General features: G+C 36.8%; 1 protein-coding gene and 1 non-coding gene across 9 annotated transcripts; both read left to right on the plus strand.

The window, feature by feature from the left end:
- Window positions 1-22,380: 22,380 nt before the first annotated feature.
- Window positions 22,381-22,502, plus strand: LOC118725113. Its single transcript, XR_004989859.1, has one exon. It is a non-coding gene; the product is annotated as a small nucleolar RNA SNORA31 (small nucleolar RNA).
- A 3,075-nt stretch (window positions 22,503-25,577) lies between these two features.
- TP63 (tumor protein p63) lies at window positions 25,578-119,100 on the plus strand. 8 transcript variants are annotated; one of them, XM_036444768.2, is made up of 12 exons: window positions 25,578-25,784; window positions 43,675-43,929; window positions 87,934-88,120; window positions 90,376-90,491; window positions 91,666-91,775; window positions 92,437-92,573; window positions 94,465-94,547; window positions 96,494-96,630; window positions 109,215-109,372; window positions 111,524-111,668; window positions 112,961-113,054; window positions 115,970-119,100. In XM_036444768.2, the coding sequence occupies exons 1-12, from the start codon at window positions 25,593-25,595 to the stop codon at window positions 116,264-116,266; spliced, it is 1,911 nt and encodes a 636-aa protein (XP_036300661.1). In that variant the 5' UTR covers window positions 25,578-25,592; the 3' UTR covers window positions 116,267-119,100. The 8 variants fall into 8 exon arrangements, with proteins under 8 accessions (XP_036300661.1, XP_036300663.1, XP_036300669.1 ...); XM_036444769.2 differs by having other exon boundaries at window positions 25,585-25,784; window positions 92,437-92,561; XM_036444770.2 differs by lacking the exon at window positions 43,675-43,929 and having other exon boundaries at window positions 25,584-25,784.
- The last annotated feature ends 15,444 nt before the right edge of the window (window positions 119,101-134,544 follow it).

The raw sequence follows: 134,544 nt of genomic DNA on the forward strand, positions 1-134,544 counted from the left end.
GTTGTTCTGCCATTAGATCTATTTGCACATTAGCCTTTTATTATATAAGACTAGTGATCCTGTACATGAAATTTGTACACTGGGGGGACGGGTGTCCCTCAGTTCAGCCTGCACCCTCTCTAATCTGGAACCCATCAGGGGATGTCTGACTGCCGGTTTAGGCCCAATCCCTGGGATAGGGCCTAAACCAGCAGTTGGACATCCCTCTCACAATCTGGGACCACTGATTCCTAACTGCTCACCTGTCTGCTGCCCTGTTCACCCCCAGCTACCTTCCTATCAGCCTTTTCACCTCCAACAACCCCCCCTTCCTGGCCTGATCACCCCCAACTTCCCTCCCCCCCACCAGCCTGCTTGCCTCCAACTGCCCCCCCTGCTGACCTGATTGCCCCCAACTGCCCCCCCCACCCACCCAGCCTGTTCTCCCCCAACTAGTCTCCCCCTCTGGCCTGATCACCCTCAACTGCCCTCCTTCTACCCCCAACTTGATTGGCTCTTACTGCCTCTGCCTCGACCCTGCCACCAGGGCTTTGTCCAGAAGGAGGTCCAGAAGGTCTCCCAGTTTAATTAGCATATTACCCTTTTATTATATAGATAAGTATGCACTAGAGATGGTTTATATGCCCTATCAATGATGCATCAAAAGAGAAATAATTTTTTTCAAATGAATAAACCCATTTAGATATTCAAGCATGGTATACTTCAAAGGCCAACTTGGACAATTTAGTTGATGGACCTTCTCCCCATTACTCTTCTTCAATGAAAGCTTATCAGGAGTATAAGAAAATGTGTCCTTATTTTAATGCTACTTTTTTTCTAAATTAGAATTATGCAATTTGATCACTCTTTTTATATAGCAATTGTGGTAGTGCTGAATACATTTTTTGGTTAATTTTTTTAAAGGCTGAAAATTTGTCACCATAAATTATATTCCAATAATGAGTCACAAACTGATTTGTAAATAATAACAGATTGTTCACCAAGCTTAAAGCTCTGTGAAAGCAGGAAAAATATTTTATTTTCTGTAAAGCACATTGCAAAGCTGGGTGTCAGTGCTCAGCAAACGTATTCTAAATGGTTTGAAAGTACAGCAGGCTCATCTTTTTAAATTGTTAACTCCTTAAGAAATCTGAATCTTATGAGTGCCCACGTAGTCAAAAGGAGGCTGCCTAATAAGTGGTCCTTAATATTATATTCATTTAAAATCAGTTCAGTTCTAAATTTGGAGATATCATGCTATCTAATATCAATCTCTACTATAAGTCTTTAGTAATCAAAACATACACATAAATCAATGAAACAGAATAGAAAGCTTAGAAATAGGCCAACACCTAAATGGTCAATTGTTCTGTGACAAATGAAGCAAGGATATATAATGGGATAAAGACCATCTTTTCAAGAAATGCTTTTAAGAAAAGTATTGAAATACATGCAAAAACAAAACAAAACAAACCAAAAAACTAGACCATTTTCTTAAACTATATACATGAATAAAAGCAAATGAATTAAATACTTACATGTAAATTTAAATCATAAAACTTCCAAATAATAAAACTACTAGAAAAACACATAGGCAATAAACCCTTTGACATTGCTCTTAGTAATATTTTTGAATACATCTCCTTGGGCAAAGGAAACAAAAGAAAAAATAAACAAATGGGACTACATCAAACTAAAATGTTTTAGCACAGCAAAGGAACCTATCAACAAAACAAAAAGACAATCTGCCAAATAGGTGAAGGTATTTACCAGTGATACTCAAAATATATAAACATCCTATACAACTTAACACCAAAAAACCCCCCAAAAACAGTCTAATTAAAAATGGGCAAAGGACCTGAAATAGACACTTCTCAAAAAAGAAAAAAGACATACAGATAGTCAATAGACATATGCAAAGATACTCTATGTCATTTCTATGTCACTAATCATCAGAGAAATCTACAATGAGATCACTTTTCAGAATGGCTATCATCAATAAAACGGCAAATAACAAGTGTTGATAAGGATGTGGAGAAAGAGGAACACTCATGCACTGTTGGTGGGATTACAAATTGGTGTGACCACTATGGAAAACATATGAATGTCCCTAAAAATGTTAAAAATAGAATTACCTTCTGATCCAACAATTCTACTTCTGGATATTTACCCAAAGAAATCCAAAAAACACTAATTTGAAAAGATATATGCATCCCTATGTTCATTGCAATATTATTTGTAATAGCAAAGATATAAAGGTAACCTAAGTGTCTATCAATAGATCATTAAATAAAGAAGATGAGGCACCCATATCCAATGAAATATTACTTGGCCATGAAAAAGACCAAAAATTTACCATTTGCAATAACATGGATGGAACTAGAAGGTACATGCTAAGTGAAATAAGTCAGACAGAGAAAGACAAAAACCATATGATTTCATTTATATGGGGAATCTAGAAAAAACAAACAAATAAAATAGAAGCAGAGATCCCAAGAACAAACTGGTCATTGACAGATGTGAGCAGTGTGGGGGACTGGTTGAAAAGGGTAAAGGGGTTAAGAAGTACAAATAGCAGTTACAAAATAGATATGGATGTAAAAGACAGTATAGTGAATGCAGTCAATAATATTGTAACAACTATGTATGGCACCAAGTGGGTGCTTAACTTATTAGGGGATCACTTCATACATTTTGTAAATGTTTAACCACTGTGCTGCATCTTTAAAACTAATATAATATTTAATGTTAACTATTATTGAATAAAAAAGAAAATAATCTTAGCCTTATGTCTACTATTTTTCAGTTTATATCCCCTCCCACCCACATTGATTCCTAGCCTATTCTTGGCTCCAGCCAATATTTCCTTAACATAAGCTTTTTGATTTTTAACAAGAGGCCTGGTCCATGAAATTTTTGCACTAGGGGGGTGTCCCTTAGCTGAGCCTGTATCCCCTCCAATCTAAGACCCTTCAGGGGATATCTTACTGCCAGTTTAGGCCCAATCCCATAGGAATCAAGCCTAAACTGAGAGTCGGACATCCTTCTTACAATCCGGGACTATTGGTTCCTAACCACTTGCCTCCCTGGCTGCCTGATTGCCCCTAACCACTCTGCATGCCAGCCTGATAGCCCCCTAACCTGATTGACACCTAACTGCTCCCCTGCTGGCTTGATCACCCCCAACTACCCTCTTCTTCAGGCCTGGTTGCTCCCAACTGCCCTCCCCTAAAGGCCTGGTTGCCCCCAACTGCCCTCCCCTGCTGGCCATCTTTGACAATGTGGGGGCAGCCATTTTGTGATAATATGGGGCAGCCAGCTTGTGGTGGCCATCTTGTGGCAGCCATCTTGTGATGTGAGGGCATGAGGGTCAATTTGCATACCACCTCTTTGTTATATAGGATACTGTTTTCCTTGCCTGGAATTACTTTCCTTTTCTTCCTTCATCTAGCAGGTTTTAAAGATAATTATTTTTGCTTCAACTACTTGAAGTTTATTATATAAATTAATTTTTAATTCGTATAAGCTTTTTTTGGGAAAGTTTTATATCAGCTTATTTCAGAGTCAAAAGTATGGAGTTAAAATTTCAGAGCTGACAAAAATCATTTATAAGTTTAATAATAGTGGAGACAGAAAAATATTTTTCCCTGAAAAAAAAAACAAACACAAAAATTAGATACTTCTATCTTCAATCAATCCACAGAGGAAACACAAAGAGCTCCAATATTTTTTTTTTCTTCCTAGTGCAATGGCTGATATCTAATTAGAACATGGAAGACTATGATCCAAAGAATAAAATATTAGTCCTATGACTAAAAATTAATTGATGTTATCTATGATTCAGAATAAATAAAAATAAAGATTGCATGTTAAATGTTTCAAAAATATTAAATTGGGTCAGTTCTCTTTGTCGTTGTTTTGATGTAAGTTTTGAAAACTAGACACAATCCTCCCTAACAATTTCTTAGCCATCCTTGTTGGATTTTTGCTATTCTTTTATGTTAATCTGTTGCTTTTTTTGAGTCATCTGGGATGTGTAAATATTCCATAAAAATGTTTCTTTGACCTCTATTAAGCAATTTACAATAGAATTAAGCAACAGAAGTTTGGGCATTTGGGGAATTACCAAAAAGGATTGTGCCTAGAAGGCTGTTCTTTTTTTCTTTGAACATTTTTCTCTGAGTTTATGCAAATTTGAAAAGGCAAATCCAAGTACTCTCTAATTATTAGGCAGGACAAAGCATTTAGATAGGACAATGTGGCACATTTTCTCTGGAAATTAATCAGTCATTTCCAGTGTACAAATCAGCTTCTATGTCAGAGGCTTTCATTTGAATGAATCAGAATAAATTGCAGTAAGGGTTTATAAAATCATGCCTATTCATCAAAAAACAAACAAATAAAATATCTTATGTTTGAATAATGTTCTGCAGTTTAAAGTTATTCCACATCTATTACCATCCTTGATCTTGACAACCACATGCAGTGTGTGTGTATATATATATATATATATATATATATATATATATATATATATATATATATATATCATGCTGTTCTAACTACATTAACTTATTGGACGTTTTGGTGTAATTAAATGTTATGAAAAGCCACTTAACTTCATTAGTGTACAAGTTAGTATGTATAACTAAATATAAGACTCCCATACTATTTTATACTGTTAAACAATTGAAAATATGTTTCTCATTATGGAGCTCCAAGTTAAAATAAAGTATCTCAAATATGCATGTTCTTTAATACTGTTTCATATGCTATCTACAGGTGAAATTTTTAATAAAGCTACCATGAAAGGAATTTTCTGCATTGCTTACCTGATTGGCCTTGAAGGAAACCTTACATTCTTTTTAATAAAATTACAAACTCATTTTTAGTCCTCCTGAGTTGAATATTTGGGCATACTCAATGGTATCAATAATACTTAGAATTGAATAGGGTTTGTTTGGTTGTTTGGTTATCAGAGAGTGAGATCTTGGTTCTCATTCAACTAAAGCAGAAAATGTCTGGGCAGTGTCTGTTAGTGTTGATTAATAGGTCATTTCTCCTCAACATTCAACTAATTCATTGATTGATTCACTTCTTAAAATATGTTGAAACATTTCTCTGTACAAGATCCTCTTTTAATATTTGTATGCCCAACCTAGTGGTTTTACTTAGGATGTTATCCTCAGTCAGATTTTGCAGTGTATTAAAAACCTTGTTTGCCGAGCATGGCGGAATGATAAATTGTACTTCTGTTTACATGACTAATTGTAAGGGTTTGAAAACACTCCTTTGATGCACTAAGAGCAGCTAATGAAGACAGTTAAATAAACAAACCTTAATAATGAATCTAGGAGTTCGTACAGACACAGTCTGCTAATTTGCCTCTTGTCTCTGGTCCAAACTTTTATGTCTCTCTTCCCAAGCAGAACATCTATTTTGAATTTAATGGAAAGCCAGCTTTTTATTCATAACCCAACACTATACTCCCTCACTTAGTATGTCAGTGTTTAGAACTGGCTTTAGAATTATTTAGTAGCAAATGTTTTTTTATTTTACCAATAGGGAAACTGAAGCACAGAGAAGTGAAGTAATCAGCCCTAAATTACCCATCCAGTTGGTCAAAGAGCCAGTTTAGAATTCAGGTTTCCTGATGGTATCCACGCTGCTATGATGCTCCCTTTAAAAAATTAAGTACGTAGATAATATCTCTTGGGATACACTCTATATTTCATCAATTAATATGTACCAACTTGAGACAATTAAACCTGTCTTTGGAAGGTTTGTTAAATAGTTGTCTCACATTGTCATTTTGCCAAATGCAGCTCTTGTTAACTTAGAGAAAGTATCATAACTTTTCCTCTAATGTGTCTGGTGCTTATTCAATGCCAAGTTTAGTGCCTAGACTATCATGTTTGATGGGAAGGTAGATTGAATTTCTGTTTCATTTTCAACAATTGTGCTCTAAGAGCAGGACACCCCTAACCCCCAGACAAGCTTGTCCTGCAGATGTGGTGGTGTAATGAATTAGTCTTGCACGAGTCTGTGGCTTCTGGAGGGCTAAGCAGGGGATCAAATCCTCCCTTTGTAGTGAGACAAGCTGCCAGAGAAGTGATTGATATTGCTACAGAAGTAGAACTTCAAGGAAGAAATAAGCAGATAAGTGGGGTAATAAGCAGATAATACTACTGCTTTTCACTTAGTGTCTTTTATCTGAGCATCTGAAGGCAGCTGTATCCTCACACATCAAGGCCTCTCAGTGTAAAGAGACAATGGGGTCTCTACTTTTACTCAGTGGCCTCTTCCACAATCAATAAATAAGTGAAAAGATTCCTAATAAAAACTGTTAATTTTTTTTAACCCATTCTCTAGGAAGCTAAGCCACCAGGATATGAAGCAATAGCTCTAAAAGTTATCTTGATCTTGATGCAATGTTCTATATGCACTTCCCCTATAATATTTGGATCTGATAAAAAGAAACTCCTACTGTATCAACTAAGGCATTTACTGTATTTTTAAAACACTTATGATCTTGTCAGGCTCACTCACTCCCTGTGAGTAATTCTCATTCTTGCATTTACTTTACTCCTTAAAAATGTCTCTTATAATCTTATTTTAGGTCAAAGTCCTTAGACAGTAAATCTTTCAGACAGCTTCAGGCCATTATGACTCCAAGGAACTATTGTGAATGAAGCTGTCATTTAATAAAGTTGATGGACCAAGTTAGAGATCTCTTTAGTATATCTTCATTAATTTTGTACAAATCTTGTTAATTCAGACAAAGAGGCTAAGTTGCCAAGCAAAATTGTTTCCTTTTAGCAGACCATGACTCAAAATTCAGCAGCCAATCCATAAGAGAGTTAGAGAAAATACTGGTTGCCACATGATTTTGGGGTAACTTTGTTCCTTATAAAAAAAACAAAACAAAACTATAATGATATTTCTAGACATTAAACCACCAAATATAAATACTAGGGAACATTAAAAATATTGTTGAATCATCCTTTTCATCTCTGCCCTTTTGTTGGTGTTGTAACTTTATGTTGTGTGTGTACATGGGTTTGGGGGCATGTGCTATTTATTTTTTCTTTAATTATAGAAACATTAAGGTTAGGAGAGATCTTAAAGGTCAGATGAGTCTGGCCTTTAGTTTTATCATTATAATATGTAAGCAACTAGCATAATCTTAGGAGGGAAAAAGAACACAGATTCACCCAATCTGTGTTCCCCTGTAGGTCATAAAAATATCACTGGATACATAAAATAAAAATAAAAAGCACCATTGATTCATGGCTAGATGTTTCAGGTTTTATTGTTTGACTAAAGACAAATTTGCTTTCTTTTAACAACATTTTCTTTAAAACGCATTTCATTCTTGGCAGAAGATGAAAAAGAACTGTGTATACTTAATAGTGCCTCTGTAGCCATCTTTCAATGTGACCAAATTCTTTTGTGAGTGGATGGTTTTCTAGTTGAGATAATGGAAGAAAGAAATTGTGTATGTTTGGGGGGAAGTGATTTGATAAAGAGAACACAGAGATACAATGTGTATCACCATTTTGGAAATTTCAGTATACTAATGGTTATTCTAATCACCTCTGTTTTCACTTTCCTCTTTATAGTTTATAAAGCATTTTATCTCATTTGACAATCCTTAATTACCTTAGACAGGAGGTGATGTAGTTGGTGGTATCCGAATGTAATAAAAGTGGAAAACACAATTTTAGTTTGCCCCAGCCCACAGACTTAGCAACTATCACAATCAAGACTTTAAGGCAGCCCAATTAACTTAATGCCACTGCTCTCCAAGCCAACTTCAAAGTATTTTCAAAATATAGCATTAGATATAGCACATTATCTGTTATTATCAAGTGCTATACAAAACATTAGTAAATCTTGTTATCAAATATATCTCAAAACCCAGCTACACGCCAACACCCTACAGAAAATAAATTGATTTATAAACTACATATAAATAAGTCATTTGCCATGAACTGAGTCCACTCGATTTAATAGGTAGATAAGTTTTTCAAGCTCTGAACTCTCTCCCCCAACTCAGTCTTACTGCCTTTTTTCTACTCCAAACCTAGAGGGTGCCACTCCTTTTGCTAGATTCTAAATTCTTTCCTTCAGTGTAAGGTCAGAACTACCTTCTACACAATTACCTAGATCCTAATGTCACCTTTCCTCTGTTTCCATTTTACCATGTTATTTGCTTAATTGTGCTCTGTTTCCGGGCTTTTGGGAAGTGCCCTCCAAGGTATCTCTACTTATTATATTTGTTTGAGTGTCTAAAGCATCTTGTCATCATTTTTTACTGATATCTAACTTTCCCTTTCTCATTAAGTCCCTTTTTTTTTTTTTTTTTTTTTTTTTTTTTTTTTTTTTTTTTTTTTTTTTTTTTTTTTTTTTTTTTTTTTTTTTTTTACCTTTTGGAATGCCTAAATTTATAATGGAAAATACTATAATGGAGAAATAGAGGTTAACATTTATTAATACCTTAATGTGCCTATTACAAAACCCATCTTAGCAGCCAAAATTTAACAGATTTTAAAGCAGGAATTGAGCTGGCTTATGAGATGCAGTTCTGGCACCCTTGGAAGCAAGCTGTGGGTGGTGACATGTATAAATGTGTATTTTTTCTTTGTTAAATACAATGGATAACGCAATTCTCTCAAATAAGAACTGAGAATGGGGAAAGTCATTTCACCTTCATAAAATAGTAGCAAATAATCAGGTCACTTATTTTCTACATTTGGGTTTTATATTGTCTGTTTGAAATGAAAATGTTTGATTATGTGATTTATAAAGTTTCTTAATGGTGTAATATTCTTCAGTTCTATTTTTACTAGTGCTTAGAATTATTGCTCACATTATCATCACTATAAGCCAAGCATTCTCTTCCATTCCTTATCTTTAAAAGATCACATTTTTTCTCAAAAAAAAAGAAAAAAAAAGTGACAGAGCCCTTTCTCCTATTCCTGCTGTTCTTTCTGTGGCACAAGAAGAGAAAGCTACACTATTGTTATGGGTGTGTCTACTTACAGTCCTAGGTAGTAATGGGAAAAGTATTTATGAGCCAATGCTTAATTAATTGCTAATTGCCAAGACTCATAGAGATGCAAATTTAAATTATCCTGAGAATAGGGGCCAGCCCCTGCTAGGGTAGAGTTCTGGAAGGCTATGAATTTAAGTGTAGATGTCAGCCCCAAGTGGACAGAACATTGAACTCTAATTAACTTTTCAGGTCAGTCTTTAAGGAGATAAGGATATAGCATCCAGCAGTTTACAAAGGTGTTTTATACATTATTTGCTGAAGGTCAGAGGGCAAACTCTGTTGTGACAGTCAGATGGACTTGGAAGGCACACTTCTCTGGGGAGTATGAAACAGAGAAGAGCAGTTGACATTGATCTTTGGTGATAGCATTGACAGAAGATAGTCCTTCAAATTCTAGGTTATTTTCTATGTTCTTTCAGTTCACAGGAAGATTTTCTATTTTTAATCCAAGGAGTTAGAAAAATGGAACCATAGGAGATAAGAATTGATCTACCTTCAGGGAAGTTAAATAATAAATTATAAAAGCTTAAGTACCTTAAATATATATATATATATATATATATATATATATATATATATATATATATATATATATGTGTGTGTGTGTATATATATATATATATATATATATATATGATAAAAAGAATTAAACTCCATCACATTCTAGTCTTATTCCACTATATCTTTCTTATTTTATCTTCCATCTCCCATGTCCTTCCATGCTCACCAAACTCCATCTTCTTGTTCTGAATACATGATTTAATGTTTCTGTCTTTTGGTCCTACTGTTTTAATTTAGGAATGTCTTCTTTCTCTATCTCTTTTTCCAAAATTTTTCTCAACCAAAGAAGACTCAGCTCCTATGTCCTCATAGGAGATCAATCACTCTTTTAGGTTTCCCTAACTTAACACTTAATTAGCATTTTAAATATATTTAATCTTAATGGTAAAGGTATTAGTTTTTTTGTTTGTTTGTTTGTTTTTTGTTTGTTTGTTTGTTTTTAAATATACCTGTTCCACTAGATCAGGAAGTCTGAGGACAGATATTGAGTCTTATCCTTCATTGGATCTTATTGTAAGACCACATACAATACTATATAAAGTTAATATTTAAAATGAAATGTGTATGTGAGTGAAAAGAAATAAAATGGTCTCTATCTGATGGTTTCTATTATAATATCCCTTCTAGCATTAACATATCCCAAATGGACCTATGATTTGACCTCAGAATAAAACCAAAACAACTAAATTTTAATTAATTACTATTTATGTTAGCTTTGACTTAGTTTTTCTGTCTAAAGATTCCTCATTTAGGAAGACAGAGGAGGTAAAACTCAAATTTGACAATTTGCCCTATGAGATAAACCAAAAAAATATTTTTTGCCCTGTTCCTCATTAGAATAACAGTGACAATCAAAGAGAATGCTTGAAGTTTATGCTTACCTCGTCTTCTAGGTGTGGACCATGACTAAGATTTTGTTATGGCTGCTAAATAAAAATTATAAGAATGTGGACCATTAGAGGAATGAGTTTAGGTAGGAGAAGCTAAATATATCTTTTAAAGTGATGCTCAGACTGAAGCACCTGTGCTCTGGTTTGGTCATAATCTTACTCATACATTCAAGACACACCATTCACACTGCCAATGACTCAGCCCTTTGCCACTGTAGCTTTAACACCTTACCCTGTGGAGAATCTGTTTGCATTACAAAACCTAGTGAATGAAAAGGAATCATTGGAGGAGACTGCATATTTGATTAAGATGACAGTAGTAAACCCATTTCATTCTCATAGCAACTGAGTTGGTAAATATTTTCTCAGTTTTATTTTTCCTTTTGTTGGGGCTAGCTATGCCATTGTGTATATGTGTGTATGCTTATGTTCAAATTATTTATAATGTGTTCAGATTATTTGCCACATGTTCTTTATGTAATTTGAACATAACTGTACTTGTGTCCATCCAAAGAAATTCTTTGTTTATTGTTATTAGGCTATCACACTTAGTTTTCCTTTACTTTTAAGCAACATATATTTTAATCCTAAGTCCCATTTCAGTCATTACTGAAAACGGCTGATTGTTTTCAGATGCAGCACTCATCTTGAGTCATTTCTTAAATCTCTTGTGATAAGAGTAGTCCAGTTAAAGATCCAGGAAGATAAGGTTTATTTCACAAAATCAAACCATGGCCTCCTTAGGCCAGAAGATCTGGCTTAACCACTCAAGTCACAGAGGCACACCTACTGGATTGCACCACATTTTAAATCAAGTTATGAATCAGACTTGGGAAGCTGGAACTAAATCAGTTTATTGTGTCTATAGAAAAAAGAAGCTCAGGATATCAACATTAAGAGGAAAAAACTACTAAAGGAAAGAGAATATCTTTGGGAGTCATTTGTGTGGCCACAAGATCTCTTATTTCCTCTGTAGAGTATGCAAACAAATTGATTTGCTTCAGAAAGAATTCTCCCCCATTGTTGGGGCATGCATGGGAGAGGGTTATGTCTTCTGTGACAGGGCAACTTGTGTGGCACAGGAGAGCATGCAGCCTTAAGCATAGTTTGTGTGTGATCTTGAATATAACATTTAACTCCACTATAACCTGATTTCCTTATCTGAAAATTGGGGGTAATGAGGCCATGCCTGTCTGCTTTACAGGCAGAACTCAGGGATCAAACCAGAGTAGTTACCTGGCAAACAGAATTTGAGTGCTGATTCTGCAAAATTTCTAAGCTGCAGGAAGCACAGAACTAAATTGGGCATCGCCCTTGCTCCACCCTAAGAAAGAGTAGAAATGGTTTCCAGAAACAAAAGTCCTTTTCCCTCCATGGCCTGTTGTAACAGGGAGAAGACACTGGAACTCTCTCAGCCTCTGCATTAGAGAAGTAAAATGTGATTTTTCCTCTTGGAGTTCATCTATGACTCCAAAGAAATATATTTCCTTTTTCTTTTTCCTAGGATTTTTTCCCCTAGAAATGGCAAAGAGGATTTATGTAAGAAAAAAAAGCTGAGTTGCCTCAAAATACAGCCTCCAGAAAGAATAAGGCACCCTAAGCCCAACCTATTATTTATGCTGAGGAGAGAAAAGTTGAGGAACTAATAGTAAAGTCTAAAAGTCCCAGGGCTACAAACTTTGTCTATATAATCAACTGCCTGACCAGTTCTTTAGAAAGAAAATACCACAAGGAAAAGATGTGAGATGTAAAGTTGATAGGGACATGGTGTGTCATCATTACTAGTGACATTCTGTTCATGGTTAAATAGACGCACATAAAGTACCAGAAGACTAGATTCACAGTAGTAGAGGATGATAAACATATAAAACTAAGTCCAATGAACAGATTGGAAAACTGCAAAATGGAAAGGAAATGTCCTTCTTCAGGTAATACAATCATTTATGGCAGAACCAGAACTTAACCCAAAGTTCATGGCTCTTGGGAGATGCATGATACTTAAATAAAGGCAAGATAGGTTGCCATTCCTATGGTTTTTAATAGGGTAAATCATTTAAAAGCTGGTATTATATGGGAATATATCACTTTGTGGTACAAGAAGGCAAGTTTGTGTGTTCTGCAATTAGCTTGAATGAATATTTGTTCATTATCTGTCCATTCAACAAAAGAGACTCACTCAAAATCCTCGAGCTGAGTACTTGACCTCAGGGTTCTGCTGTGGATTCCAGTGCTCTTCCCACTGCTCCTGTTCCACACTGGCTATTGACTGAATAGTCTATGACCACCTACTGTGGCAGCTGCCATTTGGAGGATAGGCAGTTAGTGGATAGAAAAGTAATCACATATAGTTTTAATCAGACTATTTATTGAAGCACTAGAATATCTTCTGTTTTTAAAAATAAGAATTTATAGAAGGTATTTAGTAGCTATGTCCAGAATTACAGATATAAATATACAAAATGATGAAAGGGTGCTAAAATATATTTTTAAACTATTATAAACTAATCACTGTTATATGGTTGGCTAGTAAGTTAAATGTTGTAATAAGGGGTAAAATTTTGATTTTATAGATGAAAATGTAAAGAAGCTAAGTAAATACACCAGTTTTCAAGCAAGTACAAGTTGGTTTGACTTAAAGACCTGCTTTTTCTCAAGTAGCCCAATCAATGGTATGGACATGAGTATGTTTAATGAATGATATATATTAGCAATAGGGAGAAATTAATTTTGTTTGTGAGTTTTTACTCTAAAATATTTTTAAAAGTAAATAATAGTAGCTGCTAATGATATTCTGTTTTATATTGTTGGTCTAAGCATAATCTGGTATAATACCTGGAAATCAACATAGAAATATCTATTGGGCTTTAAAACACTCTTGTTTTTAATTGAATAATTTAGCTTCTGATAGTGTAGTATTTTTTTTGCTTTAATGTTATAGTGTTAAAGAAAAACAGAAGCAAATTCATTCAATAAGAGTGTAGCAGTTTTAAAACATTGCATTTTAAAGATAAACAAATAAACAAAAATATGTAATTACTTGAGTATGCACTCATTAACAATTTAATTTTTACAATTAGGCAAATGCATCTACACTAATAAAAGAGAAACATGCAAATTGACAATCACTCTGCTACACTACCAGCCAATAGGAGCAATAATGCAAATTAATCCAACAAAGATGGTGGCAGCCATGGGGCTGGAGCAAACAAGAGGCTTGGGTTCCCCTGGTGATAGAGGAAGCCAAGCTTTCCGCCTATCCTGGCCAGCCCTGGATAGGCGGCACTGAAAAAAAAAAAAAAAAAAAAAAAAAAAAAAAAAAAGGAGGGGCTGGGAGCTTAGATCGCTATGAGGCATGGACAGCCTGAAAACAGCCCTCAGCTCCTCACCCAAGCCGGCCACATTCCATAGGATGAGGGTCCCTGCTGGGGAGCTTGGCCAGCCTGCTGACAGCTATCAGCCCCTCAATCCAGGTTGGCCAGTGGGGACCCCCACCCTGAATGGGATGTGGTCAATCTGCAAACACCTCAAATCTCTTCACCCAGGCTAGCCGCACACCCCAGCGGGGATCTCACCCCATGGGGGTATGGCTGGCCTGCAAAACACCACAGGCTCCTCGCCAAGGCCACCACACACTGCAAGGGATCCCCCCATGCTGATCTGGGACACCCTTCAGGGCAAACCAACTACCACTCCCCCCCCCCCCCCCGCTATGAACCAGACCTCTATCTATATTAATAAAAGGGTAACATGCAAATTAGACTGGGAGACCTTCCAGGAGACCTTCAAATGTTCTTCTGGACAGAGCCATGTTTGGGGGTGGGGGCTGAGGTAGAGGTGGTTAGAGGCCAAGGAGGGCAGTTGTGGGTGATCAGGCCAGGATGGGACTGCAGTTGTGGATGATCAGGCTGGTGGGGGGCAGGGCCATTGGGGGTAAGCAGATCAGCAGGGGGGGCTTGTCTGGGGCGAGCAGGCCATCACTGGGGGTCAGCTAGAGGTGATCAAGACAGCGATGGGGGAAGTTTGGAGTGAGCAGGCCAGCAAGGGGGCAGTTTGGGGCAAGCAGGCCAGTTGGGAGGGGAGGTGGGGGTGAGTAGGCCAGCTAAGGGCAATTGGGAGTGATCAGGCTGGTGAGGGGGGTCATTTGGGTATGAGCAGGCCAGCAACAGGGGGAAGTTGGGGACAAGCAGGCTGGCAGGCAGAGTGATTAGGGTCAATTAGGCAGACAGGCAGGTGAGCAGTTAGGAGCCAGCAATCCCAGATTACAAGAGGGATGTCAACTGCTGGTTGAGGCCTGATCCCTGTAAACTAGGGGTGTCGAACTCAATCAGAGAAGGGGCCAAAATCTAAAATCCAGCCTAAATCGCAGGCCGAATGGTTTACTGAACAGTCATAAACTGACAATGTTAACCAGAAATGTGAATTTAAAATGAGTGGAACAATCTTTTCCTTAACAGTGCTGTTAACCAACTCACATGCTATCAAGCAAAACAGTAATATTGGTATCAAGCAAAACAGTAATATTGGAATGTACCTAAAATGCTCATTGTTTTGTTTTCTGGCTAGATGTCTGACATCGTTTTCCCCAGATCAATGAGTCAATGTTCGGTTTTATTTCTTGGGCTGTAGCAACCCGCAAAACAGCATGGAGGCTGTCATCGGTAATGCGTGATCTGTGCTTGTTTTTGTTCAGATTCATTATTGAAAACATCTGTTCACAAAGATAGGTGCTCCCGAACATGGATAGAATACAGGCAGCATGAAGTCGGAGCTCTGGCATTGAGTCAGGGGGCAGTAGAGGGTAGAAGTCCTCAATTTCAACATCCTGAAACCTTGATTTCAGGCCACTGTCAGACTGAAGCTCGATTATCTCCATCTGAAGGTGATGGGGCACATTGTTGACATCAACTGTAAAAGGATTGGCAAAGATGTCAAAGCCTGAGTGCTGTGTTCTAAAGTCAGAGAAGCGCCGCTCAAATTCACTTAGTAAACGGCTAACTTTGGTAGCCAGCTGACTGCAAGGAAAAGTACCAGAAATAGTGGTTGAGATACTCAAACAAACGGGAAAGTGGGCAAGATTGTCCTGTTCCAGTTGGGACTTCCATAGTTGAAGTTTACGCTGGAATGCTGTGATCATGTCAGACATCTTTGTGATGACTTGTTTGCGTCCCTGCAGCTTCAGATTCAGTTGGGCGAGATGCTCACATATGTCACACATCATAGCAAAATCACATAGCCAGGTGGGATCCGACAGTTCAGGCAAGGGCTTTCCTTTAGTTTCCATGAAAAGAGGAATTTGTTCTCTGAGCTCAAAAAATCTTTTGAGGACTGCGCTCTTGCTCAGCCATCTTACTTCTGTGTGGTATGGCACGTCTCCATGCTCTGCACCCACCTCCTGTAAAAACTGCTGGAACTGGCGATGATTCAGGCCACGTGCCCATATAAAGTTAATAGTTTTAATGACTGTGGTCATTATGTCATTCATGTCCAGAACTTTTCCACACATAGCCTCTTGGTGGATAATGCAATGATAAGTAATCAAGGGTGTGTGGCAGTGACTTTTTTGCATTCTTTCCTTCATTAGTCCAACCAAGCCTTTCTTTTCTCCGCACATTGAAGGTGCACCATCGGTAGTTAGCCCCACCAACTTTTCCCAGGGTAATTTAAAATTATTTATAGATTTCTCCACAGCCTCAAATATATCTCTACCAGTCGTCGTCTCATGCATGGCAGCTACATCCAAAAGTTCCTCAGTGACAGAGAGGTCGGTCTTCGTAGCACGTATAAAGATGGACAGCTGCGCTGTATCAGTGTTGTCTGTGCTTTCATCGATAGCAAGTGAAAAAGCGAGATAACTGCATGCCTGTTCGGCCAGCTGTGATGATAGATTTCCTGAGAGTTCTTGAACTCTATCTGCAATGGTGTTTCTTGACAAACTGACATTTTGAAAACTCTGTATCTGGTCTGGGCATACTTGCTCACACACTTTTAGCATGCATTGCTTCAAAAAGGCACCCTCTGAAAAACACCTTGAAGTACGGGCAATTTCTTCAGCCACTATAAAGCTTGCTTTCATTGCAGCATCATTTTTCGCTGTAGCCTTTGTAAACATTTGCTGCTGTGATTGTAGTTTGCCTTTTAGTTCTTTAACAATTTTATGCTTTTCTTCCAAAGTATATTTGCCATACTTAACATTATGTTTGGTGTCAAAATGACGACGTATATTGTACTCTTTCATCACCGACACTGTCTCATAACACAATATACACACTGGTTTGCCCTCTCTAAGCACAAACATGTATTCATTTTCCCATTTGTCATTAAATTGTTTGCCTTCACCATCAATTTTTCTTTTCCTGGACATTTTGGGATCAATACTGGCAGTAAAAGATGTAGTTTATTGGAAATCTGCGTTAGAAGGAAAAAGTTGAAAACTGCACAGGGATAGCTTGATTTGGCAGATGGAGTGGAGAAAAAAAAAGTCAGTCAATAAATGCCTGGCTGGGTACAGATAGCAGATTCTGTTGCGATTTTTATGCCTGCACTTTATGCCAGGAACTGGCAGCTTCTGCTGAGTATTTTTTATGCCCGCACACTCACTCTCTCCTCTGCTCTGCCACCCGCACAACCACATCGGATGCCGGACTATAGATCATGCCTCCTGAATCTCGCGTGACTTGTTATCTATGCGCATGTGTAATAGCAAGTAGGGCGGCCGGCGAGGCGGCGGTGAGATCACAAGCCTCCTATGTCACCGCGCGTCATTGTGATGGAACTCAGCAGAGTGCAGTGATGACAGCGCAATGCGGGCCACATTGCAAGGCCTGGCGGGAGAGATTTGGCCTGCGGGCCTTGTGTTTGACATGTGTGCTGTAAACCGTCAGTATGACATCCTTTAAAGCACATGTGTCAAACACAAGGCCCGCGGGCCAAATCTGTCCCACCAGGCCTTGCAATGTGGCCCGCACTGCGCTGTCATCACTGCACTCCGCTGCGTTTCCATCACAATGACAGTTTATGACTGTTCAGTAAACCATTCGGCCCGCGATTTAGGCTGGATTTTAGATTTTGGCCCCTTCTCTGATTGAGTTCGACACCCCTACTTTAAAGAGTCCCAGTTTAGAGAGAGTGCAGGCCAGGCTGAGGGACACCCCCGCCAACCACGCATTTCATGCACAGGGCCTCTAGTATATTTATATAGACATATCTACATACCTAACAGTATATATTTTAATATATACTATCATATGTACAATTTTTAAAACATACAAAATTGTATGGGATATGTATCGATGGAATAGAATATAGCAAAATGTTAGTAGTAATTATCTCTAGATTCTGAAATAAATGGCTCAAAATATTATTTTTATGTAATAAAATTATCAGAATTTAATATATATAATTAAAATCAATAAGCTTGGGAATATGTTAAAGAGTTAATATCCTTATTAATAACGAAAGCATTGCTAGTCTTATGGAATAGGGTTGGATGAGGAGAAGGACAGAAGACATTAATAGATCACTTAAAGAAAAAAATGCAAAGAGCTAATAAACATTGAAATATATGTAATCAAATCTCATTAACATATTAAAATGAGAAGATATTTTTCAATCATTAAATTGGGAAAGAAAACCCTTCATATGTGGCCCTTAGCTTCATAAAAATGTAATTTGGTGCAGTCCTTTTGGAAAATAACTTAATTCTGTACCTAACAAGTGACAATTATGTAACCTTTAACCCAGTATTTTTAATTGTAAGAATATTTAAATGCTCATAATAACTTTAAAAATTATTTTTTTCTTACAAAATAGTTACATAAACACAGGAGAAGAAATAACACATTTGTTATTTTGATTTTTTGTGTTATGCTTACAAATATAACATTTTCATAATGTAAAAATTTTCAAATGCAAAATGAAAGAAAATGTGAGCAGAGATGGTATTATCTCTGTACATTTGTTTCCACATAGACTGTTTTGTTACATTTTCAAATGTAAAAGAGTATTTAAAACTGGGCAGGTGGCTAAATTACAGTTGTTATTCTAAACATAGAGTAAGGTATCTCTGGTCAATGAACTGTAACACTGCTATGAACATGGCATTGAATAAGGGATAAATACTGATGGGAGGATATCTGAAGACACAATCTAACTGTACAGCAACAATGTTTTAGTGCATTTGGGGGTGAAAATATACAAGTTCTATTGATTTAACATTTAGTATTATATTTGCATCTCACTGTCTTTATCCTCCTCTGATACATGGATAAGAACAATACCTAAATCATACTTTTTGACAACTAAATTAACATTTGTTTGATATACAAAGTGCTTTGAAGAGTCCATGACCTATTAAAAAAAATACTAAGAAAGAGAATTTAACCCTGTTCACCATTATACCTTCTATTGGAAGGTCTATAAAAATAAATTATAGCTCAAGTGTAACTGTAAAATTTAGGACAAAACTCATCTCCCCTCATGTGCCCATAAGGCTTACACATTTTTCAGAGCCTAGCTACTGACCCTTAAATTAATTTGATTTTACTGATACATCTTGCTTTGGAATTTAGCTTTGAACTAAAGAGAAAAGTAATCTATAGTTGAATTAATTTTCTGATCTTCAATAGGATCCATAAATGCTAATTGTCTCACATATTTGAAGCAGGAGGGAAAAGAAATCACTTAACTTGGGAAAGATTAGAGCTTTGAAAGTGACTATAGGTATTCAGTTAGTCATCCTTTAACTTTGTGGTAGCTGATATTAAACATTCTAATTGATTAGTTCTGCAACAGATGGAAAGTCCCAACATTTCTTAGCTTTTACACATGCTCTATAAAAGTCAAATCTTTCCTTAAATAATTCATATATGAGAAGATTCAACTTCAACGGTAGTATTGGAGAACTCCTCATGAATATAGCATTTAGAAATGTTTTCACTTTTCCATGTAAAAAGAATGAAAGCATTTAAACTAAGGAACTAGACTGAACAGAGGGGCAGAAGCAGTCAACAGGGGACAGAATGTGGCAAACAGAGTGGGATATATGTGAGGCGGAGAGGATAGTTTGGGAATAGACTTTAAAGAGTCTTGACTATGTGTGGAAATACTTGGTTTTCTCCCATTGGCTTTGAGGTAGCCTGAGCAGGGACACCATCAAAGCCATTTAGAAAAGATCAAGTAATGGTAAGGGGGCTCTAACTGGGAGGGAAGAAAATGAAGGCAGTGCTAGATAGCTCTATTTCTATCTCACTCAGGTAAATTTAAAAGGATTGATATGTTTAGAACCAGATGCAAATTGTTTCTTAGCCCTAGCCTGTTTGGCTCAGTGGATTGAGTGTCAGCTTTCGGATTGAAAAGTCCTGGGTTCAGTTCCAGTCAAGGGCACATACCTGGATGAGTGCTTAGTCCCCAATAGGGGGCATGTAGAAGGCAGCCAATTCTCTCTCATCATTGATGTTTCTATTTCCCTCTCCCTCTCCCTTCCTCTCTGAAATCAATAAGAATATATATATATTTTTAAAATTATTTCTTGGAGTCTCAACTGCTACTGTAAAAACATCCTTTACTTACTTAAATAAATGACCATCCAATCCTAATCAAATTTACCCAACCTGCTAACTTCTTTTTTCTCTTAATTCTATAGAATTAAGATCTTCCTGAAGGAACCCACTAAAGCATGTATCTTTATTCTGTGACTTCATGAAACCTGATCATTTCCCTATTCTCTACATCTACCCCCAAACATAGACCAGACATAGACCCAGACATTGAATGCAGACATAGACCCAGAAGCAAAAATTACTTCCAGTTTTCACTTCCCAGACTTCTGTAGGGACCAGGTTGTTTATTGAACCTGAAAAAATACTTGCAGTATTTTTTATGATAAGAGATTAATATATTTAATGTACAAAAAGATCTCCCACAAATAAATTTTAAGAAGGATATTCAACAAAATGTTAATAGTATTATTTCAGGAAAGCATATATTTTCCCTACATCTTGGAAGACTTCTGCCAACACACTGCATTTATTATAGTGGCATCTTCATCCAGCAGGCATGAAGCTCTGAAAAATCTGAGGGAAATGCCTGAGAAAGAAAGTTGTGAGCTCTAGGTAGAGTTGTTCTGACTCCTGAGAGCTTGGGAAACCCACTTAAAGTTTTTGAGTTTAATTACCTGAAAGATGGGGGATAATAATACTACATAACTAGGTTGTTAGGAAAATTAATACACATTACTAAATCTTTGAGATCCCAGGATAAGCATTGCTTTATGGCAAGTTCCGTAAATAGCCTCCTGCTTAAATAAATGTATGGTATTTACATCAGGTATTCACACTAATTCTGAAATTAAATGTTATCAGATAGACTTTAATGAGCTCTTTTATGGAAATGTTTGTGCTAAATTCAAATGCATTATTAGCTAATGTTTTTGTTGTGAGGCAAAACACACTAATTTTCCCCAAATACATTTTAACTGTTCCTTTATGTCATTTAAGTATTTTGGTGTCTGTTCAGCTTAACTCGACTGCTTCAATTATGCAGTTCAGAGATGAGAAAATCAAGATACAAATATTCAAGTAAAATAAGAAAAAATATGAATAATCCTCTCAAGTCACTTCTGTGAAATCTGGATAGAGACTTTAACTTTGTAATGCTCTTTAGAAATCATTTCGTTCTTCCCCTTATTTCACAAACAAGGAACCTGAATCCACAGTGGTTAAGTAACCTGCCCCAAGGGCACAGAGCTAGCTAAAAGCGGAGCTGGGAACAGAGCCTGTGTCTCCTAGTTACTCCTGTAATCCCAGTCTATTCCCTCAACTACCCAAAGCATTCATGAGAGATATATCTTTTATTGAATACATAAGATATGTAGGTCTTAGATCTTGTCCAGAATCTTGGTAGATATATTGGGTAGAGATCATAGTCAGACTTGATAGCACTAAAGACTGAAATGATAGATAGAAGAAATTTGACTCTTCAGTCCATCAAATCCTGATGGAAGCCTGACCAGTGTTGCTCAGTGGTTAATCATCAACCCAGGCACTAAGATGGCCAGTTCAATTCCCGCTCAGGGCACATGTCAGGGTTGTGTGCTGGATCCTTGTTGGGGGGTCATGCAGGAGGCAGAAGATTAATGAGTTCCTCTCTCATCAATCAATGTTTTTTTATCTTTCTCTCTCTCTCTCTCTCTCTCTCTCTCTCTCTCTCTCTCTCTCTCTCTAATATATATATATATATATATATATATATATATATATATATATATATATCGGGTCTAGTAATAATTAATGTCGTTTTTAAACATTCGTTTAAAATCTTGCTTGGCGTTGACTTGTATTGACATAACCTTCAAACACGTGGTATCTACAGAACGTGTGAAGTGAAATTAACAAGTTTTGCTTGAAAAAGTTTGTGTTTGGTTTGGTTTTTGTTGCAAAACTAGGGCTAAGAAGATGGCAGATGAAGAGCATATTCGGCACTGCATGCTTTACGAGTTCCAATTAGGAAGAAAAGCAAGTGAGGCTACAAAAAACATCTGTAGTGCTCTTGGTCAAGATGCAGTTAGCGCCAGAAAATGCCAGCGTTGGTTTGAGAAATTTCGCGAGGGAAATTTTTCGTTAGATGACAAGAGTGGTCGAGGCCGTGTGTCCAATTTTGATCAAGAAGTTCTTCAAGCTCTTTTGGTGCAAAATCCTCAAATTACCCAACAAGAGCTTGCGACAACTTTAAATTGCTCACAAAAAACAATTTCCAATCAATTGCGTGCACTTGGCAAAGTCCAAAAGTTTGGAAAATGGGTTCCTCATGAGTTGACCTACAACAACCGTAATCAAAGAGTCACAATTTGCAGTTCGCTCCTCTCTCGTCAAAACCGTTTGCCGTTTTTAGAGCAAATTGTTACCGGAACCTTGAACAACCTGTTGTTCTTATGGTTTGCACTGGGATGCGAAAGAAAAGTATCCCTGCGTTTTCTGTCTGTCTTTGTGGCGGCCCAGATTGAATAAGGGACTACATTTGCAGAAAAAAAGAAAAAAGAAAAAAAAAATTGTTACCGGAGATGAACAATGGGTGCTGTATGTTAATTTGAAAAGGCGGCCTCAATGGTTGGACAAAAATGAGGCCCCGCAGCCCACGCCAAAACCTGACTTGCATGCGAAAAAAGTGATGTTGTGTGTTTGGTGGAATTTTAAAGGAATTCTTCATTATGAACTTTTACCATCTAACCAAACCATTACAAGTGCAGTGTATAGTGCCCAATTGGAAAGGTTAGCCCAAGCTTTAAGAGAAAAAGAACCCGCGCTGGTTAATCTGAAGGGCGTAATTCTTCACCACGATAACGCATGACCGCATACTGCAAGAATCACTGCTGAAAAACTGTGCCAGCTGGAATGGGAAGTTCTCCCTCAACCTGCATATTCTCCTGATATTTCCCCTTCCGATTACCATTTGTTTCGTTCTTTTCTTCTTGGAAAAAAATTTAATAATGAAGAATGCCTCAAAAATGCATTGAGCGAATTTTTTTGCATCAAAATCACAAGAATTTTACAACAGAGGGATTAAAATGCTTCCTGAGCGTTGGGCACAAGTAGTAGAAAACAACGGCAACTATATTGTTGATTAAATTTTGTTGTATTGGTTAAATAAATTCGATTTAAAAAAAAAGTATTAGAAAAACGACATTAATTATTACTAGACCTAATATATATAACTATAACTTATTTTAAAAAAATCCTGATAGATGCCCTAACTGGTTTGGCTCAGTTAGGGCATCTAAAATCAGCCTGCAGACTCAAGGGTCCCAGGTTTGATTCCAGTCAAGGGCATGTACCTTGGTTTTGGGCACATTCCCAGCAGGGAGTGTGCAGGAGGCAGCTGATTGTTGTTTTTCTCTTATCAATGTTTCTAACTCTCTATCCCTTTCCCTTCCTCTCTGTAAAAATCAATAAAAATATTTTGGGGAAAAATCCTGATGGAAAGAAATCTTTGACTTTGTGAAAGATGAAATTTGTTTACATTTTGATGAAAAACCACCAACAATTGAGACTATGAACCCTAGATTTAGGGGTTCAAATGGTGACAATATCCCACTAGTGTAAAAAAGAACCCAATAATGACTTTCTGGGCAGTTATGGTAACCAATGATGTGTACTCTAGAACACTGATTCCCAAATCTGACTCCTTTAGGACTGCCTAGTAGGCTATATAAAATATAGATATGGGGCCATGTTCTCGGAAAGACTGATCTAAGAAATTTGGGGGCAGATCCAGAAATCTGTTTTTAAAAAGCACCTTTGATGAATCTCTAGTTCACCCAAGTTTTTGAACTGCTGGAATTCAGCACAGGTCTAACGAAGGAAGCAACCATCTGCTTTCCACTATTGACTTTCAAGCTGTCAGTAGTTGTAGAAGTTAAATACACGGTACAAATAATTATACTGCATTTTGTAAGTAATTTCTTTCTTTTTTTTTTTCCCTTGTAGTCAGTGCTTATTTGGTTAATTACAGGTAGTAAGAGGTCATCGTCCCAATATTCACTGAGAAAACAAACATTACCTGTGATATAAACTTGTAGTGTTACAGAATGTTGTTCTATTCTTGAACAGTTGAGATCAAATGATATTACTGAAATTACTAAATTTTTTGGAAAAAAATATATAAAGGAACATTCTGACAAGGAACTCAGAGGCTTTAAAATAACTATTACCCCAAAGATCATATAATTCTTTATGCGCATGTTTTGTATTGAAAGGAAAAGTAGAGAGAAGGCAAATCCAAGGTCATGAATATATTGGCAAATTTTATTCCTACAGTTTACATACCAAACAATCTTGGATTCTATTTTTTTATAATCTTCTTATATTCCAATTTTTAGAAGAAATCTAAATATTCATTAAAGATACATTGGCCAGATTTAACTTTTAAGCAGGACACAGGGAACTGGCTTCCCCAGTTGGAGTGGGGAATGATAGTTAGATGTAAATCTAACTGAATTACATAGAATACTCAGAAGTACTGAGAGTATTTTAGTGATTCACACAATAACCATCAGGGTGCATTTCATCCCCACTAAATCATGGTTAACCAAAGCCAGATTCTATATGAATGTTCTTATGTATTTATAGAAATACATTCTTAAAGAAAAGGCTAATTTGTCTCTCACACTCTAATAATCTTTCTATTAATAATTTATTTCTTGTTTATAAAAATCTGTTTTCTCTTTTAACATTAATAAAAACAAGGTATAAAAGAGAAAATAAATATTCAAATAGATAAGCTATTGTATTGATTCATGTCTCCAGAAAGAATGATAAAAAGAAGCAGGGCTTTTTTTAAGGCCTTTAAAAAAAAAATGGGCACATTTCCCAGGATTTCTATTTCCTGAATGTAATATGGATGTTTGTTTGTTTTTACAAGTTAACGGGACCATGCTCTGAAAAATCAAGTGGCTTGTGTTGGCATAGTTTTGTATGAAACCACTGGCATTTCTCTGGGGAGAAAGATTTTACAAATTTTCAGCTATCAGGCAGTGGATTTTAATCTTTATACTAAGGAAATATGACCATGGCTTTGAGAATTTTTCACTCATTTCTAACTTTGTGCAATCATTTTTGAAACTCCATATTTATGTCTAAAACAACAACAATAAAAAACAGCAAACAAAAAAACAAAAACCCCTTCCAAAAGCTTTCCCTGAAGTTTGACTTTTCAGTTGCAAAGTGTAAAATAACTTTCTGAAATGCCTTCTGTAAGCCCTGGTGGTGGGACGCTTTGTGGTTTGTTTGGGGAGATTTGGTTTTGTTTTAAGGAGAGGATGCACTTTCTGGTGTAAGAGACAGGGGAAAGTTTTACCTGTCTGTCTCTCCTGTTTTTTTTTTTTTTTTTTTTTTTTTTTTTGTGTGTGTGTGTGTGTGTGGTTTTTTTCCCCTCTTTCTTTCTTTTTCTTTAAAGATTGGTGATAAGGAATTCTAACTACTTAATGAGATGGGAGAGGCCTCACTCCATTGGAGTGGAGGAGTCCAGGTGGAAGTTGATGGATTGGACAGGTAAAGAGAAGAGTCCCGCCTCCTCATGCCTATAGTTGAGTATATATTAGGGAACCTAAAATTATGTACAGAGAGAGAAGGAGAGAGAGGGACTTGAGTTCTGTTATCTTCTTAGTAGATTCCTATCGTAAGGGTCTTAGAGGGGGTGGGGGGGTTGGCAAAATCCTGGAGCCAGAAGAGAGGACAGCGGCATTGATCAATCTTACAGCTAACATGTTGTACCTGGAAAACAATGCCCAGACTCAATTTAGTGAGGTAAGGATTTTAGATTTTTAGTACTTCATCTAGATATTCTTTTTCATTTTTATATTTTAAATAAAAGCTTATATATTTGTGGTTCTCATTTTCCGAATAGAATGTTTTTGCAAATTGTATATAGGAATCTCCTTTTCTTGGTTACTGTTTTCTGTGGTGACTGTAAGATTTTTATTCTTTAAGTAGCATATGAAAAAAGTAGAAGAAAGGGGAAAAGAAAAATTTCTGAGTGGCATTGTATTTGAAAAACCTATATTCAGGAGTTTGTAAAATCACTTTTTATAGCAACAGACTGAGAGAACAGGTCACATTCTGCTAGATACATTGAAATGACTCCTCTGTTGGGTGTTCACATACTAGTAAGAAGTATTAGTTGATTGTGTCTCAACTCAGTTCTCAGTTCTATCTCCAGAATTTATCCTAAAAGCAAATGAAGCTTTTTTTTTTTTCATTTTATTTTTTCAAAGCAAACAGGTGAGGTTTTTAAAGCCATCTTTGTTTTGAATTTTATCAATCCAGAGACCCACCTAAACCCTGAGGAGACTTCAATCATTTCTCTATTGTCCGGTGATGGACTTAGACTTTCACTGTGTAATGACAAAGTTATTTTGGAGTGATGCATTGTTAAATATGTATATATGCAGACAAATAAATGTATATTATAAGGTCTAGAATTTTATTTAAGGAATTAATGATCTGCCTCTATGATCTCTCCTCAATGTTTGTCTCAGGGATTTAAATCACTGGTCGAAGGTATAAGAAAAAACTCCTGAAGAGGCTGTAAGGCTTTGAGGAAGTTTCCTAAGGTTGAGGGAGGTCTAACAACAATATTAGTTTACATTCCTCAGAATAGAGCAGCTGTGTTGACACTAATCACATTGGGTGGGGGACGGGGGGAGTGTGGTGTGGAGAGAGCAGAGAGCGGGTTCAGTGTTTCGGATGAAAATGCTTATAGGTGAATGCTTTGCAAAAGAGACTAGAGTACTCAAATTGAGCTCCTTAAAACTCAAAACAAAAAGCACAGTATTCTGGTGCAGACGGCAAAGGGAAAGGGGAGAATCTAGGAAAGGACAGCTAAGCAGAGTCTGTGCTGTCATGTTGACCATGCTATTGTCTAGACACCTGAACTGTGTAAATATAACAGGGGAAATATCAAGTTATCTAATGAAGGAAAAGGAAGTGCCTATTTTCCTTTAAAACACTCAGCGGGCTTGCTTGTCTTTAGTGGAGAAACTTGAGTTTCTTGTTTTACTTTAATATTGGAACTTAGCTGGAAATGTTACCAAACAATTAAAAAAAAATAGAGGTACCTTTTAAGAATATCTTGTTTCTATTTGATCCATTGTGGTCCAGCTATAACCATTAAAAAACAAATCTATTGGTCATATCATAACTGACTTTGTGTTTGTTCACGAGCTATTTCATGTGTTACAAGCAGGCTGGGATTTGACTATGTGTCTGAGTATAATGCGGTAGAAACAAATTTAGCTTAAAGGTATCTATAAGAAAAGTATAAAGTTGATGTGGAAATGATTGTTTCTCCTGAAAGGATAAAACTGTGTAAATGCTGTGATTAGATGCTATCTAAATGAATTACTGCCTTTTATGGAGGCATATGTTGTATGTGAGAGTATCACATCCTTATGATGAAAGAAAATACGTTTACATTGGTTTGAGTTTTTAAAAACTTGAGGTAAATGTGTGGTCAGCTGCTCAAAAGGTAGCTGTTGTTTGCTTTCTGTTGGAATGCTACTAATGTACATAGAAAACATCTATAGAAAATATGACTGAATTTCTCTTTCTTACTGCAACTTTTTGTATATTGTCACTATGAATGTTATATCCTTCTGCCAGTCTCTGTACTATGTGTTATTTAGGCATACTCTTCTGCAGTCTGTTTACTATGCATTATCTTCGTGGCTCAATTTTCATTCCATTCTTTTCTGTGTAGAGTTATGTTTACCCCTCTATAAAAATGCAGTTCTATAATTGAGTGTATGAAATGTTTGGGAGCACATGGCCCTGAGAATCCTGAAACTTAATACAAAGTTGTAACATTTGGAACTCACTTTAAAGCAATGTTTATTAGTAATTGTCAATACAGAAAATGACCATCTACTATTATCACAGAAGAATTACTAAAAATTGGGGAAATTAAGAGGAAAAAGGCATGCATTAATTGTAGAGGACATGGAGATGTAGCGATAGATGTCTGGAAGCAGGTTGGTATAACTTAAGAAAATAATAAGCCTCGAATAATGGAGCCACCCTTGATAGGAAAGTTAAATGATGCTGTTACCTTACTGAAATAAAAACAGAATGTCAGAGAAAAAAAAATAAAAAAGTATGTGACTAACCATGAGAGTCAAAGTTGTTTTAAAACTATAACCCATTCTCAGACTTCAAATATTTTTTAAAATATTATTTTCAAGTAATGTCTATAGATTGATAAGTCAAAAAAATAATATAAGAACACTATCTTTCTGTACACCATTTTTCACCAATTTTCAGTCCCTTTTCCCAAGCAGAGCTGTATTTGGGGAAGCTGTTAATGAACAGGGAAGGGTCTGGAAGGGAAGAGAACATGGGCAGGATGTAACAGGCAGCGCTTAAGGTTCCACCCTTGGTTACAATGGAGAGGCCTCAAGCACTCACCGTGCCATTGTGCCAGGCATGGAATGACACAGCCTCTGGGACTGGTATCCGACTTGGAGAGAGAGGCTCAGAAGAAAGGAAATTCTTGATAGATTAAGTTTTAGCTCAACTTTCTTGCCAAGATCTGAGGGTTATGTGTGTGTGTGTGTGTGTGTGTGTGTGTGTGTGTGTGTGTGTAAGAGAGGGGAGAGCACATAAGAGAGAGATTCTAAAACTCCCATTAGAATGAAATTTTTATTTTTAAAAATCCCCATCTTGGGTCCTAGGTGATGAGAGAGTGGTACTTGGATAAATGGGTTATAGTATTCTAGAACTAAACTGGACTTCAAGGCCCATATATTGAAATACCTCTCTTTACAAGTTAAGGTTAATAATTTTTCTTTCTGTAGTTGAGCTATAGGCATAGAAATGTGGCCCATTAACCTAACCTTTTACCTATAATATCAAGGAAAGAGAGATCTAAAAATGACTATTGTGACAGTAGATGCTCCAAAAATGTTTTCATAAAGAACTTATGTGCAAATCTAGTTGAGAGCAAAAAGAAAATGTTGGGGCAGGAGAATAAACTCTCAGACTCCAGGTCATTGCCATAATTGTCCTCCGGGCTTGCATGGTCAAGGGAGATAGTCTCTCCTGTGCCAATACTGTTTTCAAGGGCTGAATTGTATTTTATATTTGGGGGTGGTTTTTATCTTAATAGTTAATAAATGTGTTATCTTAAGCTTGTCCATGTTATGCTCTCGAGATGTTTAGCACCTTAGGTACAAGGACAGTCGGTAAAAAGCAGAAGCTGCAGATTTAATTCAGCTGTCAGTTGGGCTGTTCCTCACTCCATGCTGCCGTCTTAGATTGCACTTCTTGTTTTACAATTGGTTGCCCTCCAGCCCAGAGGGGACTGGGAGAAAGAGATCTTAGATCACAGATCGTAGCTCATACCTTCCTTCACCACTACTGGAAAATGAGTGGTAGTAATAAATCACTTATCCTTTTCCTAGATAAGAAAAAAACATGTTTGGTTTGTTTTGTTTTTTAGAAGAGCAGTGATCCTCAACAGGGGTGTGGAGAGTACAGTAGGAAGCATGAATGAATGCCTGGGTTAACTAGAGCAACCAAAAATATATTGGTTGGCTTTTCCATCATATCACATACATTTGCGGAATGCAAGGCTGCTAAAAATTTTCTTAGGCAATGAGATTATTCAAAATTTAGATCCTAAATTTTGCTATTAAAAGAATATACATCTGAAGTGATGGGATTTATGTTTATCAAGGAAGTACATGGGTCAAATTGTTCTGAAATATATTACTGCAAATATATTCAAGCTTTCTTTCAGCTGGTATGATCCTTTTGGGTGGTACTTGAGCTGATGGAATAGAGGGGGTTAGGTAAAAAGCTCTTCTTTCATAATATTATGAAGTTAAACTTTTTCCCTGGTTGCACACATTTTTAACTTCTAATTGTTTATGTCAATAAATAAGGAAGAACAAACACAGATGCCATAAAGACATCTCAGTGAAAAATAACTTGGTAATTTCCATAAAAGTCTATTTTGAAGATAAAAAATTATCAAGCCGAAGGAACTCATAATTTTCTTTCAAATGTATGATGAGAAAAAATTCAGAAGACTGATATATCACAATTATCCAATGCCAATTTAGTGGACTGAGTTGCCAGTAAAGGATATCTGGTAAGGTAGTAAAGTTCTAGAAAACAATGGATTGGAGTATCAGGATAAAACAGTTGACCAAAAAGTTAAGATATAAATTACATTCCTTACCTTCTCTTAAGAACACATTTTGGAGGCACAAGACAATAGTAAGCATTGGTTTATTCATGTGCTACTTTTCTAAACATTTTATAATTTTAATTTATACCTTTTAATTAAGTTACAATATTCATAAACAGTATTATGGAGGAAACTTAGAAGAAAGAGCAACTTATCCTTTTTAAATAAATGTTTAGTTACATATGAGATGGTACATGGCTATAAAAATGAGTAAGAAACAGGTCTTACACCGAAAAATTAACAGGTTATAGAGGGAATAAATATGTACATATATAACAGAGGATATATATTCAGTGTCATATGAGAAGTGTGAACAAAATAATTTAAAGGTAAGATAAAGAGAATACCTTAGAGGAAAAGGATCAAGGAAGTCAACATATATATGCAGGATTCAGGTTTACTTGGAGGGTAGGTAGAGCTTTCTAAGTCCTAGAAACATAGAAGGCCACAAGGATTTCAGGTGAATAAACAAGCATCTGCGGAGGTATGGAGATGGAGTGAATGCTCGTATTCTCAGAAATCTCAAATGGTTCAGAAAAACTTGAAAGTATGAAAGAATTAGAAAATAAAGTTAGAAATGTAAGATAGAATGGCTCATGGAGAGCCATTATACATTTAATCTAGTGACAATGATAAGCCATGGAAGAATTTTGAACAGAGGAGTGGTGTAATGGGATCTGTACCCTGGCACACTTGGGGATGATAAATGGCTTTGCTTAAGACTGCCTAGAAGTATAAACCCCATTTCCCTGCATCGTACATCGGCTGCCTGCCTGTTTTGCAATAATATTCATCACTTCTGTGGGACCTTTGGAAAGGTGGAAATGGATTGTTGCTAAAGTCTCATGTGACATGTGTGTTCTCTACCCATAACTCTCTTCAATAGCTGTGGGCCCTGCCATACATTAGTTGGGAATGGTTAGCCTTGGTTTGTCCTTATGTAATTATATTCTATTCAAATATAATTATTAATAGCACCACTTATACTTTCAAAGTATACGGTCATCCTATAAACAAAAACCTTGCTCTTTATTATTTTACCCAATCCTCACTCCAAAATTATAAAGTAATATGTTTGGCTGTAAACCACATATTTTGGTTTTCAAATCAAATACAAACTATTTAGATGATTTCCCCCACAAAAAAATAAACACTTTCTTACAATCCAGCATTTACAGAGCCAATTAAGCACAGTTGTCCTGCTAGGCACCCTAAGGAAAGCAGAGATTACTAAATTGCCGCCACTGGCCTCTGAGAATTCACAGTCCTAGAGTGTACATAAGTTGTTTGCAAATGACTCCTGTAAAAGCAGGATGTAGTAAGACACACCAAAAGGTCTCAAAGACAGTGTAAAGGCTTCAAACTGTTCAAGACAAAGATCATATTTCACATAGTTTGAGGATCAGAATTTAGCCCAGGGCCGGAGGGGGTGGTGGTGGTAGAGGAAAGGTCATTCTGTGTAGAGGGTAGAAAATGAATAAAAATTCAAGGAGAACTATACAGGACCAGATAAAATGGCATGATATATTGACTTGCAAAGAGAATGTTGATGTAAACATCGATCTGTATTCATTACGTATGTCAAGATTTTGTAGAAACAGTAACAAAAGATGGTACGGGCTTTTATCTCACTTGAGGCTAGAATCCCTGTATATTTTGAAAGCATGGACAGTGTTCAGAATTTGAGATTCAAAACTTTGCCTGTGCGCTCCAGGGATGGTAAGTGGCATGATGCAGGAGGGAGAAGATAACCCAAAGGATCCTGGGGCAGGTGAAGTGGAAGGTTTCCTGTTCTTTCTTTAGCCTTTTACTGAGACAGATAAGATACCTTACCCGCATAGGAATTCAGTAATTACATTTTTTTTAAATGTAATCTAATCTGGGAACAAAATCCAGACTGACTCTCTATGTCAATTAGGATCAAGTTTATTTATCAAATATTCATCCTGGAATCAGAATAAGAAAATCTTGTTCTTTGGTCAGTGCTCTAAATGCAAATAGTAAACCTGGAGCTAAATGTGAGACAATATATCAAGTATGACATTTTTCCAAGAATGAGAATTCCCAATTCTAATGGGTAAATGATAGAGCAGAAGCAGAAGTTAATGTCCCATTTAAGAAACAAACAACCCCTGGAATTAAACAAGAAACAAAAATTGAGATCTTGGTATTTCAAATTTTAAAATATTTGCCATAATTATTTTCAAATTTAATTTCATGCAAGGAAACACATTTTTATTTTAGATTTAAACAGAAATATTGGGTGAAGACATGTGTTTACCCATTTTAATATCCTCTCCTTCCACAATCTCCTTCATTACTTCCATTCCACGCAGGAAGAAAGCATAGGCAATTAAAGAGATAATAGTGGGGTAGTCCAGGGTAGGTTCAAGGGGGAGGAAATTCAGAGACTTGATTTAAAGGCAGAGGAAATAGATAGGAGGAAGAACTGGGCTCTAGGATAAATGAGAAATGTCCAAGCTTGTAACTCATTCCTTTCTCTTCCTCACCCACCAAATCCTCCACTTGCATAAAGCAGATTTAGAAAATTATCTAATATTGGCATGTGATTGTCCTACTTTTAACTCTGTGAAGACATTAGGGAAAATAATGAATTTCCACAAACTATCACATTGTTATACAGCCTGCTTTGCAGAAATAAGTAGTTCAATGAAGTGTCTGTAAAGTCTTTTCAGAAGCAGTACTGTATTCTTCCTGAGATTTTTTTGTAAAATTTGGATTTATAGTATAGCACACCTATGCTATTCAAAAAGCATTCCTTCCCATCTTTTGCAAAAAATAAATAAATAAACAAACAAATAAATAAATAAATATATTTAAAAAATTGAAAACTTTCTTATTTCATGTTTGATAATGTTTATACACACTAACTTTCTTTTCCAAAGACAAACTAAGATAGGACTGTTCTATAGGTTCAAGTTAAGATGGCTTCATGGAATAATATTCACTTGTCAAGTTAAAATTCAGTCACTGGTGTCAAGATAAGGCCCATGTTGGTTCTAGGTGAGGGAATAACTGGCAAGAATCAAACATGTTTGGAATGTTAGTGGATGTGTATGGAGTGTCAAGTGATATATCATACAAAACTTGTGATTTGAAGCGCATCTCCCCTGTGTTTCTTAAATAAAATTAATTAAATAAAATAAAACTCATGAAAGCTGAAAGAGGGAATTTTGAGTCAAACTTATGGTGTGTTGCCAGAGGCAGAAATTTATGAAACACTCTCGTCAGCTCTTCTGGAAACACTACAAAAGAAATTGTTCTACTTTCTTATTGGTGCTAAAGCCACTAATAGGTGCAGTTTAGTATAATACCCCATGAGAATTACCACCCCCATAGTGAGCTTGCCTTGGAAAGAACTCTGTGCAGGCATTTATTTTTTCCTTTTAAGCTTGCACAAAACACCCAAAGGGGCCATTTCCAATCCAGGCAGTGATCTTTCTCAAGTTTATTCTTTCTCAGGTCGCAGAGACAATGAGGAATATGTCCTGTTTACTCAAATCAGTCTGGATTAGTGTCATTCTATTGATGGGGCCCGAATTAAAAGGAAAACCATTAACCCTCTCAAAGGGCAGCATCAGATATTTGGAGAATGGCTTGATTACATTTAAATAGACCATGTGAGACTCTGTCATTGGACTAAGGCTAAGGATTCTACAAGATGGACACAGAGAATGGTTACACTGGGTGGAGTAACCATTTCTAAGCCTTAGGCCTGGGAAATTATTTCAGTAGAAGATCCCAATGAGTTTGAAAGGCTGAATATCAGAACAGTGGTATTTCAGAGAAGAGATTTTTCCTGACTTCTTTCTGCAGCCCAACACTACCAACCAAATATTTATCTCCAGGACAAATCCTTTCCAGTGTTTAATTCTCCTCTGGGGGCGACTTCACCCTCCTAAAAATGTACCAATCCTTCCATGGTTCAGAATAGCCCCCTTGTCCTCGGAACTCTTGTGCTTCTCTGCTTCTCCCTCATTACTGGCCATGTGGACCTGATCCCTTCTCCCCATCTCTAGATTGAAGATCCTTGGCGGACTGAGGATGTGTGGTATGCTGGAAGTGTTATCTTCAGATAACTCTGTAGCATGTTTATATATACTTACAGAAATGGCTCTTTGTGACTGACCTGTGCAAAAAGCTATGCAATCACACACATTGTACAAATCCTGTCTCTGCCTGTATGCAATGAATCATATACTTTTCCTTGACATCTCACAAGTGTTTGTGTGTGTGTGTGTGTGTGTGTGTGTAATGAGCCCAGGTAGCTATTTATTTCCATTATGCTTCAAGTGGCAGGAACACAAGAACATTTTTAAAAGATAGGGCAGTTTCCTGAGTAAGGAATGGCTTGTACTCTAGCAGAGGTAAACAGTGTAAAGTGTGTGCTGCTTTCACTTAATTGATTACTCATGAGGACAGAGAGTGCGCTTGATTAAAAAAAAAATAAACTGAACAGATCAGATTTTTATCTGGCTTTGCAGTCTCTTTAAAAGTGTTTACTTGCTTCCACACTGTTCCCCTGATTCATTTTGTCCCCTGTATGTCTCTCCATCATCGCCAGAGACAAGGGTGGTTTGCACTGGCTGAATAAGCTTGATGATTTGCAAACACTTTCCCTTTTTTATTTTCGTTGGTGTTATTACTAAAGGATATCTGAGAAATCTTGGTCATGTTGTTCTTAAAAATGGTGTCCCAGTTTTTTTGTGTTTTTTTGTTTGCTTTTTTGTCTGTTCAAATCAGACACTAATGAGCTGTTGTAATTATTAAATGGATTGATTGATAGTTACTTTCATAATGGGGTAAATAGAATGAAATGAATAGACGAGTGTCTTTTAAAGTAAGGCATGTCTTCTGCATGGCTGGAGACTCTGTTTTTATTTTACAGTTAAAAATGACAGCTTAAAGGAACAGTCCAATGTTACATAAGTCACCATGTCTAGTTACAAAGCATAGTAAAAAAAATAAAAACTTTAATTACCTCAAATATGACTGAAAATGTATCAATCAGCAAAGAACTTGACAAGCAGAAGCAATTGGAACTCATGGAAGTGTTCCTCATTTGAATATGTATCGAGTAATAAGATTGAGAAGCACACATCTTGTTTCATGCTTCAGTTTTCCACTTGTAAGTAATGGCTAGTGTTTTCAACCTCTGAGGGTGAGCTTTGGAGTCTGGGGAATGAAGTCATGAATTTAGACCATTTCCAAGAAATGGTTGGTAAGTCTGATAAACTACAATCTAAGTTCCTCAAAGCATGCATTTGTAAGTGCCCTAATTATGGCATTCTTCTAAAATGCATTCTGGCTAACTGGGCAGAAAATTATGGAATGTAAAGAGGAAAGGACTGATTCAGTGGCCTATCTACCAGAAACAAATGTCTTACCATAAGTTTTTTTTTCCTAGTCAAATGTGCTTTGGCCAAAAGCACCACCATCAGTAGGGAAAAAAAAAAAAAAAAAAAGCACACACTGCATTGGCACAAAAAATGTGTATGTTTTGTTTTAAGGAAGTAGAAGCTCATTAATAAACTTCCCAGCTAGGTGTGAGCTATCAAGTATTACTCATTGCCTTGTGAGTGACAGGACTGGCTATTCTGCTACTAGTTCCCATAAAAGCTGAAGCTAAAAGCACAATTCCCACCTACCAAAACAAAGCAAAACACAAAGTGAAGGTCACAGAGATTTCCTGGAGATGCACTATAAGGTTCACCAGGCAATAGTTTATAAAAAGGTGAGAATCCAGTTTGGAGACAGACTTCAGCATAAAAATGAATACTTCATTGTGCTGGAATAACAGAAAGACTTTCTGATAGTGGTTTTTATTTTGAAAAGTGTTACATGTATTTTTAAATAAATGTTTCCTGAGCATCTACTCTGTCACAGACACTGTTCCAGATATGAGACTCGGCACTTAGCATGCCAGATAAGTGTATTCTCATAAATGTATGGTCTAGCAGAGAAATCCTCCATTAAAATTATTAATGCAAATAATTATAATTACATGACGCAAATGGAAAGTTAGAATGTTATGACAATGTAAAACAAAGGAGAATACCTATCTGGTTAAAGAAGGCTTTCCCTGAGGGATGACAGTGAAGCTAAAGGCTTCTAGGTGATTGGGAAACAACTTCCATGTACAAAAGATTTGAGGACTGAAAAAGTATTTCACTTTTGAAAATTTGAAGAAATGTCTTTTTGGTCTTTCTTTAGTGAGCAAAAGGGTGTTTCAATTAGTAAAATATATGCCATGTTAAAGTCCTGGGACTTTGTTTTAAGAGAATCGGAGCTCACTCAAGGTATTCAAGCTTGGGAGTGATGTGATCAGATCTGCAGTGCATTTCAGGGGGTAGCTCCAAGGAGCTCGCTCTATGACTCTTGGCAATTACACACATTCAAAGAACGGTTAAAACTTTATATTCTCTTTAATAAATAGAAAATATTTTCATTAGATATAAAAGAGGAAGGCTTGCTGTGAGTGTAACTTTTAGGTAAAGATTTCAGTCAGAAATTTGAGTAACTCTGATTTACTTAAGAAAGCGGCTTCTCCAACCAGACTGACTGGTTTCACCTTTGGGCTCTGTCACTTACAACCTTGAGCAAGTTACTTAAGCTTGTGGAGCTTCAGTTTCCTCACCTACGAAATATGTATACAACATGGGATAGTAATGCCATCTTGCTCTTGAGGATTAACTGGGTAAATACATGCAAACACTGAACACCATAAGGAACACAGTCAGGAATCAGAGTCTGCATAATAATATTAGTCATAATACCTACTATTATTTTGATATAGAGGATTGAATATGGATGTTTCAGATTTTTAAGTAATTTTCTTCGGTAGGATTATTTTACTGAAATTGAGATGTCTTCAGTTTCAGCTCATGGGGAGCAAAGCTGTCCCCTGTGAGAAAATGTTCATCACATTTAATCACAGTATTGTTTTAAGTCATAATTTCTGATATGGACTAGGCAGATACATTATCAAAAAATGTTTAAAATATTTTAGACTCACTTGAGAAACCAACAAAGCATTAGTAATGAACTAGTAAAGTCACCCCGGTATCATTTCCATATTAATGGCCTAAATTTTGCTGAAAGTTTTCATGACTGTACTTTCTTTTCTTAATGTTATCATGTCTGCTAAGTAAATATATCAAAACAGTGATTTTATAGATTGAAAGTGTCTTCAAGCATACTTTTGTTCCAATTTTAATAACTCATGGTTTACTTCAAAGAAGCTGAAACTGTATTTTTTTCCTATTACCTGGATCAAGAATTTCTGAATATTGAAATTATATCTTTCTGCTTTCTGCTAAGCCCAATGCTTCCCTGGTATGTAAAATGATGTAGGTTTATTTTTGAATTGAGATTCACATGATTTTAATTTTGTTCATTATTACTAGAAGGAAGTATTTATTGAAATCATAGAATTTTAGTTTATTTTTCTTTACTTGAGCTTTACACAGTATAATTTAGCCATCTTTGGATCAAGTTTTAACTTTAATGCATTTCAAATTCTTAGCTTTTCAAATACTATGTCTTCTGTTTGTTGACATTGTGGCCACCTCATCAGCCAACTGTGTTTATTTATCTCACCTGCCTTGTCTGGTGTTGGTTGGGGCATTTAGAAACTTCTCCTAGTTTATGGAAACTTGGTCCTCAAAGGAATCTTGACACTGTGTCAGAACATAAAACATTCTGGTAAACAATCTGCCTACTGTCTTTCTACATTTGTATGTGTTAATTGCTTTACTCTTACATATTGTTTATTACAAGGTCTGAGTGTATTTTACTACCAACATTCACTCTTTTAAGATCATTTGAACTACAAAAGAAGTGAAATATCTTACATCTAACAAAATCTGGTTTTGAGAAAAATGTGATGCTAAATAAATTCTTAGGATGGAAAGAAGGTACTTTAACTTGACACTATAACACAAATATATTCTTGACCTTGAAAGGAACACTTTAAGTCAATTGTGTTTAATTCTAGCATAAAACAAACTATCATTCTCGGAGGTGAGGCAGGTGGTAGAAGACAAAAAAATGACAAGCATTTCCCCCTAAGGCAGTGCTTGTTGAAAAGGCACTATCCTGCTCATATTTGTGGATGAAAATGTGGTACTGTCTGCCAGAGAATACTCCAAATGAATGTTTTGTAAAGCCAATGTCATGGAGAACACTGTTTTCTTTTCCCAGAAAGAGCTTTAGACTGTTCACAAAAGCTCCTCCATGAAACCTAAGGTGAAAGGTTACATCAGCCCAGGAAACTATATATGCTGCCTGAAACATTTGAAATGTCTGCATTTGGCTGGGCCAATCAGTATAAAGAAAAAAGTTATCTTCTTTAAAATCATCTTATGGCATTTTAAAATAGCTTTGCAGATGAGCATGAATTTCTAGAATAATATTAGAATTTCTCACTGTGGTACTTGATCATCAGAATCAATCTCCTGATAGGTGAGACCCAGGTTGCTCCAGGACCTCGCCCAGGGGTTCATGTACATCAGTGGCAGTGCTGAGACTTAGACCTCCATCATCAAGTCTAACTCCAGAGCTCTTTCTCATCCTAGGATTATTCAGAAAAGTAAGGAGTGCTGAGGAATGTACCAACCCCTAGCCTCATATAACAGTCACTAAATATTTATAAATCTAATTTCTACCAAATGAAATTTGGGCAAGTAATTATTTCCTGTGACAAGGGAACATCTCAAATGAGGTAAATAAAGTGTGATGATATATCCCAACAGTAACCTCTCCTATCCATGATTTGGCTCTCATTACCATTTTTTATCAACTTCTGACCATGTATTATTGGCTATTATTTTCATATGGCCATAGTTAGTTATTATAGACAGTACTATCTGGGAAAGAGAACTTATAAAATAGCTCTTATACAGATAAATCAGAGTGATATTTTCAAAACCCAATTATTTCTAAGTCCCTGTTTCCATTGTACTGGTCAAATGATTTTATTGGAATCCTTTTCTGATGTTAAATCTCTTTACAAGAGTGTAAGTGCATCATCAACTTTAAATAATTATAACCCAGGTATTCAATATTGAGTTTTATTTACAGCAATATATACTTATACATTATTTCGGAGTTGCTGAGAAGAGAATTTTGGCTTGTGTTATATTCAGAATTTAAGATTATTAGACAGTGTAATCCATTGGGGGGAGGTGAGAGGAGACATAAAATGAAATTGAAGAAATTGCATTTATAGGGCACTTTTAAAGCAGTTGACCAGCCAGGAAAAATCTAATCTTTTATAGTGTTATTTTAATTTTAAGCATCCAGATTGAATTTTAGTGAAGAAATAAATCAGAGTCTTTAGATGGCTATGAAAATGAAATGGCTTTGGGGAGGGAGAGTGGGAAATAAAACCAAACAAGAAAATACTCTTCCTAGATTTGGCAATGGTAGTTTTACTCTTTTTTTATATTTATATAATGATGAGATTCAGCCTTTGGGTGTACCTACACTTATCATACTGGCTTCATATTTCAGAATATCCCCAGGCAGTTCTGTAATTACCTGAAATATGCTAAGTCTCTGTGACCAAAATGTGTTTCATCCTTTCTGTGGTCAGATTAGCCAGTCTGTGATGAACCTGAATATATTCCAGCTACAGATGTTGGTAATTTTCCTGGGTCAAGGAAGTACGTCTCCTATTTCAAAGTTATTTCATAGGCAGTTGATTGTTTTACTTTATCAGGCTTACCATAATATCAGACAATTTGTGGTCATTTTCACCTTTTTATATTTTGGTGAAATAAAACTGCTACCTTTTTCGGATGTGATGGGAGAGATAGAAAACATTTTTCATTCATTCATCCCATCCATTCATTTACTCATTTGTTGACTGTAAAGTATATAACGTTATTCTGAGATTAAGATACCTAGTGTTTAGAAAAGAACAAACTACTTCCTATCTTATTTCAAATGTTTAAACAGTTTTTGTTACATGAGAAACACATGGGACATAGGGGACCCCCATAGACTTTTCAAGGACATTTTGTGACTGGTATGGAAGTGTCCTGTTCTGACTCCTGAGCCTTTTTTTGTCATTGTAAATAGTCATTAAATTAATATCCCAGCATAATTAGCATCCCAGCTCCATGTTTATGAAATTACTTGCAGTTAAAAAGGGGCACAAGGATTGCTCCTTTCACCCCATCAGCTTCACTTTGATGGGAAATAAAGGACAAATATCGTGCACATTCACCTGGCACAGAACTAGCTCCTCAGGCATGTGGAATGCCACCACAAAGAGCCCTGTGCTTGGTTTCATGCTCTGCTGTCACCATTTTGGCACACTTCATAATTTATGAACCAGAGGCCCTGCATTTTAATTTTGCAATGAGCTCTGCAAATTATTTTGTAGGTCCTTCCCATGTGACACTTATTCTTCTTTGCAGAGTTGGTCTGTTCTTGCCTCCAATCGCATGCCGTCCATATGTCCACTCTCTCTTCAAATAAAAAAATATAAGCTAATAAATTTTTATTGATGCTAACTAAATGCTTTTTAAAATTATCTTCAAAAGCACTGTTTCCTATGGCAGGTTCATGGCATTGATTTTTAATGAAGCTGTGAAAAGTATCCAAGTAGATTTCAATAATACAATTTTTTCTTTGTGTTGTTTATGTTCAGGGCCATGTAATTCATAGTTAATAGTTTAGGTTTTATTCTATTTTTATTTTTAAGCTTGTTGTGTATACTACTTGGCTTATATTTATTTAAAGTAAAAATTTGAGATGAAATGTGTTTTTCAAATTTTTACCTTGGATAGTAAGCAGCTTTCCCCCCCCCACCTCCCCAAGCCTTAGTAATTGAGCTTTAAGTTATAAATGGAGGCATTTGCTTTGGAAGCTTATCCTGTTATGGTTATGTAAAATATTGCCTCTGGAGCTGTATGGAATTAAAAATGATGGCCCTCAAAATCATATTATTAATCATTTTTGGAAGACAGTTTCTGCTGTTTTCGGACCACCCAATATGTTCAGTCCAGGGGTCTCCTTTGTGCCTCCAGGGTAAATGGAGTTTCCATTTTTCTTAAGAGAAGCACTGAGTGTTTGCTCATTGGCTTTTAAAGCTGGGTCCCAATACTTTACTCTTTACACATATTGGGGGGGAAAAAAAATTCAAAGGGCCATGTTCCTTTGTTCTCATCCAAGCCCACAATTAGCTGAAGTTCCATTCTGTGTAGCTGGAAGGAAGGGGAAAGGGGTGGCCCAGCAGGCATTTTACTGCCTGTGAGAAAGTGTTCCTCCGAGTGTTTGTCCTTTATGTCAGGGACGGCTGCCTCCCTAATTGTGCTGCTGTGGGGAAGCACGTGCCTCTGGGAGCATTATCTGATTCCCAGAGGACATCACAAGTACTGTGTATACTGACCCTTAACTTGAACACAAATAATATCTTCTCAACCCCCTTCCAGGGCTCTTGCCACAGTCTTGGAAACCTAACAACTTTACTTTAGCCAGGGTTTGGATGCTCTGTATGGGTTGTATTTTTTCCCCCTCCTCTGGTTGTCTTACCTACAGTTTTACTGCCCTTGTCAAGTGAGGAAGCTGAAGGTGGAGGAGAGGAGAGGAATCAATGCAGAAATTAGAGGGGAGAGAAGGCAAGACAAACAGCTGCTCTTGTCAGCATGGGGATAAGTGTAAAGAGATTAATAGTCATTTGAAGAGCAAATGGGGACGTGGCATTCGGCAGTGGAATGCGAATGTATAAATGTAATGGAATGAGCAGGCGACCGTTAACATTTAGACAGATGCTTTCTGGACTGAATGGAATGGCAGAGTCCGTTTGCCCTCCCACATGAATTGAAATGCATTAGGCTTAGTAAAATACTTTCATGAAATGGTAATTTAATTCAACTTTTTAAAGCATCTATTTCTCTGTAAGTTTGTCTGACTTAATCTGGAACTCTCAGAGTTATACAGGGTAGGGCAAAAGTGGTGAGTGCAAGAAACAGAATTTATTCTTACATTCTTATTTATGAATTGCTGAATTTTCAATAAGAACAAATGTAAACCTCCTTTTGCCCCACCCTGTATATCAAATGAAGAGCCAGGCAACTCTTTTCCTTTATAAAACAGGAACTACAATACCACAGAACCACCTTCTTCTTCTTGCCTTCAGTTTGGCTTTCCTTAGTGAAGTGGTGGAAACAGTGAGATTTCAGTGTGTCAGAAGGTCTCACAAAGGGGACACAGTACACTAGGCCCTTCTGGAAATGTGTCCACTTTGCCTCAGGTTTAGGAGTGATTTGAATTGCTGACAGTTGTGATGTTATGGGCAAGGCCCTAGACGTGGAGTCAGAAGATTTGGTTTCAGAATCCCCATTCTTTGCTATCAGACAATGCTTTAGCAAATTACTCCCTTTTTCTCATAGTCTTACAGAAAGTTGTCTTGCAGCTTAAGTTAGAAGAAATTAATTCATTCTTTCCATTAGCATCTTATTGAGTCCCTCCTCTGTGCTCAGCTCTGTAGACATTAACACCTCTGGCAGAAGAGCTGCATGAGCAAACGGACCTCTAAATTACATCCAACATAGAATTTTAATCATCACCATATGATATTTCTCTTATACATATTCTCTACTCTATAGAGAATAAACTGCTAGGAAATGAAAGAGCAGATAAAAAATTGGGTTGCATTTGGATGATATACAGGCATATTACCTTTTAAAATATCTAGGTGACTCTTTCTTACCCTACTACCCATGCCCCTCCAGGCTTTATGAAACTAGCCCTTGGGGGAGCAATGGATACCCTGGGACAAATTTAGAATTATAAAACGATATAATGTATATGCCACATATACAATAATTTGATGCTTCAATCCCCTGGAGAACATGTCTACTCAGTGGTCTCTCTCATTCTGAGCAGCATACAAAGGAAATAAAGGAAAGGGAGAACAGGCCATATTCATTGGGTTTTAAAGAATTCCTAAACAGCTACTCAGTACTGGGTACTTTTTGGCCCCATTTGTGAATAAGCACATATTCTACTTTTTTAATTTAAATATATCAGTGTGACATTGGTTAATAGGATCATATAGATTTTAAGTGTAGATTCCCATGTTCCAAGATCTGTATATTGCACTATGTGCCCACCCCCTAAAGCAAAATCATTTTCTGTCAACCTTGTTTTCTACTTTCAAATGCTCTTGAGAAGACCACAGTCTTCAAAGGCTGCATGTTAAGAGTTGTGTGATCTGTGCAGATCAGTACAACACACACACGCATGCCTGAGATGTTTCTTGTTTCGGATTGTGTGGCACCAATTGGACATTTTATCTCTAACATTAGGGATCTGAGGTTGAATTCTGTGGAATCCACATGCACCAAACAATTCCTTTTTTGAAGCAATGATCTGCTGCTTAAATGGCTAACATTGGGGTTTCTGGGTGTCCTGCAGCCACAGTACACGAACCTGGGGCTCCTGAACAGCATGGACCAGCAGATTCAGAATGGTTCCTCATCCACCAGCCCCTACAACACAGATCACGCCCAGAACAGTGTCACGGCACCCTCGCCCTATGCGCAGCCCAGCTCCACCTTTGACGCCCTCTCACCATCACCTGCCATCCCCTCCAACACCGACTACCCAGGACCGCACAGCTTCGACGTGTCCTTCCAACAGTCCAGCACCGCCAAGTCAGCCACCTGGACGGTAAGAACACCTAGAGTCAATAGAGGGGCCATTAAACCTGACTCCCAATAGCAGCATCATCTTCAACACCCCCAGGGATTCCACCCCATCCAAAGCTGAATGATCCATATTTGCACAATGGAAAATTTCTCCCTGTCCTCTAAGAACATTTTGTTCTTAAATATTTAATACTGAACCAGACACAGGAATTGTGCCATTGAATGGAAAAACCCCAGATCTGGGAACCAAAGGCTGGCTCCTAGCAATTTCAGCCTATGTGTTCTTGCCTGGCTCATGCTATTAGGAGGTCTTTTGTGTGTAACTTTTTGAAAAGTGTAAAGCATTATGCCAGCAAGAATGATCATAATCATAGGATATGTGTCTGCAGTCCCTTGAATGGAGGATGATTACCAGGTTCATTATTTCAAAAAAGTAAACAATAAGGTATGATTTTTTTTTAATGAATAAAATCGCAAACATAGCATCTATAATAAGAAATTAAAATTTCATTTATTAAGGTAGAGCTAAACTTGTTTATACATTTAGGTTCTATAACATGGATTATAATTTATTCATACATGTATATTTATTACTTAGAAGCATTTTTCCCAAAAGGAAACCTCTAAAACTATCAGAGCCCTGAACTAGTCCAAAAGTATTCTGGTTTAAAATGTTGAGAAAAAACAAAAAGCACACTTTTTTATATATAGCTTTTCTAAAATATGGAAATATTTTTTAAAAATTCAAAAGGTCCAGGAATATTCAAAGTTTATTTTGTAGTGGACTACAATATGAACAGAGCTCAAATAAAAGGGAGGGGACTGACAAAACTGGTTTTAACTGATTGATCAAAGACTGCCCAAGCCCAAAGTGGTGTGCATGTTTGTTAAACAATTTCATGTTTGCATGGATTAAGAAATGCTTCCAAATATCATCATCTTGTTGAGAAGTAGCTTTAGAATTGTCTTAACAATTTTCCCCTCCTCATTGGAAAATAGGTTTCTTTGGAAAGCAGTTTCTTTCTGTGTTACAGCATCCAGCTCACTGCAGGTGTTAATCAAGTGAACAGAGTTTATGTAATAATCTTCCCTGGTAACACTGTGTTCCAACATAGTTTCACACATGTTCTCATTAGGAACTCACTTCTTTGTGAGCCAGGTGGGACATGTTGGATACCTCCCATTTTACTAGTGAGGAAAGCTGAAGAATGTGAAGGTTAGATCCCTAAGTTACAGAGGCTTTTGTGTAGCGGGATCTATTTATGATTCTGCCTTCCCTGGCTAGATTGTGTACTTTCTTTCCTCCTCATTTCACATCAGGATGTCCCAAAACCATTTAAAGTTGTTGTAGGGCTTTTCTTTCATGGTTTGAGAAGCGGTTCTGTCACGGTTTATATTTCAACCATAATGTCTACTAGCTTAACACTTGATCTCCCCTCCATGTGTTATTCATCAATTGTGTCATAATCTTTAATCTCTTTTGTAGTAATAATGCCAGTGTTGGACACTAAAGGTGAGTAAACTTAGAGTCCATAGACCTTAAATAAGCAGTTGATCAATGGAAGTGATCTTTTGCTAAAGAACCAATCAAATAACCATTTTATAAATAGAGTACTGATGTGTTTTAGAAGTAGTGTCACCAATTGGACAGATTTTATAAACACTGTTGTTCAAGGCTAACTGTATCTTGTTTGGCATACTCGGGCAGAGTTCTACTATATTAAGCTTGGGCACATCTGAAGGGATAGTGGACATATAGGGCCCCTAAGTGATTAATCACTTTTAAAATGGTTCAAGAACTTTGGAGATGGAGCTTGATATAGGTACAACATTATATCAGTCTTCCTCACTCTTCCCTTCCTCAGTACCTCCTCATACAGAAATCTGAATATTTCTTTTTTCAGATTTAGCACAACCCTCAACTATCTTTAATCATAGCTTCTCTTTCATAGAAGTAAATTGTCTCACAAAGAAAGGTTGAGGATTTCTACTGAAATGGTCAGTTAGAAAGAAAATAAAACATTTTGCAGAGGACGCTAGTAGAATTTCCTGACACATGGCAACAGTGAGACCAGTACCCTGAGAAAGAAGGTAGGAACTGTGGTAATTGGAGCAGAGTACTGGGCGGGAGCCAGAAAGCCAGGATTCTTTTTTGGATCATCCTTAGCCAAGTCACTTCATCTTTCTAGAATTCAGTCTGTGCCCCAATAAGGAGTATTGTGAGTGTTATTCAGTAAAATATTCAGCTAAAACCTGTTAAAACATAAATTTAATGTTTATGTATTTTTCCACAATAATAATAATAATAATAATAATAATAATAATAAGACATGAACCTAAAACAGCAGGGAACCTACTTCTTGGTCACATGGCCCATAAATTTCTTTTTGGATAAAAAATAAAGATTACGGTGAAACCTACTTTCTTGCCTTAAGGTGAGATGAGCAGAAAAACAGTTTTTAGAAAAACTTGGGTCCCAATGAGATATTTGGCCTGCCATTAATGATGACCTTGGTTGAGCTGTTTTGTCTTCCTTATAGATTTGCCTACAAACAACCCTATAGATTTTACAGAATAACCTATTTGAATTAGAGGTCTTTTCTTTCCTATGCATATATCACCTGGTGTTTATATTTTTATTAGTTATTTCTTGTTCATAATCAAAATTACTTTGGCCCAGTTTCATTTCTTCTGAATCTAGGGCTCTTTCATCTTTATCTGAGTAGCTGCTGAAATCACCTAAAAAGATATAAATTCTCAACCTTGCACACCAGTGTCTCATATATAGCAGCATTTGACCCTTTGAGTCAAGCTATATATTCTCACATTTATACATAACCCTCACATTTTTAAAGTGTTTTCCTATACGTTTATCCTATTTGAGCCTCATAACCAAGGCTGTTATCCCCAGTCTTATTAATGAGGAAACATCTAGAAGTAACAGTTCATGGCTAATACTCAGCCAAGGAGGGAGAGGAACCCAGGTTCTCTCACTCCCAGGTCCAGTCTCTCCACTGTCCTATCTATACTGTCTTCCCTCTTGATTACTAGAAGGCAGGAATGTACAGGGACCAGTGGGCCCTTTGGAGTAAGGAGCAAATGTTGGAGGACATTTTAATGCCATACTACACAACACCTATTTTTTAGGCATCTGTACACTTTAAAACAATTTTTCAAAATACTATATTTTAAAATTTCCCACAAATTGGAAGCCACTATCATAAGGAAGAGGCCACATTTACTACACAATATTCTGGTAATACTTTAATAACAATCATTTTAGTATCATTTTATCATTTATCCTTCTGTGTTGAGTTTTCTCATTTATTTTCTGGTTTAGTTAGGATTGCTGCCATAATATAATTAATGTATTTAAAGCATACATGCATATTTTATTTGCTCTCTCTGTTTTAAATAACAAATGTGACTCTGTTTCCAGTCCCAGAAAAATATGGTATTTACTTTAAACTTCTTCTAACGAAATAAAGCATGATAACATTCCATTCTCTCTATTTCACACACACACACACACACACACACACACACACACACACACCAACACTGAGTTCCACTAGTTAGCAAAGGCTACCATTTAATTTAATGGAATGCCAGTCCAGCATTGTAGCTAGGAGTTATCAGTCACAGGACAGTTAATAGAATGATAATTTGGAAATGACAAGGAACTTGGGTGCAAATTTTAACCCTGAAATTTACTAACAACATATTGGGACATGCCTAAAGAATTCAATCTATCTAAACTTCCCTTTTCTAATCTACAAATGGAGATGTTAATACTTATCATGAGGATTACATGACATGTATAAAAATACCTACAGATACCTAGCTAGTCATGGGCACACAAGTGTTTAGTGTGTCTGAGTTTGAATCTCTTTGTTTCATGAGTTTGTTATAGTTTTGTTGAGGGTTCATTTGTACAAGTAATAATCTGAAATAATGCAAAGCAACATTTTGTCTACCTTTTTTCTTAGTGCTTTTGGGTTATTAACATGCATATGGTAGTCTCCAGGGACTGTGAGAATTTCCACTATTCAAATATATGAATAGATGACAGGATGAGAACATGCTCTTCCATGGACAGACTTCAGGCTGTCTGTGCTCCTGCCTAAGCCTGCCCAAGCAGCACAAGGATGGACCCTTTACAGATTTAAAAATCTGTAGACTTGCCGGGACCGGTTTGGCTCAATGGATAGAGCGTCGGCTTGGGGACTGAAGGGACCCGGGTTCGATTCCGGTCAAGGGCATGTACCTTGGTTGCGGGCGCATCCCCGGTAGGGGGTGTGCAAGAGGCAGCTGATCGATGACTCTCTCTCATCGATGTTTCTAACTCTCTATCTCTCTCCCTTCCTCTCTGTACAAAATCAATAAAATATATTTAAAAAAAAAAATAAAAAAATAAAAAAAAAATAAAAATCTGTAGACTTCAGCATTTATTTCTCATTTTTTATTTTATTTTTTATTATTTTTATATTATTTTTATTAACTTTATTTTTTTATTTATTTCAGAGAGGAAGGGGGAGGGAAAGAGATAGAGACATCAATGATGAGAGAGAATCATTGATCAGCTGCCTCCTGCATGTCCCCTGGGGATTGAGCCTGTAACCAGGGCATGTGTCCTTGACCAGAATCAAACCTGAGAACCTTCAGTCCACAGGCCGATCTTTAGCCACTGAGCCAAACCAGTGCGGGCTTATCTCTCATTTTTTACCTTCCCCTTAATTTGTGGGGATACCTTTTCTTTTATTTCCCAAGTTAAATAAAAAAAAAATAACAGTGAACCACACTTGTTGAAGAGTCAGCATATTCATTTATGGTTGCAAAGTACTGTAGGCAGCCTAAACACTCACCAGAGGAGAACTGGTTCAATAAATTGTAGCATATCCACATAGCAAAATACTCTATGTCCATTTAAAAGAATCTCAATTGCTGATCTGCAATGCTTTTGGCATTGTTAGTGAGAAAAAGAGAAGCTTTCCATGGCACCTGCTTGGGAACTGAGAGTATCAGTAAGGACACCTCTTCTGGGGCAGAGTGTTTTCCTTTGCTCTAGTGGAGAGGCCTGTTTTTAAGAGTCAATCTGCCTTGATTATTGGACTCGCCATGCACCTTTGTCAGTTTGAGAGCTGTTTTTTCACAACCTGTGGCACACAGTATTATCTGTGTGCAAATACTGAAAACTCCTCAGGTTAGTGTATGTTACACTCACTTTAAGATAATGACCTGGCCTTGAGATGTATGATCACTTTTTGCTATTGTGTCTTTCTTCCTTTATAGACTTCAAGATCTTAGAGAGCAGACACTCAGTGCCAAGCACAAATTCCAACATATGCTAGGTTCTTAATAAATATTAAGAAACTTTATTTCCCCCTTATGGTTAAGGGAAAAAATTCTAATTCCATGGAGTGTTCCTCTGTTCTGATCTTGATTGTAAACTGTCCTTGAATTTGGTCTCTTTGACCTCTACCCAAGACTTATAGAGAGCATTCTTCCTTTGCCTTTGTTAATCTTGTTAGCTTCATGTGGTGTTCAAAGCCTTGAAAAATCTGACTTGAACACATGGAGAGTTTAGGGAGGTAACATTTGAAAAGGGAACAGCCAGTTCCCTGGAGAGTTTCATTGATCCCAGCGTGTTGGTCCTGCATACTTGCTCCTCTTTACTCCACAGCAGGCTGAGGTGTGTGCCTGTGGCCCACCCTCCCAGTCATCAGATTACCGGTAATGCAGGACTTCCAGATTAAGGCTGCCAGCTCTGCATGGCTTTCTGGAATCTTGGGACTCTTAAAGATTGCTCATCAAAGAACATTATGTACACAGATTTTTTGATAGTGAATGTTATTTATCAGCTCCCTTTCATAAAGGAAATACTTCTCAAAGTTGAAGACTTTACTTGGAGCTTGAGCTGATCTTAAAATTGAGTGGCTGTTATATGTCATTGGTGAAGGACAGGAGACAAGTCAGTTGACTTGGCTCCTGCCAGTGATATATTTATTAATCCTAACAAGGTTATTTTCACTCTTTGCCAGAGCTGTCCTTTAAATCTCCCAACCTACATATAAAAATGCCCTTTTGTGCCCCTCTCATAATGAAGAAAATAATAATTTTGAGCATATTCAGCTGTTACCTAAACTATTTCTTAGTTCAGAATATTAAGGAAGAATGTTGTAAATAAAGAACTTAGAGACTCTTAATGATGGTTCATGTTACTCACTTAACTCTAGGCTTTGGACTCACAAATGAATTTCCATTGTAAGACATGCTGCAGAGATGTTCTCAGGGAAGTGCAGGCTAACTTAATCAGCATACTTGCCCTAATTTATTTAAATTGATTCTAGATCAATACATTTCTAATAATTCAGTTTCACCTCATCTATTATTTATGGCCCTCTCACACTATACTAAGTGATGTGTGGAGCTCTCTATAGAGTTTCTAAAAATAATATTGGTTTATTTCATATAATACTAGGAAAATATACCACCAATTAAAAAGAAATTTAGCAAATCTAAATAAAACTGGCTTTCCTTTTTTTTTTTTTTATTACAAAAAGCAAAACAGCAAAAACCCTTTTCTTTTTTCTTGTTCTTTCTCTTGCACTTCATCTTTTCTTCTCTCTCCTTCCTCCTCTTCTTTATCTGTCTCCTCATTCATCTTGGCCTCCTCCTCCTTCTCCTTATCTGTCACTATTATCATTAGTAATGGTCAATTTGTTTTTTTTAGATATTAACAGCCATTCAGTATCTTGTTTTTTCTCTGTAGCTCCATTATCCCAGAGTGGTGGATTAAAATGGAAATGATTAATTTTTCAAACCAGTTAGAAACCTGGATTTGCACATAATATCTCCAAATGATAGTAATGTTTTTTTAACTTGTAAATCACAATAGACCAAACAAAACAATAGGCAGGCTGAATGCCATTCTTACAATATATTAATGATGACAAAGGATGATTACTTCAAATTTAAATAAGTAACGAAACTAGAGTAAACATCTAAGAGATTGGTTACTATAAATATAATAGATGCCCAATGCACAAAATTCATGCAAGGGGCTTGGTCCTCGCAGCCCTGGCTTCATCTGGAAGGTCCTCTGGAATGATGTCCAGAAGATCCTTTGGCTGTTCAGTCTAATTAGCATATTAGCTCTTCATTATATAGGATTCCATTCAGAAAAAAAAAAAAGTTTTATAGATTAATCTCTTCCTACAAAATCCTAACCAATACATTGACAAAGTAGATTTTTTTAAATTTGTTTTCATGTGGTAAATGATCTTTCTACTTTCACATTTTTCTATTACATTGATATTTGTCTCTCTCTCCAAACCCCTCTCCCCTCTTCTGCTCTAAATATTTCCTCAAGTGAGGATTAAAAAAATAAATCAATAAATAAAATTTTATTTTATATAAAAGATAATGGTATATAGTGTTGTATCCTTTTCATAAAGGATCTTATATGTTTGTTTTTATCACTAGAAAATGTATCTCTCTAACTTAAACTCTAAAATGGCCAAAGCTATAATTGGAAAAGGACAGTGAGATTTAAAGGGCTTCAAATCAATTTTCTTAGCCCACTAACCGACGACTTATTTTTAATTGGTATATCAAGAATGTGCAGGAACAAAAACCACCTGAAAATTGAGCTATAAACAGAGAATAATATCATAAGAATTTTTTAATGACTCAAAAAAAGCACAGTATATCATTAAGCTCACAAGAGATCCCTTAAAGTCAGCCCTGAATGATGTGTGCCATTTACTATGGGATTGTTGCCCTGGGTTCTTTCCCATCTCTGAGCTTTGCACCTTCTTCTGTTTGCCTCCCCCAATGTTAGCCATGTCTGTGGTGTGACCAAGTATTGCAGAAGTTCTCACCTTCTGGTGAAAGAGACAGATGTATTTTTCTCATGAAAGATATCTACCAATCAGCTGTCATGTCATGAGCAAAAACAACTTCATATAAAATAAATCCTCATAGTTTTCTATCAACAACAACTTGTATAGATACTCAGGTCACTGGGATCAGAAGACTTGGGATAACATAGCTTTCTGCCCAACAACTTCCAATTCTTTGAGATTAAAGGAGAGTTTATTGTAAAATAGAAAGGGAAATCTTAAACTCTTTTTAAAGCCCTGCAGATCTTTTATGTGGAATGGGTTTTAGAATCGGGGGTCCTGAAATTAGGCTGACAGAGGCCTAAAGGTAATTATCTTAGTAGCTAAATCTCCTGTGGCTTTTAATAACGATTATGGCTACATCATCTGGCTCGTCTCTGCTGAAATTTGAAAGAAAATTGATAGTAGCCAGAGACACTGGATCTAATTTATTGTGAGGTAAATTATAGAGGGATTCTCACTTCACAAATAGAATGAGTCTTCTTATTTTAGTTTGAATCTAATAATGAAGACTCATAATTTCTCAGTGGGGAAAAAAAAACAAAAAACACAACACCTATAATTTGCCACCACAATATTATATTAGAAAGGTCTGAAGAATTGGAACAGTATTTCTAATTGTGTTTACATGACATTAATACTGAATTTTCAGATTCATCAAACAGGTATTCCTTTGTGGGTTACTCATTTTATTTTTACTTTTACTTTAGTTTTTATGCTGTTTAACCTGTATCACTAAATCTCATGAAAATTATAAAGAATAAGATGAGGACACCATTTCAAAAGACTTTTTTTTGAGTAGTTTTCAAGTTGTATAAATAGGAAGACTGGTGGTTACTTAACTAGAATCCTAATTTGAATTTGAGAAGTCATCTGACAGTCTGGGAGGAGTGTGGCTCAGGAAGCAGAGCACAGGACTCACAGAACAGCTTCCAGGTTGTGTGATCTAAGTTTTTGTTAAACTGTACTGTAATACAGCGGGACCTTGAATAATGCTATTTTCTTCAAAGTCATTTTAACAATGATGAGATGCTGTAGGAATGTAACTCTTGTTTATATCAATTAGCCTATGGTAAAACTGGTTTCATTATAAGTTATTTTGCCGCTGTTCCAAAAACCTATTAACGATGTTAGGGGAGGACTTACTGTATTTACCTGGCAGGATTGCTGTGAGGCTTCAAGTTTATGAAGTTCTTTGGGAACCTGGGAAATAAAACTCTAAAAACATAGTATGTTATTATCTTATCCTGGATTTTTATTTTTAGATTTACTTGCATGAATATATGAATACTGCATCATATCCAGGCTTACAATTCAGGCAGATATATGTACTTTTCCACTTATAAGCAGACATAAAATGAAAAAAAATAAAAAAAATATATATATATATCTCAATAAATAAATGAGATGAAAGTATATTATATACAGTATGTGTGTATATATACATATTTTAATATAAAATAAATTTTTGTTAAAATATGATTAATTGGGTCCTGTAATTATTAATCAGTTACTCCCCCCCCTTATGTTTTATTGATAACATTTTAGCAAATCAATATCACAGTTGAAATTATGATCATTTTGACTGGGTCATTAGGAAAAAATTTACTTTTCTTCTTAAAAATGCAAAAATATGCATATTTATATAAATTTAAATAAGTCACTCTAGTTGAGTAACAAAGAAGTTAATTTACAATAATTATAATTTGGGCTTGAAATTCCTTTCTTCTGCCGAAACCGGTTTGGCTCAATGGATAGAGCGTCGTTGGCTTGGGGACTGAAAGGTCCCGGGTTTGATTCTGATCAAGGGCATGTACCTTGGTTGAGGGCACATCCCCAGTAGGGGGTGTGCAAGAGGCAGCTGATTGATGATGACTCTCTCTCATCAGTGTTTCTAACTCTCTATCTCTCTCCCTTCTTCTCTGTACAAAATCAATAAAATATATTTAAAAAAAAATAAAAAAAGAAATTCCTTTCTTCTCTCCCCTTTACTTTTTTCTTCTACTCTATGTTTTGAGATTTTCATATTTATGAATATGGAGCCCAATGTTAAACAATATAAATTGTTTCTACTTTTCTGTTATTACTTTGTATTCTTAGAAAAGCAAATTTCATTTTCCCATAAGAACAATGTTATAATTATGTATTACATTTCTGATCAAGTGATTGTTATTAAGTAAGTCATAGATCTGATTAACTCTATTTTATAAAAGCAAAGTTCTGATTGCTGTAAGTCATTGTAATCATTTAAACAGCATAATGATTCCCACAGTCCTATAAAATTTGTTGACTAGCTTGTGTGCTTTGACATATGTGTATTAAGTTTACTTAATCATAAAATGTTAACAGTTGTTTTTATGAACTTAACTTGTCAAAAATTGATATGTTATTATAACTAACATTTTAATTAACATTTTGACATGCCAGAATTTTGAAGCATTTGATGTGCAATAATTTTGTTTCTCAAATTTTTCTCTAGAGGAATTAAAATGAATACTTAACATTCCTCAGAATGATACTAAAAGAAAAATTCTGTAGTACAGAACATTCTTCAAAAGATTTAATCAATTTTTGAAGACATTACTAAGAATTTTAGTTATTAAAAAAAGGAAAAATTGAATTTGAAAATAATATGTTTAGTGTGTGCCTGCCACTATACTCTATACATTAAGAGTCTTGAGAGAGTAAAGTGTCCCAAAGGCAGCTGGTTATGAGAAGGACTGGGGCTGCTAATGCAGAAGTTCTGTTCATTTGCTTTAGTGATAGGGAGGTATTTAAGGACATGTGTTTTGTAATAGATACAGGGTTGGTGCTTGCCTTTAAGTACTATTTATTCAATTCTATCACCTGCACTCATTCTTCTAACCTTTCTGTACTAAACCATAGAAGAAATTGGTAAGCCCTTCGGAAATGGTGTTTAATTGATAATTAGATAAAGCATATTGATAAACAGGTAAAATAGAAAGTATTTTATAATAAAATGTTGGAATAATGTTTTTCACATTTTCACAGAATGGATCCATAGAAAAAATGTATCCTGTTGTGATAATATTTTCTTTAACCCAAGTAAATGTCTTCTTTGCTTATTTTCATGCCCAGAATGTGTTGAAGTTATGCAAGTGTAAATAAGTGCACATTGCTTTAAGAAGCTTTAGCCTAATGTTACTCCCTTTGAGTTTAGGAAGACATTTGGCAAATAACTATTTTAATCAGTATTTTAACAATAAAATCATCGACTTGTAGGAGTTACTATGGACAATTCATTCATAGGCTTATACTGTTCTTTCATAGTACTCACTGGTAATAGATTATATTTATCTTCAATGATGTTTGAGAATCATCATATAATTTAACAAACATCAGCTCATCTGTGCACCTTTGTGATATAAGAGTTAGAATGTCAGGTGATGGGGAACTTGAGGTCTAGAGAAAGGAAAATGTTTTACTCAGTAGCAGAACCAGACTAGACTTTTTTTTTCTCCCTAGTTTCTTACTCAAGAAGCAATTAAATACATAGTGATTTGTATAAGTTTTTATAATGTATTCATATTTCAGGATCAATTTTTCCCATGGTTTTCAGTTATAATGGGTTTCTTTGCACTAACATAGGTGTTAGAATGTTTAAGAATTAGAAACAGATTTTTTAACAAGTTTTTATAGATTCTCCCCTCAACCCAAGTGGATAAGGAAGAATATGAAGAGAGGAAGTGAAATGGTTTTTTAGAAAACAGTGACTGGGTCCTTCCATAAAAATATGGCATGCACACTTCAAATGTGTTAGTTGGATGTTTTCTAAGATATTTTTGCAGCTTTGATAGTATATTTACATAATATGGACTTCAATTTAGAGGAAAAGAGCCAAACTAACTCAAACAGAATGTTAAAATTCAATCTAGAATCTTCACTTCCTTGATTACTGCATTCTATAGTCTACTGGATATGTTTGTTTCAAAGTATAAGAACATACTCATTTTCTTCAGTTGTCTTCTTAGGCAAATTGAGCTATTTCCAGAAAAAGAAAATAAAAGGAGGGAGAGGTTTACTTACTTTCTTTTGTTTATAAGTCTTATTCCTTTTTGAGAACTGTGGGTGTTTTTTGTTATTATTATTTTATTTTATTTTTTATTTTATTTTTTTCAAAATAAATTCAGTACTAGATTGTCTTAGTCAATGAATATGATAAATATGTCATTCTATATATTTTTCTAAAATTATTTAAAATTTCCAAGAAAGAAGGTGTCCATATTTATCTGGTGGCATTTTAGTGAAATAAAGATAAGCAATTAAAATTTAAAGTCCTTGGCTCAGTGGATAGGGCGTCAGTCTATGGACTAAAGGGTCCCAGGTTTGATTCCAGTCAAGGGCATGTACCTTGGTTGCAGGCACATCCCCAGTAGGGGGTGCATAGGAGGCAGCTGATTGATATTTCTCTCTCATCAATGTTTCTAACTCTCTATCCCTCTACTTTCCTCTCTGGAAAAAAAAAAAAAATCAATAAAATGTATTTAAAAAAAGAAAGAGGCTCCACAATGCCTTCTAAATTCATTTTAAAATTCAAGGTCCTTTTTCCATGGGTAGTAGTGATGATTTGATTTTGCCAACTGTGAGGCTTACTCTTTACTTTGTGCCGTAGTATATTAAAGCAGTATTTTCGTGTAGAAGCACTTTTTACATTTTAAATGTTATTTCTACCTGTAAGAAGTATTCTTTTATTATAAACTAGTTGCCCAGTGCATGAAATTTGTGCAAGGAGTGGGGGTGTCCCTCAGGCTGCCTGCACCCTCTCCCATCTGGGACCCCTCTGCTTAAACTGGCAGTGAGACATCCCTCTTGCAATCTGGGCCCACTGGCTTCTAATCCCTCACCAGCCTATCTGCATGATTGTTCCTAATGACTCTGCCTGTCGGCCTGCTCGCCCCCAACTGCCCTCCCCATGTCAGCCTGCTTGCCTTCATCTGCCCTCCCTACTGGCCTGATCACCCCTAACTGCCTTTGCCTTGGCCCTGCCACCATGGCTTTGTCCGGAAGGACATACGGAAGGTCTCCCAGTCTAATTAGCATATTACCCTTTTATTAGTATAGATACTTTTGATTCTAAACTTTCCTTCCCACTGGCTCAGAATACAACCTAACTCACAGAGCTTAGATTTGCCTCTGACATTGTCTGCCTTTGTATAGTGAGTATCCACATATACTACAAAGAAATGACCAGAACTATTTGGATGTCTTTTATCACCGATCTCAAAAGCAGATCAACCATGGTCACCATGTGGAAAACAAATACTTCAGGACAAAGTAAATTAGAAGGGGAGGAATTAGAATGGATATATTTTGCCTATATGCTTCTCACTCTACTAAATGAACAATGAGAGGTTACATCCTTCTAAGACTTGCTTATAAGCATTTCCAAGCTAACAGAGTTTTCTTTTTCTAAATGGTTTGAAGTCTATTTTGAAGTTGTTACTTAGGCATATGGTTTTAGGGCATAGATTAGCTCCTAATTTATTGCTTTCTTTATTGCCTGACATTGGAATTTAGACTTCAGAAACAGACAATTTAGTACTTTGAAACATTTATACAGAATAAGGAATAAACTTTTTAAAATAAATTTCTGATTTAACAGGAAAATGTTCTTTCAACTGCTAAATTACAATGAGATGTGATATAAAGCACACAAATCTGTAAAATATGAGAGATATGTGCAGCACATCTTTTTTTAGTTATCTTACAGGAATCAGGTTACATATATTGTGACGCTTAGCCCTTAGCTCTCCAGCATGTCCTTGCTCTTCCTGAAAGTGGGAACTATGGCTCTTTTACTAAAGGACAAAAAAAGTGCCTAAGGAGGCTGGGTGGTGAGTGGAAAGAATTCAGGTCTTGTGGTCAGATAGACCTGTGGAAGAATTCCACCTCTCTCTATGTGACCTTAGGCAAGGCACTGTCTCTAGGCCAGCTTCTAAATGGAATAATACATCTTAGGTAACAGTGTTTTTTTAAAAAAATCTTTATTGTTGAAAGTACTACATATGTCCTCTTTTATTCCCCATTGGCCTCCACCACCCATCTCTTAACCACCCTTATTGTTTCTGACAATGGGTTATGCATATATGCATACAAGTTCTTTGGTTATCTCTTCTTATCCACCCATCCTCCCCTGCTTTCCCTCCAAGATTTATCTGTTCAATGCTTCTGTGTCTCTGGATATATTTTGTTCAGTGTTATTGGTAGGATGGGATATAATGAAAATAAAGTGTCCATATTACCTGATAGATGGTAAATTGTATTAGGATGGATCATAACTTAAGGATTAGAATTTTGACTAAATCTGCCCCCACTCACAGATTCAATCAGTACTGTAATAGGATACCCTCTTTATGGAATAACTCTAACTTCCAGTACCTAGCCTTCCACTATGTAGAGCAGATGGCCTATTAGAATAGTTCTTTAAATATTTTATCCCATTGAGAAGCAGAGGGAAATTAATGTTGACCTTGGGCATCCTGAAGGTAAAATCTGTAGTATTCAATAGGGTAAAATCTGTAGTGTTCAATCGAAAACATATGATTTCTGATTTTTTTCCTGTAGCATTTATCTCAAATTTTCTTTTTATTATAAATAGAGGCTTGATGCTTGCAGCCCTGGCTTCGCCCAGAAGTTCGTTCAGCTGTCCGATCTAATAAGCAAATTATACTTTTACCACTATAGATATTATTTAAATATAAATGTCTCTTCCCAACATCTGAAACACATGTCTTTTAAATTGAAGTTCAAGGGAGATGATTAATACTTAATTTTGTGGCTTTGAGTTATACACAAGCACACCACCGAATATACTTCTGATGTATAGGTACCTTAAACAACTTTTTAAGAAGCACAATTTTAGATAAATGAATGTGCTCTGGAAAAGACCATGACAGGTATTTACTAGTTACAGCCACAGACCCCAAAAGTCTAGGACCCATGCTGTGAATGATGATATTTTCATCAGTTGTACAGAGCTTCCTTGAAACTAGCCAAGTATTTATATATTTCTTTTTTTTTTTCCTACAGCGAGGGAGGAAGAGGAAGAGTGATAGAGAGTTAGAAACATTGATGAGAAAGAAACATTGATCAGCTGCTTCCTGCACACCCCGCACTGGGGAACTGGGGATGTGCCTGCAACCAAGGCACATGCCTTTGACTGGAATCGAATCTGGGACCCTTCAGTCCTCAGACTGACGCTCTATCCAATGAGCCAAACCGGTCAGGGCCCAAGTTCAAATCTTGTTTGGAGAGCCCCAGGGGGCACAATGACCACAAAAGAGGGAAACCCATTCAAGCTCAAGTGAAGAAGGGTCAGTGTTCTTTAGGGATGGAATGTACTGCCTATAGTGTTAGGGAGCCTTCAGCTACTGGAGAACGTGAACACAGAGGCAGGAAAGACCCTGACTCAAGTTTTAGAGGAGAGAAAGAATTCTGAAGTTCTCTTTGAATTGAAAACTCTGTGCAAATGTTTTGTAGCTATGAAGGCAGATGGGAACGCCAATGGACTTACTCTGTGCCCCTCAGTTGGTTGTGTGGGAAGGCGGTAGGCTTTCCAGACTGCTAGTGGGAGCAGATGAAGTTGAAAAGACAGAGTCAAGCCTGATCTGCTCTCTTTGAGACACTGACTATACCATTCTGCCTGGAACAGTGGTCTTGTCTAGGAAACTGCAGGAAGTAAGACTCTAAAGGTAGGTAGGATGGGGCCAGCCTATATAGGTTAAGGCATTTGGATAATGTCCAATGTACTGAGTGCTGACACTGAAGACTTTTTGAGCTCAGGAATAATCTTGCTCAGATCTGTACATAAAGTCAATTAATCTAGGAGTGTCTGAGCTTAGTTGGAGAGGAACTGGAGTCAGAGAGGCTGTGTGGAAGATACCATAGTGGTACAGACACATATGGTAGGACTGAACCCTCCCTCAGTTATATAGTACACTCAGTGTGCAAGAACAGAGATGGGAGATATCGAGTGTCGGTTGCTGAAGTCCCTGCTTCCAGGGTCTGCATAGGAAGGTAGGGAGGAGGAATGGAGACTAGGGAAAGAGCTGAAATGATTAACTGTCTTATTAGAGGAGATATGTTAGTAAAGCATGGACAGCCATTTTCTGGCTGCGACCTTTCTAAATCACTTTACCTTCCTGGTGTCTCAATTTTCTCATCTTTAAAGGGAATAGTGACCAAGCCAGTTTTCTCATTGGTGAGATTGTCCATCCACGGACTGAAGGATCACATGTTCAATTCTGGTCAAGGGCAAGTACCCCAGTTGCAAGCTCAATCCCTGGCCCCGGTTAGGGTGCATGTGGGAGGCAACCAATCACATTAATGTCTCTCTCACATTAATGTTTCTCTCTGTCTCTCACCCTTCATTTCACTTTCTCTAAAATAATCAATAGAAAACATATCCTTGGATGAGGATTAAAAAAGAAAAAAGGGTGGGGGTGATAGTGATGTCTACCCTCTGGGGGTGCTATGAGGATCAAATGAGATGAATGGAAATGGTTTATAAATTCAGAAGTCTGCCTGCATGCCAACTGCTACTGCTGCTTTTGGACAGACATAGCAGTGAAGGCTCGGACTCCCCTAGCTTGTAAAGTTATATCCCACTCTTCCACCTGGGGTCCAAGCTGAAGGTTCTGGTTGAATGAGATGATTCATATCCAATCTATTTCAAAATCTCCCACTATGTTCACTCTCACCCCTGGTAATAAAATCAGAAAGCCTACTGGCTCTCACAAACTTGACCCTGATGCCTTTCCTCTCTTGCTAAGGAGCAGCACAGTGGTCTCTGGAATAGAATCCAGACTTTTCTCCTGGGCTAATGGGGATTGCTGGCTGGGGGAGATAAGGACCTATTTGTAAGGCTCCTCTAATGGGGCTGTGCTACAGATGCTTCTCCATGGAGTCAGTAATTCTATCTTATAGAGGGGCAGCTATTACACTTTTTTTTTTTTTACAGTATTTGATCACAGACACAATAACACTTGTCATAAGCCATACCTCCCAGGGAATGATTTCCCCTTGAAGCACTGCGAGGGGAGAGGCCCTTGTCACAATTCTCATGACTGAGTCACTGCCATGAGCTAACGTCTCTAGCCTCATGAGTCAGTGCTGGCCTGGGCATCAGTGTTGTAGGCAAGAAAAATGAAGCCACAGGTTAGACTCCCCTGTCGTCATCAGTCTGCGCAGAGGGAAAGCCAACCAAGCCATCCTCAGATAGTGTCATCTTGGTAATCAGACATTTGTTTCTTCTCCTCTGGAAGGATGTAGAATGAGCGTGAGAGTTTTTGTTGAGTTAATAATAACATTTTAAAACGCTGTGATTTTTTTTTGTGTTGTTTTCCTTCAGGCACAGAAGGTGAAATGATGTGTTTGAGAGAGGATTGTTCTTATAATAGGCAAGATGGAGCTTGCAGAAAAACATCTGCAACCAACCCATTCCGCCTAAGAGAGGGCCAAGACTTGTTTGTTTTTAGTGCTTGTTAAAACATGTCTAATTTTTAAGATTTATAAAGTTTTAGAAGATTCCCCATAAAATGTTATTTATTCATATAATAACTATGTGTATTTTCAGCCTGATGGTTAATATGTATATCCTCATAGTGTGTGGGCACTGCCAATGTTAGCCTAAGTTGTGAAGAATGCTTGTCAACATAAAGTGGATATAAATATATTAAGAATGTCATGAATAGGTCATGAATATATGTATTAATCCAGCAAAATACAGGAAGAGATTGTACTTTCCAAAGTTTTAAATGACCATGATAGACATTTTGTACAAAGAATAATAAGATAAGTACCTGGATATTTGCTCCCAAGTACTCAGAGGTCTTGCTCAATCCTGACCAAACAGGAAATAATAAAAGAGGAAACAGAAGTCAGTGAGGAAGTCAATATCAATTAAGATATATATATATATATATATATATATATATATATATATATATATATGGAAATTTTCTGTGGGAGAAACAATGAGAAGCCACAGGTGTTTTTATTTGTTGGTTTGTTGATTTTATAGATATTATTTATGAACCTTCTTAAATCTATGTGCTTTAAAAAGTACTGAGATTTTTATTTTATGGTGGTAATCTATATCTTGACACACCTTTGGGAATGTGCTGTAATGTACAACAAACATTCAGAATTCACAAGAAAGACGGATGTTCCTCACTACTCCTGGAGACCCCCTGTCTTCTTTCCCTTTCTTGCTTCTTTTTTGTTCTGTCTGTAACATGAGCCACCTGGAGCAAAGGCAGAGAAAGTCAGAAAAGGATAGGGAATGATAAGAAAAACAGTTAGGGAACTTCCAAACTGAAATCTAGGTTCTTTTTAGTAAAATGAATCTTTGGAGCTTCAAAAAAGGACATTAGTGTAATTAAAGTTTCCTTGCCCATAAAAACCAAATATCTTTATGCTTTCTGAGGCATCTGTAAGTATTGGATGCAGCAAGAGCAGCATTGCCCTTTGCCTTGGACATTCAGGACTATTTTGACACTAAAATAAATCTGGGTTGATTATATTATATCTGTTTTTTGGAAAATACATTAGTTCACCTTCAGAAAATTAATATCCCTTGTGTTCAGTCAGATATCATTTTATTTTTTAAATTTATCTTTATTGTTGAAAGTATTATAGATCCCCTCCCCATTTTTTATTGTTATTCAGAGTTTAGAAATGACTTTGTGGACCAAAAAAAAAAATATATATTAACCATGAGTCTCTCTAGGAAGTGAGATATGTATATATTTTTGTTTTAGCTATTTTCATTTTTATATTTTTAACTTTTCTTGGCATTTCAAGACACATGAAATTTTATTTGAGGACTATTGATAAAATACAGTATGAATTAAATTAATGAAGTACTGTATGAAGTACAGAAGTAAATATCTCAGGGAAACACCCCAATAAAAAGATAATGAGTACCTATCAGTAATGTTAAGAAATACAGCTATGTGGGGGAGCTCAGTAGTTACATGAAAAAGACACTGTGAAAATGTTTATATTGAAATGTTTTACATTTTATCTTCTCCAAATTTTCAGATACTATCCACCCAAACTAGGATAACATAGGGTACATGTATCATGGTTCTCCTAGAATGTTTCCAACTGCTGCTTCATATGTTTCGTATCATATGCATGTGCACATGTGTCCCCAGGTACCTCTGTTGAAGCTAAGTTGAAGACCCTATATCATTAGACCTCAGGTGTTATAATTCACTAAATCACACCTTTGGCTTTAAAGTGCATCTCTTTGAATGAAAACAGACATAACAGACCCCTCTGAGACTCAAATTCCCCCTCTTTCAGGTGTAGTCACCCTTGAAAATTGTTGACAGTGCAATATGTGAAGTCTGTAGTCCAGTGCCTGCCACTTAGCAGTTTTGATAAATCATGCTAGTCTATATCAGAGCTAGAGACTTTAGAGCAATCATATTAATAGGTAAGTTAGGCCTTCTTCAAAGAGCTCAAAGTCTCTTTGGGCAAACTGATAAACCTAGCTGTGATTCAGTGTGACAGGTGCTATAATCTGTCTGGAATGTCCCCCTACCTACCACCCTCCTTGTCTGCCAGACAGACTCCCGCTCATCCTTTAAAAGTCACTCGAAGCCTTAATTGTAGATGAAATCTTCCTTTGTCACCTTTACCCCAACACACACATACTTGCTTAGGAGTTTCTTCTATCTTCATTATGATTTGTTTGTATATTCAGAATGACAGTGGACTCAGAGGCAGTGGCTTTGTCTTTTCATCTCTGTATCTTAGTGCAGGCACATAGAATGGATCGTAACAGATATTTGTCAAGGAAGATTCCTTGTGTGAACAAAACGTGATAAAGCACAGAAAACAGACTGATTGACCTTAGCTTCACAAAAGATTAGACACATCAAGTTGGCTCTCGAAAGATGATCGGAGCCATGCAATGAGGAAAAGAGAAAGCATTCTGGATAGAGGGCCCAGGTGAGTAAAGGCAAGGAGACATCGACGTGGAATGTAAGTGTGGAAGCAGGAAACAGTGTGATATACCTGGGGAATCCAACATTAAGAAGAATGGAAGAGAAGCAGAAATGAGGCTGGAGAGAAGTCCACAGAGTCAGATTGAGAAGGCCTCTGACTCATGCTGAGTGGTTTGGCTTTAATCTCCGAAGCATTGAGGAGACAAGGAAGGGCTCTGAGTAGGGGGGATGACATCACACTCTACTGGGGGAAGAAAACTGGCAGCAATGTGGAGCTGGGAAGAGCAAAGGACGGGAGAATGATTGGGAGGCTGTTGCAATAATTCAGTAAGAGATGAGGGCCAGGGGAAAGGGAAGTGAGTGTGGGTTTGGAAATCAATTTGCCATATATTTTTCAGAGATAGAAACACACTTGCCATAATTAGGGTTGTTCTGTGTCATCCTAATATAGTGTAATTTCCTATACAGTTATTTTAGAGCCGCATCTTATCACATTGCAGTAACTAACAAGTCAAATGGTATTCCTCCAGTGTTTGGGAAGTTTGGGGTTTTGTGTTTTGCTTTCTTCTCTTAGGATTAGTCTTGGCTATTTCTCCTATTGCTCTGAGAAGTCCCACATGTGTATAGTTGGCCAGATAAAGAACCACGTTTTCTTCCCTCTGCCTCCACTTTGTACTGGAAATGTCTGGGAGAAAGTTTTATTGATTAAAGAAGGAAGATCTCTGTCCAGAAAGTCAGGGGCTGACTTGGTGGCTTTGGCCAGGCCACTGTGCCCTGAGCTTTATCTAAGGAGAAAATGTATTACTCTCAATTCTTAAGCCTTCTTCCTGTTTCTTTTCCTAAAAATAAGAATGAACATTTTGGCATTTACCAGGGAAAAATAATATATCTAACAATAGCTCAAAGAAAGTGAAAGCACCTTTTACTTTGGTAACCCAAAAAATCATACTCATAAAAAAACAGCAATGCTATTTTATAAAGTCAGTTTACTAGGAAAATGCTTTTGTGCTTTGACCCTTGGCTGGTGCTCAATGAGTGGTTAGCGAATTCAATTATAAAATGTTTTCATGCCTTTTTGAACATTAGAGATTGTGAATTTATTACAAAGGCTATTTACTGTTAATCAACTTCTTGTTTTATTTTTACTGGCACCCAAAGAAGGATTCAAAATTATTGACAGATACCATATTTCTAAATCTAGCCATAGAACTAGACTGAAAGAAAAGACTTTGTAAACACCTGCCTAGAAACTCATATGAAAAGAGAAATCAAGAGATCTATTCAATGTCTCTTTCTGCTTTAGTCCCTGGAACATGCTGTTTCTGAGAAGTATACTACAGGGATTTCTCTAACTAATACTAAATATAACATGGTTAAGAGCTGCCAACCTTTATTCTGAAGCTAGATTCATGCAAACAAGTTGGAATCATCAGTTTTTAGAAAATCTGCCTCCCCCACTTTCCCACCTACTTACCTGACCGAGATATTAAGGGTGGGAATGGAAGAACGAGAGAAGCGAGTGTGCATTATTTTAAAGTTATAACCAAATGGCGTTTAGAATGACTTCCCTGATAATTAGCTCATTCCACTTATAACTACATTTTAGTGCCAATGATTTCTATACTGCTCTGACAGTTTTCAAATAGTTGTCCTTTTAATTAGCAACCTAAAATGTAACCTTCACTTTTTTTCCATCAAGTCAAACTATTTTTTCTGGGGTGTATTTGTATTTGTTCACAGGCACATCTCGTCTGATATATAATATTCCCTCTTTACACAATTTTGGAGTTACTAAAACTGATTTAAATTTAGCTATACTGTCAACCTTCACTTTCTCAACTGGAAAGCAAGGCAGGTGGCCGTTTACTAGGATTAGAGTACACTGAAGGAGCGGGCTTCAGAGAAAGAGTAAAAAACTATTGTGGACACAGAGACCGTTCAGCCTATCTGGAGTCCAGGTTTAGATCTGACAAAGAGATTCTGGATGGTGAATTAAGCTCGAACTTTAATAAGTTGTACTTAAGAGCTACCCTTTGAACAGTCTGTCAGATTGATAACTTGTGGGTTTAAAAACAAAACAAAAACAAAAAAAAAGATCTCCTTTTAGTTTGATTTACTGTAACTCCCATTTTCATGGTAAGGGTTAGGGATAAAGTTCATTTCACCAAATTAAGAAAAAACCTGGAAGTTGGATATCAGCATTAATTTTACTGCAATGAAAAACTTGTTGTTTAATAATAGGAGTTGAAAACTTTAACATCTTTTCATGAAGTGATTTTGTATCACAGACCTCAGTGATATATTTATTAATATTTTAAATATAGTTTCCTTTTACTGGTTTTATATGTATCATTGTCCTTTGCATAGTATACAATTTTGTTGTTCTTAGTTTTGCAAGCCTTCCACTTGAGTGAAAGAAAAAGAAGGATAAAGGTAGGTTACATCTAGGAGTCCATAGTCCTTTGGCAGGGAGGACCAAAGGTAACCTATAATCATAATAAAAGACATATGTATCATAGAAAAAAATAAAGATACAGTTTCTCTGGGACTCTGAAGGAGTAAATGTTGTTGGAATACAGGAATGAATGTGTAAATGTGGAATGAACATCACTTGTAAGGTCTCGGGCAACTGAAACAAGAGACAATCATGCAGAATGTAGGTTGAACACATGTGTCCAGTTGCCCCATTACAATACTAGGGAAATGAAAAAACAAAAAAAAACAAAAAAAAAACAAAAACAAAAAAAACCTCCTGTGCCTGCTTTTTGTAAAGGAGATGGACTAGAAGTGCTAACTCAGACGAGCAGCCTGTCTCTGTAGTCTGCATGGTTTCCCTGCCCCGTGCCCTTACTGTTAACTTCTCGGGAAATGAAAACTCATAGAGGCTTCAGAGACTAGTGAGCTGAGCACAGGCTTGTCTCGGTGACAGCAACACAAATCCTTGTGGTTGTGAAGTGGAAGATTGTTATTTAAATCTGCTGGTTGAGGTTCTTTGGCTCCTGAGTTCTTTCTATGACTATGAAATATTTCCACTTGAATTGATTAGTTATCTTATTATTCATTTCCTACCCAATTAATTGAGTTAAATAAAAATCTATGGAAGAGGATAGTGTAAGTGGGCAGAAAGTTTCCCAATTTTCTTTGAGGGTATTGCTTAAATAATTGTTAAGTAATATTTGTATTTATACATTTATAATGTACAGGTTACATTCATTTCCACACTATCATTCAAGCTTCATTACATTCCAAGTTTGATGTTGTTATCCTCATCTCCATATGAATGATGAGAAAGCTCACAGGTGAAGTGAGGGGCCTGAATCTCTAGGCTACTAGATGGTGGAGTTAGGACTCTGGTTTTTATAGTCAGGTGCTCACTTTAAAGTAACTTTGCAAGACTGTTCCTATCTGCACTATTTGAACCCCAACTCCTCTCTAAACTTATGCCTCTATTATGGAGTACTATAATTATAGAATTGGGCATTTGGCTGATAAGGTTTTAATTTATAACATGGAAGGCTTTCATGTTAATTTTTGTCCTGGACCTTGGTGTGCCACGAAAGCTATCATGCTCTCATTAGGAGATATGAATCTTCAGACAATGTGTGCCTTCAAATTTCTTCTCATTGGGCTTCTCTGATTGGCTAGTGGAAAACATGAACGTTAGCTGAGCCTTCTCTGCACAGGGCTTCACTGTTCCTCTTATCATCAACCCCAGGGGCTGGCAGATGGACAGTTGCTGGAGGCAAATTCCCAAACTCAAGGAGATTTCTCAGGATCAGCTTTCTTGAAAAGGCCAGGTACAGTAGCTGTGATCAAACCTATATAAAATAGCTGGAGCTAGAGACTACTTAGCAGCTATAACCACAAGCTACACTAATGACCCGGGAAGGAAGAGTAAAATAAGCTAGTTGCCCCTTCCTTCATTTTCTAAAACAACATAATGTTTGACCTAAATTTTTTTCCTCTCTCAGTACAGTCAATTATGTTTATTCTCCTTTGCATGGAATTATGGTGTCAAAAGTTGGCAACTGATGACTGGCTCCAATATTTAGGTAGTGGAGAAAACACTGGAATCACCATTCATTGCACATCAGGCGAAGAACTCCTTAAGGCACTTCACATTATGGTAGCTGATTCATACAACAATTCTGCAAGGGAGGTGGTGAACATTGAGATTTTACAGATGCAGTGTTACTTATCTTTCTAGGACTAAAGTCATCTAGCAATAAATAGCGGAGCTATGCTCTAAGTTCAGGAATGAGTGACCCTTGAAAGGAAAGCCCTTCTTACTAGTATCTTGACCTTCGCTCTGTATCTGCTACTAGTTTACAGCTGTTTTTTGCCTGTCCCAATTTAAGAGTTTCTCATGAGATAAAGACAACAAGAGCAAAGGTGAGCTGCATCTTTCCTTTTCTTGTCAGTGTACAGTAAGTAGGATAGGGTCTCCCTTATCCTAGTTCCTTTACTTTGCCCCTGGGATAGAGTAATAAATGAGCTTCCACTTAGTATAACTTCTGTATCACTCATTACTTATTTTTATTTTTTGCTTTTTTCCGCTCTGCCTAAAACAATAGTGATGATTATGATGGCATGAAGAAGAAAGTAGGGCAAGTGAGTAGGAACAAATAAGTACTTCAGACCAGTATGTAAATAAGTTTACCTCTAGAGTAAAAAAAAAAAAAAAAAAAGATTGTGCCTTTGACTTTAAAACTGTCTTCTCAATTTGTGAGCATGCTTAGCATTATGTAAGTGCCATGTCTTAATAACAAGCCCAACACCTCTCACCTAAAGAATGCAAAGTGCTTTGCAAACAGTAGAACTCACAACACAGTGCCCCTGTGGTCTAGAGACATTTTTACTTTTTAATGCTCTATTTTATAGACTGGGAAGTCAAGGAGATCTGCTGATCTCTCCATGCAGACAAGGTAAATTTAGGACTAAACACTTACTCCCATTTCCTGTCTCCTTAGAAATAGACCACACGGAAAGATTAATCTGATGTCAAAGGGAGCAATTTTCCCTGGGTCCTTTTTTTTTTAAGAAAGAAAACACAAATTACTTAATAGATATATTTGTATAAAGGATAGATCTAGAAACATTTGTTTTATTAAGATAATAATTCCTGTTTCCCTAAAAAACAAAACAAAAGCCACTAAATGTGAGATCTCTGCTGCACTGATTTCAAAACTATAGCAATTTAAAAATGAAAAAAGGCTATACTTTTGCACTCAAGAACCTGTGAATTCAGACTGAAAAATATTTTATTTTGAAAGATGCACAGGAAAGAAAGAATTATGATTAAGAAGAATGGTACAAAACCCACACACACACACACACACACAACATCACAGGTTATAGGGAGAAAAGAAGCGGGATGGGTGTGCGCATGTGTGTGTGTGTGTTACAGATAAAACAGATTTTGCAGGCTGAGAGACATGACGCTACTTGTAAGGTATGAGAGAGACAAGACCGGAGGCGCCGGGAAGCTTGACTACTGTGGAGTGCTCAGTTGAGACTTGTCTCTGCCCCATGGCCTGCAGCATTTATGTGGAAATTGGGGACGCTTTTACTCGTTCCAAAGCCTTACCTGATCAGACCTGCCCAGGTTTGAGTTTGGGAAAAAAGTGTTTGAAGTAAACAGGAAAATTACTCACCTTAATGATGTGTTTTACTGGCACTGACAATGCTTTGATAGTCTGACAGATTCTTTTTTTTTTTTTTTTTTTTTTTTTTAAGTTTTGGAGAGGAGAGACTTGGGGGGAATTTAATAATCCATTTAGAAAACATAGACTCTTATGCTTACTCACTTGCTAGTAAGAAGGAATGGAAAGCAGGCTTTGCGCCATCCAAGTTACAGGATTTCTCCTCCTCCTAATAAAGTCGAAATCAGAAATTTTCCATTAAGGCTTTCTACTGAAAACCAACCAAAATGCTTTTTCTGGTGCTTTTTTGTTCACGTATCTCCTAATTATCCTGTTGCTGTTCCCACAGGACAGTCTTCCTGTACTTTGGCTGTGGGTTCCCGATTTTGTAGGTTGCTTTCATCTATGGTGGTGATTAAGACCATAATCCAACTGGTCTGATGAAAGAGTTGATGCACCAAACAGAGCAACACTCTTTTTTTTTTTTCTCCCCCCCATCGGAAACACAATTCCTAAATCTCTGCACCTGAATCTCTGCTTAGGCTGCCTCATTTTGAGGTTGGGTAGGGGAATCATGTTTAGGTTGATACTTGGTTTAAATATAATAAGTAGGTGTTGATTTCATAAATTTGTTTCTTCTTTTTTAAATTTTTTGTTTTTGTTTTTTGTAAACTGTTAAAAGATACACATTTCTACTTTGAGGACTGAGAATTAGATCGTGCATTTTTAAATATTTTGATCTTGATTGGAATAGAGATGGAGTGGTCCCATGAAATGAATCCTGTGAAACAGAAAACCTGATGTGTCCCTGATTCTCTGTGACCTTGGTGGAGTCCATTCTTGTGCTCAGATTGGAATCCAACACAGGTAGAGCTATAGGGTTTGAGAATTAATTAAAAAATTTGGGCTTTATATTCTTTATGAAATTATACATAAGGTGACTTGTCTACTCTGAAAAAAATTCAGGTGGATGGTTAAATTCGATAAACTTTAACTCCTAAGGCTAACAGACTAAAAGGGGGAAGAACAAATTATAGGTATGAAGGCCTTTGAAACAAGATATCTTTACTAGCTCTCTCCCCTTAGTGTCTGACTGGGAATACCTTGAGCATCATTTTATTTATTTTGGTCAAATCCCTAACTGGAAATACATTGGGTGGCCAATAAGATAAAACAAGTGGAAATAATGACTACAGTGTATATGTACCAACCTCTTGGTGTTCCAGGTCTAATGAGCGTGTATAATGAAAGCATTGCAATGCATTCTTACCTCCTGCTTTAGTCCTTTGTTCTGTTAGCAGCCATTTGTCGGCAACCAGAGCAAATCTGGGTTCAACTCATTATAAGATGTTCCACAGAAGTAGTTTGGGAAAAATTTGGCTTAATAGTCAGAAGTTTCTGTCAGCAGCTCTGTCTTTAAGCAAGTGCTCAGAATGAACATTCCCTTGGCCCTGAGAGAGAGAAATATCAATGTGAGAGAGAAATGTCAGTGGATTGCCTCCTGTACACACCCTAACTAGGGATCCAACCCATAACCTGGCTATGTGCTCTGACTGGGAATTGAACCCGCCACCTTTTGGTGTATCGGATGATGCTCTAACCAACTGAGCCACACTGGCGAGAGTTGAAAAATTTACTTTTAGAAGAAGAGTTGTTTGACATTCTAATTTGCACAAGTACATTTAATTTATCTCAGAGAAATCAAGTGAAAAATATATCTTCTTTCAAAATTGCCATTTTCCTGAAGGTGGAATGGCATAGAATCAAGAAGTATTTACTGTTTTCAGAGATTTTATTCTTGATTCTATGCCATTCCACCTTCAGGAAAATGGCAATTTTGAAAGAAGATATATTTTTCACTTGATTTCTCTGAGATAAATTAAATGTACTTGTGCAAATTAGAATGTCAAACAACTCTTCTTCTAAAAGTAAATTTTTCAACTCTCGCCAGTGTGGCTCAGTTGGTTAGAGCATCATCCGATACACCAAAAGGTGGCGGGTTCAATTCCCAGTCAGAGCACATAGCCCTAGGTTATGGGTTGGATCCCTAGTTAGGGTGTGTACAGGAGGCAATCCACTGACATTTCTCTCTCACATTGATATTTCTCTCTCACTCTCTCTCTCTCTCTCTCTCTCTCTCTCTCTCTCTCTCTCTCTCAAATCAATTAAAAAATAGTAAATTTTTCTATTTCAGGTGACATATAATATGACATTGAAAATGCCTAAAATGTTGAAGATTTACAAAAATAACAGCATTTATTAATGTTAATTTCACCTAAGGAAATGGAATTATTTAGAAAATACCTTCTAAGATTGGGATAGTAAGCATTTGGAAAGTATATCTCTTTAGAGATAAACAAACCAAAAAGGTTTTTTCTAATGACCTGAAGATGAAATTATATCACTTAACCAAATTATGCTGCTATCTCTCACTTCACTTCCCCTAGAAACTTGGAGCCAACGGCATGTTGATTCAGTTTGGACAATATCTTTCATACCTATTCTAAGTCTCTCTGACCCACAGCAAGCCCATATACTTCTGGTTCAGCTGGTGCAATTGGTTCCATTCCTGCTCACCCCACTCTTCATCTTCAGTGTCACACAGAGGGATCTTTCCAACCCATAGCTCAGGCCAAGGGCTGTTGATGGACTAATGCTGGTGACTGCATACTGACCTCCAAGCATGTCATGTTCAGATCAGAGCGTTCCTTTTGGCCCAGTCTCCCACTAATAACAATAATCCCTTTCTGTTTGTAAAATGCTTTATATATTTTTTTAAAAACACACACATATATTATCACATTTAATCTGTATAACAAATCCATCAAGTTGGCAGGTATTACCTTCACTTCTCAAATGAAGATTTGGAGATTACACACCAATTTAATGCATAAGGGAGTGAACTTTCTGCCTTCGTGTTCCTTATTGTGTGCTGTGATTCCAAAGATACACTCCGCCCCACCACCACATGTGATGTTTTAGTCGTCAGAAGATCCTTTTGATTTTGTTTTTTCCACCCTCATGCCTGGTCTCCTGTTATTTTCTCTTTCCGCAATAGTTCTCTTTCCCCCGCCTTGTACCTGATTGTCAAAATTCCTTTTGTACTGCATTAATATTGGCAAAATGCACTAATTGTTGGAGATAGGTGATGTGTCTGTAGGGATCAATAGATTTTAAAATTTTAATAATAAAAAATTCTATATATCTTTCCCATCTAAAGTTGCCAGATTTTTTTTTGGGGGGGGCGGGATTTCAAGATGTGAAGTCATATATGAATTTTAAATAGTAAACTAAACATTTTAGCCTAAGTATACCCCATATAATATTTGAGATATACTTCTGCTAAAAATGAGACATTTCTGAAATTAAATCTTAATTAAATATGCTGGATTTTATCTGGCCATCCTATTCCCAAATCAAACAACAACTTTTTAAGCAAACATGAAATTTTCATCCCTTTTACTGAGCTGAGTTCAGCATTAGTGAGGTAACAAAGAAGTTTGCACATGAGTAAAATACAAGCTGAGCTATCACTCTGTCTTCACCAGCCTCGTGTGTCTCCTTCTTCCTTTCCTTCTTGCCTTCTCTCCTTCCTCTTACTTTTTCCCTCTCCCTTCTTTCCTTTCTTCCTTCTTTGTAAGTGCCATATCTATGTCCTTCCTTTCACATATTTCCTGAATGTTTCAAATTTGTTAGCAAGGCAGCTGCTCTTCATAGGTTTGTTTTCATAGTTTTCTTATTATGGCTAAAAACATTTTAATAGATATACTCTAACTCCACAGTCTAACTAAGACAGTCATGTTGCATTCTTTTCCCCATTTGGGGATAATTAGAATATTAAGTTTATAAAGAAGGAAGAAAAGTGAGCAAGATGAAGCGTGTTCCCATCTTAAACAAATAAACTGTAAAGAAATAGGAAGTACCATTATGATAAGCTTTTAAGAAGTGTTGTAAAGGAAAGGCTTGCTTAAATATCTCCCCATCTTCTAACTCCCACTCCTTCTCTCCCTCCTTCCTACCTCCCTCCTTCCTCCAACCCCAGCAAACACAGATACATATTAGTGGCCCACACTATCTGTAACTACCATTCATGGAAAGAGACAGCTCAAAATTATGTTAGTTTTTATGGATTTATTTTAAAAGGGGGAGGTAAGAAGTTTAAGAATTGGCTTAAAAGTATTAAAAAGCAAATCTGATCTAATTTATTAAGTTTCACCTTTTTTGGCAGTATCTTAACAATTTAACAAGAGTCTCAGTATTTCAGATGTTGACTAACTGTATTAACCTGTAATAAAGAAACTCAGCAATCTGCCTGTAAGATGGTGTAGCCTTGAAAGAAATTCATCTTGTCATTGTTCACTTAGAACCTGAGGGACAGCTGTAGTTAAAGGAGACTTAAGTAAGTCCCTTGAACTTTTCACATATTCATTGCAGCACATGGAAAAGCACCTGGTATATTAAATGCCCTAAAAATACAGTAAGTCAGAGGAGATCAGCATGCACAAACTCTGTTTATGTTTTGAAATCCATTTGCTACTCATTTCCCTCATTTTTAAATCCTATTATACCTACACCTGGGCATCCATTTCTCTGAGGTGAAAGAAATGAAGGATATAAAATATCAGAGTAACAATGATTTTCAACAATTATTGCTGGTACTCTGTTGGAGAGATTTATACCTCTTTGCTATTCTGACTTATTTCCTATCAGAAGGAGAGTCCAGAAGAATTACACTTTAAATATCATAGGCAGAAGCACCAATTGAACCCTGTACTGCATCCCCACCTAACAGAAACATAATAAAACATGATGCCTCATGAGGAATGTCAGAAGTGGAATAAAGAGCTCAATTATATACAGTGCTAAAGCCAGACTTTTGATTTGTTTTCTTTCTGTCACTATTGTCTTGTCTTTGTTTCCTGATGACCCTAGAAACATATCTTCCCAAACAATAATATTAGCTAGTACTTAAGTCAAATATTAATTTTTATAAGTTTGTATTAAAAATACTTTGTGTCACTAAAATAATTTTGCTGTTCACTAGTCTAGCAATTAAGCTCCCCCATGAAAATAACCACTGAGATGAAACACGGTGATGCAATGATGAGAGCTGTTGTTCACCAGTGTTTATCTGATTCAGACACTGGACTATACATAACATGTTTCCCCACTAGCTTTCCCTCACAAGTTTATGGCGGGCAGTGGTGTTATCTCTGTATTAGAGATGGGGTCCTGAGGTTTGGGCAGCTACACCACATGGCTAAAGTCACATAAGGGTTTGCAGCAGGTCTCTTGTTCTCTCTGGTGCCCTGAGCAATTGTCATGAAGGTCGAAGCAAGGGCACTGCCTTTGGGGGACCTGGAGTTGAACCTGGCCCTGCCACTTAGTGGCTGGGAAAGACTGGGCAACTTGCTTAACCTTTCTGAGTCCCAGTTTACTTGTCTAGCAAATGAGAGTAATAACCTACTCCCAGGTTACTTTGAAGATTATATGACATAAGAACTAAGAGAGTGCCTAGACTAATTCATGTTCATTAGGTGTTAGTTCATATCCACATCCATATCTAATGTGGATCACATTTCTTATATCTTATAGTTGCATCAACCAGCCCCTAGCTTTGAGAATATTTGAGCATACATTAGACATGGAAGATGCTGTAGCTCATTAAAATGTACAAATCCTAAATTTCCCATTTCCATGTAGTAATACTCTAAACTGTAGATGTCTATTTATAATCCAGACTACTATTTGGAACCTGCAAGTGGAGTTGTACAGTTCTTTCAGGAATAAATTGAGTTCCTTTTACTTCTCATAAAAAATGTAAACTTTTGATTTTCTAAAACAGAGCTATCTGTGTTGTGTGTGTGAGAGAGAGAGAGAAGGAGGGGAGGGAGCTAGTGGGAGAGAGAAAGAAAAAAAGAGAGAAATAAAGGGGGAATCCTCAGCCCACACAATTAGGGTTTGGAGGGCATTTGCTACAATTTTATAAGCTTACATTCTTATAAGGTGATAAAAAAAATATGTAAGGCCTCTCAATATCTTCTGGAACTTTGAAAATCAGAAAACACATTGATATTTGTTTCATTTTCTATGTCTTAATTTTGTGTTCTGTGGTATGTCATAAATATGTATATATATTGATCTTTCCCACGTGGTAAGTTTCTGGAGGGTACAGACCCTGTCTGTCCTCACATGAAGTACTGTGGTAAGCTCACAAGGAGTCCACAAACACCCAGGGAGACATCCTATAATGTACCATATGCTGGGTATGCAGGTACAGTCAGTACCCTGGATTTGAAGTTAAAACCTAGAGTAGAGGCTTGACTTCAATTTATCCCCTTATTTTGTGAACAGACTAGTTTACCTATTGGAGCCTCTGAAACTTCATTGACAAAAAAGAGGAAATAGATGATTTTCTCATTGTGTTAATGAGCATTAAATTAATAATGTTCATGAAAATGCTCTATAAATTGTTAAGGATTGCCCAGGTGGGTAAGTAATGTTGTCACTTATGGAAATCAATAGATGCTCTTACCCTCCCTATCGTCTAGACTCTAGACATATTTTTCCATCTCTTGTCATAAAATTGGCTCACCTTGCCTTCTGAAAGGAGGAGTATCCCAGAGATTTAAGAAAATCACCTTGATTGAAAAAGAGGGCTCACTCTTAGGGTTTATGTATAAATGAAACTCCAAAATAAGCGATGCATCTAAAGAAAGAAAAACGACTATGATATCGTCTTGCAAAGGGTGCCTGGCACATTGCGTAGCAACAGGGGTACAAGTGCCTCCAGCAAAGAACCATTTCTAAATGTGTTTCAGTTCCCTGGAAAGACACAGCCCTCAGCTTGAACAAGAGGTCTGGAAACTGTACACTGTGATTCATTTTAAAAGAGACCACAAGAATGTGTGTATAAGTATACACAATAATTTCAACTCTAGCATTGGGGCGGGTTGATCAAAGAAAGACAGCTACCAGGGAGGCCTCCTCCTAGTTTGAGAGGAGAGGACATATTCCTTGTGGGCAGGCCTAGTACAGATGTGTCCCAGGGCTGCCTTCTTTATATGTCAATGAAGGGGATGAGGAAATAGTGGGGGAGAGGGCATCAGATTTGGGCCTCAAATGGAAAGAAAGAACAGGTTTAAAAGCCCAGGTCTTTGCAAGGTATTAGGAACAATGAGTTACTCTGAGGGGGAAGGAAGACACTTTCTTTGCCTAAAGGGCCAATGATGGTTTAAACCCTGGAGCGTGGCCCAGTCAGCCAGATGCTACTTCTGTGGTTACAGGGAAGCAGATGGTTGGCATAGATTGTCTTCTGTCTAGAGCATGTGTGCCCAGGAATCTCTCCAATGTGTACATCAAGCCTGCCCTGAGATAACACCTTCTTGGAGAGAAGGGCTATAGGAATGTTTCATATTGAAAAGATCATGGGGTTGGAAGTGAGGAGTCTCAGGTTCTGACTCTCTTATTGCTGACGTCTGCTGTGACTTTTCCTCTGGGTCTGCTCTCTCATTCATACCTTGAGGAGTTAGTGTAGGTATATGTCTAGTGGGTTGAGGGTTGAGTTCTCTGCCCACCAGGATTCATGCTAGAACTTTTACTACATAGATTATTGTATCTTACTGTATTGCTAGGAAATGTTGAAGTTTTTGTTTTGTTTTTATCTTTTTTATTTAGGGCCATGGAGTACTTGTATGACAGGACAGTTGTTTGTGGGTGTTTAATCAGTCTTGAGAAGAAGACAAATGCCCTAGCATTCATTTTCATTCCTACCAGGTATTGGAATGCCACTTTAAACATTTGAGCCACAGTCTCTGCACATGTAAAATGAGAAAAGTCCTCTCATTCCAGCTTTCTTTTCACTGTTGTTGTGACTTCAGGAAATATAAAAAGGGCGCTAACACGTATTGAGCACCTGCTGTATACCAGCCACTCTGACAAATGCTTCCCATTGTGTGCTTTGTGGATGTAACTGGGGATGGTATTACTGGTCAGGCAGGGTTGGCTGGTGAGGATACTGACAAAGGACACTAAGTAAAATGTCATTTCGCTCTCCGGGGGAGATAAAGTTGCAAAATTACCGTTCAGGCTTTGTCAAAAAAATTTTTTTAACTTGGCTTTCTAAACTCATACCCTCAGGCAGTTAAATGAGGCTGACAGGCTCCACCCTCCCCCTCCCCAAGGTTTGTGATAACATACTGTCCTCCAGCAGGCAGGCTGCAGCTGCTTCGGGCTGGTGCCCAGTGCTGGCCGCAGAGCTGCCTGTGGCCTCCCAGAGAGGTCCCAGGGCACACCCCTCCCTGCCAAGGTTTTGCTGCTTTGTGGTGCAGTCTGAGTGTCCACCATACACACACACCTGCCAGGCCCTGTGGGCTCTGGGCTGGTCTTTAGGGCAAGCGGGTAGCAGACAGCCCACCTGCTTGATGTCAACATCTGTGGGTGCGGCCCCAGGAAGAATGTGCCGCTCCCAGCCTCAGCTCAGGTAATTAATCCCCACAACTGACAGGTGGCAACAGGCAGCCCTTTGGCTGGGGCCATCAGGAAAAGTGCTCGGAGGAAGGATTTTTTGTAAAACTATCAAGAGCACAATTCGTACATGTCTGGCAGCTAGACAACTGTGGCAGGAAGGGAGACGGGGAGGAGAAGTGAATACCTTGCCAGATGACTGTGGGGCCAAGGTTGGGATCTCTTCCTGCCGATCGTTAGGATAGATCCAATAGGATATGGTGGCTCTGGACTTGTTTGCAAGTTCACTTTGCAGAGTCCCTCTTACTTTGAAGTAGACACAGTCCTAAGTGGAATGGGTTGGTTGTAAACAAAGAAGTTGGAGCCCAAAGGGTGAAATGGTTTGCCTAAGAGGATGCAGGAAGTCAGTAAGAAGGTGAAAGACGAGAGTCTTGTCCTCCTGACTTCCTGTCCACGAATCTTCGGGGATTATGTTCTGTTCCATTATATAGATGCAGTATAGAAATTGAGTGATAAAACTGTGGTCTAGTCCCAGAAAGGATAATTAGTTAGCTCTTGAATGATGCTTTGGTTTTCCATTTAATCTTTTAAAGTTGATTTCTCAAAAAAAACACCCCATCTAACCCCCAAAGTATATAGATACATTCACTTTCCCTTTTTGTTTTTGGTATTTTGGAATACCAGCCATCATAGTTATCAAAATAATAACCTGATATTTGTTTAGAGTATATTTGCTTAACTAAAACTTTTGAAGTAATTATTTTTAAATTATTTTCCTAGAAGTAAAATTTATAATGTTTCTCAAATTAATTTATTTGTAGAGGACAAGTCTAGAATATAGCATATAATTAGACCATACAGTTTTATGTGACTAGAGGCCCAGTGCACCAATAAGTGCATCAGTGGGGTCCTTCAGCCTAGCCTGCAGGATGAGGCTGAAACTGGCTTTTCAACATCCCCCAAGGGGTCCTGGATTGTGAGAGGGTGCAAGCCAGGCCAAGGGAATCCCACCAATGCACCATCAGGGCCAGGGAGGGATGCAGGAGGGCACCAGGGCATGTCCAGCCTGTCTCACTCAGTCCCAATCTGCTGGACCCCAGCAGCAAGCTAACCTACTGGTCAGAGCATCTGACCCCTGGTGATCAGTGAATATCATAGTGAGTGGTTGAGCAGCCTTAGCATATCATTAGCATATTAGGCTCTGTTTGGTTGAATGGATGATCAGATGATCGGACACTTAGCATATTAGGCTATTATTATATAGGATAAGGTTACTCAGTATGTTTCAAGCAGATCACACTAAAGCTGTGCGTGTCTACTTCTTTCTAGCTAAGACATTTTTTTGCATTTTAGTGAATTAGATACTTATAGTTAATTTTCCAAAGCATATTGATCAAAAGTTATGTTATGACCCTTTTATGTTTTACTTGCAAGTATATTTCTTCTTCCATTATTCTCCCTCACCACCAAGTCAGTTTCCAGAAGTTTATTTTGTCCTCTCTAAATACTGTCTCTGCTTTGTATGATTTTTTTTCATACTAATTCCAATTATTGATTTCATTACCCTCTTGCCCTATAACAGAGCCTTTTTAACTTTCCAGTTCTCAAGAATAAAGTTTAGAAAAGAAAAAAAACATGAAAGTTTTAGGATTGCTATATCTAAACAAAGACAGGCTTTCTACTTGATTGCTAAACTGGATGAATTGAGTCATGACAGCTTTGGGGCTTCCTTGCCTTTTTTTTTTTTCTCTCTTGTCAAATACTTTAGGTTATTTGAGGTAGCACAGATCCTACCTTCCACCTCCTGGATTCTTTGAACTATTTGAAAAAAAAAATCAATTAGAAGGGCACCTAGCATTTTCTATCAATGAATGATGGCTCTCTTTTAGAGTATTTGTAAAATTCATTATTTTTATTTTATTTTAATCAACCCAAATTCATGCAGAAGGCCAGAAGTGTTATTGATGCGTTTATGCTTTAGCTTAGTTTTACTCTCTTTTTAAGTCCCTACCATCCTCAGTGTAAGTATTTTGCTCTAAGTGTTACTGAGCCACAACTGCCTCTGGATGTATTATACGCTGGGGTTAATTCAGTGGGCTAAGGGGCAATAGGTCATAATGCACATAGTATACCTTAAAAAAAATAAAACTTTTTCTTCTAGCACAATAGCATGTCAGATGTGGCTCTATCTGGAAACTGGCATTGTAGAATCAGGATTAGCTTCGACAGTGCTCTATATAGTTGTTTCCCTTGTCAATGGGTTGAATTGAAGGTGGGTTTTATGATTATTGATTTATTTACTTCATGGAATTGTATTTCACCATATTCTTGGAGATTGGTGGGTCAAGTCAGCCTTGTGATTTGGGATTAGCATCAGGTATGACATTTCTTCTGGGAGAATATTAAAAGAGTAAAGGGTTTTTGTTTGTTTATTTTGTTTTGTTTGTTTTGTCTTTTGATGGAGTGGAGAGGGAAGTCTTTGTTGAACCTTTAGGAAATGGAAAAATTATGCAGGTGTGTGCTGATATTAGCTGGCATCTTTCTGCATTGTGATACTGAATTACCAGTCTGGCAGCCAAGAGAGTGTAATATAGTATGTCTACTGAGGCAGGTGGTGATGGTGAGGCTGTAGTTACTGGAATGCTCCCCCACCCTTCTATTTGCAACATATTATTAGTAAAGGAGCTGAATTTACTCTTGTTTTCCAAAATCCCCTGGAATTATTTTTTTGAACATGATATTTGGCTTTGAGCATCTCACTCCTTATTATGCCAAATTTCTCCTCCCCCTCCTAAAATAAAACAAACCTTGGGCAAAGCTTGCTTTTCCATTTTGTCAGGGATATTGTATAGCACAAGTTTAGTTCATGTGATAGTTTTGAGGTATTTCTGCACCATGACACCATGGCAATACTCTGTTCATGTGAATCTTCAAGACTGTGTAAGAGTAAGTTTGGTTAAAGATCAGCAAAATATTGGCTCTTCATTCTTGTTCAGAGGCTAGTACTTCCTAGAAATAAACACACCATTGAATGTGCATACATATGCATGACTGCATAGCTTGATTCCTATACTTTTTATATATTTCGGATCAGGAATCAGAATGAATATCAGCACTTTGTTTTCCACATTTTTAAAAAGAGTTTACCTTGTCAACATGAACCTGGTAATTTGGTTCTCTAACAAATTTGCACCATTTCATACAATCTTCAAAATAAAAGAAACATTAGAGATGATCTAATATAGTTCCCTTATTTTCTCCCTTTGAATGATTAACTTGAGTTTCCAGGAGATCATATGAGTGGCCTGAAATTCTTCCATGGGTAACTTCCTCCGTGAGTGTCAGGAATCTGTGACTGTTTTGGAAAGGTCAGTTATTTCCATCTTTGAGCATAAATCTCTCATGTGCTTCCCCATGCCCTCTTCACAGTACTTCATTTTCTAATTTCACATTAAAGCTTACCTAATTTAGAGACACCACCTCATGGCCTGTCTTACATACATATGTAAAAGACTTGTACAGTGCACTGCTAATTTATTCAACCTAGGATCTGAAGTAGTAAAATTTGGTGGGCATTGTATGTTATTCCTATATAATATCAAGATCCCATTCTGAGAATATAGTTACAATTTAGGAAAGAAAATCTTAATTTGTAGACAGTTTACTGACTCAAAGAACATACAGTGTCCTTGTAATCCTGTAAGAAATTGGTGACCATATGTTAGTTTTTTAGATGACCTCTGAGCTTTATACTTGTATTTGTAATCATATTGTGTTTATGTAATTCACTCTGATAGCTAATATCCCAGTTCCACTTTGGTCCCATATATGAGTATAAAGACTACAGGGTATCTGGGGAAGATTATGGGTCTGTGTATCAAGATGGTCCTGTTGCTGAGTATATTTGAGCAAGTCTCCTCTCATTTCTGGGGCTTGGGTTTCTCCTCTGTAACCTAAGTGGCTGAACTAAATGATCTCTAAGCTTTTCCTGGTCTAACTTTCTAAGAAAAGCTTAGCAATGTTTTCTTGAATTAAAATGCATTGAAACAGGTGACTCAATAATAGAAACACGAAATCTAGTCCTTGGTTTTCTATAGAAACTCAGATACTAGAGTATGATGTAGTTATAAAAGTATTAGCTTTCCAGAAGAAAGGAAATCTTAATTCACCTACACATTGTTTAGATTTAGTTGTGTAACCTTTGGAAATCATTTTTTGTAGGGATGTCCTCCTGACCCTTCAAACTAAGTTGAAATCCACATTTAGGTGTCTTTTTCTACTTTTTCTTTAGAAAATATATCATAATTTTAGAAATAATTTATTTACTGTCAGTGTTTACTTAAAACTAATTCACTTAGGGTAAGGAGAATGCTAGTTCCTTTGGATCCAGTTCAGAGCCTGGCATGAAGTAGGTGCTCACTAAATATTTGTTGCATTAATGAACCCATTTCACTTCTGTAAGCCTAAATTTTATATCTGAAAATTAAGGGAAGAAGAGGGTTTGGAAAAGATATTCTATAATGTTCCTTCTGAGTTCTAACATCTTGTTTCTATATTCTCTATCTTCTAAAATCTTAAGCCTGCAACAATTTTACAGGTTGGAGCTGTTCATGCTAAATTTATTCATTAAAAATTGAATTAGGAAATATTTCAAGTATACAAAAATAGTAAGTAAATTTATACACCTAGAATCTACCAAAATGTTTTTAAAAATTCCATATTTCCATAAATACTTTATTTAAGTAGAATATTACAGATAAAGCAGAAGATCTTTCTTCATTCTATCTCATTCGCCTGTCTCCTTCTATTAAAATAAATGAAATACTTCTAAGTGTAAGAACATGGATAAATCTTGAAAACATCAGAAGTAGAAATAGCAAATTACTAAAATGAAGTTTTGAGCAATGTAATTAAATAAATTTTAAGGACACATGGAATTATAGTACATGTACTTATGGAAATATGCATGTTTATTTTTAAATGTACAACAGCAGATACGCCAAATTCATTTTTTAAACAAGTGAATCCAATAATTTACATGGTTTAGAACTTAGTGATTACTAGCAGATTAATATGAACTATGTGTTTCATTGTAAATGGTTGATATTCAAACTTCAGCAGACTATTGTTATCTGGCAGCAACCACTTCCTGATGAAGCTGCACTAATGTTTTCACAATACTCCCAAAATTACTTAAGCTACATTAAACACTTTATGTGGAGAATCTTAGAAAGATGAGGCTCCAGTAATTATCCATAATATGTGGCTTTTATGTTGCTCTTTGCAGTTGACTAAGACTTCTGATACCTGTAATTTTTTCCTCTATTCTAAGAGCTGTATATTATATATATATATATATATATATATATATATATATATATATATATATATATATATAAAATTTCTATTTTAGGTTTGAGAGAGGTGAAGTGACTGCCTAAAAGCCTAGGCAATACATACAAGATAGAATTTAAATCTTGATTTTTGACCCCCTAGTCCAGTAAAGTTGTTTATTGTTGTCAGTGTCGGGTAAGAGTTTTTTTTCCAATGCTCTTGGCTTTGAGCACTAAGCCCTTTCCTCTTTCAGAACAAAATTGGCCTATTAATTCCAGTGTTACCTCATGTGATTTTCTTTATCCAGAATTAAAACTAATTATTCTTTCTTTTTCTGTTTGCTGACTAGTCCATTAACTAAGACATGTCTCACTTAGCTATCGGCTATTGGAAGCCCAAACTAACTCTCATTCACTCTGCTTTGATTTAGAAAAGGGATAAGCAAATAGCACATTTGTGCAAACATATTTTTTTTTCCCTAATGAATAACAGTGCTTGGTCTGTTTTGTTGCTTCCCTGCATATCTTTCATGATAAAAACTATAATAGTAGACTGACTTTTAGTAAGTCTAAAACATTTCTTCCATCTCTTCACCTTTTCATTTATTCTGCTGCCCTAGGTTAGGCCCTCCTCATTCTTGTTCCTGATTTAGTTTAGCTTCTTCCTACTTTGCTCCAGCTTTGCTCCTACAAGCTCTGTTTTAATTAATACATAGAACAGATTAGGTCTTCCCCATGCTTTACAATACTTAGTTACTCTTCTCTGACTGCACGTAGAGTCTACCTATTTCTTGTAGTAACATCTAAAACTCCTCAGAATCTGGTACCTGCCTTTCTAGCTTGGACTCATTGCTTTCTGCTTTCCTTCCCCTCCTCCTTCTCCCAGCCTATGTATTTCAACCATAGTTATCATCTCTTTGCTTATACTTATAATATTCTCTCTATGAAAAACCTGTTTTCTGCCTGTTGGTTCTCCCTTTTTTCCATTCTTAGGTGCACCATCTAGTTGGTTGAACAACTTGTCTTTTAACCCCTAGTTTAACTCCTATGAAGCCTTTCTTCTCTACTTTAGTAGAATATATTTACTTCCTCTTTCTCTCTTATCTACAATCAATCCATCTGCAAATCTGGTAAAAATATATCAAGAAATCAACTGCTTCTCACGAGAAAAATCAACTCCACTGATGGTCTAAACCTCTCTCATTTTTTACTTGGGATATTTGCATAGCTTCTTTACTAGTCTCCCTCTGTCTATCTTTGAACCTTAAAGTTTGTTCTTCATATAACATCTAGAATCTAATTAAACACAATTCAACCTTCTCAAACTTCTCCAGTGGCTTTCTATTTCATATCAAGGAAAGCTGAAGTCCTTAACCCTGGCCAATAAGGCCTTGCATGAGCTGGCCCACATAATGTTTCTGATTTCTGATCTTATTCCCATCTCTGTAGCCTTTGCTCACTGCTCTCTAGTGGCACTGGCCTACATGACAGGAATACTCACCCCAGGATCTTAGTACCTGATGTTTTTGATAACTGGAATATTATTTCCCCAGTTTATATCTGAATTATTCCAGTGCTTCCTTGATATTTCTTTAATATTAAGTTATCAAAGATCATTGATTATCCTAGATAAAATAATATCCTCTTCAACTCCCCAATTCCTACCTTTTGACTCCCTCTTTTAAATTTACTCTGATTTTTTTTTTCTTTAGAGCATTTATTACCATCTGACACATTTATTTGTTTTTTCAAAATACCAGCACTTTAAAGAATGGACTTTGTTACTAAATATCTGAACCTTGAATAAAGTCTTCAATCAATAAGTACCAAATTTATTAACTAGTACTTAACTGCTTTATCTTGTGGAGTTCCATAACACTTTCTGCTATCTACAGTGAAGTTTTGTAGTTTATATTTTACTCTTTCTCTAATTTACTTCAGACTTTTCTACAACACTAAAATATGCATTGACTCAAATACCTAGTTTTAAGGGATCCAGCTAAAACTAACTGGTGTACTAAAGATTTGTGTAATGTGGTCACAATACACCCTGCAGTATTATATTTAATATTTAAAACTGAAGAAGCCCAGCTCAGTTGTTGAGCATTGACCTGTGAAACCATGAATATTCCAGATAAGAAATAGCATGTTCAGTTGGGGGGTGATGGATGGATGGTGTGTGTTTGAGGCATTCAGAGGTTTGCGTGGGTGAACATGGCATGGGAAGTGTGAGGTTTTGGGGGTGAGGGGTAGAAATAAAAGAGATAGGACCAAAACACAAAGAACCTTAACTAACCATTTGAAAGAGCAGGAGCAGAACCTTAGTGGTGAATCCCCCAGTGCCATGATGGAAGTTCTAACAAACAGTTGGCCCTAGGGTTCAAGGTGTCTTCCAGGGTTTTTTTTGTTTGTTTGTTTGTTTTGTTTTTTCCATTTCTATCACTTGCTGCCTCTCCCTGCAATTAAATGAGCAAGCATTATATTGATAAATAAAAAGAGAAATTATTGATGCTAAGTAGACCACTTTTGAGTTCTATTATAATGTTAAAGGAGATTGTACACTTTTAAGTTGATTTTTTTTTTTAAGAAAGCCATGTAATTATGAATTAGAAAAATGTGAAAGTACAAAAAATTGCACTTCTGAGCCTGGAGAATAAGAATAGAGAGATGATGGACTATTACTGGAGGAAGACAGACTCTTATATTCTGGTTCCTAACCAGCTTTTCCGTGTGACCTCAGGAAAGTCTTCTCTTTGCCTTAATTTTTTACCTATAAAATGGCGTAAAAATATGGATCCATTATTTGTTATCTGTAATTCTGAAACTCAAAGAGCTCTAAAAACCAACATTGGTTGTGTTTTAATTTCACAAATTTGTGCTAAACTCACTTGGTGTTGAAATCTAATCTGAATTTGATGCTCTTATAGTCATTTCCCAGATGATATGTATATTCGTGAATTTTACAGAAATGTTTAGATTTGGTTATGGGACATTGCCCTAAATTCTGCTGGAGCTGTTTACAGTATTTGCTATAGGAACTTTACTTCCTTTCTAAAATCTAAATGACTACAGATTCTGAAACATCTGGCCCCAGGGTTTTCAGATAAGAGATCATATACTTATAACACCTTCCCTATTATAGGGTTATGTGAGGATTTCATTTCTTACAAAATAATTCAGAAAATGGAGAACCTGTTATTATTTATCTTTATTTAAGTTCAAAAGTTAGATTCTCTTCTCCCATCCCTGAAGATAAGTGAGGATTAACACCTTATAAAGCCTACATTTATTCTCAGTACTTCTATATTTTAGACAGTCAAGTTTGAGTTATAGTATATTAACTGTTAAAGCAGAGTGTTTCTCTTAACTGTCCTCCTCTGAACACATATCATACTTTGTTTACCCCAATATTTAATTAAATACTTGGATGGATGCTTTATTTGCTGTCAGGTATTAGCTGACAGACTTACTTTTCAATCATCTTTCCTAAGGTTCATCTTATGAAACTCATGGTTAAATTACAAATAAAAATACATTTTATTTTCTTGGAGTTCTCATTAAAAGTGGGTTCTTAACTTGTCCTAAGAGGATGTTTTTAAAGTCATTGGTTTAAAACACTAAAGCAAAAATATCTATCTAGATTTAAATCAGTGCTTCCCAAGCAGGATTTTATTTTTATGATTGTTTTTTTGGGCATACTTTCCATTTCATCAAGACATCTAAAACACTTTTGCTGCATTTAATCCTTGATCAGCTGGTGTGGGGAACTGATTATGCAATACACTACTAATATTAGGAAGATTTTAACTAAAAATTATATATACTGAAATACTTGGGATATAAAAAAAGATTATTAAAATACATATTATATTTCAACCATCCTATGATTTTAACTAAAAATTATATATACTGAAATACTTGGGATATAAAAAAAAAGATTATTAAAATACATATTATATTTCAACCAATTTACCACTGAACTCCTCTCCCTGCAGAAGGAAGTATGGGCAGGAAATGTTTCATTCACTTATAAATGGAAAAATCTCCATCTTGATCCTTTTGCTGCATGATTTGCTTTGTTACATTAGGCCAGTCCTTTTTTCATGAGAGTATAAAACCAAATGGCCAATTCCAGATGTTTCATTCTCTTAGGCTATGACATTAGAACATTAGTGGCAGTTTGAGGATTTTTTGCTTTGTAGTTTCCTAGCAGGTTGACTTGGGATAAAATATTCTCATTCTTTCAGACATTTCATCTTTAAGAAACAAAATTTTCCAAATCCTAATCCCTGCAAGTCTTTTTAGATATTGTAAGGACAGGATTTATTATAATCTGTCTAATATCACTCAATTCATGTGAACATTGTTTTTCTATTTAGTTTCTAGTACTTTATAAAGTTGCTCATGATATTAACATTTAAACCCCTTTGAGACCCAGTTTCTTCATCCCAAAGAAAGGACATAATGCTACCAATGTGTTTTGAAAAATGTGAAATATTTTGTAAATATTTGGTTTATTTCAATTAGAAAAAAAATTAGTTGGATTAATGAATATAACTCTATTAAAATTGCTGTCATATATGTAGTAGCCAATGGTAAACATGTAGCTATAAAGGCTGCAAAAGGTGGACATAATTTTCCTTGATTTGGGATGTAACAGTTTCTCATGTTGGTTCTTTCTTTCTTCTGCCATCCCTATGCAGTATTCCACTGAACTGAAGAAACTCTACTGTCAAATTGCCAAGACATGCCCCATCCAGATCAAGGTGATGACCCCACCTCCTCAGGGTGCTGTCATCCGTGCCATGCCCGTCTACAAGAAAGCTGAGCATGTCACCGAGGTGGTGAAAAGGTGTCCCAACCACGAGCTGAGCCGGGAATTCAATGAGGGTAAGGAGAAAAGGATTCTTTGGCTGTACAACTAAGCTCCTTGAAAATAGAGGTTCTGTGGAGATTTTGTTTGGGGTCCATTTATCTGGTTCAACCCTCTGCAATCTGATGGCAGCTTACTCTACCTCTTTTTGTAGAGAAGAAAGATCAATATATTTGTGGCTTACACAATGACTTACAATGCTTGAACTATTTAATTTAATATTATTAATTAGTGGATAACCTGGACTTGTCTCTTTATTCCCCAATTACTTTTTTTTTCTTTTTTAATGAGAAGTTGTAAGAAGAACAATGTGGCATTCAGTCATTTGGTCTGCTCAGCCCAGGCGAGGTAATCTAGCTTTTGTGCCTTCCCAGAGATGGTCAAGGCCTGACCAATTGAGAGCTGGTAGGGTAAGAGGAAGGAGCATAGGAGGTGAACAACATGAAGAAACAGAAGACAAAAGTAGGGGAAAAATGAATAAAGACAAATAATGGGCAAGAGAAGTAAATAGAAATATGCAAAATAAGCTGGGGAGGAGGACAGTGGAGTGAAGAACTGGGTGTTAGGGAGCAGATATCTTGGGGCCACCTTTAAGATCTGTATCCATGCCCATGATCTGAGCCACAAACCAACAATTGCTTTACAAAAGAGCTCACTGTTTCCAAGGGTTCCCTGATGTTTGATATTCTAAGGTTTTGTGAAGCAAGTCTAAGAACACAAAAAAGTAGAAAGAAAGGATAAAAGAATGTACACAGATTCATCAGAGTAATGAGGGTGCAGGATGGGTGGACAATTTATGTAGAAAATGTATTTAAAATGGAAAGGTTGGTTGATAACTAAATGTGTGAATGTAAAGAATTTAAGGGATGGTACAGAAAAAGTAGTGGAGAAAGAAAAAGAATGAATAGAAATTTCAAATGAAAAAATAAAGTTTAAGTATTCCTACCTTAACACAACTAAGTTTTACACATTGATTTCTATTTTTATATGACCTTCTTATCCAGCCATACCTTTGCATCTTGCTTTTCACTTCACAATACTCCATAAAGATTATTTCTTATAGCTAAGCTTTATTATAGGTTTTTATAACTGCCCTTGATCCATCAAGATGACATAATTGTTTTTTCTCCCCCAATGTTTGACATAATAGTTGTTTTTACTTTTGCAACAATAGATGATGTTCCAGAGGGCATCTTGACTCACTTAACTTTTCACTGTTATTAAATACCAGAGGCCCACAACATGAAATTCATGTAAGAGTAGGCCTTCCTTCCTCCCGCTGCCTGCACCAGCTTCCCTCCGGCACCTGGGACCCTGGCTTTCCTCGCGACCCTGGCTTCCTCTGGAAGTTCATTTGGAAGATCATCCCAAAGGACATCCAGAAGGATGCCTGATCTAATTAGCATATTACATTTTTTATTATTATAGATCAGTTTTTGTGGAACAATAATGCATGGTGAAAGGTTAAGAACACCTTTATGGTTCCCAATTCTTCAATCAGCTTCTTTCTTTTGGAGCCCTGTCCAATATCATAATTTTGTGAAACTTTGCCTACAGTCTTTAAAAAAATTGTTTTCCCTTTCTTATTCTCTAACCTTGGGCTCTTTTAGGTTTTGTTGTGCACAACAAAACCAGTAAGTTTATCATCTTTATGGTCTAAAATTGGAGACTTTCTTATGGAGAAAAGAATAGGCAAAGGGAAAGTGATGTCCTTGCCATCTGTTGCCTTTTCTTTCTTTCACGTTTTTTTTTTTTCTGCTCAATTTTTTAATATGATTTCTCAAGCTTTTTAAAAAATTTAAATCTATTGGGGGACTTTGGTTAATAGGAGCATATTAGTTTCAGGTGTGAATTTATATGTTACATGATCTTTATATCTTACTGAGTGCTTTTTTTTTTTTAATTAACTTGTTTCTTTTTCTTCTATTTTTTATAAACTAGCAAAATCTCCTCTATGGATCTAGTCAGAGATGTATTCATAGAGTTATCTTAAATCTTGAATTATTAATATAAACACTGCAAACATAGGATTGTTCTCTTAAATATATTTGAGTGTTCTAGTCCTTTCTTTCACTATAAAGATTGAGACATCTTCATGGGTTAGATATCTGGCAACAGGATCTTTTTCCTTTTTTCAAGGATATATATTTCCTCTATTAAACTTATTTCCTCTATTAAGCTTTCTTTGACAACCAATATCCTGTCTGTGATGTTTCATTTTGTTTTCTTTGAGGGTGAAGAACTAACTATTTTGTCTTTCTCTGTTCTGCAGGACAGATTGCCCCTCCAAGTCATTTGATTCGAGTGGAAGGGAACAGCCACGCCCAATATGTAGAAGACCCCATCACAGGCAGACAGAGTGTGCTGGTACCTTATGAGCCACCCCAGGTAAAAAGATATGGACTGGGCTGTGTTGGGAGCTGATTTAATTCCGTGATAGAAGGTGCTTTGAGCACCTATTTCTATCTTAGTTCTTATTATCATATATGTAACCTGTTTAATCTCTTCTCTTCTTTCTCTACACACTGCTCCTATACCTCCTTTAAAACTCCTCAATTTGCACTAAATTAGCTTGATAACATGGCTCTGTGCCATGTTCCCATCTTAATGGTTCATAATAATTGAATTTGCTTATTGGGTTAAAAGCATGACCTTACCTTACCCAAAGAATTTAACTGGCAATTGAGGTGGTAGTGAATGTGCAGCAATACTGGATACAATACTGGATTCTTACACTGCACACGGGGACCTGAGAGGGCTCTCTGAGCTGAAGGTGGAATGAATAGGTGGCAGATTAGAAACACAGAACCCTAGAAGAGGGAGATGAGCATGTTGGCTGCTGCTTGCTGAACCTTTAACTATAATTCTTCCTCTCTGGACTTCAGCTGCCTCATCTATAAATGAGCACTTTGGACTAGATGATTTAATGCTGAGGACTTCTTAAGCTCCAGACTGTTATTTATGGAAGTGTTTCTTCAAATCTATGTTATTCTGTTTTACCCACATAGGAAAAATATCCATGGATCATAGTTGCTACTCTTGGTGATGTTTTCAGCTCTCCCTTTGCAGTGATATTCATATATGGGATGAACCCATTTAAATTGGCCCATCTCCCTTATGTAGTGTCCAGTGTTGCCAACATTAGCTTTCAGCTTACCTAGAGGCAAGCCAAAGAGGAAGGACAGTGAATTTTATTCCGGGGGGTGGGGGGGGGGAGGAAAGGGGGAGAAAGCATCATCACCTCATCAAAAATGAAGTTGTCTAAATAGAGAGAAGAGTCGAAATTGGTTTGGCTTGGTGGATAGAGCGTCGGCCTGCAGACTGAAGGGTCCTGGGTTCAATTCCGGGTAAGGGCATGTACCTTGGTTGTGAGCACATCCCCAGTAGGGAGTGTGCAGGAGGCAGCTGATTGATGATTCCCTCTCATCGATTTTTCTAACTCTCTATCCCTCTCTCTTCCTCTCTGTAAAAAAGCAATAAAAATATATATTTAAATAGAGGGAAGAGCTGAGAAGGATGAACATCAAATTGTTATTAATGGACTCTTTTTCCCCTTGTTCAGGTTGGCACTGAATTCACTACAGTCTTATACAATTTCATGTGTAACAGCAGTTGTGTTGGAGGGATGAACCGCCGTCCAATTTTAATCATTGTTACTCTGGAAACCAGAGAGTAAGTGGCATATGCAGAATTGCCATCCTGCAGAAACCATGGGCAGAGGGCAAAGTGAAACTGTGTTTGCTTTATCATTACTTGTGCATGTAGAGCAGAGCGCCACCCTTGATTTTATCCTTTGTGCTTTAAATCCTTGCTGCAAATACTTACATAAAAGATCTAAGAAAGTGGAGACAAAGCAGGGTGGGTAAACACAGAGGGGAAGAAAGAGGGAAGGCATGCAAGTTGCTTCATATCTGAATTCTTGACATTTAGCTGGAATGGTTTCTGATTAGACAGTGTTTGTTTTCATGTGGCCCCCGAGGCATTTAACAACTTCTTTGAGTAAGTCTGGGCTGCCTCTGGGAATTTTATCCAGAGACATCCATGGGCTTAATTCAAGCTTCCTTCAAAATATGTAGCTAAATACAGCTGTTCAGCTAATGGCTTGGAGGTTCTTTGCAGAACAAATGGAATGTTATTTACTAATATCACTGGTAGCATGTAAGCACTTTTGTGTTCTGCCAAGTGCTATGGGGTGCGCCCTCCAAGCAGCCATGACTGGCAGATGGTGGTAGCGGTGCACTGGTGATGACCAGCAGTAGAAATGAGAGAATTCTAGGGACCTTTTACAGTTCTTTCACTTTGACCCTTTCCTCCTCTCTTCTCTAATTCCTAGTGGGCAAGTCCTAGGCCGACGTTGCTTTGAGGCCCGGATCTGTGCTTGCCCAGGGAGAGACAGGAAGGCTGATGAAGACAGCATCAGAAAGCAGCAGGTCTCGGACAGCACAAAGAATGGTGATGGTACGAAGCGCCGTAAGTAGCTGTAGTGGCCAAATGGAGGAGGGTAAAGTCTTACCCAGATAGAGGAGCTGGGGCTGATAGCTGAGAAGCAGTATCATAGGACCAAAGATCTCTAGAGGCAAAAGTGACTGCAGGCCCCAGCGCCAGTGGATGGAGGTATTCAAATGGACTCGAAGTGTGCACTCCAGCTTGACAAAAACAAGTAGTCACTGTGAGGATTCTTTAGCCCAGCAATCCTCAAATGTAGCTCCCAGAGCAGTAACATCAGCATCATCTGGGAACTGGGGAGAAACACAAGTTTTCAGTTCCCAGACTTGCTGAGTCGGAAACTCTGGGAGGGAGGCCCAGCAATCTGTGTTTTAGTAAGAGCTCTAGGTGACTCTAATGCTCGCTGAAGTCTGAGAATCTGTATTTTAGCCAATTGGTGTCTTTCTGCCTACCAATCTTTCTGTTACTGAGCATGAGGGCTGAAAATACATCTGCCAACCTCATGAGTCTATGGGGACAGTGATATTTCAGAACACACCTTGTAAAGCACCATCTGGAGAAGATACAGATCTGTTTTCTTGGAGTCTTCAAATTGAGGCCTCCATCACCTTTTCAGTAGTGAGGTTAATGATTTGGTTCAATTGTTTTATTAAGCAGAAAATCTCTTTCATAAATGAAACCCACAGTGAAAAATATATGGAAGTAGAGGGGCTCTAGTTGAAAGGAACAGGAGCTGGAGGTGGTCTGGGGACCCGTGCTCTAATCGCAACCATCCCTGAGGTACTCCCCACAGAGGCTTAGCCCTCCAGCTACCCAAGGGTGAAAACAACAGATCCACAAGTGCCTCTGACTTATGAGATTTGATTCTATAAGGTGTCTCACATAAGTCTGATATCACCACAATAAGTATTTTAAAGTATACTACACTGTAATTTATTTCATGTGACACTGTTTTAATTTTATTACTAATTAGTGTCCAAAAGAAATCGAAAGTATGCTGTATTTTACAGGAGAATCACAGCTAGCTATCACAGCTAGTCACCATCAATATCTAACTGTTCAGTATGATTTGCCCTTTCTGCTAGGCTCTTCTTCTCTCTGATTATCCCTCAAAAGGAGATTATATATATATTTGAATTATATATAAATTATTTTGAATATGTTAATATAATATAAACAGAATAATATTTCCACCTTAATTAAATAATATAAATAAAATTCTATTTTAATCTTAATTTTTCTCTTCAGTTTGCCTGGTGGCCTAGTTCCTAAGTTCTTTCCTGAGCACCTCAATTGCCTAGAAATTAATGACTATCAGTAAGAATGAATTATGTGAACTTTGGTAGGAAGATCATCTCTATACCCTGAATCCTAAATGTAGTTTCTAATTTTGGAAACCAGAGGGATTTATGAGCTTAATTCACACATTTTACTGAAGAGAAAACTGAGGTCCTGGAAAATGAGACTGCTTGTCGGAAGTTATGTGATGTATGTATGACATGGGAGGGATGAGCACACAGGCTGAAGGCATAGGCAAGACAAACTCTACAATATGCACTTACCACCTTGGAAGATCAATGACCCGATAAATAAAACACAAAACCAATTTATCTTCCTTTCTTTAACAGCTATTCAGACATTAACCGGTAAGACAGAGATTCCTCCAGCATGACTTAAGCCACAGGCCATTTCCCAGCTACCCAAAACCCTGTCTTTCACTTGTTGTGCCTCACTTAACCCCACCTCATTATTGTTAGGTTTGCACTTAATACAAAAACAATCATCACAATTAAGTGGCTGTTTAGAACTAGAAACTATAATCTCATAGGTGTTGCTGGTGCTATTGGCTGTTTAGTAAATGTGTTATTGCTTCAGAAATGTTCCCAGGATGAAGCTTGCTTTTCTTTTTCACTAGCTTTTCGTCAGAACACACATGGCATCCAGATGACATCCATCAAAAAACGAAGATCCCCTGATGATGAACTGTTATACCTACCAGTGAGTCTAGTCTCCCTTGGATATTCATGATTACTTCATTTTCACCTTCTTTGAATATGCTTTTGCATGTTGTGCAAATATTCTGATTATCTATCACAATGAGAAAAGGGTAACAAACAGGGACAAGTGAGATAAAACAAATGATATATATATATATATATATATATATATATATATATATATATATATATTATATACACATATATATACAATATTATATTAAATTATATATATAATTTCCCTCTGGCAAACTACAGGTACCTGGAACCTGGGCTTTGTTCTGGCTGCTAGCAGGCACACAGGACCCAGGCTTCCCTTTGGCCCTGGCTTTGTCCAGAATGACCTCCGGAAGGACATCTGGTCAAATTAGCATATTACCCTTTTATTATTATAGATGACAAGATTATCCTAGACAGTATGACTGAACCAATTTAGCACTAAAAGTTCACAAAATCTATCAGGCAACATTCATAGAGAATTGACTGTGATTTCTTTTAGGGAGTACTATAAAGAAAGCCCAGCAAGACAGAATCCTCAGTTATTTGTGAATGGCCAGAAGACTCGGTCCAACCACTGTCTAGGAACATTGTTCATTCCTACAAGTAACCATTAGTCCTCTCAATATGCCTAAGGTGCCCTGTTTTAGTCTGTGGTTGCCTTTTCTTGAAATCTTATTCCTTTAGGTCTTTGCAGCTAAACTGGCAGCAAAGTTTTGGTAAACAGTATAGCCCTTGATGCCATCTAAAGTGACATGAGACAAAGGTAAACAAAGCCAGGTTTGCCTAGGAGCTGCCACCTTGGGATGGAAGTAAAAGCAATTCAACAGGTTTGGGTGTGCCACACCTGTTCCCTACCTTCTCTGAGCCCTGACCATCATGGAAATCAACTTCTTACTGGTAGAACAATCAGACAGTGAGTTTCTGTGTGGTATTTCTCAGGCTACATATAGAATCTGACATGTGAACTTCAAATTAAACATTATCCTGATATACTAAATATAGTCATCCCTCCTCATCACTGAGGATACCAAGATCCGCAGATTCTCAAGTCTCTTGTATAAAATGGCAATGCATAGAATCTGCCTTCCACATCCAGGGTTTCCCAACCACAGGTCAAAAATACTCCTTTCCATTAGAGGTTGATTGAACCCGTGGATATGAAACCCAGGGATATAGAGGACTGACTGTATATTTATTGGGGGAAAATCTGTGTATAAATAGATGATTTACACAGTTCAAACCCATGTTGTTCAACGGTTAACTATAAACCAAAAAACCTAGAATGTTTTTAGCTGCTGACATAGAAACCACTTGAAAAGCTCTTTTTAAATGAAATTTCAGTTGTGAAAGAACCATTGCTCCCAGGGGAAATACAGGGTCAGATTTCTTTGAGCCTCTCTGGTCACAGCACTTTTAGCAACTGATCAATATGTAACCCTGTTTTTTGCATGTTTTTGTTGAAAGATACCTTATTTAATATATACTGTTGACTCATTAATATTGAATTCACAGCCAATATCACTATAATCATGCTGAAACAAAACTTATCTAACCTGTATTTTGACATTACAGCCTTTATACTAGTACTCAAAGCACTAGACAGTACTTTAGCACTATACTCAGGGACTTCTTGAAACAAATTCACCACACACACACACACACGATGAAAAAGTGTGACACTAAATAGACCCCAGAAAGGACAGTTGTTCACAGCATGAGCACTGAAACCAAGAGGCAGCTGGAACATGCATGGGCAGTTAAAGTTATTTGTCACTCTGCTTATGGCTGCAATTAACACTAAGTGCTGAGAAGTATTGATTTTCATGTTATAAATGTTTGCAAGTAGGAGAAATAATCAACATAGACTCCATGAAAAATGGGGATTGACAGTCCCAGTGGTTCCAGAGTTCTTCATTTTCCCCTTTCTCCTTATTCTTGTTCACCTAGGTGAGGGGCCGTGAGACATATGAAATGCTGTTGAAAATCAAGGAATCCCTGGAACTCATGCAGTACCTTCCCCAGCACACGATTGAAACATACAGGCAGCAGCAGCAGCAGCAGCACCAGCATTTACTTCAAAAACAGTGAGTGTGTCCATGTGTCATTTTAGAAGGCATTAATGAGAGTGACTATCACATTAACGTGATCAGTGGGCAATGTAGGAGATGAGGTTGTGAGACAGCAGGACATGATAGGATCAAATGAGCTAGTGTGGGGTAGTAGTTTCAGCCACCTTCTAATACTTCTTATTATAACCTTCCCTTTGAGAAGTTCCATCTATATTCTGAAATTTAATTCAAATTATTTCGACTGAATTACAAAAAGACTCATACTAACAGAGTTAGTTCTCTTCTCTCTATCCCTATCTAAAGACATCTGTCAATATAAGAATTTTGACTATGCACAAAATTCGAGCAATAATGTGTATATTTAAAAACATGTAGTCTTCCCTCACTCCAATGAGTTATCTTGTACCTCTCCTGGGTTGTACCCACATTTGGGAAAACCACCATGGAGTAAGGATAGCACATAGGTTTTACCGTAAGTGGCTTCCTTGAGTGCTGTGTTGTGAAGAATTCTGAAGCCCAGTGCACGTTCTTTGGGAAAATGTCTGCATGCAGAAGAACAAAGTCACACCATATTGCCATGTTTTAGTGTCCCTGTTCTAGGTTGCCTTCCAGCAATATATTTTTGTATAAATTGGGCCAGATTTTGTATTCATATATATATATATGGTGTAATATATATATATAAATTTTTACCTTGACTCTTGGATCTTTGATGATGATAATTGTTTTATTACTAACAAGAATAGAACAGCTTTTATAAAAAGAAGGGAAGTTGGTGAATCAGGACTTTGCTTATACTTAGCCCTTTATGATTAAGAATAATCACATGTCTGTACTGGAAGTATTGCCAGAATTTTAGTAGTTATATGTAAAATGTATACATTTTTGCCCATTTGAGTAATTCAAACATTTGACTCTACTCTTCAGGCAAAAAAAAAAAAAAAAAAAAAAAAAAAAAAGAAAAAAAAAAAAATGAAAACAAAATAATCTTGCCAAAGGCAAATATTATCTTCTACAGTAGAAATGTACATGAACAATATATAATATTTTTTTCTGATTAGCTAACTATGAGAGATAGCTATGGAAAGTAGAATCAGAAGAGTTTGTTATTCTTTTTAATCAACATAATTGCAGTTGAGGATGTTAAACTGCTTCTCTCATAGGCAGGAGGCATCTTCTAAGCCTTGTTGGCTGTGGGGCCTGGGGTTGGTAGTGGAAGTATAGAAAGACGTGCTCTTTCTTTAAAGGACTTCAGGCTCTTGACTGTTTAAAAAGCTTTTTGCCTGGAAGGAGCTCACCATTTACTTGTAGCTTGAGAGTTTGGCAAATCATAATTCCAAGGTTTTAAATAAGGCTGAGTGGAAAGGCTAATCACGGGGTTTCTTGAGGACACAGAGTATTCCAAAGGAGAATTAGAATACAAAGTTAAAGACAAAATTCTCACCACCAATCCAATAGATTCTTTAGAATATATGTTAATATATGCAAGTTCTTATAAACACATTCAACAAGGATGAAAGGAACAGACCTGTAACATCCCTTACAAACATAGAGGGAATAAGCTTTCTCCGTGTCATATCATGGTATTATGAAACTCTCCTAAATCACCTCCAATTCACTCTGTATATGTTTGGCTCAGTAAAAATACCCAGAATGACACAGTTGCATATCATGCTGACCTAGTTGCTCTATGATTCTCTTTTCTCTAGTTAATAGGAAGAGAATTGTCAGGCCAAATTGATACCTATTAAATGGTGTGGTTTAAGAGATCTGACTATCTAGCACAGAGTTGGCAAGTTCTTTTCTATAATGCACCAATAGTAAATAATGTAGGCTATTTGGTCCATATGGTCTCCTGCAGCTACCCCTGTTCTGTCTTTGTAGTATAGAAGCCACAGCAGCCAATATGGAAATAAGTGAGGAGCTGTTACAACAAAACTTACCTTTAGGGCCACTGAAACTTGAAATTCATGTAATTTTCACATCATTAAATATTCTTCTTTTTTGAATTTTTCCACCTTTTAAAAATGTAAAAAACATTATTTATGGACCAGATTTGGCCCATTCACTGTCTTTTATAGGACTTGTTTTAGATAAGTGAGTGCCTGTTCCTTCTTGAGGCTCAGAGTTTTTAATAGGAATATTTTAAAGCTAAATGTATATTCTAAAATAGAGAGGTATTAAAAGGTTTTATGAAATTTTAAAGTGACTTTTAAGGTAACATTTTAGTATCTAACAAAACTGCAGCCTTTATAAGAGATTTATTATGTCCCAGAAGGTTAGGCACACCCTTCCAGACTCAAAATGATGCAACCCCATTATCAGCTAAGACTGGAATAATTGATTTGATTCACATAGCAAACTATCAGCGAAGATATGTTACACAAAAGCATTAAGAATGGACATGAGAAAGATGGAGATTCTGCCTTCTCATAGCTTTATAATTTAGTGATAAATTTCATAACCAGAGCACCTTTTGAATTTTAAGAAAGCTCTGAATATTTATTCTCAGCATCATGTAAATCAGAACAATTTTAAACAGCTTCTCTAGATCATACAATAAGAGGAATCATTTGGTATAATAGTTTTAGAGACTTAATAAACCAGGAGGATCTACCTTGGTCAGTCCAGGACAATTGCTATCTGTGTTTGTATATGAGAATACATTGCCTGGTGTGCCCCATATAATCAATTATCTCATGCTTATTGTCTGACTGGCTGGCATTGGTTTAAAGGGAAATTATTTCCCAATTCCTATTTCATAAAACAATCTATTACATCAAAGAAAAAAAGTAACTTAAAGTTGTATTATTTTAAAAGCCTGAAGATTTTAGAGACACATAGTCACTTTTTGTATATGTGGCCACAGATTCATAGTGAGAACAAGTAGATTCATAATTACCTGGGGTGTCCATTTACTGTATCATTGCATGTATTTGAGTTGTTATATCTCAGTCTTGTAAGAGCTAACTTTAGATGTGATAACTTGTGCATGAAAATCTAACAGATTGCAAAATGAAATCTTTGCAAAATATAGACATTTGGTTTAATTTTGTCTAAGTTGCATTATACCATATATATATGTGGTATAATGCTTTCCAATGATTGATATGCATCTATAGAAATTCTCCAGTTGCTGTACTCTTCGGCTGAGTTTTTTTTTCCAGCTTTAATTTTCATGCAAATCTGCCAGAAAGAGCATGAATAACTAGACAAAGAAAAATGGAAATCTATTTATCTGGCAATCATTTGAAAATAACAAATTAGCTTGGAAATACCTTCAATAGCCTGTGATTTTCTTTCCAAAAACATTATACCAACTTTATCCTGGTAAGGAATCAATTTTGTGCTTTTCTTTATAGTAGATAAAAAATTAGTGGGAAGGAAATATACTTTCTACAAGGTGGTAATAACACATTTTAAATTTAATTACTTCTATTAGATGCTCATGATGTGTTTTCTCTCTGCTTGATTTTCATTTGTGCATGGTTTCCCCTTTTCAAAAATTCCTTCTCAATTACCTTCATGATCATAGGCTTTATGAAGGATAAATTTACACTGAGTTTTTGTGAATCAAATTGTTACAGGTATAAGTAGGTTTTTTACCATTCATAAATAAATATGATTTGGTTGATTTGCTCACATTGAAATAAACACGGGGTTATGTTTATAGATGCCAGAATCTAGTGGGAGGACAAATTTTTGAACTAGATGCCTTAACTTTATATTTTCAAGGGATATTAACTCTTAGGTTTGCTCTACAGAAACCACTTAAGACATTTATAGCAATCTTTTTGTGTGAGTATTTTAGACCAATACTATTTTTTTTCTGTAGTTTATTTTCCTTGGCTTCCATTCTGATATCTTGCCAACATTACTGTTAAAATTTTACTTAGCCTAACTCTTTATTTCTCAGGGAAAATTATTTTTGAGTTTCTACAGAATGAACTCATTTTAACAGAAATATGTAATCTCCTGAGAGCACTAAGTGTATTCTTCTTCTTTATGGTCACTTGATGATTGTAACTCATTAGATACAAGTCAGAGAATACTAGAGCAGAGCATGATCTTCAAGATCATAGTTCTAATACCTTGATATTGCAGCTTGGGAAGCTGAGGCCCAATGAACTATACCTATGATTTTATGGTCAAATCATAATTAAGTTAAGATGAGAATCATATTTAGAAGATACAGTTTTCTGCAATTTCTGGTGTGCTTCATAAGTTAAGAAAATTGTAATAAAAAGACAAAAGCAAGCATCTATTTCCATTTTTCTGTCTCTGTATCAGTCATTTGGAACTTATCCTTGTGGTTTCAGTTTAAAATCCTATCACTTAGCGCTCATTTGGCTCTGATTTTCTTTAATAATGTTTCTCAGATTCACACACCTGAGGATGAAGTAAGCAATATTTTCAGGATCATCAATGTAGGAGAGAGTAGAGGATACAAATCTCAATGCTAGATGTGATAAATATCATATTTCTAAGTTTGATTTAGAAATCATCCAAATTTCCAGAATATTTGAGTGAAATTGCCAGTTTCTTGGATTAAAAAAAACAGATGAATATTGGTAATTCCATGTGGTTCAACCTTGTAGGTCATAGAACTGCACATGTTTTTTACAGTTAACAGTTTTCCTTTTTGAACTTTGCCACTATGTTAGGAAATTGTTAGAGCAGAGATTCATTAGCTCTGAATTGGTAATGAAGAAAAACACCTCAGATTAATTAAATTTAGATCTATTGAATCACTTTTCTAAACTCTCACATCTCACCACAGAAATTGTCTAAATTCTAGGTCTCAAAGTCTGAACCACTGTGGTCCACTCACTCTTATCATAGCTAGAACATGATTTCTCCATGTTGTCTCATTTAAGCCTTGCTCCATGAGAAGCCCTAAAATGTAAGATACAGGCAAACAGTCAAAGCTATGCTTCTTTAGTTGGCAGTATATTACTTCCTTACTCATTGCTGTTCTGTCATATTTTTTAAGATGATCCTCATTCTTGCTGGTGAAATAGCTTTACTGAACCCTAGACCTAACCAAGTAAAAACACCTTTGTTCCTTTGCAAGGAGTAACCAAATATGACTTAAAAGCCAGTTGGGAAACAATTTCCAAATAGACCATGGATTGTGCAATTTTTAGTAAAATAAAGGGATTTGTTTCTGGCATCTTTATGGCATAATTGATGACTTAATTATGCAAAAGTTGCTTTCATATATTTGACATATGCATTTATAGGCCAGGTTTTTGACTGGAGGATTAAGATGTTTATCCATCTCAATCTGGGCACATACAAATAAATGCTCATTAAGAGACTTTTACAAATGCATGATGACGCAGCCCTCAGACTGATAAGATCACATTTCTTCATACTTCATAGTTAGGCTAGATTAGGAACAGTAATGAGGTATCTTAATTGGGTAGATGACATTTTTCAAAAGATTAATTTTTGTCTCTGAATTCCCTTTTTCAATTAATCAAGTGCAATAGGCCAAGCACTGTGTTAAGCACCTTGACCTCCCTGATCTCAGTAGTTTTCACCTGTGGAGTTTGTTAAAAAAAAAAAAAAAATAGATATGCCTGGGTCCAGCCTGGTCTCAGAGGGGATCCAGCAATATGCAATTTTTTTTAAAAAGTGTTATAGATGATTTAGATCTTTCTGGTTAATTACCACCTTGTTATATCATTTCTTCTTCATAAAAATCTTGAGAAATCATCTCCGAGTAATTTTAAAAGTGAGTAAAGAGGAAGGTAAAAAAAAAGAGCTTTACAGGCATTCTGTTCAATCTATTCTATGATCATGAAAGTAGGAGGATGTGTTTTCTGTATTCAGTTGTTTGAATATATGAAGTCCTAAGCTTTCATCTTTTGTTTTCTCTGGTTCCTCTCTGCAGTCTCCTTTCAGCCTGCTTCAGGAATGAGCTTGTGGAGCCCCGGAAAGAAACTCCAAAACAATCTGACGTCTTCTTTAGACATTCCAACCCCCCAAACCGATCAGTGTACCCTTAGAGCCACTTCTTTGTATTATATTTTGAGTGTATGTTTGTTGTGTTTCTGTGTGTGTTTGTGTGCGAATCCAGCCCTTGTAAGCAGGACTTGGAGACACTGGCTCAGAGACACAACTGTTCAAAGGCACACAGCCAGTAGTGAGAAAATCTTTGAAGGGACTCAAAACTTTACAAGAAAGGACATTTTCTGCAGATTCTGTATCCTTGGATCTAGCGTTGATCAGTCAGGAACACGTGTGTTTGTGAGCTTTTGTGTTGTTTCTTGAGAGGGAGGATCTCAGGTTGGGAAAGGGCATTAAGATGTTTATTAAACCCTTTTCTGTTACCTTCTGTTGTGTTTCTAAAACTCATAAAGAAGCTTTTGAGCAGGTCTCAAACTTAAGATGTCTTTTTAAGAAAAGGAGAAAAATGTTTTTATTGTCTATGCATAAGTTGTACGTGACTGAGAGACTCCTTGAGGCCCTTTTAATGCTGGTCATGCAATAATATTGCAAATAGTAAACTAAGGTGTAAAGTGTACTGCTGGGCAGTGAGGTGATAATTACCATACATAGCCAGTGTGGGGGATGTTCTTTCACTCTTTTTTGAGAACTTGCATTATTAGTATCCTCCCCTCATATATAGCTGTGAGTTCATTAATGCTGTGTCAAATCCCACCCTTGCTACCATATGCCAGTACCTATGATAGTCTTCCTTACTCATAGGAATCCTGGAGGCTTACCCCCAAGAAACTGTTGTTTAGACACCAAGGCAGGTAAACCTATTCTGTTATTTTCAAAGGGTAAAACTGCCCCAGTAATATTGTTCTATGCAGTTATAGATCATTCTTAAATGCCCAAAATGGAGTTCAAAGTTCTCTCACCAAAACTATGATTATTATGTTTGATTGGCATTCCTATCCCTCTATCCTACTATAACACTGACACTGCTCAAACTCCATTGTCCAGTAGCCTTATGTTTTGTTTATGTGATGTTCAAGTGGATGCATTTGAAACCAACTCTCTTGGCCTAAGAATTAAAGATAGAGCTGATGGCTTCTTCCATTTTTTTTTTTTTTCTTTCTTTTCTTTCTTTTTTTTTTTTTTTAAGGAGTTTAGAGAATCTATGTTTTTCCAGGTTAAAAACATTTTTAAAGATAGTATTAAGACTTTAGGAAACTTCTTTCTTCCTCATCTCCCCACACCAGATCACCAGCTCTTAATTCTGTGTTACCACAAAAGAAATTTCTTGTTATGGAGGCTGTTGCTTTATGAATGTGTGATTTTAATTTTCAATAAACTTTTGCATCTTGGTTTACCTTGCAGTTTCTTTTTTCTTTTCTGTCTCTCTTGCTTTAAAAAAAATCCTTATAAATATTTTTATTTTTATTTAAGTGCTTGGAGTACTACCATGTGTAAATCTAAATAAAAAGAATAATAGAAGAGTTACTTTGGTTCTTCTTACACTATCAGTATTTCCTGTTTTTATTTAAGATATTCTATATCAAGGTTATAAATCCTAAAAATAAATTGCAGTGCCAACACTAACTTGAAGATGTACCTTAGCACTAAGATATACCTTAAGCTTTAATTTCATCATAACAAATCATACACTACAGTATCATTTGTTCACACCTCTGAACAATCCTTGAGTTATACATTAAGTTGCTAAATTTACTAAAAGGAATTTAATTCAAATCCAAAATTAGTAAATAATTTGACTTCTGTGACAGAGGCATTAGTAAATATTCATTCAGAACTTTTAGTTGAAGCTATTGTCCAATGCCTTTTTTAAAGAAATAATAATATATCCCCATCTTTGAATGTTTATTTAATTTTTTCTTTTTTAATGATTTAAAAATAATTTTTTACAGAGAGGAAGGGAGAAGGATAGAGAGCTAGAAACTCAATGAGAGAGAAACATCAACCAGCTGTCCCCTGCACACTCCCCACCAGGGATGTGCCCACAACTAAGGTACATGCCCTTGACCAGAATCAAACCCAGGACTGACATTCTATCCACTGAGCTAGAATGGATTTGGATGAATGTTTATTTTTAAAAGCTTCAAAAACAATTGTTCTAAATAAAAATAATTAATTTAGTAGCTAAAAAGTACTTAAGAAAAAAAAATCCGATGATCTTGTTACATCTGTAAAGTGTTTTAAATCTAATAATTTTAATTTACAAATCCCATTAAGGATTAATTAATATATTTAGTTATTTAATATTTATTTTTCTTCTGAAGCCTTTTTCTTTCACTCTATTTTTATATAAGTTTTTGATGTGCTTATAGTTACCTGAATATAAATGCACATATTTGAACTGATGAAAAATATTTTACAATTTTGGTTGATCTGTCTGGAGATTAAATGCTACCCTTTGTATTTAGAAGATCACCTAGATAGAGAGAAAGGTTACAAGCAGAGCAGTTACTGGGGAAAATTTAGAGGAGAAACAACTCTTTCCTGATGGTTCATGTATTTCCTTCTATGACCTTCCTCATACCAAGGGTGTTTTTCTCTACTTCTCAATACCCCTGCCCCCTTTCAGATTTGTACTCCAGAAATAGGTTTGGTGAAATAAGTTTATTCTGAGGTATCACCAGATCATACTAACAAGTTTTTTAATTGGCAATGGAAGATTTGAGGCAAAATCTTTTGGTGGAATTCTAGGCATCTCTAGTAAGGTGGTGAGGATGACGAATTTGTGCCTTCCAAAGAATTCTGACTCTCTACCACCCGGATAGTCATTAGACTTGGAATCAGGAAACATGTTTTCTAATCCTGGATGATCTAAATGTCACTTTGAGATACTAAATTTTACTAACAATGTTTACAGAAGCCCAAGTTGTTAGACTTAAGAACTGGGACTTGACTTTACCAGGATTTCTCCACAGCACTAGAAATATAGAAATACATGAAATATGCATTCTTATATTGCTGTTATATTGGATTTCTAGAAAAATCTAGTATGCCTCTGGGGGAAAAGTCTGAGACTTACACCTTGTTATTTTTCTGAAAAGAGCTATGTTCATACCTTTTTTTTTTTTTTTTTTTTTTTTTTTTTTTTTGCTTTGTTTTGTTGAGGAGGGGTAAGAAAACCATAATGCCACAGGTCCTGTGATCCTTCAGTACTTTTTTTTTTATCTTTTCAGATTCACATCAATCTTTGGGATTGTCTATTCAAGGGTTGTGACATTGTATTTGTAAAGAAAAAAAATTAAGAAAGGTTCTTCAAGGACTTTAAATTCACTACAAATTTATTCAGACTTATTTGCTTTCCACAGCACATAGAGATTATCAGAATATTCTTTGTATGTCAGACATTGCAAACTTAATTTTAAACAGATTATCCTGACTTTTTGCCTTGTGGATTTAATACTCACTTCTGCATTAAGAGAAAGGCATTCAGAATTTCTGACCTTTTCAGACTCCCTTACTTCCATTCATCCACTTACTCTAATTTCTAGATTTGCTCAATTAAGAATCCTTTCTTTTAAAAAAAATATATTTTATTGATTTTTTACAGAGAAAAAGAGAGAGGGATAGAGAGTTAGAAACATCGATGAGAGAGAAACATCGATCAGCTACCTCCTGCACACCCCCTCCTGGGGATGTGCCCACAAGCAACCAAGGTACATGCCCTTGACCAGAATCAAACCTTGGACCTTTCAGTCTGCAGACCAATGCTCTATCCATTGAGCCAACCTGGTTTCGGCAAGAATCCTTTCACTTACTCCTATTAAATCTTAAACTTATACGTTTTATCTCCTTAACCAAACACTAGAGTATGAAGCATTTGGAGCTTGAAGGGAAGAGTAAAAGCAACCAATGTATCTTGCACACCTACAAATTATAGGGCAATGTCCAGAGCTCATACATAATGTAATCTTCACAGCAACTCTTCTAAAATGAGTATAATAGCTTTTCTATAGATTAATAAAGTGAGACTCAACAGACTTGTAAAATAAAGTCAATTAATTTGTGTCAGATTTAGAGGATGATGTTCATCTATGGTTTCTGACCAACCTTCCTCAAATATAGTTTAGGCAGTTTATAACAAATGAATTAATAAAATGGTCAAAACAAAGACCACAAAAAGAAAAGAGAACTGTAATGGGATTTGAAAGAAGCCATTTACTGTAACTGAGGTTCCAGGGAAAATGCAGAGCTTTTAAATATATTTTTATTTTCCTAATGGTGAACATAATTGGTCAAGTATTGCTTCCATCAGCTCTTATTGTACATTTGACTGGTTTGGAGGAATGGGAGAGATAACTAGCACTCTTTTTAGGTCACACAGGACCAGCCTGCCTGTGAAGTCTAGCAAACAGGCATGTTGGGAAATTGGTAGTGGACAGAGCTAGAAGAAGAAGCATTTGGAAAAACATCTCTAGGCCACTTTGTCTATGTTTTCTTCTACTTGGATATGGACTTATGTTCCTAAGTGTCTCTAAATGTGTTGACTCTTTCACCCGGTAGAGTCAATTTGATGATAGCTTGGGGGCACCCTTTACTATATCTCTTGCTCCCTGTGTTATCTCAGTTTCCCACATTTCTCTTCTGACTTCACCAATTTCTTGATTCTGTAACTTATTACACACCACTATCTTATTTCTGGGAAGATGCCATAGAATAAAACAAAAAACAAACAAAAAAACACAAAACTCTTGGACTAGGAGCCAGGAGATTTCTCTACTCATCATTGGACAATTTATAACTAGGTACATTTTTTCTTAGAAATTTATATTTATCCATTTCCACCCTACCATACCATGTACTCCTCTACAGAGAGATGAGAATATTTCAGAAAATAGATAAAGGAGAGCTTGGTAACCTGAAGTATCTTACAATTGGGAGAGCACCTATTTATACAACATGGATCTATGTTCTTGAGAAGGGCTATAGAGAAAAATCAATGTTCTCCTACCTTAAAGACATGATGATTACCTAGCTGAATTGTTAATTGTATAATAATTGTCATTCATATATATGCAAATGTGTATATAGCATATTGTTTGAATTCCCCTAGCTGTGGCTCCTCAGTGCTATGGAATGGAGCCATTCCTGTTTTGTGTAATTATGGAGAGCAGTGTAGCAGCTTCAAAGACCAAGTGTCCTACTGTAACACTCCAGTACTAGAACCACTTTTTATTGTGTTTTAAAACAGTATTATACCATGTTTATTTGAAAACTGGGTTTATTTATAGAACCTTCAAATTTTGTTTCTATATATAGTTGTGTATATCTATACACACATACATACACATGTATATATTCGAATAAAACTGACAGAAAAATGCTTTCTTTTTCCTCTAATATCAGTATGGCTACAGCAGGGAAGAGATAAACAGTAACACAATAATACATTTTGTTGAAAAGTCTGAAAGAAGAATTTTTCCCATCAAAGGTTAAAAACATGCTCAAAGTCCAATCTTCATCCAATATTTCAATAATTATTCACTGTTGATACCATATTGTCTATAAAGTTCTTCATCTTATCTTTTCCAGTTCTTACTACATCCCTACAAGGTAAGTTGGATTATTATCACCATATATCCATTATTCCATGAGCTTCTCAAAGATACAACTACCTCTTATTAGTCCTCCTACCTCTAACATCTAATTCCTGTAGCAAGTGTATATGTATTTCATTTATATTGTTTTTCCTGTGAGGAAACAACGGCAGGGATGCTTAGAGACTTGCTCCGAGACCTAGAGCTTCTTAATGTATGCTCAAAGAAGACTTAAACTTTCACATTTTTTAACTTTGTATCCTACCCTGATTCTAATAGATATCACTAGTTCTATATTCAAAGAAAATGTCAGGAATGACAATGGTGTCAGTAATATTAAATGTGGTATATTAGAATATGGCAAACCAATTGTAGTAAATTTCCCAGTTGAAGTTATGCTGAATGGAATTTATTTTTTCTTTGTCCTCCAAAAGACTTGTGGAAAGTTAATAAAACATTTGTTTGGCTTCCAGGGTTCTCCTGCATACCAAAGTTATTGGCATTCCAAATGGTTACTTTATGGTTCATGAACATCTAGGCTGACAAAGCATGTTTCCATGTTGAGGCTTCTGCATGGAAGCAGGGTCTGCTGCTAAAGGCCTTGTTTGATTGGCTGTGTGGTTATCTTCTGCATATCCCTAATGGCCCAGGAAACTACAAATGAAATGTCCCCACTGCCATTTGAGCTTTGCGTCTGCCTATCTTTCATATGCCTTTGAGTCTTCATTCAATTCTTTTTTCTTATTGATTTCTAAACTTGTTTTAGTTGACAGGCAGGAGAATGCAAAAGGATAGAAAAGATTGTAAAGGAACAAAGGAGGGTGCAATTGTTCTCCCTCTCACAAAGGAGATACTCACTTTGTACTCTACACATTCAGAAAGAATATGATTTCCTGATAGCATTGTGATCCCTCCCTTGTCAGGGAAATTCTCAGGTGGAAATGCAGATAACTTCTTGTCATTGATCCGGGAGAAATCATTTTGCAACTGTATAGTTTAAGGCCATGATTTAATCTGAGACTTGTTGAAAATGACCAGTCCCCACTCTTCAATGTCCCATGCTCACCATCATTCTAATGTTTGTGTTCCTAGGACCTCGATGCAGTCTCAGTCTTCATATGGTAACAGCTCCCCACCTCTGAACAAAATGAACAGCATGAACAAGTTGCCTTCTGTGAGCCAGCTTATCAACCCTCAGCAGCGCAACGCCCTCACTCCCACCACCATTCCAGATGGCATGGGAGCTAACCGTAAGAGCATCTCCCTTTAGCCACAGCTAAAAAACCCACAGGGTTAATTTTAGAGGAAGATTATGCTCTGGGATGCAAGGAAGACTTGCTTTTAAGCTAAGTGAGAGGCTCAGTGGGATAGAACAGTTCCAAGTTGAGTGGCTTGAATTTCTCATCATAAACAGTTTCTCACTTTTGAGGTGTGTGTTTCATTACAAAGTACATTGGTAGAGATGAAGAAGGCTATTTGTTTAGTAGGGATAAGGATCTCTGTGAAAAGGACAGTCAGCATGGATGAAGACTCGCTTCCTACATTCTTTGAGATAGTCAAAGGAAAATACATCTAACATGTGGGAAGTAGCGTGGTATGGTGGACTTAAAATCTAGAGAAATAAATTATAGTCTGGACTCTATTACAATATTGGCTATATCACTATGGGAAGGACACCTCTCTGCTCTAATGCTCAGCTTTCCATTCATAAAATCATCGCTCTGCACATTTCACATTCTATGATTCTGTGCCCTGCAATCTTGGCCTTCTCAACTTGTCTACTCCATTCCATTCACAATCATTAATGACTGACATAAGGAAAGAGTTTCTCTTTCACTGATTTACATACAGATCCCTTATAACAGCTAAGTATAACTGTAAAAAAAAATGTGAGATTTGGGCCTTCAAGTGGATGATTGCTATATAGCTTTGTGTGTAAATTCAATTATCTTGTCCACTAGATCTAAATCTACCAAAGTGGATACCCAAACTTGAAAGAAAAACACACACAAAAATGGTAAAAATGCAAAAGGATGTATAATATCTTCAGGGAATTGGAGCCCGAATACTATACATGTATCCTGTAATGCCCTCAAAAAACAGTGCCTCAAATTGTCTTACAAAACCCTTCATCATTTTTAATACACTTTTAGTAAAAAAAAAAAAAAAAAAAAAAAAAAAAAAAAAAAAAGCTGTGTTTTCATTTTTTCCTTGAAAAGATTGGATTTTCTTAATGAAGTTAAAAGAGAGTAGAATTAGGACTCTTGTTGGTTTGAGGACACATATTCAGACTTTAATGAGATGAAGATGTATATGATGTGATTGCCTGATATAGCAACAAAGACATTAGAGCCAGGCTGCTCTCTCACTAGGGATAAATACAACCTAAGACTCAACCTGACCCCTTAAAAAATAAAAAATAAAAAGTACTCATTCACTTTTTTGTTTTTCTTTCTTATGATATTTTAGATTCCTCAAGTGTTTCTTTGGATGACAAGAGAGTAGTAATGATAGGATCCTTCACATTTATGTAACAGACTTTGCCTATTTTTTCTTACTTATACTTCACAATTTGCTGTCATCAGGAAAGTCAGAGGAGAAACTGATGAGACATATAGTCCTGTGCTCTTTAGATGGCTAGTTAGTGGCAGAAGTCTTTTCCCTTTGGCCCACTGCTATTCATTAAAGTAGAAGTAAATTACATTCATCTTTTGGTATATATGTTGTTTTTCTTTTTTATCTGAATACAAATTTTTTCATAAATATTATTTATATTAATCTATTCTTCTTTATAATGAATGCTTACAGTTTATGGTTTAGTAAAAAAAAAAATCAATGTATGAATACAATCCTGAAATGGACCATAAGAAAGCTAGAATTTTTAATTGCATTCCTTATTAGGTTTATGGTTCCTAAAAAATATTATAATGAATCCCTTACTCCAAAATAAATATTCATTCTCTCACTCATAGATTTGTTAATTTGCTCACTTAACCTAAATTGCCATGCACTGTGCTAGTATCTATGGGGATTTAGATGGGTACAGGTTTAATCTCAATGTCTGAGGAGATTAGACTAACGAGGGAGAGAGAAATATAACCCATGAAGGCAAATACAACAAGGGAAATATTAACATCAGGAGCAATGAGGAATTGGACAGAGTATTAGAAGTACAGAAAGAAGTAGGAAGAAATTGTCCTAAGAGACTCTACAAAGGTCAAGAGACATGTAATTAGTTTTTAGTTTGGTGAGATGTAGAGCACTTGAGGGGATGAAGTGAAAGATATGATTAAAAAGAAAGCCTGGTAGATTAGGTACATTAAACCAGACAAGACGGACCACTAGGATGTTGGTACATGACGATGGCAGTAATCCTCTCTGTTCCTCCTGCTTCTGTTCAGTTCCTATGATGGGCACCCACATGCCAGTGGCTGGAGACATGAATGGACTCAGCCCCACCCAGACCCTCCCTCCCCCACTCTCCATGCCATCCACCTCCCACTGCACCCCCCCACCTCCGTACCCCACAGATTGCAGCCTTGTCAGGTGAGTCCACAGAATGTGCCACAGTCCTAAACATCTCTGGGTGGTGAAGGGTGGACACTGTCCAAAGTTAATAGCAGAGTTGAAAAGAAAGAAAGCAGCCCTATGGTTGAAGTTCAGCTACTATTATCTCTGATCTATGTAGTGGTCAGCAGTGTTTAATCAAGGAACATCACCCTAATCAACATGGAAGAAAGTGAAAATGTGAGTTTATAGGCATATAATTTATCATGCCTATTCCCCATCTTCACTTGCTCCCTATCTCCTCCCTCCCATTTTTTTTTTTACACTGTCAGTTGTGGCCTTCAAATTGGCGCCCAGGGCTGGGGTTCCCAATAGGGCTGTAAACTTGCTATCCTGCTCCCTTTCTTGCTCTCTAGGCCTCATAGCTCTCAGCCACATGGGATAATTATTTTGAAGTTGCATACCCATAAAAGAGTTTTCATGTTAACTAAGATGACAGGGACTTTCAAGAACCTGATGGTCTCTGCTGCTTTGCTATTTGGCAAATGGGAACACTCCATGCAAAGGAGTGCAGATAGCATGAAGAGAGAAGTGCATGAAGCCTGACAGATCTATTCCCCACAGTGGCAAGAATAGGCACCCAAATCTCACTCTCAGGACACATCATCTGCTTCATGTGCAGAATAATTCTTTCATTTGGCTGTTGGAATAATGCATTGAGCTCCATATGATTGGTGCTATAAAACTAGCAGCATCAATCAGAGGGATGGCAAAATGCAAAGCTTATCCCACCAAGCATCTGGTTCTGTGACAGACTAGTGGCATTATCAGTCTGAGACCAGCACCAAAACATAAATTAACAAGCATTAATGGCTTCATAGTATGGTGGCCTATAAATTTATCTTAGTCTCATTCCATTCTCAGAACCATTCCCAGAACCCTCAAATACAAACAATTAAAGTAGAGATGCTCTTTTTGAAGTGAAGAGCCAGGAGGCAAGAGGGCTGAGAAGCTGACGGCTGGACTCCTTCCTTTCACCCCCTGCAATGGCTGCTAAGGCACGATTATAGAGCCTCTTACAATTCAATCACCATTTGAAAACTCCTGCTCTGCAGGAATACTTATAGTTGATTTTAATATTATAGACCCAAACTTCAACTCATTTATCATCCCAAGTCTCAAATCCAAGAACCACATACACTTAATCTACCCATAGTCTCTTCTATAGGACATCCCAGGGCAAAATGTTGGGTTTTTCTTTATCTGCCAATGCAGTTGGGGTGAACTTTCTTTTTCTGTTTCCTCCTTCCTCCTCCCTCCTCCCTCTGCAGTTTCTTAGCAAGGTTGGGCTGTTCATCATGTCTGGACTATTTCACGACCCAGGGGCTGACCACCATCTATCAGATTGAGCATTACTCCATGGATGTAAGTAACTGTTAGACTTTTCTCTTGAGTTTTATTTCTTCATTTTTTCCCTCTGGTGACAACCACCTTGTAGGACAATCCCCCTGGTTGTAAAATTTGTTTTTGTCATCCCCTCCAACCCTAAATTTGGATGGAATCCATATTGAAATATTCCTAGATCACAGCTTGCACATATGGAAGCTTTGCAATCAATCTTCCTCAGCTTGTCTGATCAGTGAATTGTCTGCTGCATACTGTGTACACAGTGGGAAAGAAGAGATCTAATACCTACCTTCAAGAAATGAACAATTTCCAAATTTAGAGAACTTTTTGGATGTTCTCATTAATTGGTATCAGATCCTAGGGAGGAGAGCAGAAAGCATGTGATATTATTCTCACACTTTAAAACATGGAGAGACGACAATATAGTCATTTGCCATGATGAGTTGATGTCAAAATCAGGAATAGAACCTGAGGAGTAAACTTCTGGTCTTTTACTCTATGAATCAGCCTTTTCTGCCTTTCCTTAAAGTGGGATTTTAAAGGGATTCAGCTGCTCTTCTCAGTGAAAACCATATATTCATTCATTTTCAATTCTATCAGAATAGGGCTCAGAAATCCATGATTAAGAGGAAAGATTACTGGTTGTGAGTTTAAATCCCAGCTCTGCTTTTTAGTAGCAATGCAAACTTGTGGTTATTGCTTTGTCTCTGTGGGCTGCAATTAATCCAATTGGGCTCAAAATCACTCTCCTCTAGCTTTTATATTCTTTGGCTTATACTTCGGAGCAAGCTATACCATGTCTTAAACTGCTGCTCACATGGGAACGTGTATTGTTCTGGTTTAGACAATGTAATTTTCCACCCTGGCTGCCTTTTATGTTGCTCTTTTTGGGGTTCACTATTCTGTCTACCAGCTTCCAGAGGTCCCATTGGACTGGTGGAAGAAGATCCTCTCTGCCTCTGCTTCTGCCCCTGCTTCTGTAATTGGGACTTTTTTCCTCCCTCTCCTTGAGCACCGATGCCAGGGATGCCCTTGCAGCATGAGAATGCCCAGCCCTGTGGTAAACTGTATATGCTGTGCTGCCCCTGTTCCCACCCCTCTCTACCCCACAAGTCAGCTCTGGATGCTGCTCCCTGAAGGTAAAACTATAGGGAAAGCTTTCATAGTTAGTTCTGAAAGGTTTTAGATAACAACAATGATGTTCATCCATTGAAGACAATGGAGTTGCTCTGTTTGGGAACCCTACATGATGGAACAGGGAATATGTCTCTTCCCTACATTTTTAGAGTTATACCTTCTACTTGCTCATTGTCTCCACTGGGGCATGTGTCAGGATGCTCCCTTGCCTATTAGGATCTGTAGATGTTCTCCACAAGTATATCTCTCTCTGCTGGCATTGGCTAGGTCTTGTGCCAGTGTCTGGGCCACAGCTTTCTTACCTGTCTATCATGAGTTAAAATCTATCCAGACAGTCATGCGGATTAATGAAGCCTAGATTATAAGAAGTTTTGGACTTATTATTGTGAATATCAGAAGCATAAAGAACTATGCTCACTTATCTATTTATCTATTATCTTCTCTATAATATATTCTTCTCCTAGACTAGGAAATGGAGTACCCATAATGCAAATGTCCAAATTGGGAAAGATTGGGAAGCTATATAATTCTACATTCTCACTTCAGCTTCTTCCATCTCATTACTGGAAATAAAACTTCTTTTTCAGCTTGTCTTTCAATATCAATCTAAGTTATTTGACATCCCTTTCTGAAAAAGAAGTGCCATTAAATTAGAGAGTTTTCATAAGTATTTTCTCTAAGATGCAAGGATAGACTAGTAATAATACAACAATAATACACATGGTTAAGATTTATATAGTATGGTTTATAATTTGCAAAATACTTACACATCCATATTTATGTTATTCCACAATGACCTAAAAAGGAATTGTATTCAATTTTATCAATGAGGCCAGTAGAGAATAAGTGACTTGATGAAGGTCTAGAGCCAGTCAGTGACAAAAGCTCCTCTGTCCAGTTCTAACTCCAAGAACAATGTTGTTTCTACTCAATATGTCATTCCATAAAAATTTTAAAGTAGTAATATAATTTTTCAAAATTAGCCCTCACTGAAACAAGGTAATGAAGAGCTACTGTGGATAAATGTAAGAGATGCTACCACCTTAGTTAAAATCAACCATATGTATCATGCCTTCTACTCCCATTCATAGAATATGGGCACATACACTGCATTTTGATACCTTAATTTATCTAAGCACTAAGAGACCTTTTGAAAATTGGGCCATTGATCTTAGAAGCTGTCCTGAGTCCCCAAGTCATTCACTTAGTTATGCAAACTTAGGCTTGTCAACTTCTCTAACCTTCAGCTTTCCTATATAAAAATAGGTATAATAATATCTACCACTAATCTAAGCATTAAGTGAAATCATGAATATAAAATAATGTATCAATAGTTCAGTAGATGGCACATATAAATTCTTTAGTAACTGATAGTACTATTTTCTTCTCAAATCCTCATTTGAGTGGTGGTGTCATTCCATTAATACCTTTCTTCTAGTGACTAGAACCATGTAGATTTGAGAATTGGAAGGTATTTTACCATATGTTTCTGTTTTGGTATTTTTGCCCTCTGGACTAACTATTGTCCCCACTTTACTAAAGAAGGAACTACTACCAGTAAAAAATGAGCAAAGTTATCCACAAGCAGAGATGGCATTCAAGGCTGTATCTTTATGCTTAGTTACTTGTAGTGTCAAAGGTTATGGGAGAGCTATTTTATTTTCCAATTTAGAGATCAATAAATTCAGGTCAGTTAAACCAGAGGAGCACTGGGGAATGACAAAATGTCACAGACTAAATGTCAGTTGTCTCTTTGACCTGATTCTCCCTAACTAATTCCCTTTCCTATTGCATAGGATTTGGCAAGTCTAAAAATTCCTGAGCAATTCCGACATGCAATCTGGAAAGGCATTCAGGACCACCGGCAGCTACATGACTTCTCCTCCCCTCCCCACTTCCTGCGGACCCCAAGTGGTACCTCTACAGTCAGTGTGGGCTCCAGTGAGACCAGGGGTGAGCGTGTTATTGATGCTGTGCGCTTCACTCTCCGCCAGACCATCTCCTTCCCACCCCGCGATGAGTGGAATGACTTCAACTTTGACATGGATGCTCGTCGCAACAAGCAACAGCGTATCAAGGAAGAGGGGGAGTGAGCCCTATTGTGTGAGCTCTTTCCATATTCTTCCCATCAGCCCACCACCCTACAAGGCACTGCTGCTTGACCTTCAAAGCATTCTCCCTACCTCCTTCCTCTTCTCAGTGTGGTCTCTTAAGGGAAGGAGAAGTAAAAGGCTACATTTACCTAATGTCCAACCAGGTGTCTGGTTCTGGTTCTGGCTTTAAGCCTTCAAATCTATTATTTGCAAGATTAAAGTTATCATGAATAAGTAGAAGTGAGCACAAAAAGCAGTGAGTGTCTTCTTAAGCTGTAGAGCTCTCTCATTGACTTTTATAAAGCATTTTCACTCTTATAGTCTAAGACTATATATTTAAATATATAAATATACAGTATATATTTTTGAGTGGGTGGCATTGAGTATTGTTTAAAATATAATTTAAAGGAAAGGAAATTGAGTTGCACTTAGTGACTTTTTAAATTTACTTGTTTTGGATGGCTTATCTAAACCCCTTCTCTCAAGGGATACTATGTACTGTAATACCTATTTAGAGCTTCTGGTACATGTAAGTGACAATTATGTATAGGTCCCTTCCATTCTTTTGATGCTAAACAAATGCTACATCAAACCTTTGGATAGATTCAGTTGTATTTACCATTACTTATTATGTGGGTGTGACTATATACATATGTAACATGATTCTCTATTTTGCTTTATCTTAGTTACTGGCATTCCTACTAGTGATGGTGATTCACTTTGGGGTTATTTAATCCAATTATAAGAAAAAGTTCATATTATCACACACTATAGAGGAAGGAAATCATGCTCTCTTGCTTTTGGTTGGGAATGGGGAATATGGGTCATGGCTAAAATTATTTAAAGGTTCATGACATCATCTATCTGGATATATTAATAATCCCTCAAATTTAATACCAGACACCTGATATCTTAGTGATTATTGGCAAAATATTTGTGGTCATTATAGAAGCCTTAAAACTGAAATTTATTAGTAGATTAACAAACTCAATTACACATTTACTACTCTAGGTAGAATTAAGATTGAGTTGATTAAAAAGAATATCATCTACTTAATTCTTACAGTGAAGTCATAATGTCTCTTCAGAATATCCAGGAAAACCAGATATTATATAGGAAAATATTGAATTGCCACTAAATAGTAAGAGACCTCAGTGGACCATGAATTTAAATTCTTAGAAGACCTTTTGAAACAGATAATATTATTTGGTAAATGTTTCTTTTAAAGACCCTCCTATTCTATAAAATTCTGCATGTAAAGGCTTGTTTATCTTTCTCTCTTCAAGGTTTAAAATAGGCGTAGTGATTTGGAAAATATAAAATTAGGAGATTGGTTTTTCTCTGTGGCATCCGTTACATCACTATATCACTTTTTTTTTTTGATCAATGAGAGCTTTGTTTTGTTGGAAAGTAACTGTGAGAACCCAATTCCCCATCCATCTCTCTCCTGGACTGTGCATAGACATAAAAATGTCCCCACAGTTCAGAGGATAAGCCTACTGTGGGAGCTGTTGCTTGAACCACATAAACAAAGAGTTGTGACAATATTCCCCTAAATATTTTAGAAACATACTTTGTAGCAAATACTTTTTTTTTTCAAACTATAAAACAAATATTTTGTATATACGCTAATGAGCTGTAAAATCCTCTTGTACTTTCTGGTAAAGGGCTATCCTTGCACATAAGCTTCCATTTGTATTTTAAAGTGTAAAAGGGCTAATGTGGCTCTAAAATATAATGTATGTGTTTCATCTGAAATGTGTATATATGTTTTGTGTATGAAATCACATATTTTGTATTTCAATTATTTTTCTTTTTCTTTTGGGGATAGTGGGTTTTTCAGAACCACAGTTGAAACATTTTATTGTTGTTGTTGTTGTTGTTGTTGTTGTTTTATATTTTCATGGAGATACCAGTTAGTAAAACTAAAAGGTCAAATAAGAAAAAAAAAAAGTCATAACTAAGATGGGGGGGAGAGAAAGTTGTTTTTTATTATTTTTTATTTTGTATGTTTAAGAGGGTGAGTCCTTGATTTCAAAGTTTCATTGTGCTTAAATGATAATAAGCACTGTTAACTTGTGGAACAAGCAGGCAGCTTTGAAAACCTATTAAGGGGAAGAACGAAAACTGTGCCTTGGCAAAGCTAGGAGGACACATGGCTTCTTCTACTATCCTGAGTGTTTGAGTAAATGTAAGGACTTCTGAGCTATTGCAGCACTATTCAGATGGCACTAGGGAACTAAGAAATTCCTGTACTGTATTTCATGGATTTGGCAATAGCCGAGTCTAGGTGCAACTACTGGCCTCACATCCTGATGGAAACTTAACACTCTTTGAGTGTATGAGTAGCTAGGACAATGGGGTAAAAGGATAAAGGCACAAAAATGGGAGTAGGCTTAATGTTCCCCCAGTTCAGGGGATAAGCCTTGTGGCTTTGTTGCAAATGGAAAGGTTTTTGTTTAGAGGTGATAAGAAACAGAAATGGAGAACTGAACTTTCTTCATTAAATCCATTAATATTTGTTTTCTTGATATTCCTCGAAAATATAGTGTGTGGGATATTGAATGTTTAAGGGTTGTGTGTTTTTTTTTATTATTTTTATAATTGTACAAAAATTAGTAAAATGTCAAATGTTTTATATACTTTATTAATGTTTTGTTTTTGAAAGATTCTTTCTTATAGATGTGATACTTTTTTTTTTTTTTAAGCTTCACTTGCTTGTCTTTTGGTATTTTGTATTATGGGCTTTTGGTGAGCCAGAGGCAAATCTATAATGTTTACCAAGACTTGCAATAAAATTTAAAAATAAATAAAATTTCATTGAGAAATAGTGTGGATGATGTGTTTGAGTGTGTATGTGTGTGTGTCTATCTGTCTGTGTATCGTTTGGCCTTATTTTTAATCATTGAGGAAGAAAAATATCATGAGAAAACATTAGAGAAGTTCAGTTTTGATGCTTCTCATCTCAGAACATTATAATTATTACTAGAGACCTGATGCACGAAATTCATGCATGGGAGGGGTCCCCTCAGCTCAGCCTACAACCACTCCAATCCGGGACCCCTGAGGGGATGTCCGACTGCCAGTTTAGGCCCAGTCCTGGGGATCAGCAGTCAGACATCCCTCTCACAATCCTGGACTGCTGGCTCCTAATTGCTCACCTGCCTGTCAGCCTTGTCGCCTTTTATAATAACTGCTCCCTCCCTGCTGGCCTGATCACTCCTCACTGCCTCAGCATGCCAGCCAAATCACCCCTAACTGCCCCCATCTGCCAGCCAGGTTGCTACTAACTCTCCCCTCTGGCCAGACATGCCAACCTTTACTGCCCCTCCTGCTGGCCTGGTTGGCCCCAACTGCCCCCCTGCCAGGTTAATCGCCCCCAACTGCAACCCCCCACTGGCCAAGTCACGCCTAACTGCCCTTCCACCTGCCTGATTGCCTCTTACTGCCCCTGTGATAGCCTGGTCGCCCCCAACCACACACCCCCAGTTGCCCCTAACTGCCCCCCCATTCGCTTGGTCACCCCCCATGGCCCTCCCTCACCAGCCTTGTCACCCCACACAGCCTGCTTGTTCAGTTGTTTGATTGTCCCTCACTAACTCCCCTGATAGCCTGGTTATAGGTAGCAAACTTGTGAGGGTATGATGGTCAATTTGCATATTACCTCTTTATTAGGATTTTCTCATTTTACCCATTCTATGAAGCAGAAAAGACCAGAAAAATATCCTCACAGATTTCATAGTTTGACTGAGATCAGAACAAGTGTGCTTTGGAAAGAGATTAGATATGCCTGACAAGCTCAGCATTGCAAGACTGGGATGCAGATTACTCTGTGTGTGGGAACAGCATTGCAGATAGTGGTCTCTGGGCACATTCTCCTTTAAATTTAGTGTTAAATATCACCTTGTATTATAGTTATAAACATTGATTCAGTCAATAAAATACTATCAAAATGGTTTATTTTATTAAAGAAATGAAAAGCTAGCATTAGATAGTATGAAAGTAATTTAATATCTTAGATTTATAAAATAACTTGATAGAATAACAGATTATATAATATATACAATTTAAATATATCAGTTCATTTTTCTAATTATAAATGTCATCATATTATGAATGTATATACACATTCATAGAGGGAGGGCTGGTTCAGCTTACATTAGGGTTTCCAAAAGATTCCAATTCTCATTCCTTAAAATATAGGTGATGGATTACCCCAAAATGAAATTGTTGATAGAATGATGCCATGAAAAGAAAAAGAAGAAGCAATGAAGTGGATAATCTTTGATATTCTTTAAGGTACTTCTGTTTTAACTATAGTTTTGGGTTTTGTTTTTTTTTTTAAAGTATATTTTTATTGATTTCAGAGAGAGAGAAACAAATTGCCATCCAAAGTGGCTGTGCCATTTTGCACTTTCACCAGTAATGAATGAGTGTTCCTATTGCTCCACATTCTTGTCAACCTTGGTTTGGTCAGTGTTCCAGATTTTGGCCATTCTAATGGGTGCATAGTGTTATCTCATTTTAATTTGCATTTCTTTAACAACATATGTGGAGGATCTTTTCATATGCTTATTTTTTTCATTAGTGTATCTTTTTAGTGAAATGTCTCTTAAGGTCTTTATTTTTTTTTTCATCAGCTTGTCTGTTCTCCTGTTATTTTAAGAGTTCAAAAACTACTTTTAAAAAGAGAAAATTTATTTATTCAATCATCATAAGTCTAGTAGACTTTTGTACAAATCTAAAATGCAGAATGTCTCAAGATTTTGTTTTCTTAAATCTTGAGACATTTTCTTTTCTTACCTTTCTTGAAATTACTTATCAACCAATTCCAATGAGTCAAAACAACTAAAGTTTTATACAAAGGAAGTATGGTGGAATTATCCAATACTAAGCTGTTGAATATGGTAGCCACTATTTAAACATGACTTCTATGTACCTGATATGTGGCCATTCCAAATTGAGATGTGCTGTAAATGCAAAATACATGAGATTATAGAGACTTAGAATAAAATAAAGAATGTAAAATAGCTCATTGTTAATTTTATGTCTATTACATGTTCAATAATACTACAGATTAAATTAAATCTATTAAAATTAATTTAACTGGTTCTTTTTATATTTTATGTGCCTTTAAAAAATTTAAAATTATATACATAGCTTTCATCATAGTTCTAATGGCCTAGAAATATGATACAATAAAAAGCCTAGAAGGGTGATAAAATTTACTATTCATAATTATTCAGTTTTCTCACTGTATGACCTGAAAGCATTGCATCTTACAAGATAGTATAGAACTCATTAGTGGTCAGCAAACTCATTAGTCAACAGAGCCAAATATCAACAGTACAGCGATTGAAATTTATTTTGAGAGCCAAATTTTTTAAACTTAAACTTCTTCTAACACCACTTCTCTAAAATAGAATCTCCCACGTCATGGTATTTTGTGGAAGAGCCACACTCAAGGGGCCAAAGAGCTGCATGTGGCTCGTGAGCCGCAGTTTGCCGACCACGGGTATAGAATAATACTCAACATTGATCTTTATAGTTTGCTTTTAGTTTTTCATAAGAATTCAGAAGTTTTTATCTTTTCCTTATAATGGAAAAGAGGTAACAATTGACAGTGGAAGGTTTTGCAAAATTGTTAAAGCCCAAAATAAATATAAAAAGACAGTGCCACTTTGGACTCTAATGATGATAGTGAAATGTGTTGTTTAAATTAAATCTCAGACTGAGTCTTCATGTGATGATATTCTAGGTGAATTTCCTCAAAAAACTCAGTGATTGAGCACTATAGCTTTCAAAATGAAAAGGATATATAGTTCTGTTTAGTAGTTAATTATACAGCAAGTACAATTTTGCCATATAAATTTTTGGGACAAGAATCTGACTAGCCTATTTTTATAAAATAACATGTTATAGTATTATTAATGACTAGAGGCCTGATACATAAAATTCATGAAGAATAGGCCTTCCTTTCCCTGGCTGTTGGCACTGTCTTCCTTTTGGCACCTGGGACCTGGGCTTACCTCACAGACCCGGCTTCATCCAAAAGGTTGTCCAGAAGGACGTCCAGTCTAATTAGCATAACACACTTTTATTATTATAGACTAGAAGCCCAGTTCATGGAATCATGCACATTGAAAGAAATTAATTAGAAGGTGGCTGGCAGGGTGGAATGGGGCAGGACTGGGTGAGATGGGCCTGACAAAACTTAGAGCCAACCTCCTACAGTCCCTCCCCAGCCAGCCACACCTAATGTGGTGCCGGAGCTCAAAGGGCGTCTGCTGAGTGTGCAGGGTACCTCCAGTAAGGACTTGGGGCGGGGGTGTCCCTTCAGCCCATTTTGTGCCCTTTAGCAGTCCAGGAGCCATCAGAGATGTCCAACTGACAGCTTAGGCTCACTCCTCACAGTCAGACATCCTTAGCACTACAATGGAGGTGGGAGAGGTTCCTGCCACCACTACTGCACTCACCAGCCATCAACCCAGCTTGTAGCTGAGCAGCACTCCCCCTTTGGGAGCGCACTGACCACCAAGGGGCAGCTCCTGCATTGAGCGTCTACTACCTGGTAGTCAGTGCGTGTCATAGCAACTCATCATTCTGCCATTTGGTTGATTTGCATAATACCCTTTTATTATATAGGACAGATTATTTTCTTTAATTAAAACTTTATTGTTGAAAGGATTACATCTGTCCCCTTTTTCTCTCCCCTTGACCCTTTCTAGTCTGCTCCTGTCTCCACCCCAGGACTTCACCACCCTATTGTCTGTGTCCAAAGATTATCCTATATAATAAAAGCCTAATATGCTAAGTGTCCAGTCGACCAGTCAGCTGTTCAATCAATCAAAGTGTAATATGCTAAGGCTGCTCAACCACTTGCTATGACATGCACTGACCACTAGGGGGGCAGATAATCAACTGGTCGGCCAGTCATTCTGACTTGCACTGACTACCAGGGCACAGACATTCTGACCAGAAGGTTAGCTTACTGCTGGGGTCCAGCTGATCAGGACTGAGCAAAACAATTTAGATATGCACTGGAGCCAACAAAAGAGTAATATGCAAATTAACCACCACTTCGCTATACCCATAAGCCATGCCCATAAGCCATGCCCACCAGCCAATCAGAGCGAGTATGCAAATAAACCCAACCAAGATGGATACAGCCACAGAGAGCAGGAGTGAGGCTTGGGTTTCCCAGCAACAGCAGAAGCCAAGCTTTCTGCCTGCCTTAGCCAGCCTAGGCCTCCACTCAAGGCTACAAAGTTTCATTTAATATCGATAGAAGGTAAACAAATCCAAACAGAAATGGTGGCAGCCACAGAGTGAGCAGGAGGCTTGGCTCTGCTGTAAGCTACAAAATTTCATTTGTAGAAGATAAATAAATTCCAGATACCAATGCCTCTGCTTGGGTTGCCAGGGGCATGGCCGGCCTGCAAACCACCACAGGCCCCTCACTCAGGCTGCCCCACTCCCCAAAGGAATCCCCATCCTGATCCAGGACACCGTTCAGGGCAAACCAGCTAGCCCTCACCCATGCACCAGGTCTCTATCTTATCTAATAAAAGAGTAATATGCAGATTGACCATCACTCCAATACACAAGATAGCTGCCCCCATGTGGTCAAAGATCCTGCTCCTATGTGGACACAAGATGGCCACCTCAAAATGGCCAGCAGGGAAGGGCAGTTGGGAGGGACCAGGCCTGCAAGGGAGGGCAGTTGAAGGTGATCAAACCTGCAGGGAGGGCAGTTAGAGGTGACCAGGCCAGCAGAGGAGGGAAGTTGGGGCAAACAGGCTGGCAGGGGAGCAGTTAGGCATCAATCAGGCTGGCAGCAGAGTGGTTAGGGGGTGATCACACTGGTAGGCAGTAGCAGTTAGAGGCAATAAGGTAGTCAGGCAGGTGAACAGTTGGGAGCCAGCAGTACATATAAAGGGCTGTGCATAGAAAGGAGAAGCCCTAGGGAAAGTATCAAACACACAGTGTTCAATGAAATAAAGGGCTGTGCATAAGTGGTGGGTATACATTGGAGCCTTCCTGACCCAGGGAAGATAAATGTGATCTTGAGTCAGGGCACCACAGACTGGCAGAAGGTGGTGTTCATTATTCCTTCAATGATGCTTTTTATATATACTGTGTTGGGGTTCTTTTTGTTTGTTTTGTTTTGTGTGTTTTTTATTTGATTTCAGAGAGGAAGGGAAGGGGAGAGAGACATAGAAACATCAATGATGAGAAAGAATCATAGAGTTGTTGCCTCCCACATGCCCAATGCCCACATAGGAGATTAAACCCATTACTCTGGAATATACCCAAATAGAATCCAACCTTGACTTGCTGCTTCATAGGTCAACACTCAACTACATAGCCATGCAAGTGGGGCTAATGATTCTTTTTATTATTTATAGTTCTTATTAAGTAAACTAGAGTGAAGGACACTTCCAGCCTACAGTATAGCTTTGTCCAGCATCCTCTTTGCACCCATAAATAGCTTTACTGTGTTCATTATTTTTTTGACTTAATCAAATTGTGTTTTGCTTGGTGCTTCAGACTCATTCCAAAAATGGCTATTGGGATATATTAATTTTCATGGAAATAGCAAGAGACAGAGTGAAAAGAACACTGGCTTGAACAAAGTGTGATGACTGGGGCCAGATTAATCCCCTGCACCTCTGTAAAATGAGTGTATGAACTCATAACTTGTTAGTATTACATTGGTATTTTAGGAAAGACCTGAAGGATGGCATAAAACAGCTCTGCCAAAATATACCATATATGAGGTTATAGCTTTAAGACAAATTATAGTCCCAAAGCTCAAATATACATATTTTTTTTAGATAATTGTTTAAACTGGTAGTTTAAACTGTTGCTTTTAAAGTCAATTTTGGGTGTGTGCTTAAAATCTATGTGCCAAGCGGGTGGCAAGTACTGGCAGGTACATTTCTCTTTTGTGATTCTGATCAGAATTTTAGGCCTTGGATCTTGAAGGTACAGCATTTTGTAATTTGAATAAAAGCTAAGTACACAGGTCCAAGAAAGGGAAAAACATTTCTAGCTAAGATAATTTAGCTTAGGGAACAATAAATAGTAAATTAAGAATTTTATGGCACTTTAACTCATCTGACAGTTGCACTATAATTTGGAGAATACCACAATTTATCTGTAAAAAAATATATATATATATAATGATTTGGCATACTAGTTTATATTCTTAAACTCTAGGTACTACCTTATCTAAATGGATCATTCTGCCCTACCACTTTGTACCCAAGTTCACATCAGCCTGTCTAATGTTCTCCAACTTATCAATACCTTCCTAACACTACTCAGCTCCATTAACGTGTAAAAGTTAGAGAAAGCACTTGAAAAGGGTTCAGAAAAGCTGAAATTTTGAGTGAGAGTAAAAGGAAAAAGAATAAGGAGATCAATTCCTTGTCAGATTCTGGGCTGTAAAATGAAATTCTGCTGTGTCATTCCACCTGGCCTCCTGCAAATTGCATGTTGGATACGTTCTCAAGAATTCTGGAATTACGGTGGCATCAAGGTGCCAACATGTTTGGAATATTAGAACAAATCCTGGTACCTAAAATTCCAATGTAGAGATCATAATGAATGTTCTAGGAAATTCACTTTATGGAGCATCACATCATAGGAAGGAGAAGCCCTAGGAAAAGAATCAAACACACAGTGTTCAAAGTGATTTTTCAGATCACTGAGACATGTGTATGTATATGTATTGGTATTTTTTCTTCTTTTACTACTTTTGGGAAAGGGACATCTCAATATCCTTTTCTTTTTCAGGGAACCTATGGTGTTTCATCCTAACTGATTCACTCATAAGTAGCACAGGCTCTCAACAAAAATGATGTAACAATTTTCTTTAGCCACTTCCCTGCTTCTTTCCCTCCTTCCTTTCTATGAAAGATAATCACATCCTATTCCATTCTCCACCCAAAATTGATGTTTCTGGGCAAGTGGTAATTCCCTCTATAGTGAATTGGGCATTGGGCTTATTTGTAACTATGCCAGGAGTTTCAGGTCATTTCTTGGAGGTAGTTGCCTGCCTCCTCATCCTTATTGACCCTCCACTCATAAGCCCATGATACCTTCCAGTGTCACATGTCCAACTGCTGTCTCACCAAGGCTCAGCAGTATGCATGGTATTGTCCCATGGCTGGCTCATGTTCAACCAGCATTTGACACTCAATGGAAGTTTTGTCTTCTCTGATGCTGCCTTTCTCTTTCCCTCATATAATATCTTACACATGAGACATTGCTTGGCTGCCTCTCCCTTCCATCATTCATCTCCTTAGCCTCATTACTTCTTGTCCTTGGGTACAATACCACAGTCTTTGCTCATCACCATAGCCTCTGTAACACTTTGACCTCCCTTGGTGAAGATGGCAGAAGTGGGGAAGATCTGCCTCTCCCATGACTAAAATGCATTCTTTCCTTCTCCAAGGAAGGGCTCTCCTGTCTCTTGTTTGACAGACTATGTTCTTATGAACTCCGCTCCAATTATTTCTGTGATACTCTTGTGTAATACCAGGCTCTCCTCCTCATGTTGAATGAGGTGGGTACATTCATGGTGAGGAAACCAGAGGTGGTGAACTTTGTCAAGGTGTGAGAATCTGATGAGGCAGGCTGAGCTCAACAGAGGTCTGCACAGACGTGGCATCTGGGCTTCGGTGCTATTGGGGTCCCCTGTGTGCTTCCTTCCCAAAGGTTTGCTCAGTTTTCCTTGATACTTTCTGGTATGTGTAAGACATTGTGGGAAATTCCAGGTTGAGAGAGACAATGCACCACAGTGTCTTAGAAGCTCAGACCAAAAGGAACTAACACAGGAATCATCTAGTTAATTGTCTCATTTTAATGAGTAGGAAACAAGCTCCAGGCAGGAAATAAGACTGTCCAGCATCTCACAGCTGAGCTCCATCCAATAACAAGGAAGAAACAGCGGGTCTTGGCCTTCCTTTGCCATTTTTAGCAAAACAAAACCAAACTTCTACTTAGAAGAAACTTATTTTCTGTGCCACTACAAGGCTTGATACCGTTACTTGTTCTTGTTACGCTCTCTTTCTTAGTGGAACTTAACAATAAATACTGTTGGGTGCTAATTATAAGTGCATCTTTCCCTTATTCTCTATTTGCTTTACTCTTTATTATCCCCTTGCTTTTTTTCAGCCACAAATACTCTCGGCCAGAAACATTCTCTGTAATCCACACAATAGGAGTATTGGAACAAATTATGTCTTTTAGGTTTTTAGTGCTATAAAGATCATCTCATGATGCCTCTGCGACTTTATATTTATATATGAATGCCAAAAAAAAAAAGTTCTTTGTGGTGCCTAGATTAAGGATTAAGAATATTTCTGCCTACACAGATTTATTTTTTTTTTAAGGAAAACAAAACAAAACATCTATATAGACAGTTCCATTGCCTAGCAAAAAATCCTTTTGGAAAATCTATTTCTCCTTGTCCCAAGAAAGACAAAATTATTGCTCTAAGCCTAGCACCCCTTAGAGGGACAGGGCAAGTGTCCTTCTCAGTTGGACAATCTCCTGTAAGGAAAGTGTTTGAGTCTAATTATTTCATATCTCATCTCCCACACTATAGTGAAGTTAATGTTTTGCTTTGAAGAGTGTGTAGAGAAAATATATGCTGAATAAAAGAGTGAACAAGAGCTTATTTTCTACAGCTGACCCCTATGTTCTCATCTAGACTTCAGCTGAAAAGTTACTTAATTTCTCTTTGCCTAATTTGCCACATGTGTAAATGGAAATAGTTCTGGTACCTCTTTACTCTTCATTATGAGAACTTGATAAGTAAATACCTGCAAAACAGTTTTTAAAAGCCAAAAGCATTTTCAGTTTCTAAGTGTCTATTTTATTTTATTTTATTTTATTTTATTTATCTTTTCAATGAGAAGACTTCTATATCTCTATCATAGGTGAATCCTGGGAACTTATCAGGTTAAAGCTCCAAGTCTGAGTCTTAAAGTTTTTCAGAAGAACTTTCTCTAAGAAAAATGGTTCCACAATTTGGAAAGAAGACATTAGGCTTACTTTTTCTACTTCATGTTCAGAGGCAGGTAGAAATTCAAATCCAGAATAATGAGGAAATGACAGGGATAGAAATGAAAAGGTCTCTACTATAAGGCATGGCAACAACCCAGACTGGATAGTTCAGAGCCTGGATCCTAATATTTCCTTAGCTCTGAATTTATTAATGCTTAGACAAAACATGTTGGTCTCAATATTTCTTATATCTAAGAGAATAGAAGTTTTTCTCCACCATTAATAATCTAGAAACATATAGTTCTATATGAGGTAGCCCACCACTTGAGAAATAAAACAAGAACTTGACTACATACTGACATTACATAGCTAAAATTAAGAGGCCATAAGAATTAATACTATTTAGAGGAAAGCTGTGGGAGGTGCTAATGGAAATCCCTGGGTAAAAGCAAAGATTTGTGCAAGAGCTATTGGTATTTTCCATGACATTATCCCTTCATACCACGCTTTTCCCTGCTGAGGCATCCTCTTCTAATCTCTTGGTAAATAGAAGAGACAATGTCAAGACAAAAGAAAATAAGTGGCCATTTTCTAGATTATTCTTATTAAATAAATAAATAACCTACCAAGAAAAATTAAGTTAAAGAAAATCTGGTAAAAGGACTTATAACTTAGATTGATTGCATAGGTAAGTATTAAATCTTCCTATTCTTTATATTTTGTGTGACAAACATCACATGTGAAGCCAAAATTTTCATGACAATGTAGGGAGCTAGTCAATATGTGGATTAATTAAAACTAGGAAGATGAATGGGAACTAATAGTATCATTGAGATCTAGGTGATTCACTGTCTTAGGTTATATAACTAAAGACCAGGAAGGAGAGACCACTGCATCACCTTTATGTATTTTGCCTTTGAAAGAATTACAGAATTTGAGGAACATCTTTTTTTCTAGTGCTCTACAACTCAGATGAGTATTAAAAAATTGCTAGTGGGACCAGACACCTTCCAGAATATTCAGGCAACTGTTCTGTTATCCCTGGAATAACTTGCAGTTTCTATACTTCCCAAGATATGGAGGTAAGATCAGTAAAGCTCTTATGCCTTGGGGTAAATTCCATATAAGGAGTTGTCAGGTTTTCTCTACTGAGACTAGCTTATGGAGCAACCATTCAATGATCAGCAAAACACTGGATACTACTGAGAATGACTAAATCATAGAACACTTGCAGTGGTGACTTCAAAGGTACCACTGAATTCCATAGTCAAGGACATTATTGCATGGTCATCTGAGTCAAATCAACTAAAGTCACACAGCTGGTCAATGATGGATCTGGAATGACTTCCAGGTATCTTCTTCACATCCACTGCAATATTCTTTCTATCACTCCATGGTAATGATATCCCTAAATGTTTCTCTGATGTTTTGGGGCAAAGCATACCCCAGTTTAGCTTGAGCCAAACAATAGCACGCTAGTACAAGCCTGACATTACTCCTTAGAATATTAAGTGAGGCCTGCAACTTGCCTTCACTGTTGGTCATATGTGGTAAAGAAACAAGCCTGTGCTTCCCTAAATCTCCTGAGTGTTTGGAAGCCCATCTGGGCCTCAGGGAAAAGGACCTGTTCCAGTCATCTGATGCAGTAACTTGTGCCATGGCACCAATACACTGCTGTTCTTAGATTTCTACTGCAGGCTCAGTAGATGACACAGGGGAAAGTGGCATCTGTGGGCCTAGTTGAGAGATGATCCCATCAAAACCAAATGCATATCTTTATTTTTTAAAGGCCTTAAATATTAATACTGTTCCAATACAGTCAAGGGCCTACTTTGAAAGGAGACCTAGCATGTTTTTTTTTGTTTTTTTTTTTTTTTTTTTTATAGCGAAGCTAATCCCACTGAAAGCTTCTACAATTAAAGCAAGCTCTAGGGGCCAACAAACAGACAAGTGCATTAAGCCCTAGTGACTCAGCTTCTCCTTCCTCCCTGCCCTTGTCTTCCAGCCAGGAATCTGGGGAGGAAATGAGTTAGGTCAAATCTATGCTGAGCCACCTGAAGCAAAGAACTAGAATCTGTACAAGCCAAAGGTGTTCTTGCTGTAAAAATGCTATTCCTTTGAAGTAAGTCTTCTCTGGCACTTAGCTCCAGTGAATAAGAATCTCATATTTACAAGTCTGGGAAGAATGTAAATGGAGAGAAAGGCATAGATGACTATCAACAGGTAAATAAAGTGTGACCAATGTATTCACATTTGCACAAACAGAGAACTAGATGATTCACTGTCTTAGGTTAGGTTTCCCACTCTCAGACCCAGGAACAAAAGTTTATAGGCACAATTGATTTATGGACAAAGTGCTCCAAGAAGAAACAGTAAAAGAGTGGCATAGTGAAATAGGAAGGGATAGGGGAGAATGCCAAGGAAGCAAAGATAGACAAAGCCTGAAGGAAGCAGCAGCAGCTTGAACTTGGAGGTGCACTCTGTAATGTCAAGCTGCCTCAAAAAGGTCTCAACCTATGGCCAAAGTGTTCATAATCTTGTACCTATCAGTCATTAGTAAAAGGCTCTCTAAGAGTATATAAATGCCCAGGCACTTATAAGTTTTCCATGTAACCCAGGAGCAGTCCTCCAAACATAGCCACAATTGCAGGCTATTGGAAGTAAAATATAACAAACCCAGGGACACCTATTTAAGAAAAAATATATTATTTAATCTGCAACAAACAATAAACCAAAATACATTGTTCAGAGGCATCTAGACCTTAATCTAGTAGCTTTTCTTTTGACTTGGAGATTTGTGTTCCCAGGAAAAAACAAATTAAGCAGAGACCTGAAAGAGGGGTGAGCCACAAAACTAAATGAATAGTGTTCTTGGGAGAGTTCAGAATAAGAGGTAAGGGCCTGGATGAGAATATACTTGAAATGTTACAGAAACATGAAGAAACCAGTGGAACTACAATGGAGTGAAGCAAGCCATGAGTACTACAAGATAAAGTCTCAGTGGCCAGGATCAAATCACACAGAGACAAGTAATTCATGGTAAGCAGTGTGATTTATTTAATCTGAGTGTAACAGGAAATCAATGGAAAGTTTTGTACAGACAGTGACAAACCTGACTTACATTTTGAAAACACTACTCTTTTTTCTCTTTTCCCCACAAAAACACACACACAAGAACATCTATGTTAATCACTTTCAAGAAACAACTCTGGATTTCACACAAGTTCAATGAGCAAACTGCATGTTAATGGTAAACATTGGTTACTCATTCATTTACATTGTTATGTTGTCCTTCATCAGACAGTTGTAGTAACAATCCCTAACATTTGAAAAGCAAGTCAACATATGCAATTTCTAATTTAAAGATAAGGTTGCATATGCACCATCAGAGTATCTTTAATCTACAGTTCCTCTACTTTGCTGGTTTTCAATTTGTCTTAAGGTTTTCTGCCATTTTGGTACACAGTCTTCCTCACCAAAGTAACTGCTCTAGGATGACCTTATGTAACAAGCCTGCCTGGTTTGCTAGAAGCAAAATTACACACTGTTGGAAATTAATATTTTTTATGTATCCCATTTCACAAAAAGCTCCTCCATTCACATACCTCTAATGACTCCTCACTGACTACAGACTGAAGTTCAATCCTTAGCTGAGTGTTCCAAATCTTCTCTTCCTTAGACCAGGAAGATCTCTTCAATGTGTCTTACCTAAGTTCTAACACAATGGAATCATCTTATATAATGCAGCTAGTCTTCACTGACTCTCAAACACCAGGCACTATTTTACTGCCAAGTCATTGCTTACTTATTTTATTTGCTTAAGTGTTATGTTTCCCTCAAGTCCAAATTCAAGTCCCACCTCTATTGTGGGGCCTTCCCTAACAACTAAACCTTCACTCATCTTTTCTTCATCTGAATTCTTCTGCAGTTGTTACACTTAGCATATGATCCTTTTGATTATCACTAAACTCTTAAAGAATACATTTATCAATATAGGCCACCTATGATTCTGTTGAAGGTCAGGGTCACATCATACATGTCTTTGTATTCTAGGCACTCTGAATATATCACTTAACTTTCCCACCAAATTCCTCAATGATCAGTCATGCTGAGTTCACACCTCTGTTAATTCCCAGCAAACCTACTTTACGTTTCCCCCCTTTTGTAGCATATATGCATCTCAGTCCACAAACTTAAACATGCAAGAAAGTCATCTCTTATTTTTATTAAATCTTGACCATTTCTATTTCATACTCTCCTTTTGTTACTATGGGGACAATCCCAATCATTTCAGGCTTTCTCCTCTCTTTTCATGAGGTTTATTCTAAGTTCTGTTGGAGGGTTTTGGTTTATTCAGCCCCTTGTCCATTTAGATATTTGCTAAGAATTGCATGATACAAATTGGTCCTTGGTCAGTAACCTATTTCTTAGAGATTTTGTTCTCTCATATGAATGTCCATCCCAGACCTCTCCATGGCAGGCTTGGAAACTTGATAAATCTCTCTGACACTGTTTAGCCTCCATCTGCATAGATTCACACAAAACTACATCCAGGTTGAAGCCTTGCTACTTTCCTAGGATTCTGTCCTTAGCACAGGAAACCTGGCTTTTCTCTTCAGTGTCTATCAATGCCTATATTCTCATCATTTTCCCATCATAACTCTTTCTCTCCAATTGAAAACAAAACTTTTATGGGCTAGAGGAAGCCAACTCTCATCTTCCTTCAAATATTTTTGGGCTCTATTTAAATTCTGTAATTTACCTTTAGAAATATATAACCCAAATGCAGGAAAACACCAGCAAATCATTTTCTCATTCTATTATGAATTATCTCTCTCCTAAGGCAATAAGGCTAGAACAACTACTGATTTGAATAGTCAGATAAAAGAAAATGGTGATGGGCATAAAAAACATAATTATTTTAGTAAATAGCATGAACTTCTCCTTCTCTTCTGCCTAATTCATCAACTTGGGAGTTAATTTAGCTTCTTCTACTTACTCACCTTCATGTATTCATTTTGCATGAAACCAATACCAAAAATAAACCCTTGGCCTAAAATTGGGCCCAATAGTAACAATGAGCCCCAAAAGATTCTGCTTTAAAAAATAGAATAAATAAACTAATTCAAAAATTCAAAGTAGGTGGATAAGAAAGAAGAGGTAATGTGTTCTAAACTTTCAGATGCAGAAAAATCAATTCCACCTTATGGTCTCTTATCTTCCCTAAGGCTCACAAAACTATTTATATGTTCTTGATATTTAGTAGGCATTTGTTGTTGATGATAATAATGTTCATGGTGTTTACTTGAAGATCAACTTGTATTTTTTTTTTCTTATAGGAAGTATATTATCTTTCAAAAAACTCACTTAATATAGTAAATGCGGGTTGATCAGTACATCTAAGTTGTGACCTTTACTATAAATATTATATATTTATATATTTGTGACAAGAGCTATGGAGAACTTAAAAAAAAGTGTTCTGTTCTAATAAAACCAGCCTATGATGTTAATTTTCCAATAAATAGAAGTAAAGGTCTTGAGGAAATGGCACTATTTTATCATTTATGCAGTTGCCATATAGGCTTAGTATTTTTGGTCCTAGGTATCAAAGAACACCCTAATTTGGCCCTCAAGATTTTGTTTTAATAACCATCAATCTTTAGAAATATATGAAAATTCACCATTTAGTTGCAAATAAATAAGACACACATCAGAGATCCTGAGGCCTCTTCTTTCCTTCCACAACTGTGCATTAATGGGTGCAAAGCATGGTATTAGGTATCCACCTGGAAGGAGCTAAAGTAAGATTATAGAAGACTTAGTCTTCACCCTTAGAGAATTTCATAATCTAATTTATTAAATAAAACAAAATTAAATAGTTACAATACATTGTGATGAGAGGTGTAACTATTACAAAGTGTTAAGGAATCTCTAAGGAAAAAACAAAGCAAAAAAAAAACCCAACTCTCCCTTATGGAGTAAGAGAAAGGTTTGGTAAGAAAGTCAAAATTGACTTTGTGATTTTTAATGAGTAGAGAGTTTCCAGGTAAAGAAGGTGGGGAATGCTTCTCATAAAAAATGAAATAGTACATACCTATTTCAGGGAAGTGAATGATTCTGCTATAAAATATTACCTGAGCCTAGAAGTTGGGATGCTTGGGTGTGGAGAAGTGTGATGAAAGGCAAATCTGGTAATGCTGGTTTAAGCCTGGGAAGATCATGGAGGTCCTGCCTGCCATGGAGCAAACCCAACACCATAA

Source organism: Pipistrellus kuhlii, unplaced genomic scaffold (genome assembly GCF_014108245.1).
Source record: "Pipistrellus kuhlii isolate mPipKuh1 unplaced genomic scaffold, mPipKuh1.p scaffold_m20_p_2, whole genome shotgun sequence".
NCBI lineage: Eukaryota > Metazoa > Chordata > Mammalia > Chiroptera > Vespertilionidae > Pipistrellus > Pipistrellus kuhlii.

Bases quoted from the DNA above. Each gene is read 5' to 3' on its own strand.
- TP63 (XM_036444768.2), top strand. From the start codon at position 25,593: ATGTACAGAGAGAGAAGGAGAGAGAGGGACTTGAGTTCTGTTATCTTC. The intron at 91,776-92,436 runs GTAAGTGGCATA...TCTAATTCCTAG, and splicing joins GTTACTCTGGAAACCAGAGA to TGGGCAAGTCCTAGGCCGAC. The intron at 109,373-111,523 runs GTAAGAGCATCT...GCTTCTGTTCAG, and splicing joins AGATGGCATGGGAGCTAACC to TTCCTATGATGGGCACCCAC.